At 45.8% G+C, this 128,121-nt stretch overlaps 1 protein-coding gene across 4 annotated transcripts; it reads right to left on the minus strand.

Annotated features, from left to right (window-relative positions):
* Positions 1-43,934: 43,934 nt before the first annotated feature.
* LOC122541716 (uncharacterized) lies at positions 43,935-108,715 on the minus strand. 4 transcript variants are annotated; one of them, XM_087982521.1, is made up of 11 exons: positions 108,559-108,637; positions 95,965-96,070; positions 93,465-93,631; positions 88,637-88,694; positions 86,793-86,875; positions 80,591-80,627; positions 67,048-67,110; positions 60,722-60,961; positions 56,823-56,893; positions 52,250-52,491; positions 43,935-48,553 (listed from the first exon to the last, which is right to left on the minus strand). In XM_087982521.1, exons 3-11 carry the CDS (start codon positions 93,551-93,553, stop codon positions 48,468-48,470), a joined length of 969 nt encoding a protein of 322 aa, XP_087838647.1. In that variant the 5' UTR covers positions 93,554-93,631; positions 95,965-96,070; positions 108,559-108,637; the 3' UTR covers positions 43,935-48,467. The 4 variants fall into 4 exon arrangements, with proteins under 4 accessions (XP_087838647.1, XP_087838649.1, XP_087838648.1 ...); XM_087982523.1 differs by lacking the exon at positions 95,965-96,070 and having other exon boundaries at positions 108,559-108,714; XM_087982522.1 differs by lacking the exon at positions 95,965-96,070 and having other exon boundaries at positions 93,465-93,558; positions 108,559-108,686.
* Between the last annotated feature and the right edge of the window lie 19,406 nt (positions 108,716-128,121).

Below are 128,121 nucleotides of genomic sequence, written 5' to 3' on the forward strand. Positions count from 1 at the left end.
GAGATAGCAGTGTGCAGGCAAGTATATAACTGACCATTGGGGAGGACAGTGTACAGACAAATATATAACTTACCATTGGAGAGAGCAGTGTACAGACAGGTATACAACTGACAATTGGGGAGGACAGTGTTCAGACAGCTACATAACTGACCACTGGGGAGGACAGTGTACAGACGGGTATGTAACTGACCATTGGAGCGGGCAGTGTACCGACAGGAATATAACTGACCATTGGAGAGGGCAGTGTACAGACAGGAATATAACTGACTGTTGGGGAGGACAGTATATAGACAGGTACATAACTGAGAGAGAAAGTGAGGGCTGCAGATCCTGGAGATCAGAGCTGAAAATGTGTTGCTGGAAAAGCGCAGCAGGTCAGGCAGCATCTAAGGAACAGGAGAATCGACGTTTCGGGCATAAGCCCTTCTTCAGGAATCCTACTTTACCAACACCTTCCACCTGACCTCAAATTCACCTGGACCGTCGCAGACTCCTCCCTCCCCTTCCCAGAGTTTTCCATTTCTATCTCGAGTGACCGAATCAACACGGACATTTCCTATAAACCGACCGACTCCCACAGCTACCTAGACTACACCTCCTCCCACCCTGCCCCCTGTAAAAACGCCATCCCATATTCCCAATTCCTTCGTCTCCGCCGCACTGCTCCCAGGGGGACCAGTTCCAAAACCGTACAACCCAGATGGCCTCCTTCTTCAAGGACCGCAATTGCCCGGCAGACGTAGTCGATGATGCCCTCCACCGCATCTCTTCCACTTCCCAATCCTCCGCCCTTGAGCCCCGCCCCTCGAACCGCCACCAGGACAGAACCCCACTGGTCCTCACCTACCACCCCACCAACCTCCATGTACAACGTATCATCCGCCGCCATATCCGCCACCTCCAAATGGACCCCACCACCAAGGATATATTTCCCTCTCCTCCCCTATCAGCGTTCCGAAAAGACCACTCCCTCCGTGACTCCCTCGTCAGGTCCACACCCCCCACAAACCCAACCTCCACTCCCGGCACCTTCCCCTGCAACCGCAAGAAATGCAAAACGTGCGCCCACACCTCCCCCCTTACTTCCCTCCAAGGCCCCAAGGGACACTTCCATATCCGCCACAAATTCACCTGCACCTCCTCACATCATCTATTGCATCCGCTGCACCCGATGTGGCCTCCTCTATATTGGGGAGACAAGCCGCCTACTTGCGGAACGTGAGCAACGTTAGATCTTACAGAATACAGGGAGAACTAGCCATTTGGATACAGAACTGGCTCAAAGGTAGACGACAGAGGGTGGTGGTGGAGGCCTGTTACCAGTGGAGTGCCACAAGGATCAGTGTTGGGTCCACTACTTTTCATCATAGAACAATACAGCACAGAACAGGCCCTTCGGCCCATGATGTTGTGCCGAACATTTGTCCTAGCTTAAGCACCTATCCATGTACCTATCCAATTGCCGCTTAAAGGTCACCAATGATTCTGACTCTGCCACTCCCACAGGCAGCGCATTCCATGCCCTCACCACTCTCTGGGTAAAGAACCTACCCCTGACATCCCCCCTATACCTTCCACCCTTCACCTTAAATTTATGTCCCCTTGTAACACTCTGTTGTACCCGGGGAAAAAGTTTCTGACTGTCTACTCTATCTATTCCCCTGATCATCTTATAAACCTCTAGCAAGTCACCCCTCATCCTTCGCCGTTCCAATGAGAAAAGGCCTAGCACTCTCAACCTATCCTCGTACGACCTATTCTCCATTCCAGGCAACATCCTGGTAAATCTCCTCTGCACACTCTCCAAAGCTTCCACATCTTTCCTAAAGTGAGGCGACCAGAACTGCACACAGTACTCCAAATGTGGCTTTACCAAGATCCTGTACAGCTGCAACATCACCTCACGACTCTTGAATTCAATCCCTCTGCTAATGAACGCTAATACACCATAGGCTTTCTTACAAGTTCTATCCACCTGAGTGGCAACTTTCAAAGACCTATGAACATAGACCCCAAGATCTCTCTGCTCCTCCACCTTACTAAGAACCCTACCCTGTATTCCGCATTCTTATTTGTCCTTCCAAAATGGACAACCTCACACTTGACAGGGTTGAACTCCATCTGCCACTCCTCAGCCCAGCTCTGCATCATATCTAAGTCTCTTTGCAGCCGACAACAGCCCTCCTCACTATCCACAACTCCACCAATCTTCGTATCGTCTGCAAATTTACTGACCCACCCTTCGACTCCCTCTTCCAAGTCATTAATAAAAATTACAAACAGCAGAGGACCCAGAACTGATCCCTGCGGAACTCCACTTGTAACTGGGCTCCAGGCTGAATATTTACCATTTACCACCACTCTCTGACTTCGACTGGTTAGCCAGTTCTCTATCCAACTGGCCAAATTTCCCACTATCCCATGCTTCCTGACTTTCCGCATAAGCCTACCATAGGGAACCTTATCAAATGTCTTACTAAAATCCATGTACACAACATCCACTGCTCTACCCTCATCCACATGCTTGGTTACCTCCTCAAAGAATTCAATAAGACTTGTAAGGCAAGACCTACCCCTCACAAATCCGTGCTGGCTGTCCCTAATCAAGCAGTGTCTTTCCAGATACTCATAGATCCTATCCCTCAGTACCCTTTCCATTACTTTGCCTACCACCGAAGTAAGACTAACAGACCTGTAATTCCCGGGGTTATCCCTATTCCCTTTTTTGAACAGGGGCACAATATTCGCCACTCTCCAGTCCCCTGGTACCACCCCCGTTGACAGTGAAGACGAAAAGATCATTGCCAATGGCTCTGCAATTTCCTTTCTTGCTTCCCACATAATCCTAGGATATATCCCGTCAGGCCCGGGGGACTTGTCTATCCTCAAGTTTTTCAAAATGCCCAACACATCTTCCTTCCTAACAAGTGTTAGCGTGGATGAAATGATATCAGTCCGAGCCCAGAGTGCGATTCAACAATCGGTAACGTTTATTGCTACAGTAACGCCGGCGGAGACCAACCGAGGTCCGAATCTCGGCTGCTCTGCTGTTCCCGCGCGCAGATCCATATTATATACTTTTAGTTGTCAGGATGTGTGGAATTTGAGGATGAATGGGATGATAGTTCCCCATCATCACTGGAGTAGGTGCAAATAGAATGTTTCCTGCCATCCCAGGAGAGTGGCAGGGCACACACAATAGGGTGCTAATTGGTTTATGTAAAACGGGTCTGGGTATTATCTGCTTGTCTCTCTCTGTGAGGGCAGGGGCTAGCACCCCCCTTTGTTCCCTTGGGGTGTTGGTGTGTATTGGTCTGATATCAGTCTCTTGATGTGATTAGGAGATGGGTTTCCATATTAATTAATTCCAGAGTTTTGGTCTATGAGTCATGGGTAGTGTTGGTATAGTGTGGATTTTCTGTCCTCTGTCTCCTATCTCCTGGTCACGTGGGCGGACCGACAGCTGCTGAGTTCTATGGGTTTAAAGCTGCGACTACTGTTTAAAACACAAAATGAATTCTTATAGTTCCCTAATGTAGGCATAGTCCCGTGGCAAAAGCAGGGCGGCTCTGATGCCCGCTTGCAGTCCCCCCTTTTAGGCAAGGGGTTGGACACGTCCACACCCCCGATGCCGATATTTTAAAAGTCGGCTCCTCGCCCAGTACATTCCGCCGGCCGTCATGCTGCAGTCATGGGGCCTTTGGATAGTCCCGGGAGAAGGTCACATTAACTCGAGCCCTGTGAGCTCACGGTGCCTTATCGCCCGCCAGGAGTCGATGGCGTGGAGCATGGTCTTCCTGGCCTGTCATTTCTTGTGCTGGCGGCATGAATGACACGCCAGCAGGAGCCAGGCCAGAGCCAGTAGTAACTGTATGCCTACAATGGTGTGCGAGATGATTTGGATCCAGAGATGGATGTTCACGTTCAGGCCCCAATCCCACACCCTCTGCGCCCACCCCTGGGACTGCAGAGCTGTGTCTGTGTCCTCCTCTAGGTCCTTTACATGCGACCGCAACTGGTGATACAATTTCACTGAGTGTCCTACCCGGGTCCTAAGCTCCCGTAAGACCTCAGCCAAATGTGGGATGGGGGCTTGTTCAGGCTCCTGATATTCCCTGAGGGTGTCCCTGAATTTATCAGTAGTTGGTATGGACTCGGGGTTCCGTCGTCGGGCCTCTGAGATGTGAGCTTGCCCAACCGTGACTGGGCGCCTGGGGGCGAAGCAGAACTCGTGCTGGGGAATCAGGCACTGCAGTCCATTATACCAAAATGAGGTTTCAAGAGTGGAGACACAATATCGTCCCCCCCCCCCCCCCACCATACCCCGCCCTAGTGAAGTGGGGGCCCGTGGGTTCGATTTCAAGGATGCAGCCCTGTGTCCGGTTGAACCCACAGTCCGCTGTTTCACTCCTTCGTAAGGGGTGAGGGCAGATGGTAATTGCCCCCCGCTGCTTGCAGCCTGTAAGCGGCACCCCGTACACCGCGTCATTTTGAGATATGGCTGTGTGGTGAGCTAATCGATATTTGAGGGAAGCGTTTTCCCGTATGACTCCGATGTTCTCAATGTGAAACAGGGGAAATGGCCCAGACCCTGGGGTGACCACGGGGATCAGGAGGACAATCCCGACTCCTGTCGCCTCACTGACCTCACAGTCGGGAACCACTGGGTATACTCTGGTCATAACCTTCAGAGTCCGGTTGTCGAGCGGCCCGGAGCGCCCCGCGGGTGAGGCCAGTTTGGCACTGTCGATCCAGTCGGGCACCTCCCCCCTTTGGACCTGGTCAAGATTATGCCGGATCTGGGCTACCACCCACAGGCCATCCACATGGCCCGGTCTATAAGGCGGTTAATGGTGTGGGCGTGTGTCTCCAGGACTGCAATGCCGTCGAGCTGGGTGTGTGCTCCCTCTTCCCCCAGGCGTGCCTGGTCTGCCTGATTTGTGAGAGACCTCTGTAGCAGGTCCCTCATTACCCTTTTTAGTTGCTCGACCTTTTCGTTAAGGCCCTGGATGTCTAGGGAGTTTACTACGGATGTCCCCGTGTTGAGTCCTGTGAGAGCATCGTTGACTATGTCCCGTCTGTGTCATTGTGTGTGCGTGTTATGTGTGTCATTTCAGTAGTGGGTTGCCCCCATGGCATCTATGGCCCTCTCTATAATCTCCTTCCCCATCATGGCGTATAGGTTGCGTACCTGTGCTGTGCAATAGTCCGGTACCCGGATGCCCAATATATTGACCAGCACAGGCACGACCTCATGTCAGACGTTGCCATAAAGGGCCTCTCCCTCATCCCACAATACCAGTCCCCCCGCGGGTCCCGGTCCCAGGGAGGGGCATGGCAATATCTCGGGAGTCGTGGTCGGGGGCGGTGTGGTCGGGGCGGGTGGAAAGCACAAATACAATGAGACTACCGCGGCATCAGTAGCTCGTAATATCCACAAACAGACAGATCCCGTACAGTAAAGGCATCAAAGGCCGGGGGAGAGGAGAGGTCCTCTGGCATGGCACACATTGTCCCGAACATGTAACCCCCCCAAGTCCATCGCCTCAGCACGCCGGTGGCAGGTCGGCCGCGGGTCACGCTCCGAAGTGCAGAATAAACAGTGTGTCTGTACGCGCGGGAGGACCTCCAGCCAGGGGTTGTAGAACACGTCAATCACATCAGGCTTGTCCCTTGCAGGAATACAGATGGCGTCAGACGCGTTGAAGGCAACACCGTGGCGGTAGAAGTTGTCATATATTTCGGGGAAGGAAGGCACTAGTCGTAGGGCGAAGAGGAGAGCAGGGAGGAGAGCGGTGCACCGGTGAAGCATGATCTGTGGGAAGAGAGGGAGAGAGGCACCCTTACCAAGGGTGTAGGGTTAGTGTGTGTAGGAGCAGGTCTCCCTGGAACCGGTCCACCCGTTGCACTGTAAGGAGAAAGAGGATCGGTTAGAGTCAAGTCAAAAGCGGGGGGGGGGGTGTGGAGTCTGTCTGGTTGGGGCTTAAGGGTAGGGTTTAAGCTGGGACCAGTGTTTCCACCTGCCCTTTCCCTTCATGTCGACAGAGGCGCACGTGTCGCTGGTGAGGATGATTTCGTGCGGTCCCAGCCAACGGGGGGGGTGAAGCCGGGCCGGTCGGGGGGGGCCCTGACCAGGACTTTGTCCCCAACGCCGGGAAGGGGTTGGGCGGGCAGATGCGGCTGCAGTTTTGCCTGGTCCCTAATGTCCTGCTGGTCGCGCGCAGTTTGCCTAAGGGCCCGCAGCTGCGTGTCCAGCTGCCTGATAAAGCACGTCACCCTGTCCCTCAGGGGGGCCATGTCTTCTCCCCCGACCATGACGTTCTCTGGTAGTCACATGGCCCTCCCCATCATGAGCTCGAAGGGAGTAAGGCCAGTGGAGCGGCCTGGGGTGGCCCTTAAGCGCATCAGTATGCAGGGCAGAACGTCCACCCAGCCCTGCCCTGTTTCGGCGATCGCCTGTGCAATCGCAGCTTTGAGGGTCCGGTTCATGCACTCGACCATCCCGGAGCTCTGGGGATGGAACGGGACGTGGAAGCGCTGTCTGATGCCGAGGAGGCAGCAGGCCAGTTTCATTGCGCGTCCGGTGAAGTGCGTGCCCTGGTCTGAGTCTAAACATTTTGAATTGACCTGCAGGGTCCAAGGCTTTTTACAAAGTGAAAGGTTAGGGTTTCTTCTACTCTTTGTGTGAAGAAATGCTTCCTGACATTATCCTTTTGCTGTCTGGCTTTAATTTTACACAGTCTTGCTCTTGATTCTCCTGCCAGAGGAAATCGTCTCTCTCTGTCTGCCCTTTCAACTCTTTTAGTTATCTTAAACAATCCAATTAAATCATCACCTTCATTGTATGGAGTATTTGGGTCTAATCAATGTGGAATTCATGCTCAAATTCTAATTATTCTGTCATATTTTTGCTAATAGTCTTCCTTTCCAGCAGCTTCCTGGACATTATCTCCCCAGCTCAAGTTAAGCAAATCTTGCAGCCTCATTTTAAATCCTTAAAAATTTGGCCTTTCCAATTTGAGCATGAGGTTCCATCTGCATTCCCGCAAGGTAAACATAGAAATTTGTTCTTGTTAACTTTGCTATTTGGCTTCCTCTTCGATTCTGGCAGATTAACTTGTGAACTTCTGGGATGTCTTCTTGTATCCAGCCAGATAGAAATGTACATTAGCTAACCTTTAGTTTCCAACTATTGGACTCAAGTAACTAATTTAAAGCAAAAAAAAATATTGTCTGGCATTCTCAATACCTGAGACTTGGAGACTAACAGTCTATTCACTTTTAACACAATCTACCATTGTCTACACGTGTGAATACCTTCCCACGAAAACAACCAAGGGACACCTTTAATCTGAACAATCCTGTTTGCTGTCGGTGAAATTCAAATCTGCCTCTATGTTACCCTAATTTACTGACAGCCCCAAAATGTAACCACCTTGTAAAAATAATTGTTTGGTAGTACTGAACTTAAAATATGTCTAAAAAGAGACATGAGGTTGAAGCTTTTTGGCTTGCACTCATCAGGATTGAAATGAAGCATAGCCTTAATAAGTTTCTTATTCTTGTCGGCTATAAAACGGGAAAGGGAACCCTCTGGCCCCCAATCTGGGTCTTCGGCCGCGTTCCCACCCATGGTAGGGGCGCAGCGGGTGTAACTTAACAGAAGCTACTTTAAAGTCAAGCTAGCAGGCGTGCTAAGGGATGTTGCTGGCACTGGCTTATTAATCTCCCAGTCGGGAGATTCCCGAGCGCGCAACCCCGGGTTTCCGTGAGTCTCTCTCTCACCACCTGACGTTCAGCGGCCGTGTGTACCCCACAAACACTGGGCGTGAACCAGGGGCCCGAGTGCAAGGGGGTGGGGGGGGAGGGGGCGTGAAGTCAGACCTAACCGCGCCTGATCCTACAGAGGCCAATACCGCGAGGTCAATGGGCAGAGCGTATAACCGCCGGTTGGCCCAAAGGCCCCGCATCTCGGGCTGGTTTGGAGGACTTCCCTTCTTGTAGCGCCCGTAGACCTCCCAGCCTCTACCGCGTACGCAAGGAAGGCGCTAAAACCGGGCTCAACGTACAATGCAGAGGTCAACCAGGAAGGCTTGTTTGGTCGGTTTTTAAACAGGGGGGTCAATCTGTCGGGGTCTCATACCTAAAGTCGTCACTCCAAGGATAGTCCGTCAGTCACAGTAGCACATTAACAATAAACGACAATAATAATAATCACGCACACATTTACTAGTGTTCCGCGACCCCAATTGCCCACCCGCGAAGGATCACTCACACACACACACACACACATTTAAAGAGTACTCTACCGTTACACGACTGCCGGACTCACTCTGTTCACAGGTTCAGATAACGGCCGGCAGTGAAGTCCCTTGCGGGGAACTGGGAGACTTTTACACGAGAAGTAAAAGAGTAAAGATACTCACCCAGTGCCGTCGCAGGGATCCAGCAGCCGTCGTTAACCAGGACGAAGCCCCCAATTGGTAGCGCGGATGAAATGATATCAGTCCGAGCCCAGAGTGCGATTCAACAATCGGTAATGTTTATTGCTACAGTAACGCCGGCGGAGACCAACCGAGGTCCAAATCTCGGCTGCTCTGCTGTTCCCGCGCGCAGCTACATATTATATACTTTTAGTTGTCAGGATGTGTGGAATTTGAGGATGAATGGGATGATAGTTCCCCATCATCACTGGAGTAAGTGCAAATAGAATGTTTCCTGCCATCCTATATGTCCATACTACAGAGGAGTAAGTGTTGGAAGTCTTGAAATGCATTAAAGTGGATAAATAGCCTGGACCTGATATGTGTACCCTAGAACTCTGTGGGAAGCCAGGGAAGTGGTGCTGGGCCTCTTGCTGAGATAGTTGTATCATCGATAGTCACAGGTGAGGGACCGAAGACTGGAGTTTGGCAAATGTGGTGCCACTGTTTAAGAAGGGTGTTAAGGAAAAGCCAGGGAACTATAGACTAGTGATCCTGACTTTGCTGGTGGGCAAGTTGTTGGAGGGAATCCTGAGGGACAGGATGTACATGTATTTGGAAAGGCAAGGACTGATTAGGGATAGTCAACATGGCTTTATGTGTGGGAAATCATATCTCACAAGAAGTAACAAAGAGGATGGATGAGGCAAGAACAATAGATGTGATCTATATGGACTTCAGTAAGGCATTTGACAAGGTTCCCCGTGGGAGACTGGTGTGCAAGGTTAGATCTCATGGAATACAGGGAGAACTAGCCATTTGGATACAGAACTGGCTCAAAGGTAGAAGAGGGTGGTGGTGGAGGGTTGTTTTTCAGACTGGAGGCCCGTGACCAGTGTAATGCCACAAGGATCCGTGCTGGGTCCACTACTTTCCATCATTTGTATAAATGATTGGGATGTGAGCAAAAGAGATATATTTAGTAAGTTTGTTGATGACACCAAAATTGGAGGTGTAGTGGACAGTGAAGAGGGTTACCTCAGATTACAACAGGATCTTGATCAGATGGGCCAATGGGCTGAGGAGGGGCAGATGGAGTTTAATTCAGATAAATGCAAGTGTCATGGCGGGAATTACTGTGGTGGGTAGGGATCAGTCAGGGAGGAAGGATTGCAGTGTTGGGTTAGATTAGATTGGACCGAAGGCTCTGTTTCCATGCTGTACATCTCTATGACTCTCTGACTCCATGCTGCATTTTGGGAAAGCAAATCTTAGCAGGATTTATACACTTAATGGTAGGTCCTAGGGAGTGTTGCTGATCAAAGAGACCTTGGAGTGCAGGTTCATAGCTCCTTGAAAGTGGAGTCACAGGTAGATAGGATAGTGAAGAAGGCGTTTGGTATGCTTTCCTTTATTGGTCAGAGTATTGAGTACAGGAGTTAGGAGGTCATGTTGCGGCTGTACAGGACATTGGTTAGGCTATTGTTGGAATATTGCATGCAATTCTGGTCTTCTTACTATTGGAAAGATGTTATGAAATTTGAAAGGGTTCAGAAAAGATTTACAAGGATGTTGCCAGGGTTGGAAGATTTGAGCTACAGGGAGAGGTTGACTAGGCTGGGCTGTTTTCCCTGGAGCGTCGGAGGCTGAGGGGTGACCTTATAGAGGTTTATAAAATCATAAGGGGCGTGGATAGGATAAATAGACAAAGTCTTTTCCCTGGGGTGGGGGAGTCCAGAACTAGAGGGCATGGTTTAGGGTGAGAGGGCAAAGATATAAAAGGGACCTAAGGGGTGGTACATGTATGAAAGGAGCTGCCAGAGGAAGTGGTGGAGGCTAGTACAATTGCAACTTTTAAAAGGCATCTGTATAGGTATGTGAATAGAAAGGGTTTGGAGGGATATGGACTAGGTGCTGGCAGTGGGACTAGACTGGGTTGAGATATCTGGTCGGCATGGGCGAGTTAGACCAAAGCGTCTGTTTCTGTGATATACATCTCTATGACTCTATAAAAGAATGACTTGAGCCAATCAAGGATAGGAGTGGGAAGTTGTGCGTGGAGTCAGAGGAGACAGGAGAAGCGCTAAATGAATATTTTTTGTCAGCATTCACACAAGAAAAACACAATGTGGTAGAGGAGAATACTGAGATACAGGCTACGAGGCTAGATGAGATTGAGGTGCATACTAGGAGGTGTTAGCAATTCTGGAAAATGTAAAAATAGGTAAGTCCCCTGGGCCAGATGGGATGTTTCCTAGGATTCTCTGGGAAGCCAGGGAGGAGATTGCCGAGCCTTTGGCTTTGATCTTCATGTCGTCATTGTCTACAGGAATAGTGTCAGAAGCCTGGAGGATAGCAAATGTTGTTCCCTTGTTCAAGAAAGGGAGCAGAGACAACCCTGGTAATTAAGACCCGACAGCCTTACTTCAGTTGTGGTTAAAGTCATAGAGTCATAGGGATGTACAGCATGGAAACAGACCCTTCGGTCCAACCCGTCCATGCCGACCAGATATCCCAACCCAATCTAGTCCCACCTGCCAGCACCCGGCCCATTTCCCTCCAAACCCTTCCTATTCATATACCCATCCGAATGCCTCTTAAATGTTGCAATTGTACCAGCTTCCACCACATCCTCTGGCAGCTCATTCCATACACGTACCACCCACTGTGTGAAAAAGTTGCCCCTGAGGTCTCTTTTATATCTTTCCCCTCTCACCCTAAACCTATGCTGGAAAAGTAAAAAGAACAAAGAAAATTTACAGCCCAGGAACAAGCCCTTCGGCCCTCCAAGCCTGAGCTGGTCCAAATCCACTGTCTAAACCTGTGTCCCAATTCCTAAGCATCTGTATCCCTCTGCTCCCACCTACTCATGCATCTGTCCAGACACATCTTAAATGAATCTACCGTGCCTGCCTCTACTACCTCTGCTGGCAATGTGTTCCAGGTACCTACCACCCTCTGTGTAAAGTACTTGCCGCATACATCCCCCTTAAACCTTTTACCTCTCACCTTGAAAGCATGACCTCTCGTTATTGAAACCTTCACTTTGGGAAAAAGCTTATCTCTATCTACCCTGTCTATACCCTCCATGATTTTGGAGACCTCAATCAGGTCCCCCCTCAATCTCCTTTTTTCTAATGAAAACAATCCTACACAACCTCTCTTCATAGCTAGCATCTTCCATACCAGGCAACATCCTCGTAAACCTTCTCTGTACCCTCTCCAAAGCGTTTACATCTTTTGGTAATGTGGTGACCAGAACTGTACACAGTATTCTAAATGTATCGATGTCTTGTACAATTTTAACATGACCTGCCAGCCCTTATACTCAATATCCTGTCTGATGAAGGCAAGCATACCATATGCCTTCTTGACTACTCTGTCCACATGTGGATACAATGGACCTGCACTCCCAGATCTCTTTGCTCATCAACTTTTCCCAAGGCTCTTCCATTCACTGTGTCATTTGCTCGAGAATTAGACTTCCCAAAATGCATCACCTCACATTTGCCTGAGTTGAAATCCATTTGCCACTTCTCTGCCCAACTTTCCAGTCCATCTATATTCTCCTGTATTCTCTGACAATTCCCTGTGCATTCTGCTACTCCACCAATTTTCATTTCATCTGCAAACTTGCTGATCATACCAACAGTGCCCTCTTCCAGATCATTTATGTATATTACAAACAACAGTGGCCCCAGCTCTGATCCCCAGGGAATACCACTGGTCACCTTTCTCCATTTTGAGAAACTCCCTTCAACTACTACTCTCTGTCTCCTGTTGCTCAACCAGTTCTTTATCCACCTAGCTAGAACACCCTGCACACCATGTGACTTCACTTTCTCTATTAGTTTACCATGGGGAACCTTATCAAATGCCTTACTAAAGTCCATGTATATGACATCTACAGCCCTTCCTTCATCTATCAACTTGGCCACTTCCTCAAAGAATTCTATTAAGTTGTAAGGCAAGATCTCTCCCGCATAAAACCATGTTGTCTATCACTGGTAAGTCCATTCTTTTCCAAATATAAATAGATTTTATCCCTCAGTACCCTCTCCAGCAACCTTCCCACTGCTGATGTCAGGTCACTGGTCTATAGTTACCTGGAATATCCCTACTACCTTTCTTGTACAGGGGGACAACATGAGCAACCCTCCAGTCCTCTGGCACCTTACCTGTGTTTAAGGATGCCACAAAGCCATCTGTCAGGGCCCCAGCTATTTCCTCTCTTGCCTCCTTTAGCAATGTGAGATAGATCCCATCCGGTCCTGGGGATTTGTCCACCTTAATAACCTCTAGCCTACCCAACACATCTTCACTACTTATGTCAACGTGATCCAGAGTAATCAAACTTCTATCTCTAATCTCAACATTCATCATGTCCCTCTCCTCAGTGAACACTGATGCAAAGTAATCATTCAGAATCTCACCCGTTTTCTCAGGTTCAACACACAGCCTTCCTTCATTATCCTTTAGTGGTCCAATTCTTTCTCTAGTTACCTGCTTGTTTCTTATATAAGAATAAAAAGCTTTGGGATTCTCCTTAATTCTGCTTGCTAAAGCTATTTCATGACCCCTTTTAGCCCGCTTGATTCCTCATTTAAGAGAGGTCCTACTCTCCCGATATTTCTCCAGAGTCAATTCTGCTCTTAGCTGCCTGGATCTTATGTATGCTTCCCTTTTCCTCTTGGCCAGTCGTACAATTTCTCCAGAGTCTAGATTAGAGTGGTGCTGGAAAAGCACAGCAGGTCAGGCAGCATCTGAGGACAAAAGCCCTTCATCAGGAATAGAGGCAGGGAGCCTGCAGAGTGGAGAGATAAATGAGAGGGGGATGGGGAGAAAGTAGCATAAAGTACAATAGGTGAATGGGGGTGGGTAGGGATGGAGGTGATAGGTCAGAGAGGAAGGTGGGGGGGGAAGTAGCAAAGAGTATAATAGGTGAATGGGGGTGGGGATGAAGGTGATAGGTCAGAGAGGTGGGTGGAGTGGATAGGTGGAAAGAAAGATCGGCAGGTAGGACAGGTCATGGGGACGGTGCTGAGCTGTAAGGTTGGAGCTGGGGTGAGGTGAGGAAAGGGGAAATGATGAAACTGGTGAAATCCACATTGATACCATGTGGTTGAAGTGTTCCGAGGCGGAAGATGAGGCGTTTTTCCTTCAGGCGTCGCGTGGTGAGAGAGCGGCAGTGGAGGAGGCCCAGGACCTGCATGTCCTCGGCAGAGTGGGAGGGGGAGTTGAAATGTTGGGTCACAGAGCGATAGGGTTAATTGATGCGGGTGTCCTGGAGATATTCCCTAAAGCGCTCTGCTAGGAGGCGTCCAGTCTCCCCAATGTACAGGAGACTTATCGGGAGCAACGGATACAATAAATGATATTGGTGGATGTGCAGGTGAAATTTTGATGGATGTGGAAGGCTCTTTGGGGCCTTGGATGGAGGTGAGAGAGGAGGTGTGGGCACAGGTTTTGCAATTCCTGCAGTTGCAAGGGAGGGTGCCATGAGGGGAGGGTGGGTTGTTGGGGGGCGTGGACCTGACCAGGTAGTCACGGAGGGAACAGTCTTTGCTGAAAGCAGAAAGGGGTGGGGAGGGAAATATATCTCTAGTTGTGGGGTCCGTTTGGAGGTGGTGGAAATGTCGTCAGATAATGTGGTTTATGCGAAGGTTGGTAGGGTGGAAGGTGAGCACCAGGAGGGTTCTGTCCTTGTATTGGTTGGAGGGGTGGGGTCTGAGGGAGGAGGGGCGGGATGTGGATGAGATGCATTGGAGGGCATCTTTAACCACGTGGGAATGGAAATTGCGGTCTCTAAAGAAGGAGGCCATCTGGTTGTTCTGTGGTGGAACTGGTCCTCCTGGGAGCAGATACGGCGAAGGCAGAGGAATTAGGAATATGGGATGGCATTTTTGGAGGAGGTAGAGTGGGAAGAGGTGTAATCCAGGTAGCTGTGGGAGTCGGTGGGTTTGTAAAAAATGTCAGTGTCGAGTCGGTTGGAGATGGAGTCGTCATTAATGGAGATGGAGAGGTCCAGGAAGGGGAGGGAGGTGTCAGAGATGGTCCAGGTGAATTTAAGGTCAGGGTGGAATGTGTTGGTGAAGTTGATGAATTGCTCAACCTCCTCGCGGGAGCACGAGGTGGCACCAATGCAGTCATCAATGTAGCGGAGGAAGAGGTGGGGAGTGGTGCTGGTGTAACTATGGAAGATGGACTGTTCTACATAGCCAACAAAGAGACAAGCATAGCTGAGGCCCATATGGGTGCCCATGGCTACCCCTTTGGTCTGGAGGAAGTGGGAGGATTCAAAGGAGAAATTGTTAAGGGTGAGGACCAGTTCAGCCAAACGAATGAGAGTGTCGGTGGAAGGCTACTGCTGGGGACGTAGGGAGAGGAAGAAACGGAGGGCTTGGAGGCCCTGGTCATGGCGGATGGATATCCATGGTGAAGATGAGGCATTGGGGGCCGGGGAAACGGAAGTCTTGGAGGAGGTGGAGGGCATGGGTGGTGTCTCAAACATATGTGGGGAGTTCCTGGACTAGGGGGGATAGGACAGTATCGAGGTAGGTGTAGATGAGTTCGGTGGGGCAGGAGCATGCTGAGACAATGGGTCGGCCAGGGTGGTCAGGCTTGTGGATCTTGGGAAGGAGGTAGAATCAGGTTCCCAAACTACGAGGTTGGAAGCTGTGGGTGGGAGATCTCCTGAGGTGATGAGGTTCTGTATGGTCTGGGAGATGACGGTTTGGTGATGGGGGTGGGTGGGGTCATGGTTGAGGGGGTGGTAGGAGGAGGTGTCTTCAAGTTGGCATCTAGCTTCAGCAGTGTAGAGGTCAGTGCGCCAGACTACCACTGCGCCCCCTTTATCTGCTGGTTTGATGGTGAGGTTGGATTGGAGCAGAGGGAGTGGAGGGCTGTGCGTTGTGAGGGTGAGAGGTTGGAGTGGGGGAGGGGGGTAGACAGTTTGAGGTGGTTAATGTCTCGGTGGCAGTTGGAAATGAAGAGATCGACGGTAGGTAATAGACCAGCGCGGGGTGTCCAGGTGGATGGAGTGTGTTGGAGGTGAGTGAAGGGGTCCTCGGAAGGTGTGCGGGAGTCCTGATTGTAAAAGTAAGCTCAGAAGCGGAGGCGGCAGAAGAAGTGTTCGACGTCACGACGCGTATTAAATTCAATAATGCGTGGGTGGAGGGGGATAAAGGTGAGGCCTTTGCTGAAGACTGATCGTTCGTCCCCAGTGAGGGGGAGGTTTGGGGAGATGGTGAAAACTCGGCAAGGCTTCCAGCATCTGCAGTCCTTGTTTTTACCTGTACGATTTCTCCTGTCATCTACGGTTCAAGAATCTTGCCAGTCCTATCCTTTGCTTTCAACGGGATATGCCTTTCCTGCACTATCTTTAACCTAGGATGGCACGGTGGCTCAGTGGTTAGCCCTGCTGCCTCACAGTCCCAGGTTCAATTCCAGCCTCGGGCAAACTGGAGTTTGCATTCTCCCCGTGTCTGCGTTGGTTTCCTCCCACAGTCCAAAGATGTGCAGGTCAGGTGAATTGGCCATGCAAAATTGCCCATAGTGTTAGGTGCATTAGTCAGAGGGAAAATGGGTCTGGGTGTGTTACTCTTTGGAGGGTCGGTATGGACTGGTTGGGCCGAAGGGCCTGTTTCCACACTGTAGGGAATCTAAACCTATCTTTGAAAGCCTCCCATGTATCAAATGTGGACTTGCCTTCAAATAGCTGTGTCCAATCCACATTTCCCTACTCCTGCCTAATTGTGATATAATTGGCCTTGGCTCAGTTTAGTACTCACCCCTTAGGACCACTCTCATCTTTGTCTACGAGTATTTTAAAACTTACAGAATTGTGGGTCATTGTTCCCAAAAAAATCCCCCGCCACAAATTCTATCACCTGGCTTGGCTCATTCCCATCACCAGGTCCAATATGGCCCCTTCCCTCATCAGACTATTGACATATACTGCTCTAGAAAACTCTCCTGGAGGCTTCTTACAAATTCTGCCCCATTCAGACCTCTGACAATAAGTGTATCCCAGTCAATATTGGGAAAATTAAAATCTCCCATCACCACCACCCTCTTGCCTCTGCATCTTTCCACAATCTGTTTACCTATTTGCTCTTTACAACACTCACTGTTGGGAGGCCTGTAGTACAGCCCCAACAACGTAACTGCACCCTTACTTCTCAGCTCCACCCATAATGCCTCACTACTCAAGTCCTCCACAGTGTCCTCCTTTAGCACAGCTGTGATATCATCCCTGACCAGCAATGCAACTCCACCTCCCCCTCCTTTTACTTCCCTCCCTGTCCTGTCTGAACCGTCTATATCCTGGAATATTTAGTTACCAATCATGCCCTTCATTCAACCAAGTCTCTTGATTGCAAGAATGTCATACTCCCAGGCACCAATCCAAGCCCTAAGTTCATCTGCCTTACCCACTATACTCCTTGCATTAAAGTATAAGCACTTCAGGCCATCAGTTCTTTTGCGTTCATCTGCTCTCTGCCTACTCTTCCCCTTATTAATACTAACTTCATGATTCTTACAGTCTCTAGTTTCCACCTCGCTGTCTACTTGTCTTCTCTTCTGGTTCTCAGCCCCCTGCCACATTAGTTTAAAACCTCCCCAACTGCAGCAAAAACTCCCCAAGGACATTAGTTCCAGTCTGGTTCAGGTGCAACCGTCCAATTTGTAACAGTCCCACCTTCCCCAGAATTGGTCCCAATGTCCCACAAATCTGAACCCCTCCCTCCTACATCATCCCTCCAGCCATGTGTTCATCCTGTCTATTCTTTCATTTCTATCCTAGCTAGCACGTGGCACTGGTAGCAACCCTGAGATCACTATCTTTGAGGTCCTCCTTTTTAACTTCTCTCCTAGCTCCCTGAATTCTGCTTTCAGAACCTCATCTCATTTTTTACTTATATCATATATTTACTTATATATTAATACAACCGACTGTTCAGCATCCCCTTTCAGAATGTTCCATAGCCAATCGGTGACATTCCTGACCTGAGCAACTGGGAGGCAACATACCATCCGGAAGTCTCTGTTTCTACCGCTTAAGATTAGATTCTCTACAGTGTGGAATCAGGTCCTTCGGCCCAATCAGTCCACACCGACTCTCTGAAGAGTAACCCACCCAGACCCATTTCCCTCTGACTAACGCACCTAACACTATGGGTAATTTAGCATGACCAATTCGCCTGCCCTGTACATCTTTGGAGTGTGGGAGGAAACCGGAGCACCCGGAGGAAACCCACACAGACGCGGGGAGAATGCGCAAACTCCAAATAGATAGTCACCCGAGGCTGGAATTGAACCTGGGACCCTGGTGCTGTGAGACAGCAGTGCTAACCACTGAGGCACTGTGCCGCCCACCTATCTACTCCCCTTACAATAGAATCCCCTATGACTATGGCCCTACGAGTCTTTTTCCCGCCCTTCTGAACAGCAGTGCCTGCCACAGTGCCATGATCTTGGCAACTGTTGCCCTCCCCTGGTGAGCCATCTCTCCCAACAGTAACAAAACGATATACCTGTTATAAGAGATAAATAGGATTTATAATCATCTAGAAAGGAATAAGTTGATTAGGGTTAGTCAACAAGGTTTTGTGAAGGGCAGGTCGTTATTGAGTTCTTTAAAAAGGTTCTAGGAGAAAGTGAGGACTACAGATGCTGGAGATCAGAGCTGAAAATGTGTTGCTGAAAAGCGCAGCAGGTCAGGCAGCATCCAAGGAGCAGGAGAGTCGACGTTTCGGACATGAGCCCTTCTTCAGGTGACCAAGTAGGTGGATGAGGATATAGCAGTTGATGTGGTATATATGGATTTCAGTAAAGCATTTGATAAGGTTCCCCACGGTAGGCTATTGCACAAAATACAGAGGCATGGGATTGAGGGTGATTTAGTGGTTTGGATCAGAAACTGGCTAGCTAAAAGAAGACAGAGGGTGGTGGTTGATGGGAAATGTTCATCCTGGAGCTCAGTTACTAGTGGTGTAAGCAATTATCTGTTTTGGGGCCATTGCTGATTTTATAAACGACCTGGATGAGGGCGTAGAAGAATGGGTTAGTAAATTTGGGGATGACAGTAAGGTCGGTAGAGTTGTGGATAGTTCCAAAGAATGTTGTAGGTTACAGAGGGGCATAGATAATCTGCAGAGCTGGGCTGAGAGGTGGCAAATGGAGCTTAACGCAGACAAGTGTGAGGTGATTCACTTTGAAAGGAACAACAGGAATGCAGAGTACTGGGCTAATGGTAAGATTCTTGGTGGTATAAATGAGCAGAGAGATCTCTGTGTCCATGTACATAGATCCCTGAAAGTTAGCACCTTGGTTGATAAGGTTGTTAAGAAGGCATACGGTGTGTTAGCTTTTATTAGTGGAGGGATTGAGGTTTGGAACAACGAGGTCATGCTGCAGCTGTACAAAGCTCTGGTGCAGTCGCACTTGGAGTATTGTGTACAGTTCTGGTTTACATAGGAAGGATGATTAGGAAGGAGACCACATTATAGGAAGGATATGGAAGCTTTGGAAAAGATTCAAAGTAAATTTAGTAGGATGTTGCCTGGTATGGAGGGAAGGTCTTGCAAGGAAAGGCTGAGGGACTTGAGGCTGTTTTCGTTAGAGAGAAGAAGGTTGAGAGATGACTTAATGGAGACATATAAGATAATCAGAGGGTTAGATAGGGTGGACAGTGAGAGCCTTTTTCCTCAGATGGTGATGGCTAGCACAAGGGGACATAGCTTTAAATTGAAGGGTGATAATTATAGGGCAGATGTCAGAGATAGTTTCTTTACTCAGAGTAGTAGGGACATAGAACGCACTGCCTGCAACAATAGTAGACTCGCCCACTTAGGGCAATTAAATGGTCATTGGATAGACATATGGACGAAAATGAAATAGTGTAGGTTAGATGGGCTTTACATTGGTTTCTTGAGAAATCTAGCAGAACATGAAACAGGCAGCCTGTCAAGTGCGAACTAAAAGCTAGACACCTTAGTGGAAACTCACAGACCCAGTTATGGTGATAGCCAAGACTAATTGCTAGTTCCCAAAACACCATATTTTGACTAGGCTCCTAGATTATAATGGTTAATCAACTGACTGGAGTCTTTATGTGGGAAGTCTGGGGTAGTAAGATTGACCTAGCTTTGAGAAAGATGATAGATGTTGAATGTTATATTTTGTATTGAGCCATTCCGACAATAGTAAAGTCATGGTTAGGTTGAGAGTGGATCAAGTGAATGCCATCAGCACAAGATTCAAGCTCTATTCTGGCTGAGCTAGATTAGGGCTGCTGCTCTGTTGCCATACTGCAGGAAAAAAAATCTCAGCACTTTTTTGTGGTTTGACAAATAATCACCAAAGAACTCAAGGCATGATTGGGTGAAATGTAACCAGGGGTTTGTCTGTGTAAAGAGATTGTAAGAAATGATCCCCCAAGGTCAGCACCTGCATAAGAATCACATTGCCACATTAATTGATGAGATAATGCCCAGGGTACAACCATAGGCTCAGATGTAATGCTAATCTTCTGCATTTGATATTACAGTTCAGACTTGACTCATTTTTAGATTAGATTACTTACAGATTAGATTACTTACAGTGTGGAAACAGGCCCTTCAGCCCAACAAGTCCACACCGACCCGCCGAAGCGCAACCCACCCAGACCCATTCCCCTACATTTACCCCTGCACCTAACACTACAGGCAATTTAGCGTGGCCAATTCACCTAACCTGCACATTTTTGGAGTGTGGGAGGAAACCGGAGCACCCGGAGGAAACCCACGCAGACACGGGGAGAATGTGCAAACTCCACACAGTCGGTCGCCTGAGGCGGGAATTGAACCCGGTTCTCTGGCGCTGTGAGGCAGCAGTGCTAACCACTGTGCCACCGTGCCGCCCACGACTCAGTTCAACAAAATAACATGTAAATGTTTCTGTTGTCCTCTGGCCTTTATCCTGAAGTTATTTTCAGGGTCTTCCTTGTTTCTAGTTTATTGACATTACTAGGAATGTCAACATCCTGTATTTTTGCCTTCTATTAGGTCTGTCACTCAAAGGTAGGAGCAGCAATAGGACACATAGCCCCTCAAGTCTACTCTGCTGTTCCAGGTCATGACTGGTCATCTACATGAGATACTGCACTATCCCCCATTCCTTGATCCCATCAGCATCAAATAAAAGCAAAACATTTTGGATGCTGGCAATCTGAAGTAAAAACAGGCAATGCTAGAGAAACTTAGCAAGTCTGAAAGTGTCTGCACAGACAGAAACAAAGTTGACATTTCAAGTCCAGAACCTTGAACATTCAAAACATTAACCCTGTTTTTCTCTCTACAGACACAGCTGGATCTTGAGCTTTGCCAGCACTTTGTCTTTATTTGAGAAATCTACTGATTTCTGAATATATTCAACACTGAGCATCGACTGCAATTTGGGTCAGACATTTACAAAGATTCACCATCCTCAGGGTGAAGAAATTCTTCCTCGTTTCAGGCCTAAATAGGTCACCTCTTATTCTGAGACTGTGTCCCTTGGTTCCAGAGTCACTAGTCAGGGGAACATCCTTTCCTGAAGTGGCAGCCATTCCTGTGGGGACTCTGAGATTTTTTTATTATTTTTATTAAAAACCTTTTCCAAATCTTTTACAAAAACAACTACATTTATTAAAAAAAACAAATACAAAAGGATAGAGGTAGTACAACTGAGTCATATCACAATACTATTAATAATAGAACACCAGGACAAACATATCTACTTAAACTAAATTACAATCAAATTAAATAAAGGTTAAATTAAGTTTAATTCAAGTTAAAGTAAATTGAATTACATCACATTACCTTATTCTATTTCACTCACCACACCTCCACTGAAGCTCCCATCCCTGGGAGCACCAGTCATTGTACCTGTATTTTCACAGCTTCCCCCTCCCAGGGCCCCACGGGCCGCCCAATCCAACTTCCACGGCTATACCACGGCCCTGGTTAATATTGCCAAAAGTCTGTGTCTATATAATTTAGAAAGGGCTGTCACGTCTTCTGAAACCGCTCCATTTTGTGGTGCACCATATTTGTAAGGTAGTCTTGGATGAGATGCTCCATCACCAGCCTGTACCATCCCAGAAGACCTAGGGGATTTTCCGACATCCAATTCATTAGAATGTTCTTCCTCACAGTGCGTAAGAACGTTACTCAACCTCTTCCTCTGTTTCACCCAGAGAGAGCAAGTTTGGCAACCCCGGGAGAAGAAATACCGGATTCACCTCAACTTCAATTCCCAGGATTTCCTTAAGCTCCCTTACTATGGCACTCCAGTATCTCTGGATCTTGTAACATGACCAAAAGCGGTGTATAAGAGTGTCTATACTAATTTTACTTTTGGGGCATCTGGGAAATGCTCCTCTCTTGAATTAGCTAGCCTCTCTAGCACCATATGAGCCCTGTGTAAAATCTTCAATTGCATGGTCTGAACTTCATTACATATGAAGATTTTCTTTATATTTTCCAATATATCTTACAATGTTTCTAATGAAATATCCTCTCCTGGTTCCCAATTCCAAGTCCCACAGATCTCTCCATATTTCCTAAGATACCCCCTTTCTATAAATGATGCAAAGTACTAACCAGAAGAGTCCCTGTGCACCAGAGCACTCTTTTCTCCATTTCTGACTTGTAAGGCTGAGCCAGGAGCGTGATCTTCCTCTGTATATAATCCCTTACTTGAAAGTACTGGAAAAGGTCCCTATTAGACAATCCATATTTCTGACTTAGTTGACTAAATGATATCAAGACCTCACCTCGAATAAGTCACCCAGACAGGAGATTCCCTTATTCTCCCATGCCTTAAAGCCGGAGTCCATTGCCCCAAGTTTAAATCCTGGGGCTCCTGCCAATGGGGTAAATGGCAAGGTCTTAAGGCAATTGCCCTCATTATCCTCCAGGCTTTCGTCACATTCAAAATGATTGGACTCTTGCACTGCTCGGTCACGGATTTCGCCTTCTCCATGAATAATAGATTACCTAGGGGACATCTCGACTGTGAGGCTTCAATGTCAAGCCATATCAACCCCGAATCCTGCCCCCCTCCACCGTACCCAGTCACCGACATATGCTAACAGGGCACTTACTTGATATCTCCAAGTCCAGACATTACACCCACCCCACCCACCCTGCAGGAGTTACAATTGAGTAAATTTAATTAGGGGCACTTGCGATACCAAATGAAGTACCCAAGCCAACTACTGAGCCTCCGTAACACTCATCTGAGTAGCAACAATGGGAGCATTCTCACGGGGTACAACAGGTGAGGAAGGATATTCATTTTGATCAGGCTATTCGGCCTAACCATGATAGCAGTAATCCCTCCCACCGCTGCAAATCCTGTTTTATCCTCTCTAGTAATTGCATATAGGTAGCTTTATACAGCAGTGGAAAGCAGAGGTAATAAAAATTCCCAAATATAAAAACCTTTTGATGACCATCTAAATGGGAACTGCATTAATCCCCCCACTGGCATGGCTTCCAATTTTTGTGAAGTTGATTCTGTATCCCAAAAAACTGCCAAATAAATTTAATTATTTGTAATCAATTGGGGTACTGATTTCTCCGGATTGTCCAAAAACAAAAGGACATTGTCAGTGTATAGAGTGGTCTTATGCTCCCCTATTCCCACCCTTGGCGTCACTGTTTCAGGATCCCTCCTGATTGCAATTGAGCCATTAGCCGAGGCTAAGGTAAATAACAGTGGTGACAGAGGACATCCCTGTCAACTACCTCTCCCAATATTAAAGTTATCCGACTTCGTGCCGTTTGTGATGACTGCCGCCTTAGGATTGTTGTACAATAATGCCACCCAGGTAGCAAAGGCTCCCCTGGATCAAAGTGATCTAGAACCACAAACAGGTACGGCCATTCTATCTGGTCAAACGTCTTTTCTGTGTAGGGAGACCACCAAACCCGGGATTAATCTTTGCCGGAATACTTACACCATGTTCAGTACATTCCTGATATTGTTGGAGGAGCGACAGCCCTTGACAAAACTGTCTGATCTTCTTTTATAATATTGGGCAATACCTTTTCCAACCTCAGGGCCGTCTTGGATAGAATTTTAAAGTCCACATTTAACAACGAAATTGGGCTGTATGAAGCACATTCTTTGGGCTCTTTCCCTTTCTTTAAAATGAGGGAGATATTAGCTTCCCTAAGAGAGGGCAGGAGACGATCCCGAGTATATGAATGACTGCACATCCTCGAAAGTGGCTCCGCCAACACATTTATGAATCCCTTATAAAACTCACTTGGGTGGCACGGTGGCACAGTGGTTAGCACTGCTGCCTCACAGCACCAGAGACCCGGGTTCAATTCCCGACTCTCTGTGTGGAGTTTGCACATTCTCCCCGTGTCTGCGTGGGCTTGCTCCAGTTTCATCCCACAGTCCAAAAATGTGCAAGTTAGAAGAATTGGCCAAGTTAAATTGCCCGTAGAGTTAATGTAGGGGAATGGGTCTGGGTGGGTTGTGGGTCGATATGGACTTGTTGGGCTGAAGGGCCTGTTTCCACACTGTAAGTAATCTAATCTGTCTGGCCCCAGTGCTTTGTCACCCTGGAGATGCTTTATTGATTCCTGCACCTCTTGTATCATCAGAGGCGCATTTAACAGTGAGGCCTGTTCCACATTTATACCAGGAAGGTCCAGGTTCTCAAAAGAGAACTGCATTCTCGCTGCACCATCTTCGCCGCCCTCCGACCGCTATAACTCTGGAAAGTATTCTCGCAATCTAGTATTGATCTTCTTCAACTCACGGGTAACTGTGCCAGCCCTCTCTCTGATAGATATAATGGATTGCAAAGATAGATTTTCTTTCTAGCCAGATAAGCCGGATATCTATCTGGCTTTTCTCCAAATTCAAATAATCTTAGTTTCGCAAAGGAGACCCTTTTTTTTGTCACCTGTGTGTGCAGTGAGTCAAGAGCAGTCCATGTTTGTCCTTAATTTGCTCATTTACCTGGAATGGAAGGTCCCCTCTTACCAGTATAGCCACTCTTCTACTTTTAGAGCTAAAGGCAGAGAAGAATATCTTGTCATAATCCTCCTGCTGCAGTTTCAGATGTTCCTTATCAGTTAACTGTGTCTCCTGAACCAGAACTATGTCAACACTTTCCTTCTTAAGGCTTGAAAGCGGGTTCTTCCTTTAAAGGGGGAATGGCTCCCTTTTACATTCCAGGTGCACCACCTGAACAAATCACTAGCCATGGTCATCCAGGGCAGCCCTTGGTTTCCTAAGACGAGGAAGCTTATCTGAGGTGCGGTGAGCAAAAAAAAATTAATTCTGTCAAATCTTAAGACTACTCCTATGAAAACTACTACAGCTAAAAAACTAACAACTACATTTAACTTAAACAAACACACAAATAAACCCCAATCCACTAGAGATCTCCCCCCTTGCCCATAGGGGGCAATCCTCCCAATCCTTGCAACCATCTTGGCTCCTTCCAACTGAGGGAGCTGAGGCCGCGCCCCAGTCTCAGGCAATTCACACACAAACATGTTATTTACATTCCTGAGAGTTAACAATGGACACCCACCCTCCACCCTCTCCACACCTTTTCTCCATACATCTTAACCAATCCAGACACCCCCAATCCAGAAAAGAACAGCAAACAAAACCCAGATAATAACCAACCCACCAAAATGTTAAATAAATCAGGTTTTACACCAAGGCAGTACAGAATCTATAAAGCCAATAACCACAAAGAGAGTGGCAGAAAGGAAAAGGGGCAGAGAGAGTAAAGAAAAACTATACCATTGTCCATAATGGTGCCCCTGCTCCCCGCTCCCTCTTCTGCCGAATCAAAATTACAAACCGTCCTTCCATAACACTGCCAGGTGCCTCAAGGAATATTGATTGTTTAGGTCCCTTAAACTCCTCTTGACTTCATCAAATGCCTTTCTTTTCTTAATTATGGCTCCTGAGAAGTCTTCAAAGAACATTATTCTTGAGTCTTTGTATGTCAAAGTCTGTGGATCCCATCCCAATTCTCTTGCTGTTTCAATCACAACTGTTTTTCTTTATAGTGCTGGAGTCACACTTGGACCAGGCCGGGCCATGAATCTGACCCAGACCTGCGCATTGCGAACCAGTGGGCCTGCTCCACACTCATCCGGCCCAACTCTACCTCTAGCCCCAGGAACTTCGGGAGCCACTTCTCCAGGAATCCAATGAGATCCTCGCTTTCCTTGCACTCCGGGAAACCCACGAGCCATACAATTTTCCTTTTTTATTTTCCAGGTTGTCCACTTGTTCTTGAAGGACCCGAACCTGGCCTTCCAGCATTCGGATCCGTCCTCCCGAGTCCTCCGCCACGGTCTCTGATGCTGCGGTCCTTTGCTCGACCACTTCCACTCGTCGGTCCAGTGTTTGGTCCCCCTGTTCATGCTTCTTTAGCATGGCAGAGATCAGCTCCAGCACTACCTCAATTTGTTTTTCTTTTTCTCTGAGTTTAACAAACTCTGAGAGTAAATGCTGCTGTCCGGTTGAATCCAAAGGGGCCACCATGGGAGTTTGAGCAATGGCTGCAGGCACCCCTGACCATAGAAGCAGAGTGCCCTGCCTGCTGTACTCGTTTCACCCCATTCCTTTATTCACCTTCATCCTGATCTTAAAGCTGTATATTGTGAATTTTTTCCAGGGGTGGTTAGCGAGCAGGGAGTAAAGGTCCACCTTGTCTGGGCTATGACACAGAGCTCAGCACAGCAGATCTCCCAGACCACCGCCATCTTGGATCTCCCGACTCTAAGATATAATTGGAATGGATTCTGCAGTGTAGCTAGGATGATCACATTATTGAACTGCCTGTACAAGGGTTTGCAAAAAATAACAAAGAAAGGAAACTTAAAGTTGAAATAGTCACTGAGATACATTGCCAAAGAAGATTTAGTTGAGTGGAGATCATTATTCTAAAGAAGATCCCATTGCAAATGTTGCTGAACTTTGAAATACGGAGAAAGTGAGGACTGCAGATGCTGGAGATCAGAGTCAAAAAGTGTAGTGCTGAAAAAGCACAGCAGATCAGGCAGCATTGAAGGAACAGGTGAATTGACATTTCAATCATAATTTGTCCAGGAGGACCAATTCTAATCCCAAACAACCCAGATGGCCTCCTTCTTCAAAGACCGCAATTTCCCCTCAGACATGGTTGACGATGCTCTCCACTGCATCTCCTCCACTTCCCGTTCCTCCGCCCTTGAACCCCGCCCCTCCAATCACCACCAGGACCCTACTGGTCCTCACCCACCACCCCACCAACCTCCAGATAGATCGTATCATCCTTCGTCATTTCCACCACCTCCAAACAGACCCCACCACCAAGGATATATTTCCCTCCCCACCCCTATCAGCGTTCCGGAAAGACCACTCCCTCCGGAACTCCCTCGTCAAATCCACACCCCCACCAACCCAACTTCCACTCCCGGCACCTTCCCTTGCAACCGCAAGAAATGCAAAACTTGCCCCTCACTTCCCTCCAAGACCCCAAGGGATCCTTCCATATCCGTCAAAAATTCACCTGCACCTCCACACACATCATTTACTGCATCCGCTGCACCCGATGTGGCCTCCTATACATTGGGGAGACAGGCCACCTACTTGCGGAATGTTTCAGAGAACACCTCAGGGACACCCGCACCAACCAACCCAACTGCCCCGTGGCTGAACACTTTAACTCCCCCTCCCACTCCGCCAAGGACATGCAGGTCCCTGGCCTACTCCATCGCCAGACCATAGCAACACGATGCCTGGAGGAAGAGCACCTCATCTTCCGCCTAGGAACCCTCCAACCACAAGGGATGAACTCAGATTTCTCCAGCTTCCTCATTTCCCCTCACCCCACCTTCTCTCAGTCCCAACCCTCAGACTCAGCACCGCCTTCTTGACCTGCAATCATCTTCCCGACCTCTCCGCCCCCACCCCCTCTCCGGCCTATCACCCTCACCTTAACCTCCTTCCACCTATCGCATTCCCAACGCCCCTCCAAGTCCCTCCTCCCTACCTTTTATCTTAGCCTGCTTGGCACACCCTCCTCATTCCTGAAGAAGGGCTTATGCCCGAAACGTCGATTCTCCTGCTCCTTTGATGCTGCCTGACCTGCTGCGCTTTTCCAGCAACACATTTTTAAGCTCTGATCTCCAGCATCTGCAGTCCTCACTTTCTCCTCCTTTATTGGTTAGAGTATTGAGTACAGGAAGGTCATGTTGCAGCTGTACAGAACATTGGTTAGGCCACTTTTGGAATATTGCATGCAATTCAGGTCTTCCTATTGAAAGGATGTTATGAAACTTGAATGGGTTCAGAAAAGATTTATAAGGATGTTGCCAGGGTTGGAGGATTTGAGCTATAGGGAGAGGCTGAACAGGCTGGGGCTGTTTTCCCTGGAGCTTCGGAGACTGAGGGGTGACCTTATATGAGGGGCATGGATAGGTTAAATAAATAAAGTCTTTTCCCTGGGGTGGGGAATTCCAGAACTAGCGGGCATAGAGTGAGAGGGGAAAGATATAAAAGGGACTTGAGGGGCAACTTTTTCACACAGAGGGTGGGGCTTGTATGAAATGAGCTGCCAGAGGAAGTGGTGGAAGTTGGTATAATTGCAGCATTTAAAAGACATGCAGATGGGTATATGAATAGGAAGGGTTTCGAGGGATATGGACCAAGTGCTGGCAAATGGGACAAGATTAGGTTAGCATATCTGGTCGGCATGGACAAGTTGGACTGAAGGGTCTGTTTCTGTGCTGTACATCTCTATGACTCTATATGTCTGCTGTCCTTTTCCTTCTAGGTTGAAGTGATCGTGGACTTGGAAGGTGCTGTCTGAAGATCTTTAGTGAATTTCTGCAGTGCATCTTGTAGATACAACACACTGCTGCATTGGTTGTTGGTGGTCCTTCGGCCCTCACTGCTGTGCCAACCTTTCATCCTACTCTGAGGTCAAACTAACCTATATACCCTTCATTTTACTATCATTCATCTGCCTATCCAAGAATGCCTTCAACGTCCCTAATGTATCTGACTCTATATCACCCTGGCAGTGCATTCCACACACCCACCACTCTGTGTAAAAAACCTACCTCTGACATCTCCTCTAAACCTTCTTCCAGTCACCTTAAAATTACGCCCCTTCATGACAGCCATTTCCACCCTGGGGAAAGTCTCTGGCTATCCACTCATCATCTTGTACACCTCTATCAAGTCACCTCTCATCCTTCTTTGCTCCAATGAGAAAAGCCCTAGCACACTCATCCTTTCTTCATAAAACATGCCCTCCAGTCCAGGCAGCATCCTGGTAAATCTCCTCTGCACCCTCTCTAAAGCTTCCACATCCTTCCTATAATGAGGCAACCAGAACTGACACAATATTCAAAGTGTGGTCTAACCAGGGCTTTCTGAAGCTGCAGCATAACCTTGCAGCTCTTAAACTCAATTCCCCTGCTAATGAAAACCATATGACTTCTTAACAAGCCTATCAACTTGAGTGGCAACTTTGAGGGATCTATGGACGTGGACTCTAAGATCCCTCTGTTCCTCCACATTGCTAAGAACCCTGCCTTTAACTCTGTAAATCTGCATTCAAATTTGACCTCCCAAAATGAATCAATTCACTCTTGTCCAGGTTGAATTCCATCTGCCACTTCTCAGCCCAGCTCTGCATCCTGTCAATGTCCCATTGCAACCTACAACAGCCCTCCACAGTATCCACAACCTTTGTATCATCAGCAAACTTACTAACCAACCCATCCACTTCCTCATCCAAGTCATTTATAAAAATCGTAAAGAGCAGAGGTCCCAGAACAGATCTTTGTGGAACACCACTGGAAGTGACTGAAGTTTCTGAATGTGGTGTCCATCAAGCAAACTGCTTTGTCCTGGATAGTAGAATAAATAGAATCCCTACAGTGTTGAACAGCCCTTCGGCCCAACAAGTACACACCGATCCCCCCCAAACCCCTATCCTATATTTACCCCAACTAATGTACCTAAGCTACACATCCCTGAACACTATGGGCAATTTAGCAGAACCAATTCACCTAACCTGCACATCTTTGGGAGGAAACCAGAACACCTCTGCGTGAGGGAACCCACACAGACACAGGGAGAACATGCAAACTCCTGGGTTGGAATCGAACCCAGGTCCCTGGCACTGTGAGGCAGCAGTGCTAACCACTGTGTCACCCTGTGAAGCTCTTGAATGTTTCATCATTATGTGGAGGATAAATCACACAATACCAGGTACCTGATGAAGGAGCAGTGTTCCGAAAGTTCGTGCTTCCAAATAAACCTGTTGGACTATAACCTAGTGTTCCTTCAACATTGGCAGCCATACCTTCAAGCTGCTGAGGACCAATGATCTGGAATGCCCTCACTCACACTCTCTCTCTATCTGATCCCTCTTTAATTCACACTGCAAACTGATCTCAATAGGCAAGCATTTCACCCGTCCTAATATCTCCTTCTTTGTCACAATGTCAGTGAGTGACTGATAAAGCTCCTGGGAAACATCTTGGAAAGATTACTATGTTAAATGTGCTGCACAAATGAGAGATTTTGTTGGTTTTGGAACATTACTAGATATATTTTCTGGCATAAGGGCCGCTCTGAATCAGGTTCTGAATGGTGGGATGGGAAAAACCAAAGAAATCAGCCCCAGATGGCACCATTTTGCTGAATAGCTTTCCTCTGAGTGGACACAAAAGCAGAAACACATTTAGAGATAGGCATTTGCGTTAAACACAAAGCGAGTTGAGTGACAGGAAGCAAGTCTGTTACTGAAAGGTTCCTGTCAGAGAGCTCGCTCTGTTTCTCAATGATTTTTTTCAGTTCAGTCACCCAATGTCCCTATAGACTGGTCACAGCATCAGTGCATCTGTCTCTGACCATGCTAAACTGCATTTTGCAGCTGCACAATTATCAACTGCACCATCCAGACCCCAGGTAGAGTAATCCACTGTCACCAAGCTTGGCAATCATTTTCAACAAGCAGGCATGTTCGGCTGAAGCAGAATTGGCGGCGAGTGCATTCTGAGGGTCAACTTCAGGAGCAATCGCAAACCTTCCAACACAAACATTACATCCATCTCTTTCCTCCTACCTGCACCAAACATTCTTACTATGTCTCGCATATACACAAGACTAGTTACAGCTCTCTGTTTTTCAAAGAGGAAAATGTAGAGTCTGACACACCAAGTGTACATGAGATGCAATACATGTAGATGCTTGTGACAAAATGTGTCCAATACTGGAGCTGATCTCATAACATTGGACAAGAGATGAAAGTAACTCTTTCCCATTCAATTATTGTTCCTTGACTGGGGTAATCAATAGATATCAATAATCTCTTGAACAATAAAAACAAGGTGAAAGCATGGTTCTACCCCAGCAGGCTTCTCCATATCCCCTTAACCCCAGCAGCTCTGAGCTCCCCAGTAGGACACTGCCAGAAGCCTCTTGATGCCCAGCAGGACACTGACAGATGCCAAAATTCCTTATAAACTGTGTGGCTGTGAGCATGGTCCTTGGAGGCCTGCACAGCCAGAAAGAAAATTAGAAGGAATACTACCATCAACCCAATGTTATCCCAAAGAATAATCCCAGCAGCCCATGTTCCTTAGCAGGACACTTCTAGCCGGCCCGTGTTCTCCATCAGGATGATCCCATCAGCCCCTCGTGTTCCCAACGTGACATTCCCATCAGCCATGTTCCCAGTGATACATTCCTAGCAGCCCCATTTTCCTAGCAGGATATTCCCAGCAGGTCTATGTTCCCAGCAGAACATTCCCAGCATCCCCTTGTTCCCAGCAGGGCATTCCCAGCAGGCCTGTGTTCACAGTGGGATATGCCAACCAGGCCTGTGTTTGCAGTGGGATATTCCTAGCAGTCTTGTTCCTCTCCAGTTGACAGCTCTATTCCAATATATTCCAGATAGCACTGTCTCAGTGAGATCTCCATGAAACTGAACTTCCTCTTCTACAGGGGTTACAAAATTACTGGGCATCCGATTGTATTTTGTACCCGATTATTATGATGACCAATGACATGGATCCCCGACTCTTCGACTGTTCATAGCTTTTCACCATCTAAATAACTTTCAGATCTAATATCTTCAATTCAGAATCTATTACTGCAAACTTATCGCTGCTTAAATCCATCTGTCAGTTTCACTAACTCAATTACGAACATATGAACAAGCCGAGGCCACTCAGCCTTTTCCAGCCTGCTCTCCCAATAAATAACATCATGGTTGATTTGATTTTAACCTCAACTCTACATTCCTGCATATCTCCGGCAACCTTTCATCCCCTTGGGGGGGGTCAAGAATCTATCTACCCCGTCTTCAAAATATTTAAAGATTCTGCACCCATGGCCTTTTGAGAAAGAGAACTCCAAAATTCACAGACCTCTGAGAAAAAATGTTTTTCCTCATCTCTGCATTAAATGAGCGACCTTTCTATTTTTAAACTAATGACCCTGGTTCTAGATTCTCCTACAAGAGGAAACATCCTTTTCACATCCCCTCAAGTCCCCTCAAAATGTTAGATTTCAAATACGTCACCCCTAACTCTTCTAAACTCCAGAGGACAGAGGTTTAGCCTATCCAACATTTCCTTATATAAAGTATAATTTCAGATATAAACTGGCAAGCCCTCTCTGAACTGCTTCCAATGCCTTCAATAAGTATGGTGACCTGTACTGTACACAGTATCCTAGATGTGGTCTCACCAATACCCCTTGAACTAACATTCAATTCCTTTTGCAATAAACTATAGCACTGTATTAGCTTCAAAAACAGAAATTGCTAGCAAGCCTCAGCAGATCTGGCACCATCTGTGAAGAGACAGGAGAGTCAAAGTTTTGGGTCCTTCTTTAGATCTAGACACTTCTCTTCATGAAGGGGCAGCGTTCCGAAAGCTTGTGATTTCAAATGAACCTGTTGGACTATAACCTAGCATCGTGTGACTTCTGACCTTGACCACCCCAGTCCAACACCAGCACCTCCACATTACAAACTGTAACCCTAATCAGTGACACAACACTTCTGGTATCTTGCCAACCCGAAAACAATCAATTTATTCTTACTCTCTGCTTCCTATTAGTAAACCAATCTTCGACCCATGCTAATATCTTACCGCAACACCATGAGTTTTCACTTTCTGCAATAACTTATGATAAGGCACCTATTTACAGCGCCACCACAACATTACAGAACACCCACGTTATGACAGACACATGCATTACAGGACATGCGCATAATCAGAGGACACCCTGTGTTCTCACACGGTACCCACAGTATTAAAGGACAGCCTGCAATAAAATGCAGATTCAAACTTTACAAAGCATTTTAGTAAAATAGAATCCTCATCATCTTACACCAACAATAAATTTAAACGTTGGACTTTAGATAGTTTGAATAGCTGTGGTCCACTCCCATAGTGTTTGGTTTGATAGGTGTACAGGCATTTGTGGTCAGGGCTCATCGTGCTGGCGTAGACTCAGATGCTGCAAAACCCCACAGGATAGATTGCAGTCTCATCACAAAAGCCCAAGCGATCCGTGAGGTCTAATATCCAAAGGAATGGAGTTGAGTGTGCAGATTTCAGAATGGCAGCTCAAGTGAGTTGGTGCACAGCATGAGGCAATGTACTCTGACTGGCAGCTGACAGTAGTGTGCTAGCAGTTTACCCAGACAAGGAGGACCATTCAGCTGCATTGCAAATATTCATCACCCAAGCAGTCAGCTCCACACTGAGTACGCCTCCTACTCTGTAACCCCTGGCTGTGTGGTGTATGAGCTAACTCAAAGTGTTCGATAGCTGGCATGATTTGAAACATACAGACACCAACAGACAGACACAGTCACTCGAACTTTGGCAGATCTGCAGGCAGAAACTGTCAGTTCTCAGGAACCCTTTGGATGTGAGCCAGGAAAATGTCAGAACATGAAAGGTGGTGAAAGCAGCTGTGTCTCAGTGGGTATCACTCCTGCTCTGAGGCACAGCCTTCTGGGTTTAAATCCCACTCCAGAAATTTGAGCACTAAATTCAGGTGGAATTGCAGTAGTGAGGGAGTGCAGCACAGTCAGGGGTGCTATCTTTAGGTTACGATGTTAAATTGAGACCACATCTACTTTGTCAGGCCGGTATTTCACAGGGTGAGATGAAGAGGAACAGAGGTATTTGCTCGTTGTTCTGACCAATATTTATCCCTGAATGAGAAACTATACATCAGATGATCCAGTCATTATCACATTGTCATTTGTGGGATTTTGCAGTGTACACATTGCTGCCACTGCATGTATATTACAACAGTGATGACACTCAAAAAATATTTCACTGGCTGTACAGCAACATGGGATGTCCTGAAATCCTGAAAGATGCTTTATAAAACCAAGCCTTTTCTTTTTACCTTTGTTATGCATATCATAAGCAAAAGCAATCCCCTGAATGGACGTCCTTACATTAGAAACTGTAAGCGAGGGAACATTGCTGGACTGCACTCAGAACTGGCTAATCCAACATTGATTCCAACTCCAAGAGTTCACTGATTTACATGTCACAGTGCCACACTGCTCAGGTATCAGGGATTCCCCAAACCTTATCGTCTCAGGCATGATACCACCCCCATTTTCTTTCTGGGCCTTCATGTGTTATCTAAATTCCTCATTCAAATCAGGCTGACCTGTACCATCCTCTGTGCAAAAGCTGCTGAATTACTGCTTAGAAAGTGTGGCAGAGTGGCAGGGAACTTGGCTCCATCTCCCTGAAGTTAAACCCTGACTCTGAGTCAGTTTCATCTCATACCAGCTGGTTTGTTTTATACGAACTGGGGATGTGGGCACCACTGGCTGGGCCTACAGTTATAGCCCATCCCTAGTTGCCCTTGGAACTGTGCTGGTGAGCTAATCTACATCTACAATCTATTTGAGGTGGCAGGGAGTTCCAGGACTCAGCAACACTGAACTGTTATCAAACCCAGATGAAGTGCTTATGCCCAAAACGTCAATTCTCCTGCTCCTCGGATGCTGCCTGACCTGCTGTGCTTTACCGGCACCACGCTTTTAGACTATTATCAAGTCGGATGGTGAGGGTCTTGGAGGAGAACTTGCCGGTACTGATGTTCCCATGCATCTGTTGTGCTTGTCCTTCTAAATGACAGTTGTTAGTTTGGAAGGTGCTGTCTAAGTAGACTTGGTGAATTTCTGCAGCACATTTTTCCAATGATGCACAGTGCTATTACTGAGTGTCAGTGGTGGAGGGAGCAGATGTTTGTAGATGTTAGGTGTGCAAATCAAGTAAGGGGCTTTGTCCTGCATGGCGTTAAGCTTCTTCAGTGTTGCTGGAATTGCTCTTATCCAGGCAAGTAAAGAGTGTTCCATTATACATCTGACTTGCACCTTGTAGATGGGTAATCAGGAGCTGAGCTACTTGCTGCAGGATTCCTAGCCTCTGACATGCTCTTGGGAGTCACAATATTTATATTGCTAACTCAGTCTCATTTCTGGTCAATGGTAAACTCCAGGATGTTGATAGTGGGAGAATTCAGTGACAGTAATACCACTGAATGGAAAGGGACAATGGTTAGCTTCCCCCTGATGGAGATAGTCATTGCATGGCTTTAATGCGGTTCAAATGTTTCTTACATAGAAACATGCAAAATAGGTGCAGGGTAGGCCATTCAGCCCTTCGAGCCTGTTCCAACATTTAATACGGTCATGGCTGATCATGTCATTTCAGTATCCAAATCCTGCTCTCTCTCCAAACTCCTTGATCCCTTTAGCCACAAGGACCATGTCCAGCTCCCCCTTGAATATGTCTAATGAACTGGCCCCAACAGCTTCCTGTGGGAGAGAATTTCACAGGTGCACAACTCTCTGAGTGAAGAATTTCTTCCTCATCTCAGTCCTAAATGGTTTATTCTTAGACAGTGACCCCGAGTTCTGGACTTACCCAACAGTGGGAACATTCTTTCTACATCTAGCCTATCTAGTCCCATCAGGATTTTATATATTTCTATGACACACCCATCATTCTTAAAAATTCCAGCAAGTACAAGTCCAGTCATTCTAGTCTTCCCTCACGTGGATCACATTGACATAAGTAGGGAAGATGTGTTGGGTAAGCTAGAGGTTATTATGGACAAATCCCAGGACAGGATAGGGTCTATCCCAGGTTGCTGAGGGAAGCGAGAGAGGAAATAGCTGGGGCCCTGACAGATATCTTTGTGGCATCCTTAAATACAGGTGAGGTGCCGGTGGACTGGAGGGTTGCTCATGTTGTTTCCCCCTGTACAAGAAGGGTAGTAGGGATATTTCGGGTAACTACAGAGCAGTGAGCCTGACGTCAGTGGTGGGAAAGTTGCTGGAGAAGGTATTGAGGGTTAGGATCTATTTATATTTAGAAAAGAATGGGCTTATCAGTGATAGGCAACATGGTTTTGTGTGGGGGAGACTGTGCCTTGCCAACTTAATAGAGTTCTTTGAGTAAGTGACCAAGTTGATAGATGAAGGAAAGGCTGTTGATGTCATATACATGGACTTTAGTAAGGCATTTGATAAGGTTCCCCATGGTAGACTAATGGAGAAACTGAAGTCACATGGTGTACATGGTGTTCTAGTTAGGTGGATAAAGAACTGGTTGAGCAACAGGAGACAGAGAGTAGTAATTCAAGGGAGTTTCTCAAAATGGAGAAAGGTGACCAGCTAGGTTCCACATGGGTTAGTGTTGGGGCCACTGTTGTTTGTAATATACATAAATGATCTGGAAGAGGGCACTGTTGGTATGATCAGCAAGTTTGCAGAAGACATGAAGATTGGTGGAGTAGCAGAAACCATAAGGAACTGTCAGAGAATATAGGAGGATATAGATAGACTGGAAAGTTGGGCGGAAAAATGGCAGATGGTTTTCAATCCAGACAAATATGAGGTGATGCACTTAGGCAAGACTAATTCTAGAGCAAATTATACAATGAACGGAAGAGCCTTGGGAAAAGTTGATGGGCAGAGAAATCTGGGAATGCAGGTCCATTGTACCCTGAAGTTTGCTGCACAGGTGGATAGAGTGGTCAAGAAGGCATATAGTATGCTTGCCTTCATTGGACAGGATATTGAGTATAAGAGCTGGCAAGTCATGTTAAAATTGTACAAGATATTGGTTCGGCCGCATTTAGAATACTGTGTACATTTCTGGTTGCCACATTACCAAAAGGATGTGGACGCTTTGGAGAGGGTGAAGAGAAGGTTTATGAGGATGTTGCCTGGTATGGAAGGTGCTAGCTATGAAGAGAGGTTGAGTAGGTAAGGTTTATTTTCATTAGAGAAAAGGAGATTGAGGGGGAACCTGATTGAGGTTTACAAAATCATGAAGGGTATAGACAGGGTGGATAGAGACAAGCTTTTTCCCAGGGTGAAGGATTCAATAACAAGAGGTCACGCTTTCAAGGTGAGAGGTGGAAAGTTTAAGGGGGAATACACACGGCCAGCACACCTTCACACAGAGGGTGCTGGGCGTTTGGAACGCGTTGCCAGCAGAGGTGGTAGAGGCAGGCACGGTAGATTCATTTAAGGTGCTTCTGGACAATGCATGAGTAGGTGGGGAGCAGACATCCTGCTTTACTTGCCACATGACAGTCCATTCCTGGATGTTGTCCAGATCTTACTGCATCTGGACACACACTCCAGTATCTGAGGAGCCACGAATGCAATCATCAGCAAACATCCCCACTTCTGATCTTATGATGGTGGGAAGTTCATTAATGAAACAACTGAGGATAGGAGGGCAGGCGCCACCACCCTGAAAAACATAGAACATAGAATGTTACAGCGCAGTACAGGCCCTTCGGCCCACGATGGTGCGCTGACCAGTGAAATTAATCTGATGCCCATCTAACCTACATCATTGCATTATTATTTACAGATATGTCCAATGCCCATTTAAATACCCTTAACATTGGCGAATCTACTACTGTTGCAGGCAGGCCATTTCACACCCCTACTACTTTCTGAGTAAAGAAACTACCCCTGATATCTACCCTAAATCTATCACCCCTCAATTTAAAGCTTTGCCCCCTCGTGTTAACCTTCACCATCCAAGGAAAAAGGCTCTCACTGTCCACCCTATCTAACCTTCTAATTATCTTATACCTCTCGATTAAGTCCCCTCTCAACCTTTTCTCTCCAACAAAAACAGCCTGGGTTCCCTCAGCCTTTCTTCATAAGACCTTCCTTCCATACCAGGCAACATCCTAGTAAATCTCCTCTGAACCCTTTCCAAAGCTTCCAAATCTTTCCTTTAATGCGGTGACCAGAACTGCACATAATACTCCAGGTGCAGTGTCTTGTACAGCTGAAGCATGGCCTCGTGGCTCCGAAACTCAATCCCTCTACAAATAAACGCCAACATATCATATGCCTTTTTAACAACTCTATCAACCTGGGTGGCAACTTTCAGGGATTTATGCACCTGGACACTGAGATCTCTCTGTTCATCTACACTTCCAAGAATTTTGCCATTAGCCCAGTACTGTACTCTGCAATCCTGTTACTTCTTCCGAAGTGAACTACCTCACATTTTTTCACATTAAACTCCATTTGTCACTTCTCAGCCCAGCTCTGCATTTTCTCTATGTCCTTCTGTAACCCCAACATCCTTTGGCACTATCCACAACTCTGCCTATCTTACAGTCATCTGCAAATTTACTAATGCATCCTACTACGCCCACCTCCAGAATATTTATAAAAATGACAAACAGCAGTGGACCCAAAACAGATCCTTGCATCACACCACTCGTAAATGAGTTCCAGGATGAACATATCCCATCAACCGCCACGCTCTGTCTTCTTTCAGCTAGCCAATTTCTGATCCAAACCACTAAATCATTTTCAATCCCAAAACTCCTTATTTTGTGCAATAGCCTACCGTGTGGAACCTTATCAAATGCCTTACTGAAGTCCATATACACCACATCAACCCGCCTTACCTTCATCCACCTGTTTTGTCACCTTCTCGAAGAAAAAGGAGAGCGAGTTTCCCCTGCAATTTCACTAAATTCGAACTTCACTAGGTTTCCTTGGTGCTACACTCAGTCAACTGCAACTTTGATGTCAAGGGCTGTCACTATCCTCTCCGCTCTGGAATTCAGTTCTTTCGTTCATGTTTGAACCAAGGCTGTAATGAAGCCAGGAAACGAGTGGCCCTGGAGGAACCCAAACTAAGTTAGATGAGCAGTTTATTCAGAGCACTGTTGATGGCCCTTCCATCATTGTACTGGTGATCAAGAGTAGACTATTCAATCTCTTTCAAATTGAAAACACTGTTCCATCGAATAGTCCTAGGATAAATATAGCATGGGGTTAGATAGAGAGTAAGGCTCCCTCTTCACTGTCCCCATCAAACACTCCCAGTACAGCATGGAGTTCGACACAGTGTAAAACTTTCTCCACTAAACGCTCTCAGGGTAGGTACTACAGGATCAGACAGAGAGTAAAACGTACTCTACACTTTTAAACTGAAAGTAAAGCTTCCTTCCCCCCCAAACACTATACCCATCAAACATTTACAGAACAGGTACAGCATGGGGCTGGATACAGGGTAAAACTCTCCCTTCAGTCCCCATCAAACATTCCCAGGACAGGCACCTTGTACATTTCCCAAAGCAGCAAGGTGACACCTCAGAATGAGATGGCCCTCTTCTTGTTGAATACTTAAGTCTGACATGCTAAGATGGAAAGATGCAGGACTGATTTTTTTTTTCTCTCATGGAATCAAGAATAAGAATGTAAACTATAAATAGCCAGTCCTCTAAGCACTATGGGAAAGATTGGCCTGCTGCATGAGTCCAGGGGGATTGGCTAAATCAGTTTCCGGGTGCTCCTGTCCCCACTTCACTTCATCCTTGACACCTTTTTCAGACCTAGAATCATCGAGTCATCTAGACTCAAAACATTAGCTTGCTCTCTCTCCATGGATGCTGACTCGCTGTGATCTTCAGCATTTGTTGCTTTCAGCATTTGCCGCTTTGAGGGCGGCACAGTGGTTAGCACTGCTGCCTCACAGCGCCAGAGACCCGGGTTCAATTCCCGCCTCAAGCGACTGACTGTGTGGAGTTTGCACGTTCTCCCTGTGTCTGCGTGGGTTTCCTCCAGGTGCTCCGGTTTCCTCCCACAGTCCAAAGAGGTGCAGCTCAGGTGAATTGGCCATGCTAAATTGCCCATACTGTTAGGTAAGGGGTAAATGTAGGGGTATGGGTGGGTTACGCTTCGGCGAGTCAGTGTGGACTTGTTGGGCCGAAGGGCCTGTTTCCCCACTGTAATGTAATCTAATCTAATCAGTATAGATTCCAGCATCTGCAGTAATCCTACATTGCATGGGGTAGCTGTTTGTACAAAGTTTGAGGAGACTAGTTACACTGAAGAAAGCTGGATTATAGCTGGATTTGATGTTGAGGGAGTAAAGAACGTGCAGCTTCCAGAAAAGGACTCAACTGCCTAGTCCTCCTGCTCAGAACTCTACATTCCAAGTGGCATAATCCCCACAGTGAAATCAACCTTGCATGTTGGGGTAAAGGCAAACTGCACCAGTGGACATATTTTGAAATGGTCTTGAAAGTCATTCAGTTCAACAGTGATTAGAAATGGGCAACAAATCAACCTATTAGTGATGTTCAGATTCCCACTGAAGAATAAAGGGAACAAAACACAAAGGTTGGGAAGGTAATTAGAAACGCTGGTTACACTGCATTTGGAATATTTTGCCAGGGAGATCCCTCTCCAATGGTCTGACTCAAAAAAGCCCCAGAAATCAAAAAGTCCCTAGGTCAGAGAAACCAGTATCTGGGCTTATTAAGGGTAAGTCAGGTCGAAGAAAACCAGTTTACATTTTTTGAGGAAATCATCATAGTAGATGAAGACGTTACTTACACAGACTTTAAGAAGGTATTCAATAAGATTACACATTAGACGCAGTTTTCAAAAAACGAAAGTGTATGAAAAAGGATGCAACAGAGGGAATTGTTAAGAGATAGGGGGCAGCAAGTACGGTGTTTCAAATGGAGGGCGTGACCAGTGATAAGCCCCATAGGTACTTCATGATATTTGTCAATGACTTTGATCAAGTTATTTAACGAAGCTTATTGATGATTCTAAGTTGGGTGGCTAAGTAAATAGTGTAGATAAAAGCAGAAATTCAGAAAAGGAATATTGATTGGGTTTAACTGTGACCGACGAAATGCAATGTGGGAAAATAAGAGGACATCTCCTCTGACTCCTGGAACTGAGGAAGTGCAGAGATGTTTTTGGATCCGCATACAAGAATCATTTGAAATGGCCTAGAAAACCATTCATTAGAGATGGGTAACAAATCAACCTGCTAGTGACGTTCAGGTCCCCATGGAACAATAAAGAGAAAAAAATAGAAAAGGGCGGAAAAGTCTGTTATAGCATTTGGAATCCTGTACTCAGTTCTGGACACTTCATCCAAGGTGGTATGTACTGTGAGGGAGTGCAACAAAAATTGATTTGAATTATACTATGTGGAAAGGGTTAAATTACAAAGGCATAGACAAACTTGTATCCCTGGAGTAAAGACAATGCACAAATGATATACAGGTTGTTCTCCTATAATGTGGGTTTCATTAATGCAAATTCACTATAATGCAATTGACAAATTAGAGACACTGTTTCCAAAGCGTGAACTTTTAAAGCATGTGTTGGCTGTAACATGGTTACATCGCCAACACCTTAAGCACTGTTTCTCAAGTGCGATTTTTCTATAACACGGAGTTGCACAAGAACACAATCGTCACATTACAGAAGAATCATTTGTAACTGGTGTGATTCATTAAAGAACTTCAAGAAGTCAGTAGAGAAAACCATTCCTTCTGCTGAGAGAATCCAGAACAAAGAATTCTACAGCGACTTCAATCTGAAGTGTGAAGTAACGCATTGGGGAAGGGCAAACAAAGCTAGGAATACACAATAAATAGGAGGCTGTCAAGAGAGGTAAAGGAAATGAGAGAGCTTGGAATGCATGTCTTGAAGTTGGCATCAGGTAGATAGGGTGGCAAAGAAACATAGGAAATGTTTTTTTTTGGAAAAGTTATGGAATAAAAAAGCAGGGATGTAATACCAAAACTATATAAGACACTGCTTAAGCTGAAGTTGGGATTTTATCTACAGTTCTCGTCACATTACAGGAGGAACATAATTGCTTTAGAGAGAGTACACAGGACATTTACAAGAATGTTGTCAGAGCTGGAATATTGCAGCTGTGAAGAAAGATTGAATAGGTTAGAGTTGTTTTCTTAGAATAAAGGACTCTGACAGCAGACTTAATTAAAGTTTACAGAATAATCAGGCACCTAGATACACAGGAAAGACCCTAGCAAAGAAGTCAATTACTAGGGGTTGAGATAGAAGGTAATTAGTAGTAGAATTACAGGGAACACAAGGAAAACATTTTCACTCAGAGGGAGCTGGGTAACTAAGTTTGCTGTGCAGTTTGGTGGGTGAGGTGGAACCCCTGCATTCATTTAGAAGGAATCTGGATCAGTAACCAAAGCACGATAACCTGCAAAGCTACAGAACAGATGCTGGAACATGTGTTTAGAATGGAAGGATATTTCATCCAGCCAGCACAATCACAGAGGGCTGAATGAGCTCTTTCTGTGTTGTAATATTTATGTTGTTTCTATGGTTTTCTCATGTCTCTCCAAAGCATGTCCACCATCTACAAGGCACAAGGAGTGCAATGGAATATCCACTTGCCTTAGATGTTTGACATCGTCCACGACGAAGCAGCCCGCTTGACGAGCACTACGTACACAACCTTTAACATTCACTCCCTTCACTCTGTTGCAGTAGTATGCCATGTTTACAGGATGCACACAGTAAACTCTCCAAAGCTTCTTCAACAGAATGTTCCAAAGCTGCAAGACCTCTCACATAAAAGGACAAGTGCTGGAGATGCATGCCAATACCAACTCCTGCAGGTTCCCCTTTAAGTCACACACCATTCTAACTGTAAATATATCCCCTTTCCTTCACTATCACTGGATTAAAATCCTGGAACTATCTCCCTAACAGCTCTGAACATTACATGTGCTGTAATAGTTCAATGAGGCAGCTAACCAACACCAGGGTATTAAGGATAGGTAAATAATGACCATTCGGGGATGATTTTCTGAGGCTGTTAGCCACATGGGGAACAGAAATCTGAACTCTTCTTCAAAAAGCTATTGAGGCTGGTGCTGTCAATAAAAAATTTCAAATCTTCAAAAAGACTTTACACTGAGGAGAAAGGAATACAAATTGTTCGAAAACATTAACCGCACAGAAACAGGTTGCTCAGTCAGTGCTCCATTAGTGTCCTCACATTCCTCCTCATTTTCCCCTATTATTGTTCTCCCTCAAGTGTTTCTTTAGCCTTCCTTTAGATACTTGTGCCCTTATCACCTCAACCTCATCCTGCACTAACAACTCAGTAATTTCTTCTGAATTCTCAACTGGATGTGTTCGTGATGATATAAATGACCATTTGTTTGGGTTTTCCCCTATTGTGGTAAAGTCTTCCCTACATCTATCCTACTGAGTTTTATAATGATCTTGAACAGGTAACCTCTCAGGTTTCAATAGAGAACAGCCCCAGCCTACTCAGTATTTCCTGAGCAACTTACAATCTTTCAGACTAATAATCATTCCAGCATATATTTTTATTCACGTTTTCCATTTAAGTATTTTCCATTTTGTACACGTTATCCTTTTGCTTTTGTATTAGTGGAGACAGAGTTGTATTCACAGAGTTCATTGTGATGTGGAATGCAATACTAGAAGATAGCTCTAACCACATCAAATGTGCCAAAGGAACAGGTCTGGTGATGTTGGATGTCTTGGTGCAAGATTGAGAATCTACCTATTTTGAATGGATGTTGGAGAAATGCCACATCCCAACAAGGATCCCCAGACTCCTTGGTGTTATGCTATTCAGTTGGTAGTGTCACTGTTATGTCCCTGGTCACCAGTGGCCTACCAGGAAAAAGTGTATACATTTAGAATACATTTAGAATATACATTATACATTTGGATTTAAGACACCATAACTCTCTTGAGTGAGGCTAGCCATGAGTAGGGATGGACAGACAAAATCAGAATCTCCATGATGAGCAAAGAATTGGAAGTGCCTGCACCATTTTTGTGGTTTCATGCCTTCCACAGCAAGCCGTGTGATCTCAGAACAGTTACGTGAGAACTAGAAAATATAAATTAGTCCAGTCATTTTAGCTTTCAAGAGCTTTGATTAGCTGCATCAATGAGTTACAACTCAGGTCAGTCTCAACAGTATCACCACACTGGCTCAGATTGTTTGATAAGCTTTGGGAATGTGCCCAGAATAGCATAAATCCTTTATTTAGCTAAAGGATCCATCCTGTATCTATAGATGTCTTTGTATGTTCTCCAAGAATATCATCACACCAGTCCTGGGTTTTGGCTTTAAATGCCAATTGAATTTATTATACAATTGGTGAATGCATGAATAAATAACAGCAATATAAAATGTATATAATGAGAACAAATGTCAAACCATACTAATTCCTCAAAAAGGAAATAATAAATGTTATACAATATACATAATAAACTGTAATTTTTTAATTAAATTTTTGTTTACAGTTATTTCTTCCTTTGATATTTGCTATATACAGAAAATTCCCATCAAAACCTGAGTTTTGTGAAAGTTTAAGACCAAATTTGAATCCCACAGACCTAGCTACATTCTCACCACCTAAAGCACTTGTAGAAATTTGAATAACTCTCAGCTGAATTCAAAAGGAGCTGCCACTAACACAAGACCAAATAAGTTGCAAGTTTCAAGCACTGACAGTAATGTGACTGTCAGCAGTTACAAACAGTGACTCAGTGCAGCCTCAGATATCCATGCAGCAATGCTGGCTAACCCGTGAAAGGACACCCCTGAGTTAGAAGATGCTTAATAAACCATGTATTTAAAACACAATCCATTTAGACAGGGCTGAATAATAAATATTCCTGAACAATTTTTTCTTTTTTTTTCTCTGGAGTCCTGTGCTCATTAAGTACTTTGCCATGTCAGGCATGAGGAATCACCATCAAACACAATGGAGATACAGCACAAGTTAGAAACAGAGTAAAGCACCCGTTACACACCTCATTAAACACTGCCAGGGCAGGTACAGCACAGGGTTAAGTAGTATGAAGTTCCCTGTACTCTGCTCCCCTCAAACACTATTAAGGCAGCTCAAGCATGGGGATAAATGTAGAGTAAAGCTCTTTTTACAATATCCTATCAACCACTCCAGAGCAATACAGTACAGGGTTAGGTACAGAGTAGAGCTCTTTCTAAACTGTCTCTCAAACACTTTAAGGGCAAGTACAGCAGAAGTTTAGATACAGAAGGGGTTTGAAGGGGTCACTATCCCCTTCAAACATTCCCAAGGTAAGTAGTATTCCATATTTCAGCTATCTGTTCAGAGACCAAAACTAATAAGAATCCTAGCAACATTATATTGAGTTTTGTCAGAACCTAGATTTGAACGTCTTGTATATTGTGTCTAAATTAAAGAAAAAGTATCAAGCTAAAACATGGCAAAAAATCATAATGTTTGTTCACACTTAGTTGACAGTACAGGAATATAGCAAGGAAAGGGGGTCATTTTGCCCCTCAAGTCCGTTCTGTAATTCAGTGAGAGAATAGCACATTCTTAACCTAATTCTGTATACACCCCTCCCTACCTCTATACTTCTTCACAAAATTTCAGATAACAAAGTTAATCTCAGATTTAAAATTAACAGTTGATCTTCCATTAATACAAGATAATCAGAGGGTTAGATAGGGTGGACAGGGAGAGCCTTTTTCCAAGTATGGGGACTTTAAAGTGAGGGAGGTATAAGACAGATGTCAGAGGTAGTTTCTTTACTCAGAGAGTACTTGGGGTATGGAATGCTTTGCCTGCATCGGTAGTAGATTCGCCAAGTTTCAGTGTATTTAAGTCGGCATTGGACAGGCATATGGACGTAGTACATGGAATAGTGTAGGTGGGATGGGCTTCAGATTAGTATGACAGGGCGGCACAACATCATGGGCCGAAGGTCCTGTACTGCGCTGTAATGTTCTATGTTCTATAGTCTGTATTCAGAGCAGAGTTGCAAATCTCTCCTATCCTGTGTGTGAAAATAATTCCCAATTTTCTCTCCTAAACTTTTTCCTCTAACCTGCACCTCCCCAAAATGAAGAGCACTGAAAGAAGGGGAGGAGATAGGGAATAGGTTCATTTTGCAACGTAAGGCAAATAGGGCAGCTCTGTTCCAACTCTGCCAATAATATTATTTGCAAATACCTTCTGACAACAAGCAAATAACAGAATTCGGTGTGATTCATGTCCCCAGTCTCATCTCTCCTTCTGTGGTACACTGATTAGATTAGATTAGATTAGATTAGATTAGATTCCTTACAGTGTGGAAGCAGGCCCTTCGGCCCAACAAGTCCACACCGACCCTCTAAAAAGCAACCTACCCAGACTCACTCCCCTACATTTACCCCTGACTAATGCACCTAACACTATGAGCAATCTAGCATGACCAATTCACCTAACCTTGCACATCTTTGGACTGTTGGAGGAAACCAGAGCACCTGGAGGAAACGCACGCAGACATGGGGTGAATGCACAAACTCCACACAGACAGTTGCTCGAGACAGGAATTGGACTGGGTCCCTGGCGCTGTGAGGCAGCAGAGTTAACCACTGAGCCACTGTGCCGCCCTGATCATTTTCTTGGTGTCACTTTCTCATTCGCAGTCTAAATTGTAGCATTTAATCAATATTGTTTCAAACTTCCTCCTCTCCCTAGTTTTCACATGGTTAGATTTTCAGCAATGGTTCCTCCATAATCTTCTCCTTCCTGTCTGTGCAATCTCCTCCAGACTGTCAACCCTTGGGGAGCTATGTGATTCTCAAATTCTGACCTCTTGTGTATTCCCAATGATTGGTGACTGTGCCCGCAATTGCCAGGGCCTTAAGGACTGCAATTCCCTCACGACACTTCTCCACCTCGCCACCTCACTTTTCTCCTTTAAGACAACTCTTAAAATCTACATCTTTGATCAAGCTTTTGGTCACCTGATTTAATATCTCCTTATGTGACTCAGTGGCAAACTTTATTTTATAACATTTGTCTGAGGCATCCTGGAACTACAATAAATGCAATACACTTTGTTCACTTTCCCCTCCTCATCTTCCATTTCAGAGAACACTGTCAATCAATTGCTAGTAGAAACACTTTGTTATACTTTCCAAATTTTACCTCCTATAAGGGCTCATTTCTATTTTTGCAATTCCTCCTCCATTATCACCATCATTCATTGTGACGATGTAATCTTCTACACAAGTGCTTCCAAGGTATCTTCCTTTTTACCCTTGACCAATGACAGCTTCCACTTATGTTAGTCAGGCCCCCTGACCATTTCCATCCCCTTTCACAGAATTCTCATCTCAACCTCCATCCCACTAGTCCCACAGCCAGAATGGGGTTCCCTGTCCTTACCTATCATCACACACAACTTTGCAGTCAATTTCATGAGCTTGACTATTTCCTTCGTCTCTAGCATGTTCCCACCAGCAAACACAGCTCCCTACAACTTTCAACATTTCAAACAGACTGTTCCCTCTACAGTGGCCTCATCTAGTCCTTCTCCTACTCATTCAGATTTTACATAAAACACAGAAGATGCAACATCTTCCCTTTCATCTCCTCCCCTCCAACTGTTACTCCAATCAGATAAAACGATTCTTTAATTTCAGCGCTCACTAGGTGGCTTCCACTACTGCGGCGAGACTGAATACAGGATTTCAGTTCAGTCTGCAAGCGCAAATTGAGCTTCTGGCCATCTGCCACTTTAATTCTCTGCTCCATACCAACCTCTGTCCTTCACTTCCTTACACTGTCCTTTTTTCAAAATTCTTTCATGGAACGTGGGCATTGCTGGTAAGGCTAGCAATCATTGTTCATTCCTAATTGCCTTTGAATTGAGTGACTTGTTAGGGACAATTCAAAGGGTAGTTAACAGTCAATCTCATTGCTCTCGGTCTGGATGTGGTGCATAATGATCATATTAGTTCTGCTTATAGGCATTTCTATTTGTCCCATCACTATTTCTTTTTGTCCTACACCATCTGTTTTGTTATTTAATCTCTCCTCCCTTTCATCCCAAAACAAACTTTCCCTTTTATCCTTTCCACACCTTTGACCTTTCCCTGCCTCTGTACTTGCTTAAAATCAGTTTCATTTCTAATTGTTTCGGATTCTGAGGATAGGCACGGAACTGAAGCGCTGACTCAGTTTCCTCCTCCAAAGATGCTGCCAGAGCTGCTGCGTATTTCCAACATTTCCTATTTTCATAATGGAATACTGAGGGTAAGCTAAAACTTGACGGCAGCAAGATCCTCAAAAAAGTTTTAGACTCCTAAAACCTAGAGACCTCTGGAATCCCACCTATGTCCACCAAATTTTTTTACCAGGAATAAACAACAGCATGGAATGTCCTAATGTCATCAAATCAGCACTCCAGATCTCCAGGCCATCCCCAAAACATTTTGACTGGATGGCTGACAGCTGCTTGCCTCCTGCTGCAATTCTCCCATATGTTAAAGACACAGGTATCTCTCCTGGTGCTTTCAAGAAAGATATGGTCACATTTCAAACAGGTAGGGACCAATAACTGAGTTCAGTTGTAAATGTTTAATACTGGCCAAGATATGTTCCTGGGATTGGAGACTGGCACCCTGAGCGAGTACAAACTGACCAAATGCTTTAACACATTGCAGAAATATCAGTAACCATCATAATCCCATGTGCTAGATCACTCAAATAACGTTCATTTGAAAATATTGATACTCTCCCTGCTTGCATTTCATCAAATAGCCTTTCCTGTAGCAACACCGCATTCTCCATCAGTCGGGGGAGGAAATAAGAATGTTCCAATCAGCCCTCCTCTTCGCCCTCATAATAGCGTTCCTGGCAGCAAGACGAGCTCAAGCACTGATATCCATGGAGTAAAGGCTGCGAATCTGAACACAAAGTGTCACTGTACACTGGTGTCATCTTCATTCCCCAACCCCACTCTCCATTTAACGTTCCAGACCATGCAGTTTGACCACAATTGCACTCTGGACACCCTTACAGACAGTCGCAAGTGATGCTGTGTTTGGATGACCTCTGTCTCATGCCAAATATTGAACAATGACCTTTCCAAATGATCTAATCTCCACAAATGAATCACCCGTCCCAATGCCTCCATGTTCCCCAACTTCACTATATTGAATGACTTGGGCAGATGTAACAATGTGCCTACTGAGATGGAACCAATATGGAATAATATGTCACTGGCATATCAGAGGAGGTTTTACATTGCCACTGAGAGTAATTTCATTAGCTCACCACATCATATCTCAAGGCTAGTCAATCCTCTCTGATCGATGAGTGTTGCATTAATATTTCGATAGACTTCTCTGCGTTGACAATGCTTTGTGATAAATGGCAAATCAACAGAACAATCCCTGGAGACTGACAGTGACAGGACAGAACCCCAGTCGCTGAACAAATTACTGCATAGACCCATGGACAAGGACTGGGAGAAGGTACAGACATTGATGGAGTCAACACAGACCCTTGGAGACTTACGGGGTTTGGGGCGGGGTGGCGGGGGGGACACAAACAACGGGAGACTGACAACACAGATTGAGAGTCTGCAGTGTGACAGAATAGCACCTAGGATTTGTTATGAAGACAGAAATGGCTGCAGTAGCAAGACTGGGCTTTGTACCTATAGTCTGCAGGACGGACTGTGGTCACTGAAAAGTTAAGGCTTAGGTGCTTGCATTGAATGTTCATTGGGAGATAATTGAGGTCAAGTGGAAGATGATTTGTGTGTTAGGAGATAAAAGATTGACGCAAAATACACTGTTTTGGATATGTATAGAGGTGAGCAGGATGCATAGTTTGCTGTATATTCACAAGCTCTACCCTCAGATTGTTCCATATGTTTGCCATGTACAGCTTTTACTGTGTACGCAGTTTGTCAAGCTGTGAGCGGAGGGCAAAGTCTAGGTGATTTCTCATGATCATTGAGGCTCCTCTGTGGAATGACAGTGAGGGGCACTGAACTGGAGCATGAGATAAAATAATAACGTGTGAAAGTTTCTCAGGGTGGAACAACTGGCTTTGCCTGGGATGGTCCATGTTACAATTTCTCATATTTTCCTTTCATTTTAGAATATAGAGGCATTAACGAAAGTACAAATGGGATTTGCAAGGATGATACTAGAACTGACTAGATACTAATAAGGTAAGCCTGAACATTTCTTGTCGAAAGGAACAGAACTGAAGGGTGGCCGGGTACAGATTATTAACGGTATGAAGCAGTCAGACAGGGTTAGCGTAAAACAAATGCGTCCACAAATGCAAATTATGGATCAAAATTACAAGACAGTCACTAATAAATCCAATAGGGAATATGGGAGAAAATTCTTTACCCAATGAATGGTGAATATTTGCTGGCCCAAGTAGAGTGGTTAAAGCTAATATGTATCAACATTTAAAGGGAAGCTGCAACAGCACATGAGGAAGAAAGCAACAGAATTTGTTGAAAGGGGTCAACTGGGAGTGACAGGAGGCTTGGGCAGGCCTTCACCACAGCACAGATTAATGGAGCAAGTTGCCCATTTCTGTACTATACACTCCATTAAGGATGAGACCTGGAATATTCAGGTCAATAATCTAGAATGAGCCACAGCTGAAGTTGCATTGCCCGCTGTTTAATTGGGAACCGCTTTCCAAGATTGAAGGTGATCTGCCATTTAGTTGCCTAGTGTCATAGGAGCTCCATGAATGTGGTAAGAGAAGGGCACCCAGGGATGGGAAATTCCTTCCCTAAATCCAAAATACCAATTCAAACAGAGTCAGATTCCCGCCCCCAACCACTTCCTTCAAAGGTGTGGTCTTCCTAGACTCAACTGTAAGTTTGCTTCTGGAAAGAAAGGAGTGTGTGGAACACTTGTTTTCATGATGACTCAAGATGACTTGCACCAGGGAGTTTCTCTTATTAATTAAAATGAGATTGTTGAAGCTTGCCCAGTGACTTTAGTGTGGAAATATGCTGGGTGCTTAAATACTGAGCCATTCACACTGAGGCAGTCCTTAATCATGCAATATGTAAGCATAACATCCAAGATGCAACAAGTGGTGTTCAAGGTTTGTGTATGGGTACGTTCACTGAGCTGGGAAGTTGATTTGCAGACATTTCGTCCTCTGTCTAGGTGACATTTTCAGTGCTTTGGAACCTCCTGTGAAATGCTGCTGTGCTGTGTCTGCTGGAATTTATTTGGTTCTGTTTCTGCAGGTTCCAGTTGTTTGTTATAGTGACCAGTATATTGGGTCTAAGTCAATGGGCTTGCTAATGGAGTCCATGACTGAGTGCCACGCTTCTAGAAATTCTCTGGCTGTTCTATGTTTAGCTAGTCTTATGATCGCTGTATTCTCCCAGTTGAATTTGTGGTCCTTGTCATCTAAGTGTATGGCTAGTAGGGACGGCTGGTCGTGGCATGTAGTGGCTAGTTGGTGTTCATGGATGCGGATTACAAGATGTCTGCCTGTTTGCCCTATATAGTGTTTCATGCAGTCTTTGTAACCTGCATCCACAAATACCAACTAGCCATTAAACACCACAACCAGCTGTCCCTAGTAGCCAAACACACAGATGACAAGGACCACAAATTCGACTGGGATAACACAATGATCATAGGACTAGCTAAAACAGGACAGCCAGAGAACCCCTAGAAGCATGGTACTCAGCCACAGACTCCATCGATAAGCACGTTGACCTCGACCCAATACATCTGCCACTACAACAAATAACCAGAACCGGCAACCAGAAACAGCAGAAACGGCAACCAGATAAATTCCAGAAGACACAGCACAGCAGCATTTCACAGGAGGCTCCAAAGCACTAAACCATCACCGAGACAGGGACGAAACATCTGCAAATCAGCTTCCCAGCTCGACAAAAATACTCACAACCACAACAACAAGTAGTCTCATCATCCATGGACAAAGAATGATCTTTCAGAATTCATTCTTCTGATTACAATCTAGTGATTCTTTTTGGAAAGTATGCATGTTTTATCATGATGAGTTCCGATCCCCCTTGGCACACCCCACCTTTTGAATCAGTCAAATGACACTGCTTTCCAAAGTGTTTCAAAGAAGACCTCTATTATCCACATTAACAGGATCTATCCTGTAGCATAGAACAAAGATTGGGAAAATGGTGAGGCTCCACAGGAGCTCAGTACCAACTTATTCTGCAGCTGATTTAAAGCTGCCTGCCATTACGTTTAGTTCCTCTCCACCAAACTCTCTGCCTCTGAATTCCTTTTACATCCACAGTGCATCTCCCACTTCTAGTATCAGCCTGCATCAAGCTGGGAACTCCCTCTGTTAGCAGGATCCACCTCTGACATTAGCAGGATGTGTAGATCAGTGAAGAGGTTTTGTTAAAGGACTGCTAAAGAATCTGCACTCCGTGCACAACAAGGTTAAATGATCTGTGCTGCCTGCTGATGCTCTGTTGGAAGTGAGCCACTGCACAGTCAGCAATTACATTACACACAGGTTCTGCTTTCTGATACTGACTCATGATTGCACCACTGTGCATCGAACAATTACTGGTCACTCCTGTAGGACTCACAGGGTGACCAAAGTCTTACCATCATCTTTGCCATTATCTTTTCCTTTGTCTTTTTTGTCTTTCTTTGACTTTTTCCCCACTGCCTCCTCTCCAACTGACGTACTGGCAATGGGTGTTGTAGGAAGGTTTGAGACTCCTGGCACTTGATTGGATCCTCCAGGGACATTGTACATAGGAGGAGTAAGCACAGTGCTGATAGTTCCTGCAAGGTCAGTGCCATCAGTTATGTTCTGATGCTGCAATAGCCTTTTTAATAGGAACCTAAGGGCATTTAGAGAGAGGAACAACATCATGGCTAGAAACATCCATTTTATGCACAGAGGAACCTCAATTATCCGAAAATCGGATTATCCGACGGCGATCTCGAGGTCCCGACAGAAAGATTACATCAAAGTCGTGTGCCCAACACTGATTTAATCACTGTAAACACATGATGCTAAGTGCTGCCGAGAACAGTCCTGAACTGACGGGAGTGCAGGCACCATCTCTAAATGACTGACCTCCCACCTCCTCTCTCTCTCTTCCCACACTTTCCCTGAAGTTCTACATGCGTGTTCCCTAAACTCCCCTTCCTCAGATAACATTGTCCTGTACAGGGCAAAGGGGGAACCTGTCAAAAAGTTGCAGTAAAAAGTTGTGTGTGTGTGTGGCGCGCGTACACTATTTGTAGACTCACCCCACCCCCCCAAAAGGCAGTAGCAGCAGCAGCAGTCTTGTTGTTCGTGCCCAGTCCAGCTGCCTGGGAGAGGGGGTGGGGGCCGACGGGGCAGCTGTTGGGATGGACGAAGGGGGATGGTGTTGGGGGCGGACGGGGGGGTTGCGTTGGAGGGTGGGGTGGGGGAGCGATGGGTGGTGTTAGGGGTGGGCGAGGGCTCGCGTGTGGTCTGTTGCTGCTAGACTCCTGAACGGGGAGCAGACAATAGAAAACTCCAAGCCCCAGAGGAAAGGCATTGCATCAATTAACCGAATAATCAATTATCCGAACGAAATAGTGCCTGCCCATCTTGTTCAGATAATCGAGGTTCCTCTGTACTAGCAAATAAACTAGATTAATGACATCAGGAGAACAGGAAAATTACAAACCCTGTTAATTTCAAAAGCGTATTTTTGAGCAAAATCCACAGACAGACTTTCAGCTATTTTCAGCAAAACTTTGTTTGGTTAATTAGGGGCGGCACAGTGGCTCATTGGTTAGCACTGCTGTTTTATAGTACCAGGGACCAGGGTTCAAATCCAGCCTCGGGCGACTGTGTGGAGTTTGCACATTCTCTGCGTGTCTGTGTGGGTTTCTGGGTTCTCTGGTTTCCTCCCACAGTCCCAAAGTCCAAAATAACCCGTAGTGTTATTTCGGGTGCCACGTGTGAGTGAGAGGAGAACAAGAGGATACAGCAGATGAATGTGTGGCTAAACAATTAATTCAGGGGGCAAGAATTCAAATTTTAAGATCTTTGGGATCTTTTCTGGAGAAGAGGTGACCTGTTCAAGAGGGACAGATTGCATCAGAACTGGAAAGGGTCCAATATCTTGGCAGCCAGGTTTGCTAATGTTACAAGGGAGAGTTTAAAGATGATTGGCAGGGGGGGGGGGGGATGGGATCCTTAACAGCAGGGGAGCGGGATCCTCGACAGCAGGGAGGCAACTGCAAGGCTGGAAGGTGATACAGTAATCACAAATAGTGAAGTGAAGAGACAGCTCAGGCTGGAGCATGACAGGGATCAAGGAATGCCTGTCGGATTAAATTGCATCAATTTTAATGCAAAAGTGAAATCAGGAGGGCGAAAAGGGGGCACTAGATAACTCTTGGCCGATGAACTCAGGGCATGGATAAACAGGTGGAATTGGTATATTATAGTCATTACAGAAACGTGGCTAAGGGACAGACAGGACTGGCAGCTTCATGCAGAGTACAGGTGCTTTAGCAGGACAGAGGTGGCGGAAAGAGGCGAGCGGGAGTTGCTTTGTTGATTAAGGCATGTATCACAGCAGTAATCAAATATGAAATAACTGAAGAATCATCCAGCTTTGTGGGTAGAGCTAAGAAATAAGAAGGGGATGGTAACATTATTGAGGCTGTATTATAGGCACCCAAACAGTCAACGGGAATTAGAGGGACAAATATGCAGGGAGATCGGAGAAACTTGCAGGAGCAATAGGGTTGTTACAGTAGGGGATTTAAATTTTCCTAATATAAACTGGGACTGCCAGAGCATTAAGGACTTAGATTGGTTGGAATTTGTTAAGCTCATTCAGGAAGGTTTCCTCAAGCTGTATGTAGAAGGTCCTATTCGGGAAAGGACAAACTTGAATTACTCTTGGGAAATAAGGCAAGGCACGTGCCTGAGGTGACCTTGAGGGAAGCACTTTGGGACCAGTGACCATAGTTCTACTAATTTTAAAATAGTTATGGAGAGGGACAAAACTGGTCCACAGATTCAGGTTCCAAATTGGAGCAAGGCAAATTTTGATGGAATTAGACAGGAGCTTGCAGGGGTTGATTGGAATAGTTTGAATGCAGGCAAAGGGACCTCTGGCAAGTGGGAGGCCTTTAAAAGTGAGACACCTACAGTTCAAGGTCTATATGTTCCTGCGAAGGTGAAGGAAAGGTTGGCAGGAATAGGGAAACCTGGACAACAAAAGATATGGAGCTTTGACCAGAAAAAAGTAGGAGGCATCACTCAGTACAGGCAAGTGGGATCAAGGGAATTCCTGGAGGTATACAGGAGGTTACTGAAGAAGGAAATCATGAGGGAGAAAAGGTAGCTTTGGCTGAGAAGATTAGAGTGAATCCAAAGAGGTTCTTTTGAGTATATTAAAGGAAAAAGAATAACTAGAGAGAGAATAAGGCTCCTCCAGGGACAAAGTGGACATGTATGTGTAGAACCGCAGGAGATGGCCAAAGTCCTCAATGAATATTTCTCCTCTGTGTTTACCACAGGAAAGACATGAGACTTGAGAAATTGGGGATGTTAGTGGTCAGATCTTGGGGACAGTCCATATCACAGTGAAGGAAGTGTTGGACAGATTAGAATGTATGAATGTGGATAAATCTCCTGATCCTGACCAGATATATACATGAACCCTGCAAGAGGATAGGGAAGAAATTGCAGGAGCCCCTGGCTGATGTTTTTGCATCATCATTAGCCATGAGTGAGGTCCTGGAAGACTGGAGGGGAGTCAATGTTGTGCCCTTATTCAAGAAAGGCTACAAAGAAGAACCTGGGAACTATAGACTAGTGAGCCTTACCTCTGTGGTGGTTGTTACTTGAGAAGATTCTGAGAGATAAGCTATACATGCGTTTGCAAATACAGGGTTTGATTAGGAGCAGTCAGCACGGCTTTGTACAAGGGAAATAATGCCTCACAAATTTGTTCTTTGATGAAGTGACCAGAAAGGTTGATGAGGGCAGGACGATAGACGTCATCTATATGAATTTTGGTAAGGTCTTTGATAAGGTTCCACATGGTAGGCTGCTCTGGAAGATTCTATCACATGAAATTCAAGAGGACCTGGCAAACTGGATACACAATTGGCTTAATGGTAGGAAGCAGAGGGTAATAGCGGAAAGATGCTTGTCAGATTGGAGGCCTGTGATTAGTGGACTACGTCAGGATAGGTGCATGGTCCCATTACTGTTTGTTATCTATATCAATGAATTGGATGACAACGTACAAGGCATGATTCATACATTTGCTCGTGAGACCAAAAAAGGCAATATCGTGGACAGTGAGGAAAGTTATCAGAAATTGCAGCAGCACCTTGATCAGTTGGGGAAGTGAGCTGAGAAACAGCAAATGGAGTTTAATACAGATAAGTGTGAGGTCTTGCATTTTGTAAAGTCATACCAAGGCAGGAGTTTCATGGTGAATGGTAGGGCCTTAAGGAGTGTAGTGGAACAAAGGAACCTTGGAGTTCAGGTGCACGGTTCTCTGAAAGTGGAGTCACAGGTAGACAGGGCAGTGAAGGCGGCTTTTGGCACAGTGGCCTTCATCAGTCAGGGCACTGAGTATAGAAGTTGGGAAGTTATGTTGCAGCCGTACAGGATGCTGGCGAGGCTGCACATATAGTATTGTGTCCAGTTTTGGGCACCTTGTTTTCGGAGGGATGTTATTAAACTGGAAAAAATGCAGAAGAAATTTACAAGGATGTTGCCAGGACTCAACGGTCTGAGTTATAGGGAGAGGTTGCACAAGCCAGGAGTTTTTTCTTTCGAGAGTAGGAGACTAGGGGAGGATCTTATAGAAGTGTATAAGATGATGAGAGGCATGGATAGGGCGAATGCACTCAAGTCTTTTTCCCAGGGCATCAGTTTACAGTTACAGGAGAAAGAACACAAGGGAACCCGAGGGGCAATGTTTTTACACAGAGAGTGGTACGCATATGGAATGAGCTGCCAGCCGAAGTTGTTGAGCTGGGTTCATTAACAACATTTAAAAGGCATTTGGATAAATACATGGATAGGAAAGGATTAGAAGGATATGGGCCAAATGCAGGGAATTGGAGTTAGCGTGGACCAGTTTGGGCCAAAGGGCTTGTCTCTGTGCTGTAGGACTCCATGATTCTATAAGCAACAACAGTTAGAAGTGTTCCTTACCGTCGTTCTTCCTTAGTCCGGATGAATTTCTGCTCTACATAAGCAATTTCATCGCAGAGAGCTGCATTCTCCTGTAATATAGATTAATTATACCCATAAATAAGCTCATAAAGAAAGGTTATCTTGTTGCTTACTTAACTCAAAAAAGTTCATTCCATACTTCGTGCTGTATCCCCTCACAGAATGCTTACTATGTTCAGCAGCACAGTTTACAACACATCAGCAGCTAAAATGCTTGATAGAACTTCAATAACTGTCACATTTTTTGTCATTTTTACAGTTCATTATTTCTCAGGTTCAGCATTTCTTGCCCATCCCGAAAGAAGCCATGATAATCTGAGTCAAACTGCATCACTTCTGTCCAATGTCTTGGTAAATAATATTTCGCTTAGATTCCCTACAGTATGCAAACAGGCCCTTCGACCCAATAAGTCCACACCGACCCTCCAAAGAGTAACCCACCCAGACCCATTCCCCATATTTACCCCTGACTCATTACAGCTGTACTGAGGGAAGATATTCCCGGAAATATATCCAGAGAAGCTATTTGGGTGGAACTGAGAAATAAGAAAGGGATGATCACCTTATTGGGATTGTATTATAGACCCCCTAATAGTTAGAGGGAAATTGAGAAACAAATTTGTAAGAAGATCTCAGTTATCTGTAAGAATAATAATATGGTTGAGGAATTTAACTTTCCAAACAAAGATTGGGTCTGCCATTGGAGAGGAATTTGTTAAGTGTACAAGAAAATGTTCTGATACAGTATGTGGATGTACCTACTTGAGAAGATGCAAAACTTGACCTACTCTTGGGAAATAAGGGCAGGTGACTGAGGTGTCAGTGGGGGATCACTTTGGGGCCAGTAACCATAATTCTTTTAGTTTTAAAAGAGTGATGGAAAAGGATAGACCAGATCTAAAAGTTGAAGTTCTAAATTGGAGGAAGGCCAATTTTGACAATATTAGGCAAGAACTTTCAAAAGCTGATTGGGTGCAGATGTTCGCAGGTAAAGGGACAGCTGGAAAATGGGAAGCCTTCAGATATGAGGTAACGAGAGTCCAGAGAAAGTATATTTCTGTCAGGGTGAAAGGAAAGGCTGGTAGGTATAGGGAATGCTGGATGAAATTGAGGGTTTAAGAAAACGAAGGAAGCATATGTAAGGTAGAGACAGGATATATCGAGTGAATCCTTAGAAGAGTATAAAGGCAGTGGAGTATACTTAAGAGAGAAATCAAGAGGGGAAAAAGGGACATGAGATAACTTTGGCAAATAGAGTTAAGGAGAATCCAAAGGGTTTTCATAAATACATTAAGGACAAAAGGGTAACTAGGGAGAGAATAGGGCCCCTCAAAGATCAGCAAGGCGGCCTTTGTGTGGAGCCACAGAAAATGGGGCAGATACTAAACAAGTATTTTGCATCAGTATTTACTGTGGAAAAGGATATGGAAGATATAGAATGTAGGGAAATAGACGGAGACACCTTGCAAAATGTCCATATTACAGAGGAGGAAGTGCTGGATGTCTTTGAAACGCATAAAAGTGGATAAATCCCCAGGACCTGATCAGGTATACCCTGGAACTCTGTGGGAAGCTAGGGAAGTGATTGCGGGGCCTCTTACTGAAATATTTGTATCATCAATAGTCACAGGTGAGGTGCCGGAGGTCTGGAGGTCGGCTAACGTGGTGCCACTGTTTAAGAAGGGCGGTAAAGACAAGCCAGGAAACTATAGACCAGTGAGCCTGACGTCAGTAGTGGGCAGTTGTTGGAGGGAATCCTGAGGGACAGGATGTACATGTATTTGGAAAGGCATGGACTGATATGGGATAGTCAACATGGCTTTATGCGTGGGAAATCATGTCTCACAAACTTGATTGAGTTTTTTGAAAAAATAACAAGAGGATTGATGAGGGCAGAGCGGTAGACGTGATCGATATGGACTTCAGTAAACATTTGACAAGGATCCCCATGGGGGTTTTAGCAAGGTTAGATGTCGTGGAATACAGGGAGAACTCGCCATTTGGATACAGAACTGGCTCAAAGGTAGAAGACAGAGGGTGGTGGTGGAGGGTTTTTTTTCAGATTGGCGGCCTGTGACCAGTGGAGTGCCACAAGGATCGGTGCTAGGTCCACCACTTTTTATCATTTATATAAATGATTTGAATGGGAGCATAAGAGGTATAGTTAGTAAGTTTGCAGATGACACCAAAATTGGAGGTGTAGTGGTCAGCGAAGAGGGTTACCTCAGATTACATCGGGATCTTGATCAGATGGGCCAATGGGCTGAGAAGTGGCAGATGGAGTTTAATTCAGATAAATGTGAGGTGCTGCATTTTGGGAAAGCAAATCTTAGCAGGACCTATACACTTAATGGTAAGGTCCTAGGGAGTGATGCTGAACAAAGAAACCTTGGATTGCAGGTTCATAGCTCCTTGAAGGTAGATAGGATAGTGAAGAAGGCATCTGGTATGCTTTCCTTTATTGGTCAGGGTACTGAGTACAGGAGTTGGGAGGTCATGTTGCGGCTTTACAGGACATTGGTTAGGCCACTGTTGGAATATTGTGTGCAATTCTGGTCGCCTTCCTATCGGAAAGATGTTGTGAAACTTGAAAGGGTTCAGAAAAGATTTACAAGGATTTTGCCAGGGTTGGAGGATTTGAGCTATAGGGAGAGATTGAATGGGCTAGGGCTGTTTTCCCTGGAGCGTCAGAGGCTGAGGGGTGACCTTATAGAGGTTTATAAAATCATGAGGGGCATGGATAGGATAAATAGACAAAGTCTTTTTCCTGGGGTGAGGGAGTACAGAACTAGAGGGCAGAGGTTTAGGGTAAGAGGGGAAAGATATAAAAGAGACCTAAGAGGCAACATTTTCACTCAGAGGGATCTGGATGGGTATATGAATAGGAAGGGTTTGGAGAGATATGGGCTAAGTGCTGGCAGGTGGGAGTAGATTGGGTTGGGATACCTGGTCGGCACGGACGAGTTGGACCAAAGGGTCTGTTTCCATGCTATACATCTTTGTGGCTCTAGTGCAACTAATATTATGGGCAATTTAGCATGGTCAATTCACCTAACCTGCATATCTTTGTATTGTGGGAGGAAACTGAAGCACCAGGAGGAAACCCACGCAGACACGGGGAGAAAGCATGAACTCCACACAGACAGTCGCCCAAGGCTGGAATCGAACCTGGGTCCCTCCTGCTGTGAGGCAGAGTGCTAACCCCTGAGCCACCGTGCCATGCTGAAGGTACAGTACAAGAAATGTAGTTTCTGAAAGGTCACTAACATTTACTCAAATCTCCTTTCCACAATGCACTTGATACATGTAGTTACCAGTCCAGAACTCAAAGCCAGATTCAATTTATTAATTAGCTCAAGAATGACGAGTGAGTAGGTACAACACAATGAAACACATTATAATTACTGGAGTTTAGAAGAATGAGAGAGGATGTAATTGAAAAGTATAAACTTCTAACAGGATTGGACAGATTAGATGCAGGGAGGACGGAACCAGGCTGGGGAATATGGAACCAGGAGATAAGTCTCAGCTAATGAGGATGGCCATTTAGGATTGAGATGAAGTAAAATTACTTCACTCAAAGGGAAGTGTATCTGTGGAAGCCAAGTAACTGAATACATACAAGAAAGAGATACTCTTTTGGATGTTAAAGGCATCATAGGATATGGGGAGAAAGCAGGAAAATAGCATTGCGATACAGCGTCAGCCAAGCTCATGTTCAACAGCAGTGTAGCTTGAAGGGTCGAATGGACTATTCAAGCCCCTAGTTTCTATATTTCTGTGTTACATGAAATAATAAGTATGAATAAGAACTGCATATTCCTGTTGCCAACAGACAGCAGTACAAGAACGCTACTCAAATTAAAGTCAATACTCACAAAGATCAGAGTCTTTACAGTCTTCCGCAGCCGAAGGTACTTAATTCTATACTTCTCATTCAGAGTCTTCTTCAAAACTTTTTTCAATTTGGGTTTTGATTCCTGGAAGATGGAGGGGGAGGGGAAGTTGGAGAGATGGTCCATTAACTGAGGATTAGGATACTCAGGCGGATGAGTCACTGGAACAAGAAAAGGCTGTGCAGGGTATGTCTGGAGTAGCTGCTGTCGTTCTTTCTCCGTCTGGAAAGCAAACAAATGGACCATTTCAGAAGAAATAGGCTTTCCTGTCCCCTCAGTGCCCCTTCTCTGGCACAGTGTGAAGACATGCCCCCTCTGATTGTGCTCCTCTGAAGTATCTTAAAATGCTTTATTACATTAAAGATGCCACATAAACACAAATTGTTGTTGTAAAGGTCTACTGATTATTGGATCAAAATTTTGACAGGGCTAAAAGAAACTATCCTCAAAAGTTGTATCTGACCAGTTTTTCGCCCCCCTTTTCAAAATCAGTGACTAAGAATCACACAGACACCACCCCTTTGGTATCAAAACCAAGTACGTATTGCATGATTCTTAGTTGAATATTTAACAATGGTTTGTTGCCCCATCTTGTTTTTAAGTTCACTCGTGGTTTTTTAAATTCATTAGTGGAATGTGGGCATCGTTGGCTGACCAGCATTTATTGCCTGTCCCTACTTGCCCTTAAGAAGGTGGTGGTGAGCGGTCTTCTTGAATCGCTGCAGATCACATGCTGTGGATTGACCCAAAATGCCTTTAGAAAGAGAATTCCAGGATTTTGACCCAGTGACACTGAAGGAACGGCGATGTATTTCCAAGTTAGGATGATGAATGGTTTGGGGGCAACTTGCAGGTGGTCAAGTTCCCATGTACCTGCCGCCATTGTCCTTCTAGGTGGAAGTGGTCATGGGTTTGGAACATGCTGACTGAAGATCTTTGGTGAATTTCTGCAGGGCACATTGTAGATACTGCCAATGTAGGTGTCCAGATGATTACCGTTCAAGGTAGGGGGTCCTGGTTAATACTTTCTCCTCAGGTGGTAGAACACCTGTAGCCACAGACAATTTCTATAGCCAAGAACTAACTCAGCACTAGACACTGACCAGGTCTATATCTAGAAACCTGATGAGGTTTGCTGGGTTATTTAAACCATTACTGACAATGTGCAGAGGCATCCACAGTTTACTCATATTACAACTTCATACACCATATAAAACTCAATTCATCACTAGTGGCACTGGCCCCACACACACAAAGCAATTTATTCCAGCAATTCTCTCTCTGCTTCTTTCCCAATCTCATTCAAATCACCTGGTGTACCACATTATTCTGAAACATTCTTAGTCTTTTCAGGAAGGTAATGGGGTAATGGCTGAGAGGAAACAAGAGCAAGGGTTAGGGTAATGGAAGGAGTGTGATATGGAACTGCCAGGATTTCAGAGAACTTGATGGAATTCCTATGTGTGTGGACCAATTTATTTTGGGGGACAGGCAATTTAGGTTATAATCGATCCTGGAGTGGCAAAGACGTAGAGGAATTTATGGGTGACACAAGAAGTCTGGGAACATTGTTGGATGCTGCAGGATGATGCCGGGGGATGCCAACAACAGCCAAGAAGGAAACTAGTAAAACTTAGGAGGGTAGGGATATGGAAAATCTGGAGATCCTGGAAGATTCAATAAACTTGGATATGGCAGAAACAAAATGGACTGGGCTTTGGAGGTACTAGAAATTTAACACCAGCAACACAGGTTACACAAGACTCCTGAAGAGTTAATGGGGTCTTGTCCTCATCGGCAGGCACTTTTAATTCTGCTGGAACATGGAATGTAATACTCTGTATTCATAATACGAGCCTGCTTGCACTGATTTATGGCCATCCTTGACAATAAATATTGATGAAAATTAACTGATTCGGCACTTCTCTGTTTTTTTTTAAAACACAATGCCAGGAGAAACTCTCATCCGCTTACATAATTCTTGTCTCTAAAATAATCTCTCTTGTTCCTGTTTCATGTCTACAGATCCCCACTTACTTCCTAAAATAAAACATGTCTTTAAGCAGAATCTTTTGTGGTCTCAGGACATCACAAAATGTTTTACAGCAACAAAATACTTCTGAAGTGTACTCACTACCATAATGTAAGAAATGCAGTCTTTCCCATAAATGGCAAAGAGCATAATCTGTTCCGCTGATATAAATTGAGGGATAAATACCTTACAGAACTTTTGAGAATGCCTGCAACCTTTTAAGAAAAATTGCTATAGGATCTTTTGTGTCTGCGAGATGGGTGCTGGATTTAGTCACTCATCCAAAAGATGGTGCAGCTCTACAACCTTCCCTCAGTACTGTACAGCGTGTCAGCCTGGATTTTATTCTAAAGACTCTGGCATGGAACCTGAATCCACAACTTTTTGAGTAACAGGCAAGAGTGAGTCAGAGCTGACGCATCCTGATTCACCATCACCCCTCATTCATTCTCGAACATAGAACAGTACAGCACAGGAATAGGCCCTTCGGCTCATAATGTTATGCCAAACTTGACTTTAAATTAAACTAATTTGTCCATATTCCTCCATTCCTTGAATTTTCATGTGCTTATGTAAAAGTCTCTTAAACACCCCTATTGTATCAACATCTACCACCACCTCTGGCAGCACATTACAGACTCCTACCACTCACTGTGTAAAAACCTTGCCCCTTACATCTCCTTTAAACATTCCTCCTCTAACTTTAAATGCATGACACCTAGTTTTAGATATTTCAACTCTGGGAAAAAGATTCTGACCATCAACCCTATTTATGAATCTTGGAACTTTATGGATTTCTATCAAGTCTCCCCTTAGCCTCCACTGCTCCAAAGATAACAACCCGAGTTTTTCTAGCAGGGACAGGACTGGCTGCTCAATGATCTAGGGTTTGGTGTTTTAGACAAGATAGAGAGGAAGGTAAAAGAGTTGAAGGAGTTGCATTACTAATTGGAGAGAATGTCATATCTGCACTCAGAAAGGACATACTGGATGGCTCATCCACAGAGGCAATATGGGGAGAGCTCAAAAATAAAGTAAGTGCAATCACTCCAATCATCTTAGCTCCCCAAAAGCCACCAAGACATTGAGAAACAAAAATGGAGGCAGATTATGGAACAATGCAATAAAAACAGAGTTGTCATAGTCAGTGACTTTAACTTCCTCAATAATGGACTCCCCGAGAGCAAAAGGCTTAAACAGGCAGAATTTGTGAAGTGCATCCAAGAGGGTTTCTTGAAATAGTATGTGAATAGTCCAGTTAAGGAAGGACCAGTACATGGATCATGGCCAGTGGCTGACTTTTCAGTGGGAGAACATTTTGGAAACACTGATCACAAATCTTTAAGTTTTTTTAAGGACTCTCTTGCCCCCCTCGATCTATTCTAATTTTCTCCAGTTTCCTTTCCTTTCCTTTGCACAAGTTCTTCAAATTGCAATATTTTTCAAGTGCCTCAATTCCTATCTTGATCTTGTCTTGTGTCTCTCGTCTGACTTGGAAGCACTAAGAAAGAGTTGGTCAAGAATATCATGAGCAAAATAAGCACAAAGCAAATAGGTAAGCAAGATATTCTGAGGAAAAACACGAATAGTGAACTGTGTTGAGTTGCATAAAGTTGCATAACTTCAGAGTCATACAGCATGTCCCTTCGATCCATAATGCCTATGCCAACCAACAAACATCACAGTACACTAATCCCATTTACCTCACAGCCTACTCTGCCCTGGCATTTTAAGTGCTCATCTAGATGCTTCTTAAATATTGCGACGGTGCCTGCCTCCATCACCTTTTCAGGCAGTATGTTCCATATCTCTATCATCCTCTGAGAAAAAAAAGCATTTGTCAGATGTCCTCAAAACTCCTCACGTTAAACATATATCCTGTGGTCTTAGACACGGGGGGAAAAAACTTTTCACGATCTGTCTATGCTTCTCATAATTTTGTAACACTTAATCAGATTTCCCCTCAGCCTCTTCTGCTCCAAGGAAACCAAACCCACCCTATGTAGTCTCTCCTCATAACTGAGACTTTTCATCTCAGGAAACATCCTGGTGAATTGTCTCTACACCCTCTCCAATGCATCATGTCTTTCTGATAGTGTGGAGACCAGAACTGCACACTGTATTCCATCTGTGGCCTCACCAATGTTTTATAAAGTTGTAACAAGACTTCCTTGCTCTTATATTCTACATCAATGCTAATGGAGGCAAGCAACCCATATGCCTTCTTCACCATCAAGACTACCTGTGCTATGCTGTGTTGTCCAAGGACATTTCCACCAAGGTCCCTTTGTTCCTCAGTACTCCACAGGAACCTATCATTCATTATTCATATGTTTCCCTTATTAGAACTCTCAAAATTCATCAGCATGTACTTATCAGGATTAAATTCCATCCGCCATTGTTCTGCCCAATTTCCTAGCTGATCAACATCAGACTGTACCCGAGACAATCTTCCACACGATCAACACCACCAATTTTCATGTCATCTGCAAACTTACTAATTATACCTTCTACATTCACATCTGAGTTGTTAATGTACATAACAAACGGCAAAACCAGCACCAATCCCTGTGGTACACTGCTAGCCATAGGCTTCCAATCACAAGTACTTCCCTTTGCCTCCTGTTTACCAGCCAATTTCGAATCCAGTTTGCCAACATGTCTTGGATCACATGGACCAACCTTTTGAACCAACCTTTTATGTGGACCTTGTCAAAAGCCTTAGAAAACTAAATCCACTGCATTATCAACATTAATATATTTAGTCACCTTTTGAAAAATCTCAATTTTGTCAGATAGGATCGTGCTGACTATCCATAATCAATCCCTGCCTTTCCAAGTATTGATTAACCATGCCCCTCAGAATTTTTTCCAATAATTTTTCCACCACTGATCCATCAGACTAACTGGTTCCATAATTAGCTGACCTGTCCTTACTGTCCTTCTTCAAAAAAGGAACCACAACAGCTACCCTCCAGTTATCTAGCACTTCACCTGCATCTAGAGAAGTATTAAATATCGCAGTCAGGGCCTCAGCAGTAGACACAATAGCAAGATTCAGGACAGAACGGGATAAATACTTGAAGGGATAAAAACAATTTAAGGGCAACACAGCAGGGAGTAGAATTAAGTGATTAACTCTACAAGGAGTCAACACAGTCACCACGGGCAAAACAAGCTCTTTTTGTGCCATATCATTCTTTAACTCTATCAGCAAAGTGAAACCACATAACTGTAGACCTTTTTGTCAGTCTAATATCAGTTGTGTGGAAGTTATATATCTATTAAGGGCAGAATGACAGAACATGCGCTAATCACAATCCTGTAGAGTTGTAATTGGGAAAATATAGCTTACCAACTTAATTTAATCTTTTGAGGACGCCATGGACATGATAGTATGGGAGTGTGTAGATGTAAACTATACAGACTTCCAGAAGGGTAGTATTTGATAATATTTCAAATCAGAGGTTAGGAGCAAAAATTAAATTGTAAATGGATTTTGATTGGTAGGATCTCATGGTTTTCCACAGGGATCTGTACCATCTGTTCAGCTTATCACTATGTTTTGTAGGAAACCTTAAATTAGGAGGCACAGTTAAGTCCTGCAGATCAAAGGAGCAAATTAGAAAGCCAAATTAAATGATTGGGCAAAACTATGGCAAACAGAGATCAATGTGAATTAAAAACTATCTGCATTTATATCGTGCTTTTCACAACTACCCAACTACACAAAGTGCCTTATAGCAAATTACATGTTTTTGATGTGTCATCACTGCTGTAATGGACAGTCAAACTGCACAGAGTCAAAATGCCAAAACAGCAATAGCAGATAATGACTAGATTTTTTTTATTTTCGTGATGTTGATTATATTGGCTAGGATATCAGGGATAAGCAATTTTCTCTTCTTTGAAATAGTGTAATGGGTTCCTTTACATCCAGCCAACCAGAAAAATTGGCCTTAGTTTAATGCTTCATCCGAAAAACAGAACCTCAAACAGTACTGCACTTCATCAGCACTGCAGGGGAATGTAAGCCATAGCCTTTGTGCTCAGACTCTCAAGGGGGACTTGAATCCTTTTGACTCTGAGGATAACTCAGTTTCCCACTCATTGACTGATCTGCTAAATGTTCACGCATCTGCAGTTTCTGTTTTGCTTTAACTTTGTAAAAAAAATCACAAAAAATTAACTGAGTTCTAGGAGAGGAAGGGAAAAAGGAAAAAAATAATAGCAAAAACAAATCATAACAATTAACACAACCCAGGTTCAGACTTACCAACAAACCAAAGACCCCATTCCTGTTCTCAAGTCTCTTGAAACGCCTGCTTCCTTTTTGAGTCTGCAATACATATTATAATGACACTAAGCTACATCACATTTAACCCATTGACCCAAACAAATCAATACTGCAACTTCACATGAAAAATATTACATTTAGACCTGCTGTAACTTAACAAGCATCAAAAAATGTCATCAGATTACTGAGACAAATCTAATCACATAACACTTGAAGAAATATTATCCATTCTGACATCTGGTGCTGTGAATTAAGCTCAAGCTGTTTTCTCTAATTCAGAAAAATCAATATTTGCAAAAGCCATCAATGATATTAACACAACAAGACTTGTTTCACCTGTACTGCAAGAGTTAAGGTTTTAAAAATAACCATCTCACATTTAAAAACTGCTTGCCTATGGGACTGGTTTTTTGTGAATTTAGCTGGTATACAATGAGCAAGTGGATACACAGGATTCTGGGAGTTTAAATACAAAGGTCAGTAAAAATAACAACACAGATTAATAAGGTTATAAAGAAATCACACCAAACACTGGGATTTATTCTACAGGAATATAACAGATAAGTAAAGAAACAAAGGCAGAAATTGCTGGTGAAACTCAGCAGATCTGGCAGCATCTGTGGGAAGAAAACAGAGTTACCATTTTGAGTAACTCTTCATCAGAAACTGGACTCAAATTGTTTCAGATCTCCAGCATGTGCAGTTCTTTGTTTTATTTATATAAAAAGTAAAGTTAAAAGTTTATTATTTATTTATTTAAAATTTTAAACATATATCAAAACTCTGAATTGGAAGTATGCAGACAACAGAATGTTCCTGTTGGGTGAAACAAGGACAGAACCCCCCCCACCCCGCCGGTGCTCACCTTCCACCCTACCACCTTCACGTAAACCACCAAACGGACCCCACTACCAGTGATATATTTCCCTCCCCACCCATTTCAGCTTTCCACTAAGACCGTTCCCTCGTGACTACCCCCAACAACCCACCCTCCCTTCCTGGCACCCTCTCCTGCAACCGCAGGAATTGCAAAACCTGCGCCTACACCTCCTCCCTCACCTCAATCCAAGGCCCCAAAGGAGCTTTCCACATCCATCAAAGTTTCACCTGCACATCCACCAATATCATTTATTGTATCTGTTGCGCCCGATGCAGTCTCCTCTACATTGGGGAGGCTGGACGCCTCCTAGCAGAGCGCTTTAGGGAATATCTCCAGGACACCCGCACCAATCAACCACACTGCCCTGTGACCCAACATTTCAACTCCCCCTCCCACTCTGCCGAGGACATGAAGGTCCTGGGCCTCCTCCACTGCCGCTCCCTCGCCACCCGATGCCTGGAGGAAAAACTCCTCACCTTCCACCTCGGAACATTTCAACCCCATGACATCAATGTGGATTTCACCAGTTTCCTCATTTCCCTCCCCCCACCTTACCTCAGTTCCAACCTTCCAGCTCAGCACGGCCTTCCTGACCTGTCCTGCCTGCCTATCTTCCTTTCCACCTATCCACTCCACCTTCCTCTCTGGGCTATCACCTTCGTCCCCACCCCCATTCACCCATTGTACTCTTTGCTACCTTCCCCCACTCTCCTCTCTGACCTATCACCTCCATCCCCACCCCCATTCACCTATTGTACTCGATGCTACTTTCTCCCAACCCCCACCCCTCTCTCATTTATCTCTCCACTCTGCAGGCACCCTGCCTCTATTCCTGATGAAGGGCTTTTGCCCAAAATGTCGATTTTCCTGCTCGTCGGATGATGCCTGACCTGCTGTGCTTTTCCAGCACCACTCTAATCTAGACTCTGGTTTCCAGCATCTGCAGTCCTTGTTTTTACCTAGGGTGAAAGGAAAGGCTGGTCACTGTTGGAAGTGCTGGATGACTAGTGAAATTCAGGCTTTGGTCAAGAAAAAGAAAGAAGCATATGTCAGGTACAGGAAGCAGAGATGGAGTGAACCCTTACAGGAGTATGAAGGCAGTAGGAGTATACTTAAGAGGGAAATGAGGAGGCAAAAAAGGGACATGAGATAACTTTGGCAAATAGGGTGAAGGAAAATCCAAAGGGATTTTATAAATACATTAAGCACAAAAAGGTAACTATGGAGAGAATAGCACCCCCTCAAAGATCAGTAAAGCAGCACACGCGGAGAGCTGCAGGAGATGGGGGAGATACTAAATGAGTATTTCACATCAGTGTTTATTGTGGAGGAAGATATCGAAGATATAGAATGTGGGAAATAGATGATGGTATCTTCAAAAATGTCCATATTATAGAAGTGGTGGTGCTGGATGTCTTAAAACACATAAAGGTGTATAAACCCCCAGAACCTGATCAGGTATACCGTTGAAGCTAGGGAAGTGTTTGGTGGGTACCTTGCTGAGATATTTGTATCATCGATAGTCCCAGGTGAAATGCCGGAAGACTGGAAGTTGGCTAACGTGGTGCCACTATTTAACAAAGGTGGCAAGGAAAAGCCAGGGAACTATAGATGGATGAGCTTGACATCGGTCGTGGGCAAGTTGTTGGAGGGAATCCTGAGGGGCAGGATTTACATGTATTTGGGAAGCCTAGGACTGATTAGGGATAATGAACATGGCTTTGTATATGGGAAATCATGTCTCACTAACTCAATTGAGTTTTTCTTTTAAAAGTAATGAAGAGGATTGATGAGGGCAGAGAACATGATCAATATGGACTTCAGTAAGGCATTCGACAAGGTTCCTCATGGTAGATTGGTTAGTAAGGTTAGATCACATGGAATACAGGGAGAACTAGCTTGTACGTAGTGGACAGCGGGTGGTGGTGGACGGTTGCTTTTCAGACTGGAGACCTGTGACCAGTGGTGTGCCACAAGGATTGGTGCTGGGTCCACTGCTTTTTGTTCTTTATATAAATGACTTGGATGTGAGCACAGTAGGTATAGTTAGTAAGTTTGTAGATGACACCAAAATTGGAGGGGTAGTTGTCAGCAAAGGTTACCTCAGAGTATAACAGGATCTTGAACAGATGGCCCAGTGGGAGAAGGAATGGCAGATGGAGTTTAATTTAGATAAATGTGAGGTGCTGCATTTTGGAAAGGCAAATCAGGGCAAGACTTATACACTTATGGTAAGGTCCTGGGGATTGTTGTTGAACAAAGAGACCTTGGAGTGGAGGTTCATTATTCCTTGAAAGTGGAGTTGCATGTAGATAGGATAGTGAAGGAGGTGTTTGATATGTTTTCCTTTATTGGTCAGTGCATTGAGTATAGGAGTTGAGAGGTCATGTTGCTGTTGTAAAGGACATTGGTTAGGCCACTGTTAGAACATTGTGTACAATTCTGGTCTACCTCCAATAGGAAGGATGTTGTAAAACTTGAAAGGGTTCAGAAAAGATTTACAAGAATGTTACCAGTTTGGAGGATTTGAGAGACTGAATAGGCTTGGGCTGTTTTCTCTGGAGCATCAGAGGTTGAGGTTTTATAAATCTTACGAAGTTTATAAAATGATGAGGGACATGGATACTTGGATAGCCAAGTTCATTTCCCTCGGGTGAGGGAGTCCAAAACCAGAGGGCATAGGTTTAAGGTGAGAGGGGCAAAATTTAAAACAGAGCTGAGGGGCAACTTTTTCATGCACAGGTGGTGCGTCTATGGAATGAACTGTAAAGGAAGTGGTGGAAACTGGTACAATTACAACATGCAAAAGGCATCTGGACAGGTATATGAATAGAAAGGGATGTGGGCCAAATGCTGGTAAATGGGACTAAACTTATTTAGGCTATATGGTCGGCATGGAGGAGTTGGATCAAAAGGTCTGTTTCTTGCTGTAATCTAAATGACTTGAATGAAAGGACTGAAGTTTTGGTTGCCAGGTAAAACATAACTCAAGAAGAGGACATAAGGAGGCTGCAAAAGAATATAATTAGGTTGTGCGTGCAGGCAAAGATCTGGCAAAAGAAGTACAATGTGGGAAAACGTGAAACAGGCAGAATAAAAACATCCTCTCTAAATGGTGAGGTAAACTGCAGACCTCTGAGAAGCAGAGGGATCCAGATACCCTTGTGCATCATTTGTAAAAGGTTAATACACAAATATAACAAGCTATTAGAGAAGCTAATAGAATACTATTGTTTATTGCAAGGAGAATTGAATAAGGAAGTACAGTGTACCAGTGATACAACATCTGGGGTACTCTGGAATGAGATTCCCTACAGTATGGAAACAGGCCCTTCAGCCCAATTAGTCCACACCGACCCTCCGAAGAGTAACTCGTCCAGACCCCCATTCCCCTATCCTATATTTACCACTGACTAATGCACCTAACACTATGGGCAATTTAGTATGGCCAATTCACCTGACCTGCACAGGAAACCGGAGCATCCGGAGGAAACCCACACAGACACGGGGAGAATGTGCAAGCTCCACACAGTCACCTGGAAGCGGGAATCAAACCCGGGTCCCTGGAGCTGTGAGGGAGCAGTGACAATAGACAATAGGCAATAGGTGCAGGAGTAGGCCATTCAATGTGTCCAGTGGGGTACCGCAGGGATCAGTGCTGGGACTGCAGCTTTTTACAATATATATTAATGATATAGAAGATGGTGTTAGTAATAACATTAGCAAATCTGCTGATGATACTAAGCTGGGTGGCAGGTGAAATGTGAGGAGGATGTTAGGAGATTACAGGGTGACCTGGACAGGTTAAGTGAGTGGTCAGATACATGGCAGATGCAGTTTAATGTGGATAAATGTATGGTTATCCACTTTGGTGGCAAGAACAGAAAGGCAGATTACTACCTAAATGGAATCAATTTAGGTAAAGGGGCAGTACAAAGAGATCTGGGTGTTCTTGTACACCAGTCAATGAAGGTAAGCATGCAGGTACAGCAGGTAGTGAAGAAGGCTAATAGCATGCTGGCCTTCATAACAAGAGGGATTGAGTATAGAAGCAGAGGTTCTTCTGCAGCTGTACAGGGCCCTGGTGAGACCACACCTGAAGTATTGTGTACAGTTCTAGTCTCCAAGTGTAGGTTCACAAGGTCAATTCGTGGAATGGCAGGATTACCTTGCACTGAAAGACTGGAGCGACTGGGCTTGTATACCCTTGAGTTTAGAAGGCTGAGGGGGGATCTGATTGAGACATATAAGATTATTAAAGGATTGGACACTCTGGAGGCAGGAAACATGTTTCCGCTGATGGGTGAGTGCCGAACTAGAGGACACAGCTTAAAAATACGGGGTAGACCATTTAGGACAGAGATGAGGAGAAACTTCTTCAACCAGAGAGTGGTGGCTGTGTGGAATGCTCTGCCACACAGTGGCAGTGGAGGCCCAGTCTCTGGATTCATTTAAGAAAGAGTTGGATAGAGCTCTCAAGGATTGTGGAATCAAGGGTTACGGAGATAAGGCAGTGACAGGATACTGATTAAGGATGATCAGCCATGATCATATTGAATGGTGGTGCAGGCTCGAAGGGCAGAATGGCCTACTCCTGCACCTATTGTCTATTGTCTAATGGTAAGGTTCTAGGGAGTGCTGTTGAACAAAGAGACCTTGGAGTGCAGGTTCATAGCTCCTTGAAAGTGGAGTCGCAGGTAGATAGTGAAGAAGGGGTTTGGTATGCTTTCCTTTATTGGTCAGAGTATTGAGTACATGAGTTGGGAGGTCATGTTGCGGCTGTACAGGACATTGGTTAGGCCACTGTTGGAATATTGCGTGCAATTCTGGTCTCCTTCTTATCGGAAAGATGTTGTGAAACTTGAAAGGGTTCAGAAAGGATTTACAAGGATGTTGCCAGGGTTGGAGGATCTGAGCTACAGGGAGAGGCTGAACAGGCTGGGGCTGTTTTCCCTGGAGTGTCGGAGGCTGAGGGGTGACTTTATAGAGGTTTACAAAATTATGAGGGGCATGGATAGGATAAGTAGGCAAAGTCTTTTCCCTGGGGTCAGGGAGTCCAGAACTAGAGGGCATAGGTTTAGGGTGAGAGGGGAAAGATATAAAACAGACCTAAGGGGCAACTTTTTCACACAGAGGGTGGTACGTGTATGGAATGAGCTGCCAAAGGATGTGGTGGAGGTTGGTACAATTGAAACATTTAAGAGGCATTTGGATGAGTATATGAATAGGAAGGGTTTGGAGGGATATGGGCCGGATGCTTGCAGGTGGAACTAGATTGGGTTGGGATATCTGGTCTGCATGGACGGGTTGGACCGAAGGGTCTGTTTCCATGCTGTACATCTCTATGACTCTATGTGGACATCTATGATTGGCCAGCATTTATTGCCAACCCTAACTGCACACAGAGCAATTAAGAATCAACCACATTTCCAGCACCTATGAACGGAAATCAGAGTTAACGCGTGGCGCGGCAGGGTGGCTCAGTGGTTAGCAGTGCTGCCTCACAGCGTCAGTGACCCAGGTTCGATTCCAGCCCTGGGCAACTGTCTGTGTGGTGTTTGCACATTCTCCCCGTGTCTGGGTGGGCTTCCTCCGGGTGCTCCGGTTTCCTCCCACAGTCCAAAGATGTGCAGATCAGGTGAATTGGCCATGCTAAATTGCCCATAGTGTTAGATGTATTAGTCAAAGGGAAATGGGTCTGGATGGATTACTCTTCAGAGGGTCGGTGTGGACTTGTTGGGCCAAAGGGTCTGTTTCCACACTGTAGGGAATCTAATCTAACTAATCATTTCTCTCCAAAGATGCTGCCAGACCTGCTGAGATTTTCCAGCAATTTCTGTTTTGGTTTCAGATTTCCAGCAGCCGCAGTTCCTCCGGCTTTTTGACTTTAGTGATGGGGACTCGATTGTAAGGGGAGCTGACAGGCAGTTCTGTGAGACAAAAAAAATCTGCAGATGCTGGAATCCAAAGTAGACAGACAGGAGGCTGGAAGAACACAGCAAGCCAGGCAGCATCAGGTGGAGAAGCTTCTTCAGGATTAGGGGTGGATGTAGGGGGAGCTGCAGATAAAGGTGGTGGCAGGGACAGGGTGGTGAGGTGGGGATAGGTGAAGACAGGTAGAGGGTACGACCTGATTGATCAATGGGAGGAAGGAATCTGGTTGGTGGATGGCTTAAATAGACAAAATCTTTTCCCTGGGGTGGGGGAGTCCAGAACTAGAGGGCATAGGATTAGGGTGAAAGGGGTTAGGTATAGAAGGAACCTAGGGGCAACCTTTTCCATACAGAGGGTGGAGCGTGTATAGAATGAGCTGCCAGAGGAAGTGGTGGAGGCTGGTACAATTGCAACATTTAAAAGGTATCCGGATAGGTATATGAATAGGAAGAGTTTAGAGGGATATGGGCCGGGTACTGGCAAATGGGAATAGATTAGATTGGGATATCAGGTTGGCATGGACGAGTTGGACTGAAGGGTCTGTTTGGCAGGGAGCAGTGGAAGGGAGGGGGAGGGGCTGGGAAGGGAGTTGGAAAATGGGAAGGGAGGTTATTTGAAGCTGGAGAATTCAATGCAACAAGGCTCTCAAATGGTATATTGCCTTGCTGTTGCAAGAGTTGTTGATGTCTCATTGGGCAGAGTAGTGACAGACAGAATTTAATTCTGATAAGTGCATGGAGGATCTGATAAGGGAAGGATATACATAATGGAATATACGCACTGAGGAACAAAGGGACCTTGGTGTACAAGTTTATAGATTCCTGAAGTTATCTGCACAGGTAGACAGATTGGTGAGGAAGGCATGTGGCTGGTTGCCTTCATTTGCTGGGCGTAGAATATAGGAACAAGGAAGTCTTGTTACAACTTTTTAGAACATTGACTAGGCCACACATAGAAAACTATGTGCAGTTCTGGTCACCACACTACTGGAAGGACACGACTGCACTGAACAGCTGCAGACAACATTCACCAGATGTCACCTAGGATGAGAAGTCTCGGTTATGAGGAGAGACTGGAACGGCTAAATTTGTTTTCCTCAGAGCAGAGGAGGCTGAGGTGCACAAAATTATGAGAGGCATAGACAGAGAATCTTTTCCTCCTGACAAAGTATCTAAAACCAGAGGGCATAAGTTTAAGGTGAAGTGGTTTAAAGGAGATCTGAGAAAAATGTTTTCACCCAAGGGGTAGAAATGTGGAGAGTGCTACCTGAGAGAATAGTAGAAGCAGGTACTCTCACAACATTTGAGAAGCATTTGGATGAGCATTTAAAATGCCAGGGCATAGACTTTGGGCAAGTGCAGGTAAATGGGATAGTATTTGGTGCTGGTTGGTCACCATAGAAATAGTAGGCGAAAGGATCTGTTTCTACTCTGTAGGACTCTATTTGGAGCGATGCATAGAATCCCTACAGTGTGGGAGCAGGCCATTCCACCCATCGAATACACACTGACCCTCCAAAGAACATTCCACCCAGACCCACTCCTCTACCCTATCACCCTATATTTCCCATGGCTAATCCACCTAGCCTGCACATCTCTGGACACTATGGGTAATTTAGAATGGCCAATCTACCTAACCTCCTCATTTTTGGCCTGTGGGAGGAAACCAGAGCACCCGGAGGTATCCCACACAGAAAGAATATACAAACTGCACAGACATTCCTCGAGGATGCAGTCGACAATGGAACACTCTTGTTTGAACAAATAATATCCTTTTCTTTAAAATTACCAGCCAGTTGATAATTTTGAATGCTTCATGTCTCTGTTATAATTTATGTCGATGTTGTTACCTCTCCCAATTTAAAGTGGATATAGTATTCTCATGATCCTAGAAACCCACAGTATTGACAAATCTGATTTTAACATGAGGAAATAACTGCTATGGGAACAGGTTGTTTCTGTGACCTTCTCCCTGACGTGTGGCTAACATTGCTGCTCCCTGTTAATAAAACCAAGCTTCCCAGAGGTGTGCTTGGACGGGGAAATTTCAAGTTGCAAAACCCATAGTCAGCGCACTCCATTTCTTGACAAAGGTAAAACCTTACTATAAAGGATCTGAAATAAAAATCGAAGTGCTGGAGAAACTCTTGCAGCATCTATGGAAGTAGAAACAGAGTCAACATTCCAGTATGTCTCAGCTTCAGAACTGTTTTTCTCTCCACAGATGCTGATCCAGAGCTTCTCCAGCTCTTTGTTTTTATTTCAGATTTCCAGCAACTGTAGTATTTTGCTTTTACTAAATGATCTTGTTCTGTAACAGTCATTTCAGTCACTCAATGATATTATTCAGGAGTTGGCAGGACAGCTTACTGCTTTTGGTGGTCAGGATTCACAGGGACTCAGCATATATTTGGGCAGTGGCTAAACCCGAAACACCACACAAGTAGTGTCGCCCACTCATCCTCCTCCTCTAAACAGAAAAAAACTGTGTGGAGGGTTGGTAAGATAAGGGTTTTTTTATTAATTGCTTTTGGCAAGTTATAGCAAAGTGGATGGAAGCTAGGGCAGTTGCATGCTCCTCTTGCAGGATATGGAAGAAAAAGGGTCACCATTAATGTTCCTTCTGACTTCACCTTCGAGAAGTGCTCCCAGCTTCATCTCCTCACAGATTGTGTTAGGGGGTGATGTAGAGGAGTTATAGGAAAGTAGGCATACCCAAGTTACAGGATGAAGGTAGCTGGGTGGCCGTCAGGAGAAGGAAAGCGAACAGGCAGTCAGTGCAGGGATTCCCCCGGGGCCGTACTCTGCATCAAATACACTGCTTTGGATACTGTTGGGGGGAGCAACCTATCAGGGGAACACCATGACAGCCAGGTGTCTGGCACTGAGCCTGGCTCTGTGGCTCAGCAGGGAAGGGGGAAGAATAGAAGAGCGATAGTGATAGGAGATTCAATGGTTAGAGGAACAGACAGGAGATCCTGCGGTCGCGAACGATGGTATGTTGCCTCTCAGGTGCCAAGGCCAGAGATGTCTCGGATCGAATCTACAGGATTCTTAAGGGGGTGGGGGAGCAGCCAGAAGTCATGGGATACATCAGTACCAATGACATAGCTAGGAAAAGGGAGGAGGCTCTCAAAAGTGAACATAGGGAGTTAGGTTGGAAGCTAAAAGGCAGGATGAGCAGAGTAGTAATCTACCGGTACCATAGGGTTAGTGAGGCTAGGAACAGAGAGCTAGTGCAGCTGAACATGTGGCTATAGGGTTGGTGTAGGAAGGAGGGCTTCAGATATGTGGACCAGTGCATATGGGGAAGGTGGGACCTGTACAAGGAGCACAGATTGCACCTGAACAGGAGGGGCTACCAATACGATGGTAAGGAAGTTTGGTAGAGCTCTTAGGGAGGGGAATGGGAATCTGAGCTATGGATCAGAGGATGGGTAGCTGGCGAACAGGCAGATACAGTGTGCAGAGCGTCTGTGAGGAAAGACAGACAGTTGATAGGGCAAGGTTGCAGTCAGTCTGATGGGTTGAAGTGTGTCTATTTTAACACAAGAATTGTCAGGAATAAGGATGATGAACTTAGAGCATGGATCAGTACTTAGAGCTACGTTGTTGTGGCCATTATGGAGACTTGGATATTACAGGGGCACAAACAGTTGTTGGATGTTCTGGGGTTTAGATGTTTCAAAAGGAATAGAGGTGAAAGAGGTGGAGGAGTGGCATTGCTAATCAGGGATAATATCACAGCTGCAGGAAGGGAGGTTGTTGAGGAGGGTTTGTCTACTGAGCCAGAATGGGTGGAAGTCAGAAACAGGAAAGGAGCAGTCACTTTATTGGGAGCTTTCTACAGACACCACGCCCGCCCGTGCCCCCCACCTCCCCAAATCAATAGCAACAGAGACATGGAGGAGCAGATTGGGAGGCAGATTTTGGCAAGGTGCAGAAGTAACAGGGTTGTTGTCATGGTGACTTCAACTTCCCTAATATTGATTGGAACCTCCTTACTGCAGTTTGGATGGAGCAGATTTTGTCAGAAAGGATTCATGACTCAATATGTAGATAGGCCGACTAGAGGGGAAGCCATATTGGATTTGGTGCTTGGCAACGAATCAGGTCAAGTGTCAAATGTCTTGGTGGGAGAGCATTTCAGTGATAGTGATCATAACTCACTGACCTTCACTAAGGTCATGGTGAAGGATAAGAGCAGACTGCATGGGAAAGTATTTAATTGGGGGAGAGGGAATTATAATGCTATTAGGCAGGAACTGTGGAGCATAAATTGGGAGCAGATATTCTTAGGGAAATGCACAACAGAAATGTGAAGGTTGTTTAGGGAGCACTTGCTGTGAGTGCTGGATAGGTTTTTCCTACTGAGGCAAGGAAGCGATGGTAGGGTGATGGAACTTTGGATGACAAGAGATGTAGAACATCTAGTCATGAGGAAGAAGGAAGGACGCGTACTTAAGGTTGAGGAGGCAAGGATCAGACAGGGCTCTAGAGGGTTACAAGGTAGCCAGAAAGGAACTGAAGAATGAACTTAGGAGGGCTAGAAGGGGGCATGAAAAAACCTTGGCAGGTAGGATTAAGGAAAACCCCAATGCATTCTACACTCATGTGAGGAACAAGAGAGTGGCCAGAGTGAGGATAGGGCCGATCAGGGATAGTGGAGGGAACCTGCACTTGGAGGTAATACAGGAGATCCTTAATAAATACTTTGCTTCAGTATTCACGAGTGAGGGGGACCTTGTCGTTTGTGAGGACAGCGTGAAACAAACTGAGATGTTGGAACGGATTAATGTTAAGGAGGGGGATGTGCTGGAAATTTTGAAAAAGGTGAGGAAAGATAAGTCCCTTGGACCAGACAGGATGTACCCAAGCGAGGGAAGAGCCTTTGGCAATGATCTTTGCGTCCCCACTGTCCACTGAAGTAGCACCAGATGACTGGAGGGTGGCAAATGTTATTCCCTTGTTCAAGAAACGGAATAGGGATAACGCTGGGAATTACAGACTAGTCAGTCTTAGGTCAGTGGTGGGGAATTTATTAAAGAGAATTATGAGAGACAGGATTTATGATTATTTGGAAAAGCATAGCTTGATTACAAATAGTCATGATGGCTTTGAGATGAGCTGGTCATGCCTCACAAGCCTTCATTGAATTCTTTGAGGATGTGACAAAACACATTGATGAAGGTAGAGTAGTGGATGTGGTGTATATGGATTTTAGCAAGGTGTTTAATAAGGTTCCCCAAGGCGGTTCATTCAGAAAGTAAGGAGGCATACAATACAGGTGCATTTGGCTGTCTGGATACAGAATTAGCTAACCCATAGAAGACAGAGGATGGTAGTGGATGGAAAGTATTCAGCCTGGAGGTCAGTGACCATTGATGTTCTGCAGGGATCTATTCTGGGACCTCTGCTCTTTGTCATTTTTATAAATGACTTGGATGAGGAAGTGAGGGGTGGGTTAATAAGTTTGCCGATGATACGAAGTTTGGTTGAGTTGTGAATAGAGTGGAAGGCTGTTGTAGGTTGCAATAGGACATTGACAGGATGCAGAACTGGGATGAGAAGTGGCTGTTGGAGTTCAACTTGGAAAAGTTTGAAATGATTCATTTTGGAAAGTCAAATTTGAATGCAAATACAGGGTTAAAAATAGGATTCCTGGCAGTGTGAGGAACAGAGGGATGTTCATAGATCCCTCAAAGTTGCCACCCAAATTGACAGGGTTGTTAACAAGATGTATGGTGTGTTGGCTTTTATCAGTAGGAGAATTGAGTTTAAGAGCTGCAAGGTTATGCTGCAGCTCTATAAAGCCTGCTTAGACCACATTTGGAATATTGTGTTCAGTTCTGGTTGCCTCATTATAGGAAGGATGTGGAAGCTATCGACAGGGTGCAAAGGAGCCTGGACTGGAGGGCATGTCTTATGAAGAAAGGTTGCGGGAGCTAGGGCTTTCTCATTGGAACGAAGAAGGATAAGAGGTGACTTGATAGAGGTATACAAGGTAATGAGAGGCATAGATAAGAGTGGATAGCCAAAAACGTTTTCCCAGGGCGGGAACTGCTATCACGAAGTGGCATAATTTTAAGGTGATTGGAGGAAAGTTTAGGGGAGATGTCAGAGGTAGGTTCTTAACACAAAGAGTGGTGGGTGCATGGAATGCACTGCCAGCTGTGATAGTAGGGTCAGATACATTAGGGACATTTAATCAACTCTTAGATAGGCACATGGATGATAGTAAAATGAAGGATATGTAAGTTAGCTTGATCTTAGAATCAGATAAAAGGTCAGCACAACATTGATAACTGAAGAGCCTGTACTGCACTGTAGTGTTCTATATCCTATGTTCTGTGAGCTGCAGACTGTCTGACTCCAACCACGTCACTCTGCAGAAGGAAGAAGACTCCATTATCAGCCACAAAAGACCCTCAACAGCTTACATAACTTGCTCCCCAAGAACCATAATGAGGACATAAAATAGTAATATATTTACAAGGTAATCAAAAAACACAGATTTTAAATTTATATACTGATCTAATATTCAAACTTCGAATACTTCAATCCATAATGTTCAAACTTTAATAATTAATTTATTCAGGAAAATTTGATATCTTTACCGTTACATGTTGTTGCAAGTGGATCATACCATCAGATGTAACAATAATGAGAACAGCAGAGTAACAACTCACATGCGTGCAAGAACACTTACCTCTCGATACAGAACTGCTTCCAAGCTAGATTTGGAGCTATAGGAAGAAGAGCAAGATCATTAGTGATTAATATATGGCAGCTTGACACTGGTACAGGTTGGTTCTATTTGGATCTTGGGATGTCATAAAAACAACAATAATGACCCTATAATACGTTCTAGTAACACTACTTGATGGATTCATACTGAACAAGACAACAGGGAGAAATTCTCTGCTCTTCGAAACGAGACTACGGTACCAACTGTCTCAGATGGTGCCTCAGCTTAATGTCTTATCTGAAGGATGGAACCTCCAACAGCACAACATTGAACATGTACGGGAGACAGAAATGCCAGCCTGGATGATCTGTCCAAGACTAGAGTTGGGTTTGTATCCATGGTCCCTGAGCGACACCTGGATAAAATCCTTACGGTTGGAGTATAATGTGATGCTATAGGATAAATGTCATAATGTTAAAAGCACTGATAGTGGGAGGTACACATACAGGCCCTACCTCTTGGTCCATTCCCACTTATCCTATACATTCATCTATGTTGTACAATGTGCATTATCCATTTGCCAGTACCATATTAGTCCCTGCTGAAGTAGTATGGCTAACTCTGGGACTCCTATTACCAAATATCAATTGTGATGGTGATACAGTAAAGTTTCAGGGCGGTAGGAATTGATTAAATGGTTTTGTGAGACTTTCCATGCACAATATGTTCCAGTCCTACTGTAAAGAATGGTTTGCTCGACTTGATGGTGGGGAATGAGGTGGACTAAGTGTCTGTAGGGGAAGGGATTCAGTAAGGATGATCATTTAGATCAGTAAGCTGAAGTGCAAGAAATAATTTAAAGTAAAATATTTACATTGGATGAGAGTTAATTTCAATAGGATGGGAAGGATCTAACCCAGAGAAAACAGAACCAAAGACTGACTTGAAAAGCTTTAATGGATCAAGAAGCAAGCTTTAAGGAGCAGACAACTTGAGTACAGGCTAGATACAGCCTAACAAGGGTGAAAGGCAGTGCAACCAAAGCAAGGGACTTATGGATGACAAAGGAGCTATGATGACAAGAGGTTATGATGAAACAAGGAAAAGAGGATGTTTGGTGCACATCGAGTAAATTCTTCAAGTGAGAATCAGAATCAGGTCAAATATATCATAGTTTAAGGGGGGAACTGAACGAAAATAAAGCTTGAGAGAGAATGTAACAAAAGAATATTAATTAACATAAAAGGGAAACTATAACTCTTCTAAGTAGTACACAATTGAAAAAAAGGAAGTAAGAGTTGGAGGGGAATCTATTAGGTACAAATATGGATGATATATGATTAGAGGCATATGACAAAGCCACAATATTTAATACTTTGTGTTGGCTTTTACTAAAGTATAGCATGCTGATAAAATATGGGTAAAATTGAAGGGCAGTCTGAACACTGACAGGCAAGACGCACTGGAAAAACTGGCCATTGTTTAAAGAAAACAAAATTGCATAGTCTGGATCCCAAGTTGCTAAAGTAAATGGGAGAAGGGACCAGGGAAGGACATAATCATCCAATAGAACATAGAACAGTACAGCACAGAACAGGCCCTTCAGCCCACGATGTTGTGCTGACCATTGATCCTCATGTAAGATAAACCTAATGTACGAACCCTCAAATATCTGTGACCATATGCATGTCCAGCAGTCTCTTAAATATCCCCAATGACCTCGCTTCCACAACTGCTGCTGGCAACGCATTCCATGCTCTCACAACTCTCTGCGTAAAGAACCCGCCTCTGACATCCCCTCTATACTTTCCGCCAAACAGCTTAAAACTATGACCCCTCCTGTTAACAATTTCTGCCCTGGGAAATAGAGTTGATAGCCAGAGACTATCTATGCCTCTCATTATCTTGTACACCTCAATTATGTCCCCTCTCTTCCTTCTTTTTTCCAATGAAAAAAGTCAGAGCTCAGTCAACCTCTCTTCTCAAGTAAGCCCTCCATTCCAGGCAGCATCCTGGTAAACCTCCTCTGAACCCTCTCCAAAGCATCCACATCTTTCTTATAATAGGGCGACCAGAACTGGACACAGAATTCCAAATGCGGTCTAACCAAAGTTTTACAGAGCTGCAACAAGATCTCACGGCTCTTAAACTCAATCCCCCTGTTAATGAAAGCCAAACACCATATGCTTTCTTAACAACCCTGTCCACTTGAGTGGCAATTTTAAGAGATCTATGTACCTGCACACCAAGATCCCGCTGTTCCTCCACACTGCCAAGAATCCTGTCTTTAATCCTGTACTCAACTTTCAAGTTCGATCTTGCAAAATGCATCACTTCGCATTTATCCAGGTTGAACTCCGTCTGCCACCTCTCAGCCCATCTCTGCATCCTGTCAATGTCACGCTGCAGCCTACAACAGTCCTCTATATGTCAATGATACCTCCAACCTTTGTGTCGTCTGCAAACTTGCTAACCCATCCTTCAATCTCCTCATCCAAGTCATTAATAAAAATTACAAATAGTACAGGCCCAAGAATAGAGCCCTGTGGAACACCACTCACCACTGACTTCCAGGCAGAATACTTTCCTTCCACTACCACTCACTGTCTTCTGTCGACCAGCCAATTCCGTATCCAGACAGCTAAATTTCCCTGTATCCCATTCCTCCTGACCTTGTGAATGAGCCTACCATGGGGAACCTTATCAAATGCCTTGCTGAAGTCCATATACACCACATCCACCACTCGACCCTCATCAACATTTCTAGTCACATCCTCAAAGAACTAATCTTTCCGTAATACTGCGGAGGTGCCAGAGAATTGGAGAATGTCATATGTAATATTCTTAATTCAAGAAAGAATGTGAGGACAGACCTAGTAACTACAGAACAGTGAGTTTAGAAAACATTTGACAAAAAATATATTGCTGTGAGCCTGGATTCACATGTAGTCCAGAATGGGTATGGATTGCAGATTTCCTTCCCTAAAGGACATTAATGAACCAGATTATTTTAATGACAACAAACAATAGTCACCTACGACTAGCTTTTAATTCCAGATTTTATTGAATTCACATATTACCATCTGCCATGAAGGGATTCAAGGCCATGTCCCCACAACTTTAGCCTGGGCCTCTGAGCAGAAATGTCAGTTATTGGTACCATTACACCACTGTCTCCTCTCAACATAAAGGACTCGGACATTGAAATACACAGTAACAGGTTGTATGATACAAATCAATTGGAAGAGGACTCAATAGGCTTACAGAAGGGCGGGTGGAGCTTTATGCTTTGACCAGTGAGGTGATGTGATTTGCCAGAAGGGATAGGTCAGACAACTTGACCAGATAACAGAGCGTTAAGAAGAGTGCACAGATAAAGAGACCTCCAAGGTTGTATGTGCATAGAGCTTTAAAAGTAACAGAGCATATTCACAATGTTGGTAGGAAAGCATGTGCACTTCAGAAACAGAACCACTGAATATAAAAGCTGGGAAGTTAACTTATCAAAGAAAACCCTAAAGCTTTATATAGGTATATTAGGAATAAAAGAATGACTAGAATAAGATTAGGGCCAATCAAGCATAGTAGTGGGAAGTTGTGCATGGAGTCAGAGGAGATAGGGGAAATGCTAGATGAATTCACACTAGAAAAAGACAATGTGGTTGAGGGGAATACTGAGATACAGGCTATTTGACTAGATGGGATTGAGGGAGGAGGTGTTAGCAATTCTGGAAACTGTGTAAATAGATAAGTCCCCTGCGCTAATGAAGGGCTTTTGCCCGAAACATCTATTTTCCTGCTCCTCGGATGCTATCTGACCTGCTGTGCTTTTCCAGCACCACACTCTCGACTCATCTCCAGCATCTGCAGTCCTCACTTTCGCCCGGATGGGATTTATCCTAGGATTCTCTGGGAAGCCAGGAAGGAGATTGCTGAGCTTATGGCACTGATCTTTATGTCGTCATTGTCTGCAGGAATAGTGCCAGAAGACTGGAGAATAGCAAATGTTGTTCCGTTGTTCAAGAATGGGAATAGAGACAACCCTGATAATCATAGACCAGTAAGCCTTACTTCGATTGTGGATAAAGTGTTGGAAAGGGTTGTAAAAGATAGGATTCATAATCATCTAGAAAGAAAGAAGTTGATTAGGGATAGGGATATGAAGGGTAGGTCATGCCTCAAACCTTACTGAGTTATTTGAGAAGGTGACCAAACAGGTTGATGAGGGTAAAGCAGTTGATGTGGTGTATATGGATTTCAGTAAGGCGATTGATAAAGTTTCCCACGGTATATGGAGGCATGGGACTTTTAAAAATAATATATTTTTAATTAAGAAAAAATAGAAAGAGGCATGGGATTGAGGGTGATTTAGCAGTTTGGATCAGAAATTGGCTAGCTGAAAGAAGACAGCAGGTGGTGGTTGATGTGAAATATTCATCCTGGAGTTCAGTTACTAATGGGGTACCACAAGGATCTGTTTTGGGTCCACTGCTGTTTGCCATTTTTATAAATGACCTGGATAAGGGCATCGAAGGATGGGTTCGTAAATTTGCAGATGACACTAAGGTTGATAGAGTTGTGTGGATGGTTACGAAGGATGTTGTAGGTTACAGAGAGACAGAGATAAGCTGCAGAGCTGGGCTAAGAGGTGGCAAATGGAGTTTAATGCAGAGAAGTGTGAGGTGATTCACTTTTGGAAGGAAAAAACAGGAATTCAGAGTACTGGGCTAATGGTAAGATTCTTGGTAGTGTAGATGAGCAGAGAGATCTCTGTGTCCAAGTACATAGATCCTTGAAAGTTGCCACCCAGGTTGATAGGGTTGTTAAGGTGGCATATGGTGTGTTAGCTTTTATTAGTAGAGGGATTGAATTTCGGAACCATGAGATTATGCTGCAGCTGTACAAAACTCTGGTGCGGCCACATTTGGAGTACTGCGTAGAGTTCTGGTCACCGCTTTGTAAGAAAGATGTGGAGACTTTGGAAAGGGTTCAGAGGAGATTTACTAGGATGTTGCCTGGAATGGAGGGAAGGTCTTATGAGGAAAGGCTGAGGGATTTGAAGCTGTTTTCATTAGAGAGGAGGAGGCTGAGAGGTGACTTAATTGAGACATACAAGATAATCAATCAAAGGGTTAGATAGGTTAGACAGTGAGAGCCTATTTCCTCGGATGGCGATGGCTAGCACAAAGAGATATAACTTTAAATTGAGGGGTGATAGATATAGGACAAATGTCAGAGGTAGTTTATTTGCTCAGAGAGTAGTAGGATGGCAGAACGCTACTCACCTACTTTAAGGGCATTTAAATGGTCATCGGATAGGCATATGGACAAGAGTGGAGTAGTGTTGGTTAACAGGCTTCAGATTGGTTCCACAGGATGGCGCAACATTGAGGACCGAAGGGCACTGTAATGTTCTATGTTCTACTAAATTACCTGCAAAAAGTTCTGGTTAAACCAAGTTAGAGAACTATATCTCAGTCTGGTCACCACGCTTTAGGAAGGATGTGAATTCACCGAGCATGCAGGAGATTTATTATAAGTTCCAGAGATGAAAGATTTTTGCTGCAAGATCAGATTGAAGGAGCTGAGGTTGTCCCCCTTAGAGCAAAGGAAGGGGTGTCTGCTAAGACAGATAATGAAATTGTGTTCCCACGAACTGTTCGTACGAGGAACAAGGGACATTGATTTTAGGGTTTGCGCTAGAGAAGCAGCAAGTATTGAGAGAAGAACCATTTATGGAGCAAATGGCAATGATCTAGAGACTCATGATGGTGGTGGAATCAGAGGCAAACAATTATGTCAAAAAGAAATTGGACAGGTACTTAAAGGAAATTGCCTTGAAGGGCTATAGAGATACTCAGGTAAGGATAAAGAGAAAAGAGATTGACCTGACTGCCATATAAAAAGATGACACAGATTCAAAAGAACTCCTTCTGTGCTGTAACTGATTCTAGATCCTCTCGTCTGCAAGGTGGTGAATGCACCTGCAGGTCTATTGAGGAATAAGCAGGACAATGATGTTAATTGAACAACTTATCTGAAGAGTTCTACCATTCTATTAAGGGGAAATTGGATTAATCCAAAAAAAACGTTTTTTTGTGCACACAGGAACAATAAGAAATGAGATGGCTAACCAGCAACCAGCCTTCTGTACAAGGACTCTGAATTCCACTGCACCCAGTTTGTCTGCTCTGTTAAGGCTTTATACTGAATACCAGCTTACTTTGACTGCACCAGTCCTCGGTCCAGTATCCTCTGCTTGATTTCTTTAATGTGCAGTGGCCTCCCAGCCTCTTCCAGAACAATCTGTAACAAAACACAGGAGATCTTTTCAACAGCTGAGTCACATGATTCCTAATTCAGATGGTAGTACTGAAAAGGACATGTAAAATTTAGAGTTGAAGTTTGGGGAATGCTGAGTTACTGATAGGCTGCCAATGCTTGCAATGGAACATTCCTGTTTCAGGCACACTGAATAAGCAGGAAACTCTGAGCTTGAGCCCCAGCACTGATGTTGCTGGAAAACACTCTCTTTATTTTGTCCCAATTTCCAACCCTCACGTGATTCAGCTTTGCTAGCGCAACTTAATGCCATATTTAATAAAACGTCATCTTGAAGTCAAGGAAAGCTGTTATCACTGCCTCTGAAATTCAATTTTTTGTGCTGATGTCATGATCAGAGTTCTAAAGCAGTCTGGAGCAACATGATTAATCCTCCAATTTTCTGAACAGCGGGAGAAAATTGTAAGAACAATGATTGGTAGTGTAGGTTCTATATAGCTATGAGATACATGGAAAATCTTCATTCGCAAAGTCTGAAGTTAAACAGCGTGGATACTGAAGAGGCTGGTTCCACTTCAGTACTATCAACTGTGGAGTGGTAAGGTTGCTGGGCTAGTAATCCAGAGATCCAAACATCATGCTCTGGAGAAGAGTTCAAATTCTAGCACAACATCTGGTGGGCTGTAAATTCAACTAATTAATAATTTTGGAAATAAAAACTAATCTCAGTAATGATGATTAGATTTTCCAAAAATCATTTGGTTCACTAATGTCATTTAGGGAAGGAAATTTGCCATCCTTCCATAGTCTGGCCTACCATATGACTCCATACCAATAACAATGTTGTTGGTTCTGAACTTCCTTCTGAAAGGGTCCAATAAGTCTTTCTCAAGGTCAATTAGGGGATGGATAACAAACGTTGGATCTGCCAATTGATGCGAGCAATCTTTGCATCCCATGAATACATTTTAATAGCAATCTGTGCGTGGGAGCTTGCCATTCCCCTAGTCAAATTCTCTCTGTAATGGTTTTGTTCAGTTTTTATTTCTGAATTGCATGTATTGATCATTCTGGCTGTTGAAGTTGTTTTTCTTGCCCTTTCTATAGATCTGCCGTGGCCAAGTCTCTATGTCTCCTTTTGTCTCAGGTTCTTTTTCTGTTTACAAATCTCTCACGGTCTCTCTGCTCTCATGTGCATCCTGCAACAGAACTCTGAAACACTTTCGATGGGCTGAATGGCCTACTTCCGGACTGATTCTAAGGATGGTGTGTGGGTACTCAGATCAACAGAGGAACGATTCCGAGAGTACACACACAGACTGAAAGTGGGGTCTGTGTGCAGATACTCCAATCAACAGAGAGATGAATTTGGTAGTACAAAGAGTGTGGAATAACTGGTGGAATGAGTCTGAAAGTACTTGCAGGGGGCTGAGCGTTGGGGCTGGTATGCAAATTCTCTGATTAATACAGGAATGAATCCACAGACACACAGGAGTGCTGAACGTGGAAGCCTCTAGCAAACCACCCTTTGGGTCAATGTGACCTGTAACAACCATCAATGGTTCCCAAAACAGTCTCATTACTTTTTGATTGTGTATCTGATAACTCCATCTATTTTTCAGGAGGCTGAAAGCGAGATAACTGACCTTTGTGGATCAGACCATTTCAGTAATCTTCCACACGATAAGGTAAATATCAGTGATAAATATTGGTGATCCAATCATTCTCAACATAAAAGGTCACTTTTACCAGAGGCTATTATACTGAGTGAATAACAGTGCATACCTGTGCAGCATCCAACCACGTCATGTTTGGTTTGTCACTTACATCAGCTGTTGGTTCACTATTGGGGACAAATAGAAAAATATACCATTTTTTCAGTACATTGTCATTCAGTAAAATGAGCCATGCGCTGAAAACGATGATAACCTATCATCAAGTATAAAAATGAATGGCAAGGAGCAAATAGCAGACAGTAGTTCAGCGCTTCCCAAACTATTTCCCAATTCAACCACATTTTATCACTTGAAAATTAATGTGACCTAGACGCCAACAAAAACAACAGCAATAAAACAATATAGTCATATTCATTACATTATTCCAGAGTATGTGCTGCCACACAGGCAGTCATTCAAGATGGCTGTCGAGAGTCATCTGCACACGCTCGGTTTCATGCAAAATCGTGGACAACCACCATGATGTTGACAAGAATCTTGATTCAACCAGTATGTGCCAGTGTGCCACTGTGCATGGACATCAATGCAGCACTGCATCAGTAATTTTAAAATTCCCAACATCATTTGGGAGTTCCTAAACTAGCACACAAATGCAACCCAAATGTTTCAGGCCTTCATTCCATCACTGGTAATGTCTGCTTTCAGATGCTGGGGAGCAGTTTACTCATTCCAGCCCTCCCAGTGACTCTGTGAACATATGGGCAGCTCCTTCTTGGTGACAGAAGCTGCAGCTCAGTCAGCTGAAGCTGCAGCTCACTAAGCTGCAGGCTTAGTGCTTCAATGGTCTTTTACTGTTAGGGTGTATATTGCTCCACCTAGCGGCACATTCTCTCAAATGCACAAACACAACCACAAAATTATGAAAATTATCAAATTATCAAATACTAACATAAAGATCTATGTTTTCAAAATACTTTGTAAAATATTATTGTTTTATTAAGTTGTTTGTGAAGCCTACTCAGTGAAGGTCCTCACATTCCACCCCTCCACCCCAGACACAAAGGGTGGAACAAACAAGGGGAAGATGAAACTTAATGCAGAGATGTAGAATGTGATTCATGAAGAACAAGGAGAGAAAATGAGAGATAGAAAATTAAAGTAGGTGAGAGTGGATAAATGACCACAAATCATTAAAGGCACAGGGCAGGCTGAGAAAGCAGTTAATAAACTTAATATGGGATCCTTGATTTTTAAGTAGGCAATACGGTAAATTGCAATGAGGGAATAAGAACCTTACAAATTAATACAGACAGGTTAGGAGAGTAGGCCAACATGTGGCAGATAGAGCTTAATGTGGATAAGTGCAAGGTCATGAATTTTGGTCAAAAAAATGGGAAGGCAACCTATTATCTTACTGGGGAGAGGCTTCAGGGTGCTCGACTGCAGAGGGATCTGGATGTCCTCATTCATGAGTCACAGAAAACAAGCATGCTGGCACAGCAGATAATAAAGAAATCAAATGGAATGTTGGCTTTTATAGCGAAAGGAATACAATATAAAGGTAAGGAAGTATTGTTGCAACTATACAAGGCATTGGTGCGACCGTACCGAGAGTGTTGTGCTCAGTTTTGGTCCTGTCATTTGAGGAAAGATGCAGTGGCATTGGAGGCAATTCAGAGGAGGCTCACTAGTTCAAGGAGTTTGTCATATGAAGAGAGGATTGAACAGTTTAGGCCTATACTCTTTGGAATTTAGAAGAATGAGGGAGATCAAATTGAAGTATTCAAAATGATAAAAGGTATCCATGAAATTGATGTTTCTTAGGATAAGGGGTAGGAAACTTAAAACACAGATGAGGAGAAATTATTCCTCCCAAAAGGTTGTGAATCTGTGGAATTCATTACCCCAAGTGCAGTGGATGCTGGGACAGTGGGTAAATTTAAGGAGTTAGACAGATTTTTAACTCGTAATGGGTTGAACACTTATGGGGAGAAGGCAGGAAAATGGGGGTGAGGAGCATATCAACCATGATCAAATGGCAGAGCAGACTTGATGGGCCAAATGGCCTAATTCTGCTCCTATACCTTATGAATTTATGAACTTATAAGTAAGAGTATTGAATGCCTAAAGTAGCAATCACAGGATTTGAAGAGAACTTTCACAGCCCCACAGGACAAGCAAGAATTTTACACAGTTAATGTTGTTGCATGGTCATGGTAAAAGGTACAGGGAGAAGAAGGGAGTACTAGATGACTCACTTTTACACAGTGTATTGGCAGAAACAGGACAGGCCGAATGGCCTCTTTCTATGCTGTAACCATTCTATAATTCTACCGAGCATTCAACAAGTAGAAGTTCTAAAGTTAACCTAGTCAGCTAATTATGAATCAACTAAGGACTAAATGGGTAGAATTTTCTGCCTGAAAGGATTCAATATCCTAAAAGAAAATGTCACAGGTTTTAATGCAATATGAAGAAACAAAAAAAATCATGTCTATTGCATGTTAGGTCAGTTGTTCAAACAGCAACAAAGCCAAATGCAGTAAGCTGAGAGAGGAATGTAGAGAAAAATAAGTCAGTCAAAGGAAAAATGGGAATACAATGGCAATCAATATATTTTATATATATAAATTAATACATAGGAAATAGTATGTAAATAGGAAGCAAATTGAAACCGACCAAGTTGGGTGAGCCCCTAAACGAATATTTCGTATCAGTATTTACTGTGGGGAAGGACACGGAAGCTCAGGAACTCAGGAAAATAAATAGTGATATCTTGAGAACAGTTTACATTACAGAAGAGGACATGTTGGAGGTCTTAAAACACAAAGATAAACAAATCTCCATGACCTAATCAAGTGCATCACAGAAAAATATGGAAAGCTAGGGAAGAATTTGTGGGCCCTAGCAGAGATATCTGCATCATTGATAGCCATGGGTGATGTATCGGAAGACTGGAGAGTCACTGATGTTTAAGAAAGGGTGGCTAATGTTTATTATTTAATAATGAGTGCAAGGAAAAGCCAGGGACCTACAGACTGGTGAGCCTGACATCCATGGAGTGTAAGTTATTGGAGGTGATTCTGAGAGACAGGATCTCCATGCATTTGGAAAGGCAAGGACTGATTAGGGATAGTCAGCATAGCCTTGTGGGTAGGAAATTGTGTGTCACAATTGATTGAGTTTTTGAAGAGATGGCCAAGAAAATAAATAAAAGCAGTGCAGTACATGTTGTCAACATGGACTTTAGCAAGGCCATCGACAAGGTTCCTCATGGTACACTGATTAGTAAGGTTCAATCAAATGGGATCAAGGCAGAGCTAGCCAATTGGATACAAAATTGGCTTGATGGTCAGACACAGAGGGTGGTAGTACAGGGTTGTTGTTCAAACTGGAGGCCTGTGACAGGGAGCATGCCACAAGGATTGGTGCTGGGTCCATTGTTGTTTGTCATTTATATAAACGATTTGGATGAAAATATAGCAGGCATGGTTAGTAAGTTTGCCTATGTTACCAAAATTAATAGTGCAGTGGACAATGAAGAAGATAATCTAAGAGTATAACAGGATATTGATTAACTGGGCCAGTGAGCCAAGGAATGGCAGATAGCGTTTAATTTAGATAAATGCGAGGTGTTGCATTTTGGTAAGACAAACCAGGGTAGGACTTACACTGTTAAACATTGGGTCTGAGGAGTATTGTCGAACAGAGAGACCTAGGAATACAGCTACATAGTTTCTTGAAAGTGGCATCACAGGTAGACAGAGCTGAGAAGACATTTCGCACGCTTGCCTTCTTCAGTCAGCACATCGAGTACTGGAGTTGAGACATCAAATAAGGCCACATTTGAGTACTGCATACATTTCTAGTGCCCTGCTATAGAATATATGTTGTTATACTGGAAAGGATGCAAAAAAGATTGTCAAGGATTTGTCAATCAGTAACAAGGGACTGAATTATAAAGAGGGGCTGGACAGGCTGGGACTTTTTTCCCTAGAGTGTAGGAGACTGAGCAGTGACCTTATAGAGGCTTATAAAATCATGACAGGCCAAAATCTTTTCTCCAGGATAGGGGAGTCCAAAACTAGAGGCATAGGTTTAAGGTGAGAGGGGTAAGACTTAAAAGGGACCTGAGGGACGCCTCTTTTATACAAAAGGTGGATTGTGTATGGAACAAGCTGCCAGAAGAAGTGGTAAAGGCAAGTACAATTACAACATTTAAAAGACATTTAGACAGGTACCTGGATAGGAAAGGTTTAGAGAGAAATGGGCCAAATACAAGCAAGTGGGGCTAGTTCAGTTTAGGAAACCTGATTAGCATGGACAAGTTGGGCAGAAGGGTCTGTTTCCATGCTGTATGAATCTATGACCAAAAGGCAGTTGATCTGCTGGAAATTACATTAAATCTTGGTGAACAAGAAATCAACAATTTCAGGCCCCCAGACTCTCTAGATGCCAATTTTCTGTCCTCAATATTTGCCTTCAGGTTTACAAATCCCTGTTTTCATCTTTTATTCTTCAATTCTAGAGGGGAGCTAATGTCTAAAAGATCCTGTCACCTAAGGAGCACTTGGGAACATTGTAAATGAATAAATTTGCAGGATATCCCAAAATGCTTTATAGTGAATGAGGAACTTTGGAGTTGTGACATTGTTGTAATGTAGGTGCATGTGGCACTCAATTTGCATACAACAAGCTTTCACAAACATCAACATGAAGAGCCAGTAGATCATCTGGGTCACCAATACAGATTCAAGGGTAAATATTGATCAAGACCCAAAAATAAAAGGAGAGAACAGAAGGTGACTGAGAAGCACAAGGAATTCCACCACAACAATATCCTCATCCAAATTATTTAAACTAGTTAGCATTTTATCACCCAAGTGCAGTCAGATATGTTCCCTACATTGCAGGACTGAACTCACAGCAAAATTTACCTTTCCAGTGCTTCGCTGGTTCCAGATAAAATCGTCACATTATCCAGTGCCGGGAAAAGAGAATAAGTCCCCTGTCCATCATGGTCCATTTCAGCTTCAAAATTGGACAGAGAATTCAAGGTGTCAATAGGAGATAGTGATGTCTCCGGAGAGTGATTGCTTGTGGACTAATCAGAGTAAAAACACACATAGCAACAATTAATTCAAAAATCATTCACATTCCAAGGCTTCACTAAAAGCTAATGTTCTGAACAACATCTGACCTTATGACAGTGTCACTAAACATAAGGTGAAATACTTCCTATCAATAACCAGCAAAAGATTCAGCTGCCTACAATCCCAAACTGTTTTATTTTAAGCTTTTCTGTGAAAATGATTGAAAGGCAAGAATTCAACTTCAGGATTTCAGTGTAGTGTAATGACAGCCATACATGATTTCCACTCAACAAGTTTTACATAAGAGTTTGATTGAGTCTACAGACCACAAATAAAGCAGTCAGTCCAATACGTTGACATTCATGCACCACATGAGATTCCTCCCACTGTATTTCATCTCAACTTTATCAATATGTCCTTCCACTCCTGATTTTGTCATATGGCTTTCTCCTGCTTTCTTCAATGCTAATCCCTAGTGTTTGAAGATAACTATGGGCTCGGATACATGATTCGGTTTTACCAGGTATTACCATGGTTTGAAGCTGCCTTCTGCACTATGACTGTTCAGGACTCATTCTTCTTTTACCACTTGCCAGTAGGCATATTGGAAATATTTACAAATTGATAATCAACCTGTTTGACCATTTTAGGGTGGCACTGCTGCCTCACAGCGCCAGGGACCCAGGTTCGATTCCTGCCTCCGGGTGACTGTCTGTGTGGAGTTTGCACATTCTCCCAGTGTCTGCGTGGGTTTCCTCCGGGTGCTCCGTTTTCCTCCCACAGTCCAAAGGTTAGGTGAATTGGCCATACTAAATTGCCCATAGTGTAGGTTAGTAATCAGGGGTAAGTGTAGGGGAATGGAATGGGTCTGGGTGGATTACTCTTCAGAGGGTCAGTGTGGACTTGTTGGGCCAAAAGGCCTGTTTCCACACTGTAGGGAATCTAGTTCTAATCTTATAAATACACCTTCCATGGCCATGAAGTCGATCTGGAGCAGGACTTAAACCAAGAGTTGAGAGGCAGGACACTGCACCTGATTTTGCTTCACCAATATTGAAGAAGTAATATGAAAGCTAAATCTATTAAAGACTGAAATTGAGATTGGAGCTTATTTCAAGAGATCCAGATAGAGGACAAATATGAATCCCAGTGTTAAGTGGTGATTTTTTTTGTGGAATCTGGAATGTTACTCACTGATATGTTTTGAAAGTTCAGCCTGGGAATAGATTAGATTAGATTAAGATTAGATTAGATTACAGTGTGGAAACAGGCCCTTCGGCCCAACAAGTCCACACCGACCCGCCGAAGCGCAACCCACCCATACCCCTACATTTACCCCTTACCTAACACTACGGGCAATTTAGCATGGCCAATTCACCTGACCTGCACATCTTTGGACTGTGGGAGGAAACCGGAGCACCCGGAGGAAACCCACTCAGACACGGGGAGAACGTGCAAACTCCACACAGTCAGTCGCCTGAGGCGGGAACTGAACCCGGGTCTCCGGCGCTGTGAGGCAGCAGTGCTAACCACTGGGCCACCGTGCCGTTGAGCAAAATGATCATGTTGAAAGGTTTAGAACACCCTCAACTTGTGCATCACACAACACTGGGTGAGGAATGTTTAACATGAAACATTCTCAGATATTCAGTAATCGTGAGAAAAGGTCACAGAGTCACAGAAATGTACAGCATGGAAACAACCCGTCCATGCCGACCAGATATCCCAATCCAATCTAGCCCCACCTGCCAGCACCATGCCCATATCCCTCCAAACCCTTCCTATTCATATACCCATCCAAATGCCTCTTAAATGTTTCAATTGTACCAGCCTCCATCACTTCCTCTGGCAGCTCATTCCATACACGTACCACCCTCTGTGTGAAAATGTTGCCCCGTAGGTCTCTTTTATATCTTTCCCCTCTCACCCTAAACCTATGCCCTCTAGTTCTGGTCTCCCACCCCAGGGAAAAGATCTTGCCTCGAGATGGAAAATTTCCAATCATGCTCAACAGGATAACAACTCCAGTCCAATATGTCCTTATTGTGTGCCAGTGACCTTAATGGTTAAGCTGAAGGAAATCCTGGATGGTCAGACAGGACATCATTGTTCCTGTAACAGCACTAATCCTTTGGGTCAGTTCAATGGTCATTGTAGCAAAGAAGAAAAAGTCAATTATGCACCTCCAGAGATCCTAAAGACTCAACCAAAACTGTGAAGTGGAGCATTCTGTTCTGCTGACTATTACAGCTACAAACCCACACAGTGCTAACACTTTCATGATTCTCCATGTCTACAATGGGATACTGGCAAGTTCATCTCTGACAACCACCTCGTATCTCACCTCACATTCCACACCTCTTGGGAGAGGTACTGTCAGAAATTTGCCTCATTTGTGATCAGCTCAACATCAGAGTTTTCGATTAGAATACATATGAGCCATGGAAGAGCTGTAGGGGTTAAAAGTCATTAAGAGATGGTTTTAAAACACTTGGGTTTGGAAAGACATTTGAAGGAGCAACTCAAGACCTTAACACCTAGAAACTCCTCATTACCGATGCAACAAATGCAGTGTGATGCGGCACATGGACTACGGTAAGAAGTAAGAACATAGGAACAAGAGGCAGCCATTTAGCGCCGACAGCCTGTTCCAGCTTTCAATGAGATTATTGTTGATCTATGACTTACCTCTAGAGGCTCACTTTTGCTCTTTATTATATAACACCTCAGGATACCAAAAAACCTAACAATCTCAGATTTAAATTTAGCAATTTATCTGCCAATCACAATTTGTGGAAGAGAGTTCCAATGTTCCATTTTGTGAAGTCAATCTATAATACAATGCATCTTAATCTAGACTTGATGCAGAATGAGCTAATCACCTTCGCATTAAGAGCACAACGTTAGCAGAAATGCAATATCACAGAGTTTCTACTGATGTGATCCCTTCAATACACTTAAAGCCCAAAGTGACAGCTGGGATGTTGTAAATACTAAAATGGATCTTTACCAAACAAAGTGAGTGAGTGTGATTGAGAGCTGAGAGCGAGAGTGCCAGAGAGACTTGAGAGTGTGAAAGAGGGTGGGTGTGTGGGTGAGGGAGTGTTCAGAGTCTGTGACAGCCTCTACCGATTCAGGACATCAATCACACTTAAATAGTAGTTTGCAAAGTGTTGGTCCAGTCCTCTAAGTCAGGAACCATTACTGCAGTCTGGAGTTGTGACTCACATTGAGGTAAGGGCTTGTACTGACGTTTGAGAGATGTGTAGCCATGGCCTGTTCATCATGTGTGCTTTCAACAGTAATTTCACTGCAGCTGCTGTTACAGTATTCTGGGAAAGCTGAAAAAAAATGTGGACTATTGGACATCTGAGTATCAGTCAATAGTTCACAATTAACTTCTGCACAATTGGCAATTGTACTTGCCCCGGCAACCAAGACACTAGGAATTAAACATCACCTCACAAGTCCATTATACCTATCTGATAATGCAGTCAAATCATCAAACAATTCCTCCCAAAATACAAGGAGCCTTATCAATCAATTGCAAGATTGATTAGTTTGATGCAACGCATTAAGCGAGGTTGTATATACAAGCCCTGCATAGAGAAATGACTTGTAAGGCTTGTGAGACATACTTCGACTACGTTTGTAGCAAGTATTGCTCTCCAAGAACTCCAACTCAGAACTGATGAGTTGGAGTCTGAGGTTTGAATACTGCAACATACTAGGAAGGGGAAGAGTTACTTGAATGCTCTGTTTCAGGAGGTTATATACTTCAAAATTTGGCTAGTTATCAGGGACATGAGGGTGTGACTACAAGTGAGACAGGGAGCAGGATCATGAATTTAGCAGTGGAGGAGCCACCGCTTTTAACCTTGTTCTGAGCGCTCAGGAGAGATTATTAAAATTTCCAGAACAGGTAATATAACAGAGAGTGTAGAAAGGTCAGGAATCTACTTCAGACACAGCAGATAATGGGGACAACTCTGAGAAGTGTGTTCTAATGGCATCAGGAATGGCAATGCTGCACAAAAGGCTCCTCCAAGCAAGAAAGGCAGGTTACTTCAGGGGTCGAAGTTTGGTGTCAAAACCATGGGAATGACCCTCCATAGATAAAAGGCATGAAGTCAGGTCCCATGACATAAAAAGTTCAAATAGGAGAGGCAGTCCCGAAGAAGCATGTGGACCATGTGAAAGTTACAACCTTGCAAATGGGGCTAAAGCAAAACATACCCAGCCCCTCAGAACATTCAGCAAGTCTGTCAGAACCCATGGGTTGTTCCCCTCCATTCAAAGTTGAAGAAATCTCTGAGAAGATGGATGTGACAGACGTCACATCCTCGATGCCATTACCCCCCAAAGAAGAGTTTCGGCCGAGACACACTGTTTGCAAGAGGTGGGCCAAAGTCCGACACACATCACCCATATCCAAGACAGGGTCAGAGGAACCAGGCATGGTACGAAATTGCTCCATAAGAAGCTACAGGAAAATGAATAAGCCCACATCGTAGGACTTGGGGGTAGGGTTGTAGTGATTGAAACGTGGTCAGCCAGATGGATCTCATAGAATATGAGTTCCCTGATTGGGGCTGTTAACCTGGTCCAATCAGGGAGTCTTGGCTGACAGATATAAACAGTAGAGTACTGTTTGATCACACAGCATTGCCCTTTGATGTGAAGGGCACTGCTTGTCACTGGCCACTCGGGGGTTTTCCTATCTTCCTGGTGGTGGAAATTGAATAAAGATTTGTGCACTTTGTGTCTCTCACTGTGTCTCACATCTGCACACACGCACCATAGGTGCTGGGGAAAAAATAAGCACTACCACAGTTAGGCGGTAGTGTGGGGGTCAAAATAAGAAAAAAAAAAGAAAGAAAAAAATAAGATAAACAGTAGAATACTGTTTGATCACACAGCATTGCCCTGTGATGTGAAGGTCATCCCTTGTCACTGGCCACTCGGGTGTTTCCTTTCTTCCTGGTGGTAGAAACTGAATAAAGGTTCGTGCACCTTGTGTCTTTCACTGTGTCTCACGCCTGCACACAAACAACATGGGCGCTGGGGAAAAATAAAAGCACTACTGCAATTAGGCAGTAGTATGGGGGTTAAAAAAAAAACAGGAGTGTAAAAAAATATAAAAAAAGAAAAATAAATAAACAGTAGAGTCGGGGTTCTGCTCATTCTAGGAACTGGTTCTGTGATAGTTGGGTCAGTATCATGTACTAGGCACGTGTAAATAAAGGGTGTCTAGATGACAGGATACCAGCCTTTGTGAAGTACTGCACAAGGCGTGGAATCTGTATGGGTAGAGTCGAGGATCATAAAGGTAAAAATGGACCTGATGGGACTAAATGTAGATTTGCTCGCTGAGCTGGAAGGTTCACGTTCAGACGTTTCGTCACCATACTAGGTAATATCTTCAGTGAGCCTCTGGATGAAGCATTGCTGATGATTCCTGCATTCGATTGTCATTGCCTGTGGTGATGATATTTCCTGTTCTTTTTCTCAGAGGGTGGTAAATCGGGTCCAAGTCAATATGCTTGGTGTTAGAGTTCTGGTTAGAATGCCATGCTTCTAGGAATTCTCGTGTCTCTATTTGACTTATCCTAGGATGGATGTATTGTCCCAGTAGAAGAGGTGTCCTTCCTCATCTGTATGTAAGGATACAAATGAGAGAGGGTCATGTTGTTTTGTGGCTAGTTGATGTTCATGTATCCCGGCAGCTAGTGTTCTGCCTGTTGGTCCAATATAGTGTTTGTTACAGTCCTTGAACGGTATTTTGTAAATGACATTAGATTTGCTTGCTGTCTGTATAGGATCTTTCAAGTTCATTAGCTGCTGTTTTGGTATGTTGGTGGGTTTGTGGACTACCATGATGCCAAGGGGTCTAAGTAGTCTGGCAGTCATTTCTGGCACAAATCTTCTCGATACTCGCTAGGACCTGATGGGAGTTATTTAAAAGCTCCCTTGCAGTAGTCAGGATGTGAAGCAGAAAATAAATCAGGAAATAAAAAGCACTGGAAAAGTGTTCCTCTGGGAACAGGCAATTCTGGATGTGTAATGTGGCAGACTTGATTACGGAACTGTAGATGAAGGAACCCCTAGGAGGCAATGACACAATATATATGAATTTACCCTGCAGTTTGAGGGGGAGAAGCTGGAACCAGATGCAACGATATCACAATTGAGTAAAGGTAGCTACAAAAACATGAGGGAGGAATTGACCAGAGTTGGTTAGAAGGGGAGCAGCAGTGGCAGAAATGTCTGGGGTAATTCCGGAGGCACAACAGAAATTCATCCCAAGGAAGAAGAAACATACTAAGGGGAAGATAAGACAACCATTGCTGACAAGGGAAATCAGAGACAGCATAAAACCAAAAGAAAAAGCTTCTAATGTGTGAAGATTGGTCAGAAGCCAGAGCATTAAAAACCAGCACAGGATAACTAAAAAGCAATAATGCGGGGGAAAAGATTAAGTACACGGACCAGCTCGTTAGAAACATCAGACGATTAAAAGTTTTTGCGAGGAATGTATAAAATATAAGAAAGAAACAGAGGACATTGGACCACTGGAAAATGAGATTGGAGAAGTAGTAATAGGGAACAAAGAAACGACAGAGGAACTGAATAGGTACTTTACCTCAGTCTTCTCGGTGGAAAACACTATTTGCACACCACAATTCCAAGCGAGTAGGGGCAGTGGGGAGTGATGTGACCATTACACAGGAGGTGCTGGGGAAGCTGAAAGGTCTGTAGTTGGATAAATCACCCAGTCCGGATAGACCACAGCCCAGGGCTCTGAAGAAGCTAGCCAAGGAGATGGCGACAGGAGAAAGTGAGGACTGCAGATGCTGGAGATCAGAGCTGAAAATGTGTTGCTGGAAAAGCGCAGCAGGTCAGGCAGCATCCAAGGAGCAGGAGAATCCTCGTTTCGGGCATGAGCCCTTCTTCAGGAATGGGCCTGAAGAAGGGCTCATGCCTGAAACGTCGATTCTCCTGCTCCTTGGATGCTGCCTGACCTGCTGCGCTTTTCCAGCAACACATTTTCAGAAGGAGATGGCGACAGTCTTTCAGGAATCGCTGGGGTACGGAGGGTCCCAGAGGACTAGAAAATAGCTAATGTAACAGTCCTGTTTAAGAAAGAAGGAGGGCAGAAGATACTTACAGTCCATTTGGCCTGACCTCAGTTGTTGGTAAGATCTTAGAGACCATTATTATGGATGGAAATACTTGAAAGTGAATGGTAAAACAGAGCTGACTCAACAAACTTCATCAAGGGGAGGCCATGACCAGTAAATCTGTTAGAATTCTTTGAGGTGATAATGAATACCATGTATACTCAAGTAAATGTCATCTCCTGTTTTTGGCCAATATATCTGGAACTTTCCATATATCTCGTATCAAAGTCAACCCTAGTCCTTCACAGATAACCGATTTATGAGTTTAGATATTATCCTGTACATATCCTGTACAATGATCGATGAGACTGTATGAGAGTCAAATATCTGGTAACTTTTTGAATCAGAAATAAAAGCTTAAAATGTTAGTTTGAGAAACTAAAACAACAGCAGATGATAGAAAATGGAGGGAAATGGAAGAAATTGGCGGGAAAGTTTAAGACACATCAGGTCAGAGTCAGGTGTGTGCAGCTCAGTTCCCCTGTAACACTCATGAAATACAGTCATATACCTAGTTGAGGTTGTGAAATTTCTTCATTATTTTGTGTGAAAAGCAAAAAATCTACAGCAGCGTTTAAACTGGAAGTTGCTGAAATTGCAGGGAAGACAAATAACTGTGTCGCAGCAATTACCGTAATTTGTTGGGTATTTTTTATTCGTTTAGAGATCAATTGGGCTTCTGCTAATGATACGGTATTTTGGACTAAGAGCCAACTACATAAATTTAACCTTAAAAATAGTCTAAAAAATTTGACTTTTAAACGAGTATATACAGTAATTTAGACAAAGCAGTGTCAATGGACATTATCAATTTGGATGCCCAAAAGGCCCATGATAAAGTGCCTCACAGGAGGCTGCTAAACAAGAGCCCATAATGTTAGGGGGAAGATACTGGCATGGATAGAGGATTGGCTGACTGGCAGAAGGCAGAAAGTGGGGAGAATGGGGTATTCTTCAAATTGGCAGCCAGTGACCAATGGAGTTCCACAGGTGTCAGTGTTGGGACCACAATAATTCAAGTTATACATGAACAATATGGAAGAAGTAACTAAGGGCATTGTTCCTAAATTTGCAGGTAACACAAAGATAGGTGGTGGGACAGATGGCGGGGAGGCTGCAGACAGATTTGGACAGACTAGGAGAATGGGAAAAGAAGTGGCAAATGGAATACCATGTGGGACAGCGTGAGGTTATGCACTTTGATGAAAAGAATACAGGCATAGACTATTTTCTAAATGTGGAAAGACTTCAGAAATCTGAAGCATAAAGGGACTTAGCAGTCCGAGTTCAGGATTCTCTTAAGGTTAACGTGCAGGTTCAGTTGGCACTTAGGAAGGCAAATGCAATGTTAGCATTCATTTCAAGAAGGCAAGAGCAAGGATGAATTGCTGAGGGTGTATAAGGCTCTGCTTAGATCACATTCGCAATATTGAGAGCAGGCTTGGCCCGTATCTAAGGAAAGCTGTGATTTTGGAGGGGGTCCAAAGGAAGTTCACAAGAATGAAGAGCTCGACATATTAGGAGTAGTTGAGGACCTGGGTCTGTACTCGATGGGAGTTTAGAAAGGTAATGTGGAATGTTGGGGAATACAAAGAGGCTTGAATAGAGTGGAGATGGAGAAGATGTTTCCACTAGTAGGAGAGACTAGGACCCAAGGGCAGACTCTCAGTGAAGGTACGATATTTTAGTACTGAGACGAGAAGGAATTTCTTCAGCCAGAGGGTGGTGAATCTGTGGAACTCATAAGTACATAAGACTGTAGAAGCCAAGTCAGTGAGTGTCTTTAAGACAAAGTTAGACGTGTTGTGATTACTAAGTGGATCAAGGGTTGCGGGGAGAAGTCAGGATAATGGGGCTGAAAAATTTATCAGTCATATCGAATGGCAGTGCAGACCGAATGGGACAAACGGCCTGATTCTGTACCTATATATTATGTATTTATGGTCTATAGTCTTGGGAATAGTGAGAACTGTAGATGCTGGAAAGTCAGAGTCGATAAAGTGTGGAGCTGAAAAAGGTACAGCAGGTCAGGCAGCATCAGATGAGCAGGGGACATTTCATCAGGACTAGAGAGGGGGAAGAGGTTGGGGCTGGGGTAAAGGTAGGTGGGATGGCAATAGGTGGATGCAGGTAGAACGTGATTGGTCAGCAGAGAGATGGGAGAAAGATGGACTGATAAGGTTGGGTTAAGGGAGCGTGGTGGACAGGGAGGGCTGGACTTGGGATAAGGTGGGAGGTGGGGAGATTTGAAAGTTGGTGAATTCTACTTTAAGGTCATATGGTGTAGGCTCCCGAGGCAGAAAATGAGGTGTTCTTCCTCCAGTTCACGTGTGGCCTTACTTTGACAGTGGAGGCGGCACAGGATAGACATGTCGTCGGGGGAGTGGAAATGGGTGGCAACCGGAAGATGGAGTTGATCAGACCTTACAGACCATAGATGTTCTCTGAACCGGTTCCCAAGTTTGCGCTCGGTCTCTCCGATGTAGACGAGACCACATCGGGAGCAACGGAAGCAATAAATCAGGTTAGAGGAAATGCACTTGAATCTGTGCTGGACTTGGAATGATTCTTTGGAGCCTTGGTCAGAGATGTGGGCACAGGTTTTGTACCTCATGCAGCTGCAGGCAAAGGTGCCAGGAGTGGAGGAGAGGTTGGTGGGGAGTGTGGACCTAACAGGCAGTCGCAGACAGAACACTTCCTGCAGAGGGTGCACAGGGTGGGGAGGGAAATATCATTTTGGTGGTGGGGTCGACTGTTGGGGTGGAACAGCAGAGCATGATGAGCTGGTTTAGAGATTAGTGGGGTGGAATGTGAAGACCAGGGGGATTGGATTTTTGTTGTGATCGGGGAGGGGGTTTTTGAGGGCAAATGTGTGGGAAATGGAAGAGATGTGGTTGAGGGCATTGTTGATCATGGGGAGGGGAAATTAATGACTTTGAAGTAGGAGGACATCTGAGATGTCCCAGAGTGGAAACACTCATCCTGGGAGTATGGGATCGCATTTTTGCAAGAGGGGATGTGGTAGGAGGTGTAGTCGAGGTAGTTTTGTGGGAGTCGGTGGATTTGAGATAGATGCTGGTGTTGAGTCAGTTGCTAGAGATAGAGATGAAGAAGTCCAGAAGGGGGAGGAGGTATCAGAAATGGCCCTGGTGAATTTGAGATCAGGGTGGAAGGTGTGAGTGATGTAGATGTACTATTTGAGTTTTCAGTGGGAGCACACGGCAGCGTATCTCCCTCCCCTTTCTGGATCTCTCCGTCTCCATCTCCGGCAACCAACTCAGCACTGACATCTATTTCAAACCCACCCAACTCTCATAGTTACCTTAACTACACCTCCTCCCACACCACCTCTTGCAAAATTTCATAGATTTTATAGAATCCCTACAGTGTGGAAACAGACTCTTCAGCCCTGCAAATCCACACCAACCCTCCGAAGAGTATCCCATCCAAACCCATTCCCCATTACTCCATATTTTACCTCTAACCTACACATCCCTGAACACTGTGGGCAATTGAGCATAGCCAATTCACCTAACCTGCACATCTCTGGACTGTGGGAGGACCTGAGGAAACCCATACAGACACGGGGAGAATGTGCAAACTCCACACAGACAGTTGCCCGAGGCTGGAATCGAATCCGGGTCCCTGGCGCTGTGAGGCAGCAGTGCTAACCACTGAGCCACCAAAATGCGATCCCATACTCCCAATTCCTCCTCCTCCACCTTATCTGCTCCCCAGAGGAGCGTTTCCACTCCAGGACATCCCAGATGTCCTCCTACTTCAAGGCTTGTAATTTCCTCTTCCCCGTGATGAAGAATGCCCTCAACCGGATCTCCTCCATTTCCCACACCTCTGCCCTCAAACCCCCACTCCACCAATTACAGTCCCCCGGTCATCACATTTCATCCCATTAATCTCCTAATCCAACATATCATCCTCTGACACTTCCGCCACCTGCATTCTGACCCCATCACCAAAATGATATTTCCCTCCCCACCTTTATCTGCTTTCTGCAGGAGCCGTTCTCTCCGCAACTCCTTCCTTAGGTCCACATTCCCCACCAACGTCTCCTCCACACCTGGCATTTTTCCCTGCATGAGGTACAAAATCTGGCCCCACACCTCTCCCCTTATCTCTGACCAAGGCTCCAAGAATCATTCTAAGTCCAGCACAGATTCACATGCATTTCCTCTAACCTGATTTATTGCATCTGTTGCTCCCGATGTGGTCTCGTCTACATTGGAGTGACTCAGCACAAACTTGGAGAACATCTATAGTCTATACGCTCCAATCAACCCCATCTCCCGGTTGCCAGCCATTTCAACTTCCCCTCCTACCCCGCTTGATGAGGTCCATCCTGGGCCTTCTCCACCATCAAAACAAGGCCACACACAAACTGGAGGAAGAAGACCTCATCTTCAGTCTTGGGAGTTTCCAACCATATGACCTCAACATAGAATTCACCAACTTTCCAATCTCCCCACCTCCCACCTCATTCCAAGGCCAGCCTTCCCTCTCTACCCTGCCCCCTTGACCAGACATAACCTGTCCATCTTCCTTCCCATCCTTCCCACTGACCAATCACAATCACCTCCTACCTGTACCCCAGCCCCACCCCCCTCATTTATTTCTCAGCCCCATTCCCCTTTACAACTCTGATGAAAGGACCCGACCTAAAACGTCGACTCCTGTGCTCCTCTGATGCTCTTTGACCTGCTGTATTTTTTCCAGCTCCACACTTTACCGACTCTGGTCTATAGTCTTCCAATACCCAGAATAGTCCTCTACCCTCGATTCCATCGAGATATAACTGGTAAACTAGACTGCATGAAATATCCACAGTATTACTACAACCAGTTCATTAATAAACCATGGTGCTACAGAGCAGGTGAACCTTCCATGCCAGATGAACAACGTGAAATGCTGAAACATGTGGAGATATAATGGGTCAGGAAGCATCAGGATTCTGTTCATGAGCCCACATCTGAGATTGCGAACTTTACTGAAATGCAGTTCCCAACTCCCACATTCTTGAAATTAAGCAACAACAGCTAAAACAGCTGGAAGCCTCTGTCTCCAAGGATGGAGAATTTCTTCCTGCACTCGTTGCTTGCGATTGTGTGCTGAGACAGCACTCAGTCCTGGCTCCTGCAGCTGCTGTTTAACTGGGATTGTTAATGAACCACAGCTAATCAACAACATAAAACAACAAACTGGAAATATGATGCTAAAATTGCTGGCAAAACTCAGCAAGTCCGACAACTAAGTTTTTTTTCTCCACAGAACCTCACGTTTCAAAACACTGGACTCGAAATGTTAACGCTGTTTACTGTCCATCGATAAGGCCAGACCTGCGAAGTTTCTCCAACAATTTCTGTTTTTGTTACAGGTATTCAACATTCACGCACTGTATAAAACAATATCAAGGCAGTGACTTTGTCATTGTTGCTGGAATAGTGAGAAACGTTGCAGGTCCCAGAGAGTTAACATTACTAGTTAGATCCCTGTGCAGCACTGAGACTTCTCATTATCACTTGGAATGTATAATGGGACGGTCAAAACTGACTGACTATTTAAAAGTATCTGAGCCACAAGCATAGCTGACTCAGGCACGTAAAGAGGCTGGGGTCAGAACTGAGCTTGCACAAGCCATGATGATTCTTAAGTTAAATGTCCAATACTGAAGAGTACTTGGGTGCAGTGCTGACACCATACAAAAAAGGACAGAGTGCTTCTCTACACCTGGTGCCTTTGGTTGGAGGAAGGAGTAGTTGCATCTCTGTATTCTGTGCACAGGGACACTATGTAGGTCCATCCTCAATGCCCATTGGGGAAGAGGGGTGCAGTTGTGCCTTCAGTGCCCAGGAAAGGGAGTAGCTTTGCCCTCATTTGTCCAGGATTGGGGGTGTTGCAGCTCTCTTCTCAGTGCCCAGGGAAGGGTGCAGGTCTGCCCTCAGTGCCCAGGATGAGGGTGTGAAGAGGTGTGCATTTCTCCCCTCGGGGCCTAGGGAGAGAGGTGCAGCTCTGTCCTCAATGCCCAGTGAGGACAAGGTTGCAACTCTGCCCTCGAGGGTGAGGAAGGGGGTGCAGTTCTACTCTCAGTGCTCAGCGAAGAAGAGGGTGTAACTCTGTGTTCAGTGTGCAGTGAGTAGGATAGGTGCAGCTCAGCCTTCATTGCTGGGAAGGGGATGGGGACAAAGTGCGCACAAAGTAGGGAAGGGTACAGCTCTGCCCTCGGTGCTCAGGTGAGGGGAATGCAGCTCTGCCTTCACTGCCCGGGGGAGGAGAGCGCAGCTCTGTCCTCACTGCCTGGGCAAGGGGAGCGCAGCTCTGCCTTCACTGCCCGGGGGAGGGGAGCGCAGCTCTGCCCTCACTGCCCGGGCGAGGGGAGCGCAGCTCTGCCTTCACTGCCCGGGCGAGGGGGGTGCAGCTCTGCCCTCACTGCCCGGGGGAGGGGAGCGCAGCTCTGCCCTCACTGCCCGGGGGAGGGGAGCGCAGCTCTGCCCTCACTGCCCGGGGGAGGGGAGCGCAGCTCTGCCTTCACTGCCCGGGCGAGGGGAGTGCAGCTCTGCCCTCACTGCCCAGGGGAGGGGAGTGCAGCTCTGCCCTCACTGCCCGGGTGGAGGGGAGTGCAGCTCTGCCCTCACTGCCCGGGTGGAGGGGAGTGCAGCTCTGCCCTCACTGCCCGGGTGGAGGGGAGTGCAGCTCTGCCCTCACTGCCCGGGTGGAGGGGAGTGCAGCTCTGCCCTCACTGCCCGGGGGAGGGGAGTACTGCTCTGCCCTCACTGCCCAGGTGGAGGGGAGTGCAGCTCTGCCCTCACTGCCCAGGTGGAGGGGAGTGCAGCTCTGCCCTCACTGCCCAGGTGGAGGGGAGTGCAGCTCTGCCCTCAGTGCCCGGGGGGAGGGGAGTGCTGCTCTGCCCTCACTGCCCGGGGGAGGGGAGTGCAGCTCTGCCCTCACTGCCCGGGTGGAGGGGAGTGCAGCTCTGCCCTCACTGCCCGGGTGGAGGGGAGTGCAGCTCTGCCCTCACTGCCCGGGGGAGGGGAGTGCAGCTCTGCCCTCACTGCCCGGGGGAGGGGAGTGCAGCTCTGCCCTCAGTGCCCAGGGGGAGGGGAGTGCAGCTCTGCCCTCACTGCCCAGGTGGAGGGGAGTGCAGCTCTGCCCTCAGTGCCCGGGGGGAGGGGAGTGCAGCTCTGCCCTCAGTGCCCGGGGGGAGGGGAGTGCTGCTCTGCCCTCACTGCCCGGGGGAGGGGAGTGCAGCTCTGCCCTCACTGCCCGGGGGGAGGGGAGTGCAGCTCTGCCCTCAGTGCCCGGGGGGAGGGGAGTGCAGCTCTGCCCTCACTGCCCGGGGGGAGGGGAGTGCAGCTCTGCCCTCACTGCCCGGGGGGAGGGGAGTGCAGCTCTGCCCTCAGTGCCCGGGGGGAGGGGAGTGCAGCTCTGCCCTCAGTGCCCGGGGGGAGGGGAGTGCAGCTCTGCCCTCACTGCCCGGGGGGAGGGGAGTGCAGCTCTGCCCTCAGTGCCCGGGGGGAGGGGAGTGCAGCTCTGCCCTCACTGCCCAGGGGGAGGGGAGTGCAGCTTTGCCCTCACTGCCCGGGGGAGGGGAGTGCAGCTCTGCCCTCAGTACCAGGGGGTGGGGATGAGGTACTGCTCTGCCCTCAGGAAGAGGGGATCAGTGCCCAAACGTCGGCTCGATCGGTTCTCCAATCCAAGAGTCCCCGGCGGGAAAGGGAGGCCTGAGGCCTCGGCGGGAAACTTACCACCGGCAGCAGGATCGGCGGTTTGTGCCCGTGCCGGAGCTGCTCCTTCCCGTGGATCATCGGCGATTTGTGGAGGATCTCCCCTTCCGTCTCCAGAGTGTGGGACTCCATCATGGAGCGGAGCCTGTCCGGCCCGGGGGCAACTGCTCGGACCTTCTCGGGGCCGCTCGGGCGATTGGGGGCGAGAGTCGGGGAGACTCGGAACGACTCGGCGCCGCTCGGGGAGACTCGGAACGACTCGGCGCCGCTCGGGGAGAGTCGTCACCACCCGGTGAGGCTCGGGAGGAATCGGCACCGCTCGGAGTCGCCCGGGGAGACTCGGGGGTGACTCGGTCCCACTCGGGGGGCCATTGGGCTCCCTCAGGTTCACCTTCCGCCGTTGGAATCTTGAATGAAAATCCTGGAACCCCAAGCTCAATAAATTTCACTTGCACCGAGTTTTTAACGTAGTACGGCATTTCACGGGAATGGTTATAAAACAGCGTTAGATACTGAGCCACCAAAGGAGGTATTAGGTCAGGTGATCCAAGTCTTGGGTCAAAGAGGTTATCAGGGGGACAGTGAGGTCGAGAAGTTTCATGGGGGAATTCCAGAGCTTGGGCTGTGGGCAACTGGGGTCTGGAGCTGAAGGGAGTTCACTGAAGCTGGAGGGTGGTGGGATTAGAGAAGGTGGGAAGTGAATAACAAGGACAAGAATTTTAAAATTGATGCATGGCTAATACAGGAGTAATGACTTCAGTCTTCCCAATATTGGAAGACATTTATGCTTATCCAATATCGAATGTCATATATTCGATTTCATAACTTAGTGACAATGTTGGAGTCAAAAGGGATGGTGGCCAGGTAGAGCCAGGTGTCATTGGTGTATGGAGATGCTGCATCTTCTGTCCATGCCAACGTGTGGGCAAGAAATAGGTGGGGTCAGTGATACGTCCTCTGCGGAAATCAAAGTTAACAGTAAAATGGTGGAAGAGATGATACATTGGCACAACGGGCAACATAGTAACTCGGTGCTGTGGCCTCAAGTGCCAGGGACCCAGTTCAATTCCATCCTTGGGTCACTGCATGGAGTCTTCTTTCTGTGTCTGTGTGGACTTCCTCTGGGTGCTCTGATTTCCTACCAAAGATATGCAAGTTAGGTGGCTTGGAAGTGTGAAATTGCCTTACAAGTTACAGGGATAGGGTGAAGTGGTTTGCCTGGGTAAAATGCACTTCATAGAATCAATACAGACTCGATGGGCTGAATGGCTTCTATCTATACTGTAGGGATTCTATGATTCTATCTTATGACCATGAGATGTAGGAGCAGAAGTAGGCTATTTGGCCATTAAGCTGAAAATGTGTTGCTGGAAAAGCGCAGCAGGTCAGGCAGCATCCAGGGAACAGGAGAATCGACGTTTTCCAGCATAAGCCCTTCTTCAGGGCTTATGCCCGAAACGTCGATTCTCCTGTTCCCTGGATGCTACCTGACCTGCTGCGCTTTTCCAGCAACACATTTTCAGCTCTGATCTCCAGCATCTGCAGACCTCACTTTCTCCTATTTGGCCATTAAGTCAGTTTATAGCTGATCTGATAGTCCTCAACTTCAAATTCTTTCTTTTTCCTTATAGCCCAGATTCCTTTATGGTTTAGAAGTACATCTGTCTTAGCCTTGTATATGCTTAATGACCCAGCCTCATGCCTCAAGTAATACACAGATTCTCAGAGAAGAAATTTCTTCTTATCTCTATCTTATGCTGAGATTATGCCTTCTGGTCCTAAATTCTTTCACGAGGGGAAATAACCTTTCTGCATCCACCTTGACAAATCCACTAAGAATCTTATATGTTTCAATAATGTCTCATTTCATTCTTTTAAATTCCAGTGGGTACAGGCCCCAAATCACTCAACCTATCCTTACAAGACAGTCCCTCCATACCTAGGCTCAGCCTAGTGAACCTATTGTAGACTGCCTTCAATGGTAGGTACCTTTCCTTTGTTAAAGGGATAAAAGAAGCCATTGCAAGTGATTCCCAACCAACTCCACTACCCTGTGGCTGAACACCTCAACTTCCCCTCCCACTCCACCAAGGACATGCAGGTCCTGGGCCTTCCCCATCGCCAAACCCTAACCACCCAGCCACCTGGAAGAAGAACATCTCATATTCGGCCTTGGGACCCTGCAACCACATGGGATGAATGTGGATTTCACCAGTTTTATCATTTCCCCTTCCTCCACCTCATCCCAGTTCCAAGCCTCCAACTTGGCACAGCCCTCTTGGCCTGTCTATCATTTTTCCCATCTATCCACTCCACCTTCCTCTCCAACCTATCTACCTTGCCCCCTACCTTCATCTACCTATTGCATTCTCAGGTACCTTGTCCCCCAGCATCCCCCCACCGCCATTTATCTCTCAGCACCCCCCAGCCCACAAGCCACATTCCTGATGAAGGACTTATGCCTGAAACGTTGATTCTCCTGCTCCTCAGATGCTACCTGACCAGTTGTGCTTTTCCAGCACCATACTCTTGACTCGATTCTTGGACTATGATTGTTAAAAGTTGAACCAGATGAGTGCAATCCCTGCCAGCTGGACAAAAATACAAAGATGCTGCTCGAGTATGGTATGGTCAACCATCTCAGAGGTTTAGTGAGATAGGGAAAATTGAGAAAGGATATGATACCTTTGTCACTAGTGAAAGAGCATCTCACTTAACAATAAAAAGAGCCATTTGTGGACTGTAGCAGGAATCAAAATTTGTTTAGAGACAGCCAAACCTAGAGTTTCCAGGAAGATATGCATTAAATTTGGGAGGCAACAACATGTCCAAGGAGTTTGGAGAGAAAAGAGTGTTGGAATTGAGGCAAAAGGTCACTTTCAAGGGTTCAATTCAAACAAAACGTCACCAACCTGAAACTTTGACTCTGCTTGTTTTCATATGTGCTGTCTGACCAGCTGCATATTTCCAGCATTTTCCTTTTTTATTTCAGAGACATTAAGTTTATTTGAGGAGGAAAGTGATAGTGACAGAGATGACCAGGCAGGATTTGGGGAGAGAGTCCTGTTAATAATATCAGCTGACATTGAGGGGATTGAAGTTGAGTAATAAACAAATAATGGAGTGAAAATGAAGGGGTCTTAAGGACAAGTTGAGAAGGCATGAAATGAGACGGAAGACAGACATTACTTAGGTATTCCGCACTAGGCCGAGGAGAGTTGTAGAGGATGTTTGGTCTGGGGTAGAGAGGGAAGAGAAAGGGCAGCTAATTAGATGATTCCGATCTTAATGCTAAAGATGCCCAGGATTACCTGCCCCTTCCACACGTCTTGCTGGAAGTGAGGGTGGAGGAGAAGGTTGAGGAGTTTAGAAGGCAGCTAGCGAGCAATAAAATAAATCAGGGGTTATCTGAGCACTCCAGGATTATCATGGAGGAGTGAGCACCTTCAGCAGAAAAATCCCACAGAGCATAGAATATCTACAGTGTGGAAGCAGGCTATTTAGTCTATCAAGTCCACACTGACCATCCAAAGAGCATCCCACCCCTCCCCCAGCCCATCCCCTGTAACTCTGCATTTCTCATGGCTAACCTACCTGGCATGGACACGATGGACAATTTAGCATTGCCAATCCATGTAACCTGCAGATCTTTGCACTGTGGGAGTAAACCGAAGCACCTGGAGGAAACTTAAGCAGATATGGGGAGAACTTGCAAACTATACACAAACAGTCACTAGAGGGTGAAATCAAACCCAGGTCCCTGGCACAGTGAGGCAGCAGTACTAACCACTGAGCTACCGTGCTGTGATTGATCCAGCCAGTTCTGCTAGTGACTGGCTAAATCCATAATTCATCATATTCCACTCCAGTCCACATCTCTTAGATTGCCTTTGAGTGGAGACGAGGTCCAAACCAAGGAAGCGACTTACCTATACTTTTAATTTAGTGTACTGTATTCACTGCTCACATTGCAGTCCCCTTTACAGTGACAAGACAAAGTGAAGACTGGGTGAGTCCTTTGTGGAACGCCTCCACTTGTCCATGCTGATGACCCCAGCCTTCCAGTTGCTTGCGATTTCAATATCCCATCCTGCTGCAATGCTAACTTTTTTTTATTTCAAAAATATGCTTTATTCATAAAATATTTTGATGGTCTGTACAGTTGGTCATCGACCCCCATCGTCTGCAGCAGGAGCAGGTTCTGCATACTTTCCTGGAGCTAGGACAGTTTTCCCCGCCTCTCTCTCACCTCCTGAACACCTTTGAGGATGAAGAACCTCTTGATGTTTCCTTTTACTGTTTCCCACCAGTCCGCTGGGGACTCAAAGAGGGGCTTCACCGTTCTCCAACCTGCGTAGTCCTTCTTGAGCTCCTCAATGTTTCCCGGGGTCAACAGCTTTGTGTTCAGCTTCCACGTTCCCTTCCAAGCCCGCTGCTCGTCCTGTAGGTGACAGTCGGCCAGCAGGAGGCAGTGGTCAGAGAAGAACACCGGCTTGATGTCGGTGGATCTGACCGAGAGCGTTCGGGACACAAACAGGTAATCTATCCTTGAGCGGATAGACCCGTCTGCCCGTGATCAGATGTATCTACGCTGCGCTCCATCTGCAGGGGTGCTGAAGACGTCATGCAGCTTGGCATCTTTTACCGTTTCCATCAGGGCTCTGGACGTGGCGTCCAGTTTACTGTCCCCCCTGCCGGATCGTCCATCTGCAACAATGATACAGTTGAAGTCTCCGGCCAGAATGACCGCCCTGGACGTAGCCAGCAACAGTGGAAGCTGCTGCAGGACGGCCAACCGTTCCCTCTTACCCACTGGGGCGTACACATTAATCAGTCTCAGGGGAGCATTCCTGTACATGACGTCAGCGACGAGGAGGCGCCCGCACACCACCTCCTTAACCTCGGAGATGGTGAAGTTGCCTCCTCACAACAGGATATCCAGACCGGAGGCGCAGCTATCGTTGCCCCCCCCAGGAAGGCCATCGTAGAAACACATCGCGTAGCTGATTTGATGCTACGCACATTGATTCTGGCAATTCTTATCCCCATTTTAAACAGTTTACGAGGTTACCAGTGTCCATTTGCTGCTGGTTTTGCCTCTCTGGGGTAGCTGTGTGCATCCCCGTGGTGACAGCAAACTGCTGGACCATCCCAGGGCTGAGGTAGCTGTTCGGCTCCACGTTGGGGCCATTTCCCCGCTCTGGTGTCTTCGGGTCGGGCCCAGGGTCCGCACAGTCCAGTTCTCTGTCTGACAGCTGGGCTGTCACAGGACCCCTGCTCCCAGTTACCCGGAGCCGTGGGCCGGTGGGAACCTCGTGGTTCTCACTGGGTGGGGGGACGTCTTTACCCATCCCCTCAGAGGGATTGTCTTTTCCTGTTTGGGCAGTGCTACCCTCCTTTTTCCCCGCGGCGCTCTGTGTCTTCCTCTGGTGACGTCCCTCCTTGTGCCCATCCTTACCATCGGAAGAGCTGCCTGTATCCTCGTCATGTAGGTGTCGCTTCCCCCTTTGCTGGGTGGCTTTGGGGACCTGGCGAGGTTTCCTCTTCCTGTTTTTGATGGTAATCCAATCCTCTGCCTCCTTTGTTCCCTCCTCTTCCATTTCCTCTGTCTGTCTTGAAGGAGCTTGGATCGGCTGCTGCACCTCCCCGCTGGCTGCCGTCTGCTATACTCCAGCCTGCCCTTCCTTCTGGGTGCCAACAGACACTGTTCCAGTGCTGGTTTGTGGTACCTTGCTCGTCTTATGCGGTCCAGGGCTCGTGTTGCCACCTCCGGCCATCTGTGCATAGGTGGCGGCCCCTCGTCTTGGGCAGGCCTTGTACATGTGACCCGCCTCTCCGCACAGATTACAGTACTTGGCCTCCTTACATTCCTTGGTTGGGTGGCCCTCCTGCTTGCAGTTTCGACAGATGGTCACCTTATAATCCGCCGCCATATATCCTGACCTCCCACAGGTTCGGCACACTTTCGGCTGCCCTGCATATGTCAGGTAAACTCTGCTCCCTCCGATGGCAAAGCTGGAGGGTGGGTGGAGGATGTTCCCACTGGCATCGACCCTCAGGGTTACCCTGACCTGGCATTTGCTGGTCCAGATCCCAAAAGGATCGACCACATCGGTACTCTCTCCCTCGACCTGGATGTACCTTCTCAGGAAGGTCAGGACATCCGCTGCTGGGACGTGGGGGTTGTACATATGGATTGTTACAACCCGACTCCTCTGCGCAGGACGCACACACAACGGGACCGCCGACAAGATGGAGAACAGAGGTTCCCGTTCCTTCTCCTTGGAGACCTTCAGGAGCTGCTCGCAATTCTCCACGCTCCTGAAGGTGACATCGATATAGCCTGCCGCAGGGAAATCCTGCAGGCAGTACACACCCGCTTTTTTTTAATTTCAAAAATATACTTTATTCATAAAATAATTTGATGGTCTGTACAGTTGGTCATGCCATACATACGTAAACATTTACATACAGAGATCAGAATTTATCATTTGTATATACAGTCTGTACGTTTATCAATCATATGTCCATATATATGTGCCACGTATAACAGCAATGACAGTGCCTCACACCTGATGACCAGGTTTTTTCCCGCGATGGAGAGCGACTGTAGCGTCCATCTGCCCAGTTTCTGCCTCACTTTGCTGCTATGCTCCTCTCAAGACTTGGCGCACGCCCCAGCCCCCCCAAACCAGATACCCAGCACCTTCAGGTGGTTGGTTCTGATGGTGAAGGGTATCGAGGATTGGTCGGCCCAGTTCCCGAAGAGCATGGCCTCGCTCTTGCCTCGGTTTATCTTGGCCCCCGAGAATATGCACATATGCACATGAGTCTGCGCACGGACAGCGGATCCAAGCAGAAAACGACGACGTCATCCATGTACAGGGAGACCTTGACTTGTAGGCCCCCGCTGCCAGGAATAGTCACCCCTCTCAGGCTCGCATCCTTCCTTATGGACTCGGCAAATGGCTCTATGCAGCACACAAACAAGGCAGGAGAGAGGGGGCAGCCCTGCCTGACTCCAGATCTGACTGGGAAGCTATCTGATTCCCACCCATTGATTGAGACTGCACTGACAATATTGGTGTAGAGCAGTCTGATCCAATTGCAGATTCCCTCCCCGAAGCCCATTTTGGAGAGAACATCTCTCATATACGTGTGTGATATCCTGTCAAAGGCTTTCTCCTGGTCCAGGCTGAGCAGGCAGGTGTCCAACCCTCTGTCCTGCACGTAGGCGATCGTATCCCTGAGGAGTGCGAGACTCTCAGCGATCTTCCTGCCCGGCACAGCACAGGTTTGGTCAGGGTGAATCACCGACCCCAGAGCAGACCTGACCCGGTTGGTGATTACCTTTGACAGAATGTTGTAATCCGCATTCAACAGTGAGATTGGTCTCCAATTTCTGAGTTCCCCCTTCTCCCCCTTCCGCTTGTAGATGAGGGTGATGATGCCTTTCCTCATGGATTCACTCATGGTACCTGCCCGAAGCATACTGACATACACCTCCAGCAGGTCCTGGCCAATCAAGTCCCACAGAGCGGAATAGAGCTCGACCGGTAAGCCGTCGCTTCCGGGAGTTTTATTCTTTTTGAAGGACTCAGGGGCCTTGGTCAGCTCGTCCAGAGATAGCGGCTGGTCCAGCCTCTCCACAGCACAGGTTTGGTTTTTTTAATTTCAAAAACATACTTTATTCATAAAATAATTTGGTGGTCTGTACAGTTGGTCATGCCATACATACATAAACATTTACATACAGAGATCAGAATTTATCATTTGTATATACAATCTGTACGTTTATCAATCAGATGTCCATATATTTAAATGAGGCGTCAGCAGAGCCCAAATGACTGCGTGGGCCCCCTGTTCTTCGTTAGGCAGGCAGATGTTACACGGTGGTCTTTCCCCACCGCGCCTTGGCGGCAGCTGCCCCAAGCTTCAGCGCGTCCCTCAACACGTAGTCCTGGACCTTGGAATGTGCCAGTCTGCAGCACTCAGTCGGGGTCAACTCCTTCAGCTGGAAGATCAACAGGTTTCGGACCGCCCAGAGAGCGTCCTTCACCGAGTTGATGATCCTCCAGGCACAGTTGATGTTCGTCTCGGTGTGCGTCCCGGGGAACAGGCCGTAGAGCACGGAGTCCCGCGTCACGGCGCTGCTCGGGACGAACCTCGACAAACACCACTGCATTCCTCTCCAGACTTCTTCTGCGTAGGCACATTCCAGAAGGAGGTGTGTGACAGTCTCGTCCCCCCCGCAGCCGCTTTGAGGGCAGCGTGCGCTGCGGCTGAGAGTCTGGGCGTGCATAAAGGATCTCACAGGCAGAGCCCTTCTCACCACCAGCCAAGCCATGTCTTGGTGCTTGTTGGAAAGTTCTGGCGATGAGGCATTCTGCCGAATGGCTTTGACAGTCTGCTCAGGGAACCGCTCGGTAGGATCCGCCCTCTCCTTTTCTTAAGGACACTACGTCCTGACCACTTCCTGATGGTCTTGTGGTCAAAAGTGTTTTTCTTCATAAGCTTCTCCAAGAAGGACAGGTGATATGAAATGGTCCAACTACTCGGAGCGTTCCGCGGCAGCGAGGCCAGTCCCATCCTTCGCAACACCGGGGACAGGTAGAACCTCAGTACGTAGTGAGACTTGGTGTTTGCGTACCGGGGATCCACGCACAGCTTGATGCAGCCACACACAAAGGTGGCCATCAGGGTGAGGGTGGCATTGGGTGTATTTTTTCCCCCGTTGACCAAATCTTTATAAATCGAGTCCATTCGGACCCGGTCCATCTTTGACCTCCATATAAACTGGAAGATGGCCTGGGTGACTGCAGCGGCACAGGTTCTAGGAATAGGCCTGACCTGTGCCACGTTAACAGCAATGACAGTGCCTCACACCTGATGACCAGGTTTCTTCCCGCGTTGGAGAGCGACCGTAGCTTCCATCTGCCCAATTTCTGCCTCACTTTGCTGATACGCTCCTCCCAAGACTTGGCGCATGCCCCAGCCCCCCTGAACCAACTACCCAGCACCTTCAGGTGGTCGGTCCTGACGGTGAAGGGGATCGAGGATTGGTCGGCCCAGTTCCTGAAGAGCATGGTCTTGCTCTTGCCTCGGTTAACCTTGGCCCCCGAGGCCCGTTTGAACTGATCACGTATGCACATGAGTCTGCGCAAGGACAGTGGATCCGAGCAGAAAACGGCGACGTCATCCATGTACAGGGAGGCTTTAACCTGCAGGCCCCCACTGCCAGGATAGTCACCCCTGTCAGGCTTGCATTCTTCCTGATGGACTCGGCAAATGGCTCTCCACAGCACAGGCTTTTTTTTTAATTTCAAAAATATACTTTATTCATAAATACTTTGATGATCTGTACAACTGGACATGCCATACATATGTAAACATTCCATTTCTTTGCAAACCGAAACAGAGTAATCATTCCTATTTACAGGTCTGTACGATTACATTTTTAGCTGAGGCGTCAGCAGAGCGCAAATGACTGCGCAGGCCCCATGTTCTTCTTTAGGCAGGCAGATGTTACACGGTGGTCTTTCCCCACCACGCCTTGGCAGCAGCTGCCCCAAGCTTCAGCGCGTCCTTCAACACGTAGTCCTGGACCTTAGAATGTGCCAGTCTGCAGCACTCAGTCGGGGTCAACTCCTTCAGCTGGAAGATCAACAGGTTTCAGACCGCCCAGAGAGCGTCCTTCACTGAGTTGATGATTCTCCAGGCACAGTTGATGTTCGTCTCGGTGTGCGTCCCAGGGAAAAGACCATTGACCACGGAGTCCGCGTCACGGCGCTGCTCGGGACGAACCTCGACTACACCACTGCATTCCTCTCCAGCCTTCTTCTGCGTAGGCACATTCCAGAAGGAGATGTGTGGGTGTGTGACAGTCTCGTTCCCGCCCCCCCCCCCCGCAGCCGCTTCAAGGGCAGCGTGCGCTGCGGCTGAGAGTCTGGGCGTGCATAAAGGATCTCACAGGCAGAGCCCTTCTCACCACCAGCCAAGCCATGTCTTGGTGCTTGTTGGAAAGTTCTGGCGATGAGGCATTCTGCCAAATGGCTTTGACAGTCTGCTCAGGGAACCGCTCGATAGGATCTGCCCTCTTCTTTTCCCGAAGGGTCTCAAGGACACTACATGCTGACCACTTCCTGATGGACTTGTGGTCAAAGGTGTTTTTCTTCATAAACTTCTCCATGAAGGACAGGTGATACGGAACGGTCCAACTACTCGGAGTGTTCCACAGCAGCGATGCCAGACCCATCCTTCGCAACTCCGGGGACAGGTAGAACCTCAGTACGTAGTGAAACTTGGTGTTTGTGTACCGGGGATCCACGCACAGCTTGATGCAGCCACACACAAAGGTGGCCATCAGGGTGAGGGTGGCATTGGGTGTGTTTTTTCCCCCGTTGCCAAGATCTTTGTGCAGCGAGTCCCTTCGGACCCGGTCCATCTTTGATCTCCATATAAACTGGAAGATAGCCCGGGTGACTGCAGCGGCAGAGGTCTGGGAATAGGCCCGACCTGTGCCACGTATAATAGCAATGACAGTGCCTCACACCTGATGACCAGGTTTTTTCCCGCGTTGGAGAGCGACTGTAGCTTCCATCTGCCCAGTTTCTGCCTAATTTTGCTGAAACGATCCTACCAAGACTTGGCGCACACCCCAGCCCCCCCCGAACCAAATACCCAGCACCTTCAGGTGGTCGGTCCTGACGGTGAAGGGGATCGAGGATTGGTTGGCCCAGTTCCCGAAGAGCATGGCCTCGCTCTTGCCTCGGTTTACCTTGGCCCCCGAGGCCCGTTCGAACTGGTCACATATGCACATGAGTCTGTGCACGGACAGCGGATCCGAGCAGAAAACGGCGACGTCATCCATGTACAGGGAGGCCTTAACCTGCAGGCCCCCGCTGCCAGGAATAGTCCACCCTTCTCAGGCTCGAATCCTTCCTTATGGACTCGGCAAATGGCTCTATGCAGCACACAAACAAGGCAGGAGAGAGAGGGCAGTGCTGCCTTACTCCAGATCTGACTGGGAAGCTATCTGATTCCCACACATTGATTGAGACTGCACTGACAATGTAAGAGTGAACGGTTGGCCGTCCTGCAGCAGCTTCCACTGTTGCTGGCTATGTCCAGGCCGGTCATTCTGGCCGGAGACTTCAACTGTATCATTGATGCAGATGGACAATCCGGCAGGGGGGACACTAAACTGGACGCCACGATGGACACGGTAAAAGATGCCAAGCTGCATGACATCTTCAGCACCCCTGCAGACGGAGCGCAGCATCACCTGGTCACGGGCAGACGGGTCTATCCGCTCAAGGATAGATGACCTGTTTGTGTCCCGTACGCTCTCGGTCAGATCCATCAACGTCAAGCCGGTGTTCTTCTCTGACCACTGCCTCCTGCTGGCCAACTGTCACCTACAGGACGAGCAGCGGGCTGGTAAGGGAACGTGGAAGCTGAACACAAAGCTGTTGACCCCGGCAAACATTGAGGAGCTCAAGAGGGACTACACAGGTTGGAGAACCGTGACGGCCCTCTTTGAGTCCCCAGCGGACGTGGGAAACAGTAAAAGGGAACATCAAGAGGTTCTTCATCCTCAAAGGTGTTCAGGAGGTGAGAGAGAGGTGGGAAAAACTGTCCCATCTCCAGGAAAGTATGCAGAACCTGCTCCTGCTGCAGACGATGGGGGTCGATGTCACGGAAGACCTCAAGGAGGTGAAGGGCCAGCAAGCCTCGCTCTTTGCCTCAGAGGCCTCCAAGATAATCTTCCGGTCCAGGGTCCGCTCGGTGGAGCAAGACGAGACGTGCTCACGTTTCTTCTTCCAGAAGGTGCACAAAGAGAGCTCTGTGCTTAGCAGCCTGAAGGAAGAAGATGGCTCGATAACGTCATCTCAGGCTGACATCATGAGGATCAGTAAATCCTTCTATGCCAGTCTGTATGACGCGAAGCCGACCGACAGCGCGGCCTCCCAGTCGTTCCTGTCCTCTATCACGGAGGTCTTAGATGACAGAACATGGGAGAGGCTGGACCAGCCGCTATCTCTGGACGAGCTGACCAAGGCCCTCGAGTCCTTCGAAAAGAATAAAACTCCCGGAAGCGACGACTTACCAGTCGAGCTCTATTCCGCTCTGTGGGACTTGATTGGCCAGGACCTGCTGGAGGTGTATGTCAGTATGCTTCGGGCAGGTACCATGAGTGAATCCATGAGGAAAGGCATCATCACCCTCATCTACAAGCGGAAGGGGGAAGAGGGAGGAAATTAGAAATTGGAGACCAATCTCACTGTTGAATGCGGATTACAAAATTCTGTCAAAGGTAATCGCCAACCGGGTCAGGTCAGCTCTGGGGTCGATGATTCACCCTGACCAAACCTGTGCTGTACCGGGCAGGAAGATCGCTGAGAGTCTCGCACTCCTCAGGGATACGATCGTCTACGTGCAGGACAGAGGGTTGGACACCTGCCTGATCAGCCTGGACCAGGAGAAAGCCTTTGACAGGATATCACACAGGTATATGAGAGATGTTCTCTCCAAAATGGGCTTTGGGGAGGGAATCTGCAATTGGATCAGACTGCTCTACACCAATATTGTCAGTGCAGTCTCAATCAATAGGTGGCTCTCCACTTTTTTTTATTACAAAAATATACTTTATTCATAAAATACTTTAATGGTCTTAAAATACTTTACAGTTGGACATGCCATACATATTCCCGCCTCAGGCGACTGACTGTGTGGAGTTTGCACGTTCTCCCCGTGTCTGCGTGGGTTTCCTCCGGGTGCTCCGGTTTCCTCCCACAATCCAAAGATGTGCAGGTCAGGTGAATTGGCCATGCTAAATTGCCCGTAGTGTTAGGTAAGGGGTAAATGTAGGGGTATGGGTGGGTTACGCTTCGGCGGGTCGGTGTGGACTTGTTGGGCCGAAGGGCCTGTTTCCACATTGTAACGTAATCTAATCTAATCTAATATGTAAACATTCCATTTGTTTGCATACCGAAACAGAGTAATCATTCCTATTTACAGGTCTGTACGATTACATTTTTAGCTGAGGCGTCAGCAGAGCCCAAATGACTGCGTGGGCCCCCTGTTCTTCTTTAGGCAGGCAGATGTTACACGGTGGTCTTTCCCCATCGCGCCTTGGCGGCAGCTGCGCCAAGCTTCAGCGTGTCCCTCAACACGTAGTCCTAGACTTTGGAATGTGCCAGTCTGCATAGGTGGCTCTCCACAGCACAGGCTTGGTCTGCTGCTTCAAACCCACAGCAAAATTTTCTTAACAAACACCGTCCGCTCAACTGGTGTACGCTCCTCCATCTTCTTCACAGTCACCCTGACTGTGTTGCGAATGCCCTGGCCTAGGCTGCGAGCGGCTGCTGAGGCCATAGCTCAGAGGTTGGCTGGTACCTGAATTGGTGTTAGGCCGAAGCCAGCATAAAGATTCAGGAGGAGGAAACCCCACCCCGCCACCAAGACCTCCCAGAAAAAGGGGAAAAGGCAGCTGCATGGGGAAGACACGGACAGCTGTTCAGAGGGTGAGGATGGGCGTAAGGAGGGTCGTCACCAAAAGAAGAGGCAGAGCGCTGCGAGGAGAAAGGAGAGCAGCAACTGCCAACCAAGGGATGAATCTCCTGAGGAAATGGGAAACCACCACCCCTCACCAGGTGAAAGCCAGGAGGACCCCGCCGCCACACAGCTCCAGGTCACTGGGAGCAGCGACCCTCTGACAGCCCCGCTGTCAGATATAGAAACAGACAGGGTGGACCCTGGTCCCGGCCCAATGACACCGAAGAGGGCAAATGGGCCGAGTGGGGAGCTGGACAGCTACCTCAGCCCTGCGAGGGTCCAGCAGTTCGTGTTCTGCATGGGGATGCAGACAGCTACCCCAGAGGGGCAGGACCAGCGACAATCGGACATGGGTAACTCTACAACCTGTTAAAAAAATGGGGTTAAAAATTGCAACTATTAATGTGCGCAGCATAAAATCTGCTGCGCGATGTGTTTCAACACTGGCCTTCCTGGCCAACGTGAAAGCTGATGTCCTGTTTCTGCAGGAGTGTGGGATACCGCACCTCAGCAGTTACAGGAGATGGTCGAGCTTGTGGGCCCATGGGCCTTCAGTGTGGTCGGGGGGTAACGATAACCGCTCCTCGGGCCTGGGTATTCTGTTACGGGGAGGCAACTTCACCATCTCCGAGGTTAAGGAGGTGGTGGGCGGGCACCTCCTCGTTGCTGATGTTACATACGGAAACACTCCCGTGAGACTAATCAATGTGTACGCCCCAGTGGGTAAGAGTGAACGGTTGGCCGTCCTGCAGCAGCTTCCACTGTTGCTGGCTACATCCAGGCCGGTCATTCTGGCCGGAGACTACAACTGCATCATTGATGCAGAAGGACGGTCCGGCGGGGGGATCGTCCAGAGCCCTGATGGACACGGTCAAAGCTTGGTCCCCGAGGCCCATTCGAACTGGTCAAGCTGCATGACATCTTCAGCACCCCTGCAGACGGAGCGCAGCATCACCTGGTCACGGGCAGACGGGTCTATCTGCTCAAGGATAGATTACCTGTTTGTGTCCCGAACGCTCTCGGTCAGATCCACCGATGTTAAGCCGGTGTTCTTCTCCGACCACTGCCTCCTGCTGGCCGACTGTCACCTACAGGACGAGCAGCGGGCTGGTAAGGGAACGTGGAAGCTGAACACAAAGCTGTTGACACCGGGAAACATTGAGGAGCTCAAGAGGGACTACGCAGGTTGGAGAACCGTGAAGCCCCTCTTTGAGTCCCCAGCAGACTGGTAGGAAACAGTAAAAGGGAACATCAAGAGGTTCTTCATCCTCAAAGGTGTTCAGGAGGTGAGAGAGAGGTGGGGAAAACTGTCCCAGCTCCAGGAAAGTATGCACAACCTGCTCCTGCTGCAGACGATGGGGGTCGATGTCACGGAAGACCTCAAGGAGGTGAAGGGGCAGCAAGCCTTGCTCTTTGCCTCGGAGGCCTCCAAGATAATCTTCCGGTCCAGGGTCCGCTCGGTGGAGCAAGACGAGACGTGCTCACGTTTCTTCTTCCAGAAGGTGCACAAAGAGAGCTCTGTGCTTAGCAGCCTGAAGGAAGAAGATGGCTCGATAACGTCATCTCAGGCAGACGTCATGAGGATTAGTAAATCCTTCTATGCCAGTCTGTATGACTCGAAGCCGACCGACAGCGCGGCCTCCCAGTCGTTCCTGTCCTCTATCACGGAGGTCTTAGATGACAGAACATGGGAGAGGCTGGACCAGCCGCTATCTCTGGACGAGCTGACCAAGGCCCTCGAATCCTTCGAAAAGAATAAATCTCCCGGAAGCGACGGCTTACCAGTCGAGCTCTATTCCGCTCTGTGGGACTTGATTGGCCAGGACCTGCTGGAGGTGTATGTCAGTATGCTTCGGGCAGGTACCATGAGCGAATCCATGAGGAAAGGCATCATCACCCTCATCTACAAGCGGAAGGGGGAGAAGGGGGAACTCAGAAATTGGAGACCAATCTCACTGTTGAATGCGGATTACAACATTCTGTCAAAGGTAATCACCAACCGGGTCAGGTCTGCTCTGGGGTCGGTGATTCACCCTGACCAAACCTGTGCTGTACTGGGCAGGAAGATCGCTGAGAGTCTCACACTCCTCAGGGATACGATCGTCTACGTGCAGGACAGAGGGTTGGACACCTGCCTGATCAGCCTGGACCAGGAGAAAGCCTTTGACAGGATATCACACACGTATATGAGAGATGTTCTCTCCAAAATGGGCTTTGGGGAGGGAATCTGCAATTGGATCAGACTGCTCTACACCAACATTGTCAGGGCAGTCTCAATCAATGGGTGGGAATCAGATAGCTTCCCAGTCAGATCTGGAGTCAGGCAGGGCTGCCCCCTCTCTCCTGCCTTGTTTGTGTGCTGCATAGAGCCATTTGCCGAGTCCATCAGGAAGGATGCGAGCCTGAGAGGGGTGACTATTCCGGGCAGCGGGGGTCTGCAGGTTAAGTCCTCCCTGTACATGGATGACGTCGCTGTTTTCTGCTCGGATCCGCTGTCCATGCACAGACTCGTGTGCATCTGTGACCAGTTCGAACAGGCCTCGGGGGCCAAGGTAAACCGAGGCAAGAGCGAGGCCATGCTCTTCGGGAACTGGGCCAACCAATCCTCCATCCCCTTCACCGTCAGGACCGACCACCTGAAGGTGCTGGGTATTTGGTTCGGTGGGGCGGGGCGTGCGCCAAGACCTGGGAGGAGCGGATCAGGAAGGTGAGGCAGAAACTGGGCAGATGGGAGCAACGGTCGCTCTCCATCGCGGGAAAAAACCTGGTCATCAGGTGTGAGGTACTCTCAGTATTGTTATACGTGGCACAGGTCTGGCCTATCCCCAGAACCTGTGCCGCTGCAGTCACCCAGGCCATCTTCCACTTCGTGTGGAGATCAAAGATGGACCGGGTCCGAAGAGACTCGCTGTACAAAGACCGGTGCAATGGGGGAAAAAATACACCCAATGCCACCCTCACCCTGATGGCCACCTTTGTGTGTGGCTGCATCAAGCTGTGCGTGGATCCCCGGTACGCAAACACCAAGTGTCACTACATACTGAGGTTCTACCTGTCCCCGGTGTTGCGAAGGATGGGCCTGGCCTCGCTGCCACGGAATGCTCCGAGTAGTTGGACCGTTCCGTATCACCTGTCCTTCGTGGAGAAATTTATGAAGAAAAACACCTTTGACCACAAGACCATCAGGAAGTGGTCAGCATGTAGTGTCCTTGAGACCCTTCAGGAAAAGGAGAGTGCGGATCCTGTCGAGCGGTTCCCTGAGCAGACTGTCAAAGCCATTTGGCAGAATGCCTCATCGCCAGAACTTTCCAATAAGCACCAAGACATGGCTTGGCTGGTGGTGAGAAGGGCTCTGTCTGTGAGATCCTTTATGCACGCCCGGACTCTCAGCCGCACCGCATGCTGCCCTCGAAGCGGCTGCGCGGGGGACGAGACTGTCACACACCTCCTTCTGGAATGTGCCTACGCAGAAGAAGGCTGGAGAGGAATACAGTGGTGTTTGTCGAGGTTCGTCCCGAGCAGCGCCGTGACGCGGGACTCCGTGCTCTACGGCCTGTTCCCCGGGATGCACACCGAGACGAACATCAACTGTGCCTGGAGGATCATCAACTCGGTGAAGGACGGTCTCTGGGTGGTCCGAAACCTGCTGATCTTCCAGCTGAAGGAGTTGACCCCGACTGAGTGTTGCAGACTGGCACATTCCAAGGTCCAGGACTACGTGTTGAGGGACACGCTGAAGCTTGGGGCAGCTGCCGCCAAGGCGCGGTGGGGAAAGACCACCGTGTAACATCTGCCTGCCTAAAGAAGAACAGGGGGCCCACGCAGTCATTTGGGCTCTGCTGGCGCCTCAGCTCAATGTAATCGTACAGACCTGTAAATAGGAATGATTACCCTGTTTCGAGATGCAAAGAAATGGAATGTTTACAGAAGGATGACATGTCCAGTTGTATAGATCAAATATTTATGAATAAAGTATATTTTTGAAATAAAAAATAAAAAAAAAGATTCACCAAGAGTAGGGCAGCACAACCAAACAATCCTCCAACGTCCTATCACGATCCAGTGATGATATCCAGCAGCTCCAACGACTCGCACACGACCCCTGTGGTATCTTCCCCCTGCCAGCACACGTCCCCTGCATCAAACCTGCAGCACTCCAGCAGAATCTCTTCCTCTGGTCCTCAGGAATTACACATATTCCAAGCAATGCTAACATTTCCATCCTGGGCCTATTACAGTGTTCCAGGAAAACTCAATGCAAGGTGGAAGAACACCTCATTTCTACATTCTCACTTTACAGTCTTCAGGACTCAACATTGAGATTAAAAAACTTCAAAGCATGAACACCATCCTTTGTCCTCCATTTTATTTATCCCTTCATGCATTTCATTTCTGGTTTGCATAAGCTTGCTGTCAGCAAACTCAACCTATTTTTGACCATTCACATAGTATTAGCATCTATTTTACATCTTTATCCCTTCTCTACCATCATAAGTATTCCTTTTGTCTTTTGCTCTCTGCAGTCCTGTCTGTGCCACTTCCTCCCTGTCAAAACCATTTAAAAATATAATTTTCAAGACCCTTTAGTTCTGAAGAAAAGTCATGAGTACTCAGAGTATTAATTTTGTCTCTCTCTTCAAACATGCTGCCAGATCTACCAGTTTTTCTAACAGTTTCTTTTTTATTATTTTCGATTTCCAGCATCCACAGTATTTGGTTTTAATTTCAAGTTCTTGTCAGAAACATCTGAGTATTCTCAATGCAGTAATAACATAGAAAAAGTTGGACTCAGTTCTTTTTTTTTCTCCTGTTTATATTATTTTATTAAACAAATTACAAAAACAGTTTACAACAAATAGTTACATTTACAGCTGCATACAAGAGACAGCAATTTTACAAGGGAGAGGAGCAGCAAAGCCAGGCCCCAAACCCTACCATTCAAACAGTTTACAGGGACATGAGGACAAACCTCAAATCCCAGTTTCACAAAGATATAAAGAGACAACAGCAGTGACAGTTGTACATTAGACAGTACTGTTACATACAAAAGTGCAGACAATACAGACCCAGCAAGCCCCCATCCCTCCCACCTTGGACTCAGTTCTTAAGACTAATTTCCTGCTTCAAGATCTAACTTGTGATAATCGCTGCTTTACCCCGATTGGCTAACCTCAACAAGCACAAGGGTGATGCCAGAACAAGTCTTTTAGAGGCCTATGTTTGCACTGTTCAGGAACCTATCAAAGAGTATTAATTCCTCAACAGGAGAGGGAGCCCTTCTCCTGCCTTTATATTATTGGCAATGTTTCTCTATCACTCTCTGGATTTTCTCCTACTCCCCATTCTTCCCCACTTGTTACACACAGAACTGTGTGTCACTCGTGCTTAAAATATACTTAATCGTAAAGTTCCATGCAGACTTAGCAGAAAATACAGTGGAATTTTAACATTTCTCATGAGATCTTCAATTCAGTTGCAACAAAAAGGCATTTCCTAATAGAATCACAGAGCACAGACCAACTCATCCATGCCGACCAAGTTTCCCAAACTAAACTTTGCCTGCATTTGACACATATTCCTCTAAACCGTTCCTGTTCAGGTACCTATTCAAATGTCTTCTAGATATTGTAACTGTACCTGTATCTACCACTTCCTCTGACAGTTCATTCCACATACAAACCACCCTCTGTGTGAAAAGCTTAGGTCTCTTTTAAATCTTCTCTCAGCTTTAAAATATGCCCACTAGTTTTGCAATTCACCTTATCTATGCCCCTCGTGATTTTATAAACCTCTCTAACCCTGAACCTCCTACGCTCCTGTGAAAAACATCTCTGCCTAATCTTAACTCAAATCATCCAATTCTGGCAACATTCTGGTAAATCTATCTGAATCCTCTCCAACCTAAGGCGACCAGAAATGTACACAGTACTCCAAAAATGGCCACGCCAACAACCTGTACAGCTTCAACATGATGCCCAACTCTTACACTAAATGGTTTGAGCAATGAAGGCAAGTATGCTAAATGCC

The sequence above is a fragment of the Chiloscyllium plagiosum genome, unplaced genomic scaffold (assembly GCF_037043375.1).
Source record: "Chiloscyllium plagiosum isolate Xiang-an unplaced genomic scaffold, Cpla_swu_hap1 HiC_scaffold_43, whole genome shotgun sequence".
In the NCBI taxonomy this organism is placed as follows: domain Eukaryota; kingdom Metazoa; phylum Chordata; class Chondrichthyes; order Orectolobiformes; family Hemiscylliidae; genus Chiloscyllium; species Chiloscyllium plagiosum.

Excerpts from the sequence above, each read along its gene's own strand:
- LOC122541716 (XM_087982523.1), bottom strand. The coding sequence starts at position 108,672 with ATGATGGAGTCCCACACTCTGGAGACGGAAGGGGAGATCCTCCACAAA. Across the intron at positions 93,632-108,558 it reads CGCCGATCCTGCTGCCGGTG|TCCACAAGCAATCACTCTCC; the intron begins GTAAGTTTCCCG and ends TACTCTGATTAG. Across the intron at positions 52,492-56,822 it reads CGGACTAAGGAAGAACGACG|GTTCCTATTAAAAAGGCTAT; the intron begins GTAAGGAACACT and ends AAATGCCCTTAG.